This window comes from Mastacembelus armatus, chromosome 14 (genome assembly GCF_900324485.2).
Source record: "Mastacembelus armatus chromosome 14, fMasArm1.2, whole genome shotgun sequence".
Lineage (NCBI taxonomy): Eukaryota > Metazoa > Chordata > Actinopteri > Synbranchiformes > Mastacembelidae > Mastacembelus > Mastacembelus armatus.
Window position 1 is genome coordinate 8,789,307 of NC_046646.1, and position 130,953 is coordinate 8,920,259.

Here is a 130,953-nt window from a genome sequence, read left to right on the forward strand (position 1 = left end):
GTGTCCTTTCCTTCCTCTCAGACTGCCCTCCCATCCCTGTCTGGCCTCCCAGATATGCTAATCGCTATGTAAGAATACCCTGTTGGATAATTACCATACATTACCCTGTGCTCATCTCTGGATTAATTCTTCATGTGCATAATCACATTTTGCCTTCGTTTTCAGTCCAATGTTAAAGGTGATTTGTGGGTAAATACAATTTATACCAGTCAAACATTATACTATGGAATGTTTTACCGCCAGGATATTGTCTGCAGACTGAGACGGCCAAATGAAGAGGATTATCTTGTTAGTGACAAACTGTCCAGACTGCTGAATCTTAGAGAGCTGCAATAAGCTGGTGGATATCCTAGCATTACGCTGTGTTATGTTATGGTTTTACATTTAATTATATGTTAATGTTTTTGTATTGATCTCTTACAATGTAACTGTGAATACAAAGTACCTAATTACAAGATGACATAACATTTTTTATACGTCTATTTCAGTATACAAGTTTACAAAACTGATATAATTTTACAAATCCATGACAGCCGAAAACCGAAGCCGAAGTTTTTTTAATTTTCTAAATATATTATTTTAACTTTATAAGAACTTCAATTTTTGTTTTTCAAATCACTAGGCAAATATGTTCTCCAATTTGGCATTTGAAATTTGTCTGGTTGGTACTAATCGATGAATTCTAGTCATGTGATGCTACAACTGGAACCACCCCCGTATTGATAGCCCCTCCCCTATTTTTATATCTCATTGGAATATATTGAGTGGGCCATCTGTAAGCCATTTATCTACATCAAAAAAACATTACAATTTCCATCTCCTCCCCCAGGCCCTGCCTCCAGCCTAGTTGGCACATACAAATCAACACATGCGTGCATATGTTGATCAGTGTACACATACACACACAAAAAGCACACTTATGAAGCCATGGTGTATATGTTATCATTATATTTTCCCATCCATATGTTATCATTATATTTTCCCATCCAGTTATTCTCCAAAGAAGGATTGAGGATTTTCTTTCATATTTCTGTTTACCACTGAAATATTTCAGTTCTATACCTCTCTCTGACTTTCAGCATTAGCCTTATCCATGGACACAGGACGCTGTTTTTAAATGGCACACCTGACAACTGATGTCTATGTCTCTGTCTGCAGACCTTTCAACAAAGACCTGAAGTGGTGGCTGCACACGTGGCCACTGCGAATGAACCATAAAAGCACTATTACAAAAGTAATGACCAAATTTAACAGTTTACCTCAGCACACCTGGGTTCCCGACAAGAACCGTATATTTCCTCTGACAGTCCCACTGTCTCTGCAGAGTGCAGCCAAGCAGAACTTAACTGGCAGGGTCAATAACCTTGGAGAGAGAGAGGGGTATTTGAAAGACAGAGTGTATTTGTTGGTTCTCATTTGAGGCTGTACAAAGGCCCAGAGGGCTGAGAGGGGAACAACTAAAAGAGCTCACTGTTAATTCTTACCACTTCGGAATGAAACACTAGACAGCACTACAAAAGGATATAGTATAAAGGGACATTTTTATTAGAAAAAAAGGTGGATGGTTTGCTCACATTTACATTCTATGTGCTTTAGGGACATAAGATTAAATCTTATGCATTAATACACCATTTCTCATTAACATGCAAGAAAGCCATAATAAGAAGGTTTGATATTAAAACCTTTCTATTTCAGGGTAAAAGAAATGAATAATTGTCTGCTGATGTCAGTGCACAGAAGTGACTCTAGTACACAGCGGGGCCTGAGGCAGAGCCAGAAGTCTTCATTCAGTCCCTACAATGTGCTAATCTTTTTTTCTTCCAGCATACCCTACAGCTTTACAGAGCATTATGGCCTTAAAATAGTCTTTTCCTCACATTATTTAATTGGTTGCATAAGGGGGATGACAGCAATGCTAAACTGGAATGAAGTTCATGACAATATTAAAGCTTCACACGTGAAAATATCAACTGCTGATATATGAGGAATCAGGTGTACTGAGACAAGTCACTAGATTTAAAAAATTGTCATCCATATGTGCCTTGTAAATATGATATGCATTATAATATATTATTTATACCACATCTGGTTACCGTTGGAGCTACCATAGTGCCACAGTCTGCAAGACCATAGGTGGTGAGTGTCAGGGGAGCACACAGCGAAATGTGTTAATTGACACAGCGGAGCAGCTGATCACAGCTCTGAGAGTCTGCCAAGAACAATGCTTCCTACTTCTTGACTAAGACATACACTCTTAACCAAACATGTCAAAGATACCTCAGGCACTCAGACTGTTACAGTTTCCACCCACACCAACTCCCACCACACACCTCGCACTGCCAATAAATCACACAGAGCTGCGAGATGTCAGAGGGCAGGACCCAGAGCTAATATCTACCTGTCACTTCCAGAACCACCCCCTTCTTTGCCTACACCCAACCCCTAACACACTCCTCGATCAAGCCGATCAGCCAAGGCCTGTTAGCAGACAATAACTAGGCCATGGCAAACACTAACTAATCTACTTGTTAGCAGCATGCTGACCTAACCACCAAACACTTCCAATAACCCATCCAAACTTCATCTGTGACTTTTTGTAGGCAAACAGTTTATTTTGATAATCACTCATCAAAACTAGTCAAGCAGTACTACCACATGCATCAACCAAGTCCTCATGATCAAATTTATCTTAATATAAAAGTCACTGTCTGAACATATGGTGCCACATCCACTTCACTCATAGACCTTTCTTCTCCAGAGCCATCCACTGGAGTTGTGCTGTCTGCCACAGGACTACCAACGTTTTCCGAATAAATTCAGATAAACAATGGCACTTATTTACAAGGGGAAATAAATAAATATTTATATCTTAATCCTTAATCCATTTATTCTCATTTAACTTGAACATTTAAAATGACCAAACCTGGGGATATATGTTTTCTTTGGACAGTGACTATAATCTCATATCTGATTTCCAGTTCTTATTGACCATATGCCGTATCTGGAACTACTTCATGCGACCACAACTGCAGCTTCATCAATGCAGATGTTGCATTTCTCATGTCAAATAAAGCTATTTTGAGGAAAGTGATAAGTTGCAACCTCCTAATTCCAGCAAGGGCCACATAGGTAGGGACCACAGAGACCAACAGAAGGAATGAGAATCACTGATTTTTCCAATCTGACCTCAGATAATATCACTGGACCTCTTCAGTTCTTCCATGACACCATACCCTCTCATCAGGAATTGTCAAAGATCAGCATCTAAACCCCAGGGAGAAGGAAGGGTCTCTGCAGAGAAACCTCTCTGATTGTTGCAGTGATGGTAGCAGGATTGATCCACTTTTCAACATTTTCCCTAAGAGAAGCAGTACTTGTGCCTAGGCCATTTTCGGTTGCTGCTCAGGCATGAGGAACTTGATGGAGCAGATCACTGCATTCTTGCTTACATAGAATACTTTTTGGTATTTGCACCATGAGAGAAAAGGAAGATGTATCTGTCAGCTGGACAAAGCTTTTCTGTTTTTTGAAGAGAAAAGAGAAAATCAATTGCCATCTCCAGTTATTGGAGAAACAATCAATTTTGTGTCAGTCTTATCCTCTCAGTGTAGATGAGAGAACAATAACAGACTATGGTCATTTCAGGGTCACAGCAGACTTGGAAAGATGGCCTTTTGTCAAGGTTTTTTTTTTTGTGCTGGATCCCAAGTATTGTGTTATGTATTGATTTCTTTTATCCTCTGTGTTTCCAACAACCTGGGCTTTTTTGCACAGAGAGGAGTCAAATCCCCCTGTCATGGCTGCTCAAACTTTCAGTCTCTGAAATATATATTTTTTTCTTAAGGACTTAAAATAACCCTAAATATAACAGACAAGTAAATAAAAATTAGAATGAATAAATAAATGTATTTCAAAAGGACAAAAAAATGTAGCCTGATATATTAGGATACATGCATTGCAAAGAGGATTGTACTGTGAGTTTGTGTCATAATAGTGGTTGGTATATAAACAGGAAGTAACTTTAGATCGAGAGTGCAAAGCATGAAAAGCCATGTCATGATTGTTACAATGTATAAACTCGCCCTCCACCAACACACAATCAAAAAAATGTGTTTACCTCAGTGGAGTTTTTATGATATTAGATTTTCATTTTAATTTCTATTAGTCCGCTAAAATAATTCTTCATTCTATTTCTCACCCAGAGGATTAGACTGCTTTATTTCGCTGCATTTGTTGTTTATGGCCTGTGATTTGATACTGTGCCTGCAGCAAAAACCTTGGAAGACTGTTATTCATTCATAGCCTTTCTTTTTGAGCTCCAGATAATCTATGATTGACACAGTATGATCCTCTGAAGCGTTACCGTCATGTGAACAGAGCTTCAAAATGATTAGTGTTATTTCTCATGTAAATCCAGCTTTGTTGCACTGCATCCAACAATACAACTGACGTGATTCTATTGATGTAAGCTACAGTCAAACTTCCCTCGGTGATGCAAGCGCATTGACAGGCAATTTATCATATCACACAAGGATTTGCATCAGGCAGGTGGCTCATGTCTCATGGCCCTTGAAGCCACCTCAGAGACCACAAGCTTCTCTGAAATATATGCGTACCACTGGTCCAGAATCAGCTACAACCAATGCGTGAACCACATTTGAAAAGGCGTTTGAAGGGAAAATCGATTTTGTACTTGTGACAGACACATTATCTTGGCAAAAGTGTCTAAGACAAGCACTGACAGACACCAACCTCTTTATCACTTTCATGTACTCTATAGGATGAGAGTGCAGCACAGTTTGGTCAAACCAGCACCCACTGTCTTACGCCACAGCAGATAATATCACTTGTCCAGCAAATGGCTTAGATTGTCCCTCAGTACTTTGCAATAAGAATATCTTATATATTTTGATTGGTCCAACATTTTCAAATGCACAGGTTGCTTTCTAAATGGTCTGATTTCAAGTGGAGAATAAATCAACCTGTAGTGCATGCAGAGTAATAATGAGCTGAGAGATGTAGTAGAGAAAGGTGGAAAATGAGAATTGGGACCATCTGTCAGTACTTGTGATGAATAGAAATGGACTTCTCCTCCATCCTTAGTGCTCTGGTATTCTCTACCACCTTGGGTGACAGTTCTCTGATCAGTTATGTTTTGTATATTTGTGGCAAATTACTCCGTCAGACATTGCTACCACCTGTCTGTCAGACAAAGAGAAGTCTGATGTCTCACAGACAGGTGAGTGACAAGGACGGGCTTGGGGAGAAAACCAGCCGGAGGCCACGGTGCGAACGAAAAGGGGAGAAAAACAGGAGTGAAGGATGAGAAAAGCTAGGAACTACTTTGAACGTGAATTCCCCTGGGGAAAGCAATCTCAGTCGATCTGGGGCTAATTCATGTCAGAGTGCGTATACTATCTCCTTGAGAGGCCAGCAGAAGGTTGATAAAATTCAAGTGGAAATGAAGTTGGTTGCACAAATGTGACCAGGACACAGATGCTGATGCACTGACTTTCCTAAATTTTTGGGAGAGTTTTGGGAAGAGCATGTTTATTGTAAAAAGTTAACCACTACATAAACTGTATCTAAGCATTTTAGTTGAAGCACCCTCAGCTACATGTTTTATTGTTATTTCCAATTCCTATTATATATTAGAAGAATCAGAAAAAAAGCATGGCTGCAGCTTCTCCAGTGTGGTCAGATGTTTTCTTTACAACTCTGTGGTCCTTTCTGAAAATGTTTTATGTCTCTATATACCCTATTTTTACACTTATAAGTCAAACAGAAACATGAGAGAGCCTAAGATCTACTAGCTGCAACTTGTTGAACTGATACATGAACTCACCAACTGAACATGTTGGTCCTCCATATTGCAGGTCTTAAAAGATGTTACCTTTTATGACTGACTATGACTGAAATTAAAATAAAGAAATAAACAATTCATTATTTCAGACATAAAATTAATTGACTGTAGCAAAGGGAGCTATAGTAACATGAAATATTAGTATTTAAAATGAGTTTTCTGTTTTAAACTACATGTGCTTAGTATTTTCTATGATCTATTTTTCATTTTTTCATGAATAACTCTGAAACCAATCAAAATAAAAGCAAATAAGCAATAGTATGAAAAAAGACTTGAATTTTGGTAGAGGTGGGTGAGACAGTAAAACATATGGTGAGGCTGGGGCTCTTTATCCAGTGAATAATGTGCCCTCGGGCCTGGGGAAGCAATGTCTAAATTAATATGATTTGTCCACTTTTGATATTTAAGAGGATTATACCTTATGTTCAAACACAGGGTTGTGAATAGCCTAGGATGAAAAGTGACACAGAGCAGAATAGAATTAATGGCTCCTGAAGGACGTTTTCACTCATTGTTAACTTCTTGCCTAATCCCTATTAGGATGTACAGGTCTGCGGGAGCTGGTCGTGGGTGAGGGGGACATGTGCCCCTTTTGTGTCTCCAATGGCTAATCTATGCTGTCATGGCAGGAGGAGGGGAAAGCAAATGGGAAGAGAATGACGGCTCAAGAAAGTGCATAAAGGCCCCCCGCTCTTTATGGGTGTTACCCAGTCTGGCTGCGGTCCGATCCTTCTCCCATGAAAGGCAGAGCACAAGCAATGGCTCCCAGCATGTTCACAGGAGGTACATCACATGTGTTCAGACACACAAACGTGCAAATTACATGCATGAGAGAAAAAATAGTAAGGGGGAACATCAGAAAACCTGGCATCACAAACACTGATTTCATTCATCAAAGCCATTTCAACTCTTTGATTTCAAGCCCTTTTTTGAACAGTTGATGCAGTGAATTAGAAATCTGCTTTTTTTTTTCTCTTTTCTTTAAATTAGCAATTTTTTTATCTACATTAATAGTGATTTTCAAATACAAATGCACAGATATATTTTTCACTTAGCCTTTCTTTCATGTTGTTTCATATATTTATCTTATTTGTAATCATCATAAATGTTAGGATTTGCTGCATTGTACCAGAGTTAACTTAAATTTCGAACTTCAGTCCCTTTCTCTATATCGATTAGTATCTTTCAGTACTGCCAGTCCAATTATAAAATCTTTCATAAATGTGTGAGAAGCCACTGCTGGTTTCTGTGACCTCTTTCTTTCTGTCAGCATGACAGTCCACTTCATTTTAACCGTTCGGAGCACAAGTAGTCATTTACTGGATATTTTGTTTTATGACGTTGGTTCTACTTTTTCTTTGCTATTAAAACAGAAATAGTCTCATGCCAAAGCTTCAACCAAACTTTAGTCTGCTTATTTATTTATTTGATTAAGCAAAAGATAAATAAAAGAGACGATTCTTTTCAGATATACCTCCTCTAGACAATGAAACCTGACTGGGAAGTGGGAAAGAACTTGTACTGACTACTTAATGATGCTGCATTGGGTTTTGTAAAGGATGTCATCATAAATCTTTTACCCAGGTATATATTTATTTTTCCATATTGACACGTGATGTGATGGTAAGTGACTAAGGGTATAAATACTCATTATGCTTTTAATATATTACTGGAGTCGGTGTGGTAAAATTTACTATTTTCTGTCCCTATGTGCCCATGTCTAGGGACACTGATCCACTGGGTTTTTATTATCTGTGCAGTGCATTACAGAAAAAAAACATTTAGCAGAAAGTAGCAGGCTTACATGAAAAAAATGTGCTACACTTGCATTTAGTCAAGCCTGGACAGGGTTTACACAAATTTAGCCTTGTAAATCACAACACAGCTTCAGACTTACCTGCTGAACTAGAAAAAATCCTTATTATTTTGCATTATTATTAATATTATTTGCTGTGACAAGGAAGATGACTATTAAAACTATTTTAAGCTATGTGACTTTCCAAACAGAAATTGTTAAAATATTTTGAAAGCTGCCAGAAACAGACCAACATTTCAGTAATGTGCATCTTTCAAATAGTACAATATGCCCTGTTCACTCTTACTCAAATGAGAATGTGTTTTTAAATCCTATATATTGCTCTATAACATTAAATATTTAAGCCTGAATAAGAAACAATTATTAAAGTTTCTCAAACTTTAACTATGACTGAACTATACAAAATCATAAGTGGACGTTTGCAGCATCACATTGTTTCCATCTGAAACACACCAACTTCAAATCTAAAATTCATCATGTGAAAAAGCCAAAAAATACTCAATCTGTGGCAGAAAATTTTGCTTTTATGTAGGACACCATTTTAGGAAACTGACTGAGTTTTATAGCCTTTAAAATCAAATATCTGCTATAAAGGGCAAAAACAGCTGAGCTACATTTTAAGCACCAAATATTATACCCAATTTTCCAGCTGCTGAAAAGGCACACTTTATATATTTAAAGACCTCTTTCCAACTGTAGCACTACATGACCATGTCCAAATCTGCTCATATTTCACAGTAGCTAACATGACAGGTGTGTATAACACAATCAGCAGCATCTGTGTGATGTTGTTGTCAGGACATTAGTGAATGTGTTGTATCTTCAAGGATCACCAGAAATTCATCTATGCAGCTACAGTGTAACTGAGTGTGCCAGGCAATTAGCTGCAACATGTAGTCACATTAACAACTATCTAACAGTAATTAGGTATATTTGAATTGCTTCCTGCCATCAACCATTTGAGTGTCAGTGTGATATAATACTGTTCAAACACCAGAGCCCCTTCTCTGTACAGCACAGTCCATCACTTGTCCTTTTCATATATAGGAAAGCTGAACAACAGGAATGTTATGTGTTATTTGTATTCGCTGAGGTGTTCACTCCCTCTCACCAGCGTGCTTCCATCTAATACCACAGTGGACTGGTCTGACCCCAGCATGCTCACAGAGACACTGTGGCAATACAATCATGCAAATCAAGTCAGTCTCATTTCTAGCACCTTTGGGAGAGCACTGGTTTATCAAAAACATGCCTGTCAGGGCAGCTCAGTATTGTCCATTCACACGCATACACAGAGAGGGGAGGGAGTCATATTCACAGCCCAAAGGTCAACATCAATACAAATTCAAACTGAGCTGCATACATAAAAAGCAGTACAGGTTGTTGTTACCTATTGTTGTCATGCTTAGAGGGTCTACTTTCAAATTCTTAATAACAAGCAGAGGATAAAATTTACATCTCAAATCCTGCATATATTTAGTCTGTTGCATAGGACAATTTAAGAATTCACTTCTCACACCCTCTTTTTCACATTTGACATTTCTCAACCACAAAACCAAAAATAATAACACCACAAATGTTAGAAGACAATGTACACTTGTTATGTGTATGTGTAGTATTGCCATGACAACTGCCCCCCGCTTCATTATTTATGGAATCAAATTCACTTGAATATTGCTACAATAATAATACACCACACTGTGCATGACATTGACAGAAATGTACACTTTTGGTTATTCTTATGCCTGCATGCAGAGCTCTCCATCAAAATGTAATTAAATTATGAACTGATAAACATCAGGCCCGTCACGCTTGTTTATTTATCCATTATTTGAGGCAGAGAGCTTCCACCCTGTGAATAAGAAACAGGGCGGACTTTGCCTCCCCCACAATTCTCCTGCACTTGTGAGCACCACAAGGGGAGAAGATGGATTTAACCATTGTTTTATACATTGCTCTGGATGGAAATAAACAAATAATCTATACATTATTTTAAGATAGCAGGTGGTGAATCACCATACCTTCAGCCATCCAGTATGAACAAGGTGTTTACTACTGGCAGAATAAACTATTTGTTAATAATACTGAAAAATAATGAAAAATAATAATTTAATTATATATATATATATATATATACATATATATGCAATATAATATATTTTTCTATTTAAATGAAACAACAGCAACAAGGCTATTTCCTCATATTAAAATACATGAAAATAACTATGTTTGACCCTGCACCTTTAACCTCTAATTCAATTTTAGAAATCACCTTTTTCAAGATTGTTTGCTCTTTCAAGATTCCACTCTCTTGTTATTGGCTTTTGTTGATGTGTTTCTTCCTTTCTACACACATACAATTGGAGACGTATTATTTCTTTGGAGAGAGGGGGGGGGGGTTTACTGCCAAGTCCAGCAACAATTCAGTCACATCTTTTCTTCAACTAAGTTTAAAATGAGATGTCATTATTATACTGTATGTCTAAAAAATGGCATAATTGCAGTGGTTAGAGCAAATTATGACATTTGTGGGTAAACGTTCTGTAAACTGCCATTAGAGGTGAGGAGGCTTTTTCTGTGCACTTTAAAACAGCATAGGGAGCAGGTGGAGTGGCAACAGGTTTTAGCCATAATAACCTTTCCATTTACTTACACCCCCCATCTCCCATTTTTATTTGTGGCTGAAGTGCTTTAACAGTTCCTGCAGTTAGGTGGTCGATTTATCTTTCTTTCTGTATGAGGCATATTCATGGAATTCTTTTCATTAGAGAAGGACTTAAAGCAAACAGCAATTAAATAATTAAAAAAATTACACTTTTCCTTGCAAAAGCAGCTACATAGATGAGAAGACTGAAGAACAAAGGTAGGACGAAGACTAGAGAGAAAAACAAGCAGGTTTTCTCTGACTAATGGTGAGGATACATACATGGTGTATGTATAAAGCTCACTAATAAACATATTCTAATAAAAACCAAAGTGAAAAAATGGCCAGGTGCCATTTTATGGGGGCGTCTTTGTCAGGAATAGTTGCCAGGCAACTAGTGGAGAGTCCAGGATCCTGATCAAGACGTAATACAGCACATAACCTCTGTGAATTTCAAATAGATATGATGCAGTGTGTTGAACCAGCCAGGCTAACTGTTTTCAATCTTTGTAATATAAGCTATATTAACTGACGGCTAGCTGTAACATCATATTTAACCCACACACATGAAAACGGTATCAATAAGAAATCCAAACAGGCATATTTCCCAAAGTGTCCCCTAAAGTGGTTAGCACTGTTCCCTGACAGCAAGTAGGTGCTGGGTTGTGCATTTTCCCCCTCTGCCTGCATGAGTTTTCTCTGGATCCTCTGGCTTTCTCCCAGACTCCAAGGCCGTACAGGTTAGGTGTACTGGTGATTCGAAACTACCCAAATCTGTGAATGTTTGTGTGATTTGTTGTCTGTCTCTATGTCCAGCCTGTGACCTGCCTATGCTGCACCCTGCCTCTCACTCAATGTGACCTCATAACGCCTCAGCTCCCCCAGTGACCCTCTATAGGATAAGAGGTATAGATGGATGGATGGACAACATGCTAAGTGGATATATTCAGTGCACATATGCAAAATTAAGGTGGATCTCTTACTGTTGAATTTCTCCTTAATTAACATTAAGAGCTCTTCATCTAAAGAGTCTTCCATCGTCGTGGTCACTTTTCTCAGATATGGTACATTAAAACAATTACATAAGCAGAATGGCACTCTGTCCTCAGTGAGAAAAAGTGTGTAATGTGGCCCTCTGGCTGATTACTCACTCCACTGTACACTACAGCCATAATGAGAGTGGAGTGCAGGGCTTGCTGATGTTATGAACTCCAGCTGGACTTTTGATTCAGAGGTCTACAGCACTGTGTTAATGTTCTCCAGTGTGATAATTATCTGCTTATATCTGCTACTGAAACCTTTCTTTTTAATCATCACTTGAAATGATTGCAAATGTTAATATCACATCAATAATTATCTGGTGAAATTTAAAATATCGACATTTGTGGAATGACATGTTAATGCTATATTTCTACTCAATGTTAGTGTTTTATTTATGTTTATAAGAAGGCTAAAAACATGTGCAACCACATCTTTGGAATGTGTGTGTGTCTGTGGGGGGGGCATCAATAGTCAATTTGCAGCTTGCCCATTTTTAGTATCCTGTCATCATTCATCACTGGACTTGACCTCAACTCTTATGCCTCCACTGGCCTTTGTCTCAGATACAGACTTGATGATTCACAAGCAGCAGTTATAATACCTCTGCCAACCTAATAAATTTCACGCACTGAGATAAAAATGCTGATTTTGCTTCCCTCAGACCCTGCTCACTGCTCCACTTATGAGACAAGGGGTAGTAGACAACATTTCGCGCCCATGCACTTGAGCATCATTCTTCTGAGCAGCTTAGCAGCTTAGCCAGTGTGTGACAGCTGGCGATGAAACACTGTATGTCTATTATAACAGAAGGTAGGGTTACATTTTCAATTATGCACTATATACCTACCTTGCACATTATAGCATCATAAAAGGTGCTTCAAGAGACTTGATAATGCAATATAATGTCTTAATGGCATTTACTAGGCTATTTTACTTGAGGAAGACAATTTAACTTCCACTCAATATGCACAATTTCAGTCATTACCCTGGCATTTACAACGTTAAATATATGCCTTTGTAACTTCTTCATTGATTGATTACAGGTTCAACTCTGTTTAAAAGGTGGTTATTAGAGGAGGAGCTGGTGTTATTGGAATAGAAAATATCCTTAGGCATCAGACAAAGGACTGAGTGCTTGTTTGAGAAAACACGATCCTGTTCGTCATCATACCCGTCCTAAAGCAGCAACTCTGCAGTCATGATGATGTCCACCCTGCAATACTGGAACAGTCCCATAATGAGGATCTAGTTGGCCAAAGGCTCAACTCTCCTGTTATGACCATGTTCATAGCACCATATCTATGAACTCTCCAAATGATCAAATAAGAGAAGGCCTTTTCACACTAATGAGGCCATGTTGGAAAGAGCTGTGACACCTGAAGAAGTGGTGAGATTTAAGCTGTGAAACCAATGGCCAAAAAGGCACTTAGAGTGATCTTGGGAGTTGCTCATGATATATCATTAGGGAAATGCAGTCCATTATCAAAAGCCTGAGACACTGCAATTAACCATCCAATCATTTATTTAGGCTCTATATAAACCTCATAATCCCCATATAGATAGTTAAGCATGGGTACTATTAACTAGACCTGTCAGGACTCAGGAGACTCATCTGGCTCATCTTCTAGACCTCCATTTCTATACATTCCTGCCTTCTAGGCAGCCAGCTATGCTTTATCACCATCAGTGAGACAAATTGTTAGGTTCTGTCAATGCATCCACCCTCCCTTTCACTGTGATGTCTTTACAGTCAAAGTCATTTAGTGTCCATTTATGTAAATTAGCCCTAACCACAAACAATGGGAACTGAAATTATGCATAAGAACAGGACATGCCCACCATACTGCAAATCATAATAGAAATAATATTAATTGACTTTGCATTATTTTATTATCAGTAGTAATACAATGGATATATAAAGTACTTCAAAGGGATGGATAATTGCAGCAAGGCAAAAAAAAATTACCATGGACAGGAAATTATTTTACCAGCTAACATAAAAATAACAGAGCCATTAAGGAAGTAAAGGGGAAGCAATAACCAGAGTTAATTAATATTTAGACATCACTTTCCAAAAGGATGGCACTAGAATTTTTGTCTAATAGGCTGATTCACTTACATTATGTTGCTGTTTTACAAATGATTTTGGAATAGCATGTACACATTGTGGAAACGGCAAAGGAGATGAATGAGGTCTCACAAATCAGGGAACTGTTAGGCACCTTTTCAGCCATTGTGAATGTTCCATTAACAGTAAGCTGAGTAAAACACAACAGTAAGTTGAGTAAAACACTGAAGCATGAAATATCCAGCAGTTGGCAGATGTGATACAATGTTGTTTCTGCAAAGTAGAATCCAAGGAGTTTAGCCAAGTCATCCTTATTAATGCAGTAAATGACATATTAACACATCTTCCACAGTGTGCTATACATCAGGGATAATCATATATTTTAATTAAATGTTTTTTTTTGTTAATAAAGAATTCCTTTAGTGGAAATTTCCTTCAGGTTTCCTTCAGACACAACTGAAACATAAAATGACTAATTATAGTACAATTTGAAAATGCATTTGCTGCTAAGTGATTAATCAAGACCTGTAGTGCCTCCTGGTTAACCTATTAGAGATCATGTTAAATTTTAATGTTTAGTTATAAAAGTTAGTTATAAAAAGACCTTCACTTAAATATTTATGAATTTTAATGATTTAGGGGCTGGTTTAGGTTTTCATTTGAAGAATGGCTGTTGCTTCCACAGCTGCCTTTAAAAAACAAAGATCTTAACTGTCAATTACAGCTTTTAAATATCTTTGAAATAACCTAATATAAACATGCTATTAGTGGTATACAAAACTGTTAGGATAAAATACAATAGTCTAGACCTGTCATACAAAAATACACACACATATGTATACATGATGATGTAAACTGGCCACAGCACTGTCACAGGGTGTATACTAGTGGTCTATACGTTGTGCGCTTAACAAATTAACTTGAATTTCAAAACAACAATGGAGTTATTAATGTTTAAACACCTGCTCCACTCAATCAAAGTTCAAAAGATCTGTCCTTTTTCTTCATTGTTGTCCCTCATCACTCCCTAATGTTTTTGGTTTTATGCAATAGCATTAACAGAAACTGTTTAGAAAACAGTGGCACACAAGCACTGCAAATATAGTATCATTTAATCCTTATTGCCTTATGCATCCACTGAACAATGTAAATACAAATTTACACAAACAGCCTCCCACAAATCCCAGATCTGTAATGTTGATAATGATTATACATCACTATACTGAGCCCCAATACGTGAGAAGACACTGAAATCGATATGAACTGTGGATCAGCTTCTTCCCTTCCATGGCAGAGAGAGGATCTATTATGGAGAAATCATGATTTATGTCAGCAGCAGGAGGGATGTCAGATTGAGCAATGGATGGAGGTATGAGCCAATAATGATAAATGCACTCACCACATTCTCACCCAGCCACCCAGTACATTCTTCTGTGACCAGAGGTGAAGTTCTTCAGCACTTCTTCGAATTCATCTTCTCTCCATCCCTGCACCATGTGGTTCTAGTCACACCTTCATGTGGTTCCACATTCTTCGTTCTTATCAGATTTAGCCACCTCTTCTCCTTTGTTGTATTACTCATTTGTAGTTGTCTATTGTGTGTGATCTGTCTATGTGGAGACTGGTGCTATTGCCCGTGATGGATTCCAGTGATACAGCGCTTTAGGGAACAAGGAGCAAGGCAGTCACCTTTAAGCTGTGGCTGAGCAATCAGTCTGTGTCAGACATCCCCCATATATGCAGCACGGGTCAGACAGTGAACAAGAGGAAGAGGAATGACCAACATGGTGTACAGAAGGAGATCAAACACGCTAGATAAAGATAAAAATAAAGAAAGAACTGAGGTGAATAAGCACCAAGCAAGCACCATCTTGGACTGAAAAAATGCATATGCATTGCAATGTAAAAATAGAAAAAATATTAACAGGAACGCTTTAGTTTTCTTTCTCAAATAGTGCATGTTATAATTAGTACATTGATTATCCTTTGACATCTAAATATGTTGAGAAACAGAAAACATGACACAAAGTTATTGGCAAAATTTGGAATACAAATATAAATATTAATGGGTTTGACTCTTCTGGAGTTAGTAATGATTTTACTTCAGTTTAATTACTATTGTATTGAGTTCTGCATCAGACTAAATGCACTAAGCATCACTTAGCATTACTATCAAACTAAACTTGATATTATTTCATGAGCTCTATTAATAGCTTCTGAAAATAAAATCTCAGTTATTGCCAAGGCCGTCCTAACCTGTGTTTACATGTTCTTTCATTTTGTGTTTCCTCTCCTATACCAAAGCAGGTTAGGTAAGCCATTAACTCTAAAATTAATTTTAAGTGTGAGTGAGTGATTATCTATGTGTGATCAACTGCCCAATGTCTACTGCCAAATTATATCATTTAATGGCAAAATCTCTCTTACTTATGTTTCATTAAAGCTAACTCTTCTGCACACATTCAGCAGGTTTCTATTGTGGATGTGTGGTGGGATCATTTTTTCATCACATGGAGGTAGGAGGGCATGAGGTGCCTAGTGTGTAACTGACGGAGACAGATAGCAGTCAGACGTGATTAGTTCTGGCTTGGTAAGCAGTCCATCGAAGGCAAGGCTGACAGAAGAAAACACAAGTCTAAAGGCAGCAGCACAAAGACCTTAGCTGGACACAGGGGAAACAGTTATCACATACAGTTACCTTCCATAAACAATACACTATTACCTCATCTATTTTGTCCTGACATTTATAGAATTGAGTAACTCAGATATAATGAAATGATGATATTTACATTACTTTTCACCCTCCACATACTGTGTAATGTGTCACTAAACCTGAGCTACATGGATTGACTTTGTTAGTTTGCTCTCTATGACTCGAACAACCATGCATTTACAAATAGAAATGTATCAGGTTATTTCAAAATAAGAGCAATACAATATACTTAACATGCTAAGGTGCATGAGTAAATAAGTTAGTCAAAGCCACCTATCCCAATTCCTTATTTACTAAAATGGCACACAGATAACTTCCTGCTTTTAATCTTCTAGCAAAGAGGATTGTCCACAGAAACCTAAGAACTGTGTTGGAAATGTTAGTCTTTGAGTGAATTAGCTATATTCATTTTGATAACATGAAAATAAAATACTTCAAAAACATAACCTAAATTATTTTGAATAAACAATGACAGTCACTTAATCCACTCAGTACTAAATTGTAATACTTATTGAACCATACAAAACATCTCAAAATCGCTTATATCGCTGGATACAAGAAAAATATTGCAATAATGGTCATTTTTAAGGTAACCACTGATTCCAAAAAACAATGACACAACTTTCAAAACTAAAAGGCCTTAAAAATAGTCAATTTCTAATAAGTGCATCTGTTAAGAAATGAATATGGAGTTGAGCTCCAATAAAAAATTAGGATTCACATATACAACTGTAGACTGAACAACAGCAGAGGTACTGGTGCACAAACAGCTGACAAAATGTCTGTGCTGAGCAGGAACATGATCTAAATACTAATCAAACATCATTTACAGCTGGCTTTATTTGAGGCTCCTGAGAGACTGTCCCGTCCTGCTTTTTCGCCATGGTAACCAGGGATTCATTTCAGAGGTGTCATGCTGCATTATCATCTCACCAGCTCATCCACTCCCCTCCGCCCTCTGGCTCGCTCGCTTTTGTCCCCCCTCTGTTCAGACTCCTCAATCTCAAACCTGCCCAGCATCCTGGAAGGAAAACATCTCCTACCTTTCTCCAGCTCGGATAATTCTCCAGCATGATCTCTCACTGCCTTACAAACACACACGCACAACAATGACACTTGCGAGCACACATGCGAATATGCTACATGTAGTAGACACACTTTTAGGCTATTTTCACACACTTGCTTAGGCACCTACACATATTTAACTATGGAGGCCTGTGTGGGCAAGTGACAACAGGCCAACAAGCATTGCTACCAGCAATTTGAAGTAACAAGGTGCATGTCTGCAGAACAGGCTGCTCTGGACCTCAAACAGCTTTGTAGTCTTATCTGTCAAAGAGCAAATGTCACACTTTTTGTTGCATCTCTGCACTTTTAAATGTATAAAATATGACTTATTTTCTTATAACACTGGCATTTGGTTGCAACTTATTTTATATTTACCCTTATAGTGCAGAACATTCACCAAACTCTGAACCACATTGTGAAAAGTTAACACAGGGTTCAAACCTCAACTACACCAACACACTTCTGTTGCACTAAGTCTTTTATTCACAAGCATATTCACACACACAAATGGCAGGAAATGTCCATGCAAGGTAGCTGCCTATCCACTGGTTCAGTGTCTTGCCGTAGCATTTGTGAACAGGAGAGTCCAGGGACTGAACCACATGTAAATAGACAACAGCCTGCCATACCTCCTGAGCCACTGCCAACCCAAGCCCACTTATACCTGGTTAGCCCGTTCTATTTTGTTTGTCTTCGCTTATCAGCTTCCCTCCATTCATCCTCATTCTTTCCTACACTCAGTTTTGTACAAACCTCTCCCATCTCATCTCCATGCTTCTGGTATACCATCTATATCTACAAAAAACAGTACATACAGTATCTAGCACAGTCCAACAACGTGCCTTATTCATCTTCATAATCATTTATTCATCATCTAAATCCACTCAGCATCAATACCCAAGTGCTACTTTACACAAACAAAGGATGAAACAATGTGACAGATGTGTGGGTAGGTGTTTCATGTGTTGACTAACTTGATGAGAAACATTCAAGCCTCATGGAGTGGTCTTCAACACCTTTTCTCCATGAGTGGCAGTGAATGGCATTTTCTATTAAAGGTTGAATCTCTTAAAGCATAAAAGCCATGTAGACAAAATATTGTTAAAGACAGTGAGAATATTTTTACCCTAGTGCAAGAAGTGCAAAACCACAACACACATTTCATTCTTGCTGTTGGGCAAATCATATGAAACAAGAAAGTCCTCTGAAATCGTTTTTAATTCAACACACTGTCAATAATCCTAATACTTGTTTAGTGGGACCTAGTCATAGAAGATATTTTTTATAAATATCAGTGTGCCGTTCAAATAACCACAGAAGATAAAAATGTATTTGCCTCTCTGTCTGAGGGGTCAGAGAGGCCGCAAATTCAAGCAGTTCTTTGTTTACATGAGTCGTAGTGATCTGGGTGCATTGGGGAAACCCTGATCCCCTCTGAATACTGAGGAGTGAAACTGGGCATCTTGCCAAATCAAGAAACATTGGAGGCGTGCAGAGGATTTACCCTTTGTTTTGTGCAAAATGGCTTCCTGAGGCTGTAGTTTGTAATGACAAAGACAGTGAGCCCTGCCTGCATGTGCGATATGACATGGCTGCCCGCCTTGCCAGCCATTGGTCCCTGGGGACTGTAACACGTTCAGTACAGTAGCAAAGTGTGGGCAAGTGACAAAGAATTAGAGCAAATCACTCGGACTTTCATCGTTCATTCTTGAACCAAATCTCACAAATTATTTCAATTATGAAAGCTTGTATCAATACATCAGTGCTCCATCAGGTCTGTTGTCATAAGACAGTAGTGATTTTCTTCCCTCATAATTAAAATTGTAAATTGTAATTTGATGAACTTAATTTAAAAGAACATATAATCAAATATTCATTGTAGTTTCTGACTAATTTAATACTTGCAGTAAAAATAGTTGGATTAACTGTCATGGAAAGACAAGACAGGGATTGTAGGTTTTATAGAAAGAGAAAAAACTGTTTTAACTTACGTACATGTAAGTGCTGTGTTTCTTCTGTGGCTCTTATACTGTAGGTCTAAATGGGAACAATGGTCAGGTGTGTGAGGTTCACAGTCTGGTGCAACCAACTCTGGTATCAGCCTGCACTTCTGCACCTGGCTCAGGTTCCATTGCTGAGCTGATATTTCTAATGTCTTAATGCCATGTTAATTAGATGAATAGAAGCACGCTTTAGGGCGGGAGAGCCGTCTGTCAATCTTGGCTGAAAACATAGAAGTAAAAATTGAAAGAAACCTCAGGGTGAACAATCCAAACCTTGATAGAGCTGATTAAGCTTCAAATATATGAGATAATATTCACTTTTTTTTCCCCTCAGAAATGAACATGATGAAAGAAGCCACTGGCTTAACTAACTGTTAGACCAGTGAAAGGGAAATAGGAAGTAAATCAAAACACATCATCAGACTGTGCTTGTGCATTTGATACATTTTTCAGAATTTACCTTTAAAATAGATTCATGTGAGATCTCACTGCTAATGTTAGATGACAAACCACTGTATCCTTTTTCAAAACTATTTTCACCCATGTCATTTACTGGGCATACAATGTTGGTGAATATTCTTAACAGCTCCAACTCAGTGCACACTGTACATTATACATTTTGCATGGGTCATTACGTTAAACTATGTCTTGTAATATGCATCCCACAGCCTGGTGGTGAGAGTACTGTATGCCCTGGAGCTGCTGACACAGACGGCGGTCTAATGGTCTTCTGTATTAGTGGGTTAATTACCATGTCCTGGTCTCCATTGGATTATGAGTTGGGGCATTTTAGCTTAATTGTGAGACATCTGAATCCGGCTAATAGTGTAGTGTGGGAGTATTAGGTATTGGAGATCCTCTGCATCATGGACTTGATACACAGCACATCCCTTTTAAAAATCTGACTTGGTGGTAGGCTGCCACCTGCTGGCACCATAATAAAACTAACCCATCTTTGACGATAATGGATCTCACACAAAGGACAGTTATTCTGTAGACTGAGAGCTGACATCTACCCTCTCACTTAGGCCAGTGGGATGACTGCAGTACACACAGCTTGGTTGCATTGGGCAGCTTCAAGATACACAAAGTATATGAAATGTAACTATAACTAAACATTTTATTCCAATTACAAAACACAGCAAATGTGATTTTCTAAAGTTATTTTTTTCATATAGTCTATATCAGAGGCTGGTTTGTTTTAGGTTATCAGATGCTTTTAATAATTATCACCTGGTACTTGTAGCACCAAGCAGAAAGTAGATTAGTGAGGTATGTATGTTTTGTTTGGCTGTTACAAACGTTTAGTGTGAACGCTTTGAATTGATTTATCTTAATTCAGTTAAATTACTTTCAGATGTCACTCCATCAAAGAGGTTCATTACTTTAACAACTTTTTGAACCCCGGACAATAAGTTTAAGCCACAGCATTTACATGCCAACCTTAAAACTGCATTTCCACTTATGAATTAAGATTCTAGTTTGTGTTATTGTTTTTTTTTTTTCTATTTGTACTTTATCATATTTTCTTAGAGAGTATTTTTTAAAATTTCATTTTCTACTACCCCTTCACTTCACATGTGAAGTGAAGAGAGCAAGCTGACACATGAGTGGATCCTCAGTTGTTGTCCTCTTTCTAGACTGCACAGGAAATTTACATTTTAATGGCTCAAGCTGCTTGGCTTCCCTGCATCAAAGTGAAAGCTCAGCTGAAATCATGGGTGACTGCTCCCAAAAGACTGACTGAAACAAACCTGTTCTCACATAAACACAGGCAGGAAACACACACACTCTCTCTCTCTCTCACACACACACACACACACACACACACTCACACACACTCAAAGGCTGGATGCACTTCATGTATAATGAATAGTTATATTAGATATATTTTACTGCAGGGGAAATTAAATTTAAGGTGCTAGAGTCCAAAAGAAAAATCTGACATGACTAATTAAGTCCCCTCAGGTAAACATAGTCAGAGTGACTTGTACCTACTGCTGCCATTTATGTAAGCAGAAATAAAGTAAAAAGTGGATTATAACTTGAAAATAATTCAAAGTCAAATTACAAAACAGACACAGTAAATCCAATGTGTGGTAAGTCATTCCCTTTTTATTTAACTGATGCTGTAGTTTAATTATAATATCAAAAAGTCACAGATGAACACTGATATACACACTTTCGTCTTCCTTCCTTGTGAAATCTGGACATTTGGAATAGCTCAGTTTTCTGCTGTTACTGTGCCTCCTCTCTCACTGTGCAAATTGTAATCAATCAGCCCCAGTCAATTGTGGAAATCCAAATAGATCCCCAAAAGGGATAAAGCTGGTGATTTTCTTCTTTTTTTCCAAAAATCCAATATGACTTCCTTGACAATTGAGAGCAGTACACAGAAAGAATTATGAGCAAGAGAAGCCTTACATCGTTTAAAGGCCAAGAGACTTTCCATACAGTACAGAGATGCAATGAGATGTCTGAGAGGTTAGTTTAGTTTGACGCCTGTATGTAAAGAAGTTTTCATGGCAAAGCCAGGCCCCATAGTGTAAATAGTCTGATGCTTTCCTACAGGACCCTGTAACAAGCTATTTCTTTAGCTTTTCACTGGTTTGGTATCATTTTTGTCTTGAATATTTTGGATTGACACAAGTCAACACTCATCAATGTTAACAGTTCCACCTGCACTAATCCCTCTTGGTCACCAGATGCCCTTCCTGACACAAACCTAAGCGCCTGGTAGCATCACCTTTTACTATGCTGCCATCTACGGGTAAATAAGTATACCAACACATTTGCTACACAGTAGCAAATATTATCAGATACTAATTAAATTTACATGGCCCCCAAATAATTTCTGTGACTTCTAGTGCCTGATCAAGTCAAAACGTGTTCTCCTGCAGTTTAATGTGGGATAGAAACCTGCAGAGCAACATTATAAACCATTTTTAAAAGGCTTTTTTCACAGTAAAGATTTGAACTTGTTATAGTATTCAGAGTGTCAGCCAGTGTCAGTGTGACAGTGCATGCACACTGAAACACGAAACAGCTAAATAGGACTGAGCCATTGTTTTCTTTTGTTGATTTAAAGTATACCAAATTCACTCGATCTTAACTGGGTATGAATAACAGGGTGCTTATTAATCAAACACGACAATACTTTAAACAACAATTAATTTTATTTTTTAATCAGAGGTTTATAGATATTTGAAGGTGATTTGGTTTCCTGGCTGTGGTTGCACCAGATGTGATATTGAAAGAAAGATTTAGCCTATAAGGGATATGCACAAAAGATATAAGGTCTATATCTACAAATTGAATACAAGAAGATGCACCACAACAATGTGACCTGAAGCAAAAACCTTGTAACATAAAGATTTATTATGCACACTTCAGGACTAAATGTATATTTGCTACACAGGAATTTGATGTTTGATTAGCTAAATAATTTCGATTATCACTGGGTTTTACCAGGTTTTAATTCAGGGTCTGCAAATGTTGAGGTGCAACCACATTTTGGAACATACACAAATGAACTAGTTAGCTGCTACTTATCCTTTGAGGCAGACTTTACAATGTGACTGAACAAAGAACAAGTTATGCATAGCTGATGAAAACATGAATCCTCTGAGGCTATATGCAGCAGGAACCACACATCAGCTAGTAGGAAAATATCTGGCATCATTTGTTATTCTTTCTTCAAGATAAACTGTATGATGATAAGGGTGCTAAGAGTCAGGCCCACAAATACAAAAAAAAAAAAAAAAGAAGAAATTAAATGAAAGATTTTTAAACAATTTCACATGTGATATCTCAGGTTATAGTCAGTTGTGAGGCACTCATATTGGACAGGCAGTTTATTTACAAATAGCAGATCCATACACACAAAGAAACAGAAGTAATAACAGCAAAATTTCCAAAGAATATTGGGTGATGGTAAATTTGTATCCAACAGATCCCAACAATCAAAGCATCAGTTCCCTCAGTCCCTAATCACTACTGGCATCAAAATGATTCAAAAACATACAATCACCAACAGTCATCAGCAATTTTACTTTATAAAAATATTCACCATGGTGACCCACAGATTGACAGATTTGACCATGGAAAGAAGGATGTATTTACAGTAATCCACACAAAGGGAAAAATGGGAAAAAAAAAAATTTTGGGAACAAAAAGGTTGTAGGAAAAGAAGAGCAGTGCAGAGAGGGTCCCAAAAGGCAAAGCTTGAGTAATTCTTGCTTTAAGGTCTCTAAATGGACACCTCTTAATCTTTTTCATTTGTCCTGTAAAGACCAGACATACAATTTAGAGAAATGACAATGATGGAAGTTTGTACAAATTGTGTATTATAAATAAAGTGTATTATAAATAAACCTTAAAGCAGAACATATACTCTGACATATTCAGTGACTGCTGTATTACAACCAATACATTATACTATATCTTTTCTTTTTTTTATTTTGACTTTTGATTTTCCATGTATACAAAATTACTATGTGACTCTAGATCAAAATCTACTCTATAGGACAGATATATTTGCAGATTTATTTATTATAAAATACTGTTTCGATCTTGATCTCTTATTACATCTGCAATGAGAAAACATGCACTTCAAAAGACAAAAAAATTCAAAATGACTGACAAAAACACAATGAGAAGAGGATTTGCTGGATTAGTGTCAAATAATTAATATTTATTTATAGGGTGTTATATTTAAAAATTTGATAAAATCACTGACAAACAGCAAGTTGCTCTCATCCTGAAAAAAAATGCCATGTTTTCTTTACTCAGGATCATCCATTTTTTTTAGGTGCACAGGCAGAAATGATTTGTATTTAATGGGGTCTGTATACTTATCTACAAATACAGAAATGTGGTGCTGATTTAAGCTCTTCAGTAAGTTTAGCAAAACGTGTGTCAAGTTTGAAAAATTTGTCCAAAAAAAAAAATGTATGACTGAAGGTTTAGGACAGCAAGTGAGCTGTGCACTCAGCATCAGAAGGAGAGCTCACCTCATTGTTGTTCTGCAGTACAGCCAAAGTGGACAAACTGACAGGGTTTAGTATCTATAATGCGTCTGCCAGTGCTGAAGGAGCACAGGGAAAAGGTGAGAGGATGCTCCAGTCACAATTGAGAGCAGTACACAGAAAGAATTTTGAGCCTTACATATATATTTAGTAACTAGTGACTAAGCAGCTTATGGCTATATGGTAGGTTTACTGCACATATACACTACTCTGACTCTGACTTTGGTCAGTTAAAAAGATACAGTAAAAGCTTAAAATCACATTTTTTAAACTATAACATGTATTTCTGTGATTGACCCATTTGTGTCTGATGTCGCGCGGCCTGCTATGATCCTGCAAGTTTGTATATGTGTAAGAGTTATTAATTTCAAATCAATAATATCTCTAAATAACTAATATTGAAGATAAAAGCCACAGTTTTATTTTTAGTGAGATGTATAGACTTGCAAAAGTGCATTTATGCAGCTGGTGTGATTTCACTCAACCTAAAGATCAATTAACAGAACATGCACCAAAATGTGAATTATGTACAGTGAGCCTGACATATTGCCCTCAGTCCAAGTGGATGAAGTATGAAAATCCATGATGCAAATAACCTCTAACCTTAGAGTGGGGTGAGGGAAGTTGTCATTCCTCTGTATGTTTGTGTGACATCATGAACTAAGAGCACTTGCTCTTATTAATGATTGAAATGGTGAGGAAAGATGAGGTGAAGTGGGGCCCTCTGCTGGTGAAACATGAGATGATGACAGGATGACAGCCAGATGGGAAAGGATCAGGACAGCACACTGGTGTTCTGTGAATCCACGTCTTGCATGCTCATGACATCTGTACTTACTCCGCTCTCATATATTGGGTTGTCGAAAGCTGACTCTTCTGTCATGTTGTCATACGGTGGTGAAGATGTTGGCATTCTGATAGACTTGCCTTGCAATCTAGAGTAAAAAAAAAAAAAAATGAAGGAAAGCATCCTGCACAGGCTCATTTGACTGCAAATAAAATACTTTTTTTTAAAAGTTACTACTTACTTTGCAAAATACACATAAATCCCAAGGACAACCACCAAGATGATTGCAGATGGAATAAAAACTGCAAGGGCAATATTGGTACCCTCCATGCTATAATCTCTATTAACAACTAAAAGGAAAAAAAACAGGAATTATTTCTGTGAAATATGCACAAAAAATATCAATATATTGATACTGTAATGTAAAATATAACCTACCATCCAACCTGCGCTCATTCGTATATTGGGTTGATGACACTACAAAGATGTAATTGTAGCTTAGTCATTTGTGTAATACAAACATATACATAACATTAAACAAACAAAAAGTCTTTACACTGACAAACAGCAACAAAATCAATTGCACAATAAATGTTAAATCAAGTGATCACGTACATTGTGAAAACTGAAAAGTTTGCTACATTGTGTAGGTATGGGTTACCTCTGCAAGCAGGCGGAGTGCTGTTCCACTGGGATGGGTGTCCCGGGACACAGTAGATGGTGGCCTCACCCTGCAGCTCGTAGCCTGAATGGCAGGAGAAAGTGAGTATCTCTCCTGCTTGGTAAAATGCCTTTTCAGAGCTCTGCACACTGGTGGAGGCAGCACCAGGGTTCCTGCAGGGCTCGTACTTTTCAGCTAAAAGGGAAAACAGTTTTTATATTCTTAAGTATCAGTAGAAATACAAACTACTGATGTTATGCAAAAAAATGCTATATATATATATCTATATATATGTATGTATATATATATACAGTGGTGTGAAAAAGTGTTGGCCCCCTTCCTGATTTCTTATTTTTTTGCATGTTTGTCACACTTTAATGTTTCAGATCAACAAACAAATTTAAATATTAGTCAAAGATAACAAGTAAACACATCATGCAGTTTTTAAATGAAGGTTTTTATTATTAAGGGAAAACAAAATCCAAAGTGTGACAAACATGCAAAAAAATAAGAAATCAGGAAGATGGCCAACACTTTTTCACACCACTGTATGTGTGTGTGTGTCTGAGACATTAGACTTAGGTTTGAAAGTTGAAACTACAGGAGCATGATGTGGGAAAAATAATCTAAAATAATAAACATTGGGTTTAAATCTTCACTAAAACAGCATTAGGTTACTGTTTTCATATTGTATGTCACAACTGATATGTCACAAAAACAAATGATTCAGATTCCGAAAATATTTCTTTATATCATCTAAGAAGACTTTACACACTAGCTACAATAGCAAACTGAAATGGGAGCCAAATTTAACAAAAGAAACAAGAAACACAGACATGCTGCATGGGTTTATTGTTGCATGTTCTGACCTTATCAAATCAATCATCATGTTTACTACTCTGTGTAATTTTGCTTGTAATTGCCAGTCTCAGTATGACAGCACTGCTTTCTATGCGTTTATTTAGAAGAAAAATTTGTCTTTCTGAAGTGGCCTGCACAAAATGAAAATTTTAACAAAGTTTGCTGTACTTTCAACATTCCAACGTTACATTTCAAAGAAATTATTGTCAGATTGTATTTAAAATTGATTTTTTAATTGGGTAAAATAAATAATTCAGCAACAGCTGGTCAGTCAGTCAGTTTGTCTCCATATAAACTAAAATAGCACGTGAGAATATGCTTAAATCATTCAATAAACAGGTGTGTAGGCAACTTACGGACACATTTGGGCAGCCTCTCACTCCACTTGGGTTTGGCTGAGTCCCGGTTGTAGCAGGTGAGGAGGCCGCTGCCAGACAGGAGGTAGCCTTTATTACAGATAAACTGCACTGTCGATCCAACGGTAAAGCGGTTGCCCGTGATCACCTTACGACTGTGCGCCACATTTCCAGGGTCCTGACATGTCAAAACTGAAACATCACAAAAACAAATGACAGCTGTTGATTTTTGATTTTTATCATGATCTTAACTAGCTGCAGTAGTACATCCAAAATGCATTTTTTATAAAATAAAAGTAATATTTGCATTATTAGTCAACTTCACATGTTCAGATTCTGACATTGGGATTGAACAAAGGGAGTTAACAAAATGTGCAGTTGTAGGAGCACTTATGGAAAAATGATTTGATGAGCACAATGCCAGTTAGAAAGATCTGCATCAACATATAATTTTGTTTTTGCATCAATTAAAACAAAGCCACAAGCTGACAGACACTACGCTCTATAATGATGTGTCTGCTGCTAATTGGCATCAAAACAATTTCCACTAGTCTACCAGGGTTTGGTATGTTGAATTAAATGCTTTAAAAATATTTTAGTCTGTATATCATCAGTCTCTTTTCCATACCAATTCGCTTTGAATATGTTTGTACAGTTACTAAAAAATAGGTTTCCTGCTATTTGAGTCACAGTACGGTTAATTACGAGCTGTCGAAGAGTTCTCACAAGATTAGATGCCACTTGATGATTTTGTTTACACTTAGGGTAACAGTGTAAACAGCTGTTTTGCAACCAGTGTCCAGCAAGATGTAGAAATGTGCGTAATACATGAGAAGATTAGACTCACTTTTACAGTAAGAGCTTTATTCTACAGTCTAGTTGGCTCTCAGGATTCAGGGAGGCATATGTTTGGTGAGGTCTTACTCTCACTTGATCTTCCTGTGTGCTCAAATTGATGAAAATATCAGGTTTTGTGTGTTTCCTCTCACCTTCCTGACATCTCGGCACATCACCGCTCCAAGTGAGATCCCACTGGCACATGAGGATCTCAGAGCCTACTAGCTCAAATCCAGGGTAGCACTGGTAGGTGACAACGGTACCGTGGATTAGATCAGGGTGGGAAGTGCTCTTCCAGCCGTTGGTGATCTCCGGCAGCTCAGAGCAAGTGTCATTCCTCGGAACCTCTGTTGGTGTTGGGCATGGTGATATGTTGATGATATGTTATATTATATATCTATATCCATCTATCTATATACACACACACACACACACACACACACACACATACTGTATATATAGCAAATTTTTTTTTGCGTCATAAAAATTATACTTTATTCCTCAAACAGAAACTAATTTGTTTAGGGGCACACAAAGTTCCTCAAAGAAATCACAGCATCAATATGCAACTACTTTCTCTGCAGGGAATGAACACAACTGCTCAGTTGCCTGTTCTGTGCACACTAAACAGCAGTGGTTTGGGAGGAAAAAGTAAACAGAGGCTTGTGATGTTTGCCTGGAGGACGCAGCATGTGGTTTGGCACTAGTCAATCTCCGCCTCCCCAACTGCAGTATACAGGGCCAAGAACACAAAGCACTAGGCAAAATCAGGTGATGCTGAAGTATAACCTATTATCGTGTTTCTGTGTTTGTTGTTATCTAATCATGTCCACCTGGGACAAACCACAAGACAGAAGCACAGCAAGAGAAAGAGAAAGAGTAACAAATAGATGTTTTTGTAAAGGGTAACCTGCTGTGTTCTAGGTATTAGCAACTGTTTATATTCAATGTTGTTTTTGGTTTCTTATCTTGACACTGAAAAAATGTTTTTAAAAAAATCAGTTTTCTAATGATTTCAGTTAACCAGGGAGAAGAATGTAGATTTTTAAAATAAAAATCACAATTTAACTATAATAAAACAAAAACAATAACAAAAGAATTTAAATCTTACCAAAGAAGTGGACAACAAAGCCATTGTTGTAGCCATAGATGTTGGTGGCAGGATCTGACTGAAACTGGATAGTGACATCAGCCATGGATGTATAGAGTTTGAAGTGTGGCCGTTTACCGCTGTATTGACCCAGGATGTTGGCTGTGAGGTCATCACCATCATAGAAGGTCAACAGGTCATTCTTACCCAAATGGAGACTAGGGTAGACATAAAAGTAGTTAGCTTTCTTCCCAGTGATTTGAATAGAGGTTTTAATATGGAGTACAGCTATTCTAGACATCTCACGTATGTGGTTATGTGGTGTCTGTGCTGTGTATTTCACTCTGAGAATGATGCTACCCTCTTTGGCTGATGAAATCAGAAGCTGATGATATAATGCGATCTCAGCAGTACTTGGAAAATATTAATTCTGTTTATATATGATGAATCAAATGTGAAGTAAACACTAAATAATTTATGAGGTATGTCTCTGCGCGCCCCCCTCCCACACACACACACACACACACACGCACACACACAACCCACCAATACACACAAACATTGCTCTCAAGAATATGTCTAAGTGTGTATCTGGAATATAAAATAGATATAATCAAATGAAATTAAGCATTTAAAACTACTCTTTAGCTCATTATACCTATACAAAAACTGCAACAAATGGCAACTACTAGAAATAAAGTTAAAGCCCCAAACATACAAATAAAGCCAAAAATACAAATCCCACAAATAATCCAAATATCAAAATGTTGCTACTACACTTAAATATTTATATACATTGAATATAAGATAGTTTAGCCAGAGTTTGACAGAGTCTTCACTGTCAGTGATTAACTTAAGAATGCATTAACCTTTTCCATTTTCCATTTTCATATTCCCTTGTCCTCTTTATTGAGCATCAGTAAAGCTTGACATTTATTCACACACAGGGGATGGTGAATGGTGAAATAAAATAAGTCACACCAGTTGTAGTTCCCTGCTGATATAATAAGCGAGGGGGAACTAGTTGCTCTATATGTGACTTTTGGTGGGCGTCAAAATAACTGTGCTCGTTGGCTATATTCAAGTCTTACGAGTTGGCACAATGCATTTGAGGCTATGAATCACCTGCCGCCTACTGAACATGAGCCCTCTACCGTTATTTATTGTGCATGATCAAGTAGCTGATCAAGGGCACAGGCTATTTTATGAAAACTAGTATTTTGCCAAAATGGTAACAGATAACAATGTCCCCAGCTTTTCTCAGTTCCTTCGCACAATTTGCAATAATGCAAATCACACTTACTAAAAATCCCATCTCTAGCTCCTCTCTCAGCCGTAGTTATGTATACACCCATGTCTATTTACTTGACTTTGTCATTGATTTACTTTAACCTGTCAAAAACGTTCATGCTGTCATGTCACATCAAGTTGTGACAGATTTGTATCATATGCAGATAGTTGTTGCATTTGGTTCGATCAAAATGAAGTATAAATAAATGAAATGGTATCATAACCAATTAGTTATTCTCTCTAAAGATACTGAGATTAAAGATGCAAGTGCACTCCTAGCAAGATAGCAGAGACATCAGAAAAAGGAAGCGAGCACGGCACACTCAAAGTGCTGATGTGGTTGGTCTTTTTAGACTTAGACTTAGACTAAACTTTATTGATCTGCAAGGGAAATTGCTTGGTCACAGTAGCTTAATTACACACTCAAAACAATGATAGCAACATAAGATCAAAATTAACATAGCTAAAAATAAAATAAGATAAATATAATACAATAGTATAGGTAGAGAGATTTGCATATGTACAAGGAAAATAGAAGTATATATATTATATATACATGACATAAGCAGGCAGGATAAGTGAATAAGGTGTAATAACAAACATGAATAAGATGGAGTTATCTGTTGCAAAGGGGTGAGCTGTTATACAGATGGATTGAGAACGATATCAATGAAGTCCTATATCATTCACTGTGGCAGCAGAGGTGGATGAGTCCACTGGAGAATGAGCTCCTCTGACCCTCTACAGTCAAGTGAGTGTGAAGGATTGTCCATGATGGAGAGCAGTTTGTCCAGTGTCCTCCTGTCCCTCACTGGATCAAACATCTCCATGTCACTGCCAATAAAATGTTCAGCCAGCCCTTTTACTGCAGCTGCTTCCCAAACAGACCACAGCGAAGACCAGGGCACTTGCAACCACAGACTGGTAGAAAAATCTCCAGCATCTTGCTGCACACATTAAAGGACCTGAGCATCCTCAGGAAGTAGAGTCTACTCATGCCCTTCTTATATATAGCATCCCTTTTGTCCTTCCAGTCCAACCTTCTGTTCAAGTGGACTCCCAGGTATTCCTAACAGTCTACTGCTTCCACCTCCTGGATGGTGATGAGCTCCACTGGTGTTCTCCTCCTTCTCCTGAAGTCTATGATGAGCTCCTTCGTCTTGTCCACATTCAGGTGCAGGTGGTTAGCCTGGGACCACTCCACAAAGTCTTCGATCAGTGTCCTGTACTTCGACTCCTGTCCATCTCTAATACACCCAACCACTGCACAGTGGTCAGACAATTTCTGCACGTGGCAGGATCCAGAGCTGTACTGGAAATCTGACGTGTACAGAGAGAACAGAAATGGAGACAGGGCAGTCCTTGTGGCGCCCCCACATTACTGACTACAGTATCAGACACGGAGCCCCCGAACCACACAAAAAGGGGCTGTCAGATAGTCAGTAATCCAGGAGACAGTGGAGGAGCAGACCCATCCTGAACAGCTTCTCACTTATCAGAAATGGTTGAATGGTGTTAAAGGCACTGAAGAAATCAACATGATGCTTACAGTGCCCTTACCAGCATTCAAGTGAGAGTGAGCATGCTGCAGCAGGTAGGTGACAGCGCCATCCACGCCAAAATGACGCTGATACACAAATTGAAGAGGGTTCAGGGCAGGGACTACCAGCGGTCTTTGAGCCAGTATGAGTCTCTCCAGGACCTTCAAGTCATGTGAGGTCAGTGCAACTGGTCTGACGTTGTTGAGGCCAGATGGGATGTGCTTCTTGGGCACCGGCAGTATGCAGGATGTCTTCCATTGCACCGGTATTCTTTCTAGCTTCAGACTTAGGTTGAAAATTAAGTGCAGGATCCCAGACAGCTGTGCAGCACAGGTTTTCAGGACCTGGGGGTTGATGCAGTCTGGGCCTTGCCTTGGTGGACTTTCTCCAGCTGTCTTCTCACCTGGCCACGTGTCACAGTCACAGGTTGGAGGCTGGTTTCCTCATTGGAGATGGGAGTTAGGGGAAGTGCTGAGGTTTAGAAGGGGTAAGTAGTGAGATGTGGATTGGCTGTCTGCAGGGTTGTAAAGGAACACCCTGAGTGTTTTTCTGCTAAAGCTTGTCCTCCAGTAGGTGTCTTTACCCTCCCTCAACTTCACCTTGATTTGCCACAGTATCCTCTTCAGCTTGTCCTTATCCCAAGATCTGAAGGCCTGCTTCTTCTAGTTCAGCAGATCCTTCAGCTGGCTGGTGATCCAGGGCTTATTGTTTAGATAACAGTGGACAGTCAGTTGAGATAGCTGTATCCTCACAGAAGTGAATGTAATTTGTATTGCAGTCCTTTACGTTGTCCCAACGTGGCTGGCAAGGAACATCCTAATTGGTGGTCTTGAAACAGTCCTGCAGAGCCTTGCTGGCCTCCAGACTCCAAAAGACCACCATGTATGTGGTGATCAATGTGATCACAGAACCAGGCATCATATGCGACTTTTCCATTACACAGTTTTAGCACTACGCAGCTCTACTCTACTCGACTTGACTTGGCTTTGGTAATTTTCCATTACAACTGAGTACCACTTCAACGTAGGCAGGGCCATCATAGTCTGCTGCGAAACTGAAATGTCTGCACTGTCTGTCTGTCTGACCATGGTGTTGTTTTGGAGTAGTGTTACCCATTTGCCTCGCCAAAGACTATAAATACAGAAAACAAACAGTCTGCTGATGTCACATTATAGTATCAGCTCAGCTTGCTTGGAACCTCAGCCGAAGAGGTACTAAAATAGTACCTGCTACCAGGTACTATCCCCTAATGGAACCAAAAGTCCTCAAAAAAGTTGAGGTGAGTCAAGTAGTGCTCGTAGAAAATCCCAAATAGAGAGAGTAAGAAAGCCTTCAACAAACCAACAAACCAACAGAAAGACAATTTAAGAACATAAAAATCAAACAAGGAACTTCCCTAAGTAAATATTACATATACATGCATGCAATCAAATTCAGTACAATTTGCAAATTAAAAAACAATGTTGAAAGTTGAAAAAAGACAATACCGTTCTACTGTTGAGTTAATTTATAGAAATGAACAAGGACAAGGTTAGTCAGGAAAAAGAAGACATTTGTTATTTAACTGGTTTAACTATCACATTTTCTATTATATTATATTCATAATCAATTCTATGTAAGGCACGTATTGGAGATGAGTGTAAGGTTCTCTTTTTTTTTTTTTATCTGGCATACTCAGATTGACCAAGGCTAGATTACTGAACCTGAGCTCTGAATATACGTGAATTAACAGGATTTTTGTAGCTTTGCTGGAGCAAACCCAGCAGAGGGAATCCGTAATGGAGCTGCTATGTTTGTGACTGACACAGGATTTCATGATGATATAAGGAAACAAAACAAAGGTAAATGACCCAGGATTTGTTTACTTCTCCTCAATCTCTTATTCACAGCCTTTCCACAGTAGTTCCACATTTCTGGGCAAAAACAAACTACATTTAAAATCAACATCCGCCTTAGCTTTAATCACCCAGGCTAGCCCCCCAACACACACACACACACACACACACACACACATAAAAATATGGTGACCATTACGCTTAACCTATAATTTAGGTCAATTGATCCACAAGGACCACTACTCCTTATGGAAGTTTCCATAGGCAAAATTTTAAGGCAAAAACAGATCCAGAATGGATTCTGCTGGTGCTGTGTGCTAGTGGTAAAAATGGACAAAACTAAATTCTAGTTTCTCCTGACAGATACAAATAATAGATGCCAGCTGTGTGAGCGAGAGTGAAATGAGGTGTTGAGTGACAAGGTACTCCCTCTGGTTAGTTGGCGAGCTACAGACACAATTTACACCTCCATGTTCTCTAAGAATCAGCAGCTGATAGAAGTGACAGGAATGACAATGCAAGTTTCCATTTCCACACCACCACAAAAATACTGCATACAGAGCTAGGGCCTCTTAAGAGGACATTTGGGGAAGAAAACATATGTACGAAATAAAGTTTCCATACTGAAGGCTTCTATAATGTTATATTTTGTAACATCTCCATTATTAAGACACACCCAGCACACACATACTGAATGCATGGAGTGATTATGCGGATCTTTATTAGGATCAGTAATACGGACTACAGGTTCACAACCCTCTGCAGAATTGGACAGTCTCATCTTATTCTGTCTATAAAATAACTGGGATGTCTCTCAGTAAATGTCAGAGGACCCCCACAGCAAATTGTTTGCATCTTCTTTCTATCCTTATATTGCACACACCTGCTGCTCATGTCACCAGGGCTATCCAGCCTATCATTACACTGTTTTTACATTATTTTGTCCTGAAGGTCTCCCTGCATTTAGACTACCCTAGAGGTGGGATGCAGCTGTCAGTTGGAAAGCTTACAGAGTGATTACCTTCTGACCCTGTATTTTATTACTGTACTGGATGTTTTTTTAGGGCCACTGTGGTGCCAAGTACCCACTGGTGTCTCCTCATATTTGGACAGCATATGGGCATTTGTTTCTCTTTTCGCATGGGTCTAGTGCTTCATTTTACAACTTTTACTGTGATCTATTCTTCTCTTCCTCACTTTGCTGTATCTTATTAACACCATGGGCCACAGCCTTTTGCTCATTTCACTTATCTTATACTGTGATAGAGCTCAACAGCACTGCTGTTGATCTCCATCCTTTCCTGATAACTGTATACCACAGACATGTTTTTGAACTTCCTGTATGGGGGAAATCTGCTTTCAGTTCTTTATCTTATCAGAAGTCAAAGCAGCTCAAGTCTGTGCTGTGCTCCTGTGTAATAGAAGGATCTTGAGCCTTTTAATCTTGCAAAAATATTTTGGCAGTTCCATCTCTCAAATTTCTGCAACATCAACACTAAACTGTGCTTTTTCCTTCTGACACACCTAGATGCACAACTCTGTCTGATAGCCACCTTAACATTACAAGACAGTTGCTTTTTTATCATCTAAAAAAATAAATCTACAATGGCTTTTTCACAACCAGATCCCCCACAATAACTCCCACTCATGAATTATGGTCAGATCCTAGACAAGGTGCAAGGCCGAAACTGCTGCCATATCCAACAAAAGGAAAAAAATTCAGTCAGCAGCCTTAGCAAATCACACACATTCCCACTTGACACATTGTAACCTTTCTTCCTGTCTGGGTTCCTAAAAAGTTTCCCCAGTTGCTCTAACTTATCAAAAATGCTGCAAGCTACCTTGGTTTTAAATTTTCCCACTGACCCCATCTATTCGCTCCACTGTCTGCTTGAAGTATATTCAAAACCCTGGTGACAATGTGGAAGAATGCCAAACAAACAGCAGTTTCACAGCAGTCTGTGGTGAGTCACTACAGGTCGCTCAGCTGCCTTCTATGTAGTAACCTGGCAATCACTTCGCCCAAATGTCATCCCACCTGGCTCCTTTTGAAATGGTTTTCCTTCCAGTCATGAAAAGCAGTCACATACTGTCCTATTTTTCCATCTGAACACTAATCTTTTAAAAAATATATCCATACCCTGTTTTCTGAATGGTCTTGCTTTTTCTGAAATTTTAGAGTATCATTGATAATTATCAAAATGGTGATGGTTAAGGGACTGGCTTGAATGTGGTTATGCTTTTAGATGTACAAATAAAAGGCAATACATGTTTAGAGTTGTCTTATTTGATTAGATATGTCCTTCACCGATTTGGATTGGATCCTTGCAAAATCCCAGGGGTCTGTTTGAAAGGGGAATTTCAGAGGACTTCTGAAAAGGCCTCTGCATGCCAATGGCACTAGCTCAGTTCTGCAGATGAGGGGATGACAGCTGTGTTTTGTTCAAGCCTCTAGGCATTTTTTCACCTTCACTGACAAGTCAAGTCAAGTGGAGTCTAAAGAATCCTACAAATCTGCAGTAACTCTAACAGAATGGAAATTACTTTCATTGTCAACATTTCAATAGGCAACCTCCCCCGTCTTCTCATACACATATTTGACATTCAAATTGTTCTACTGTTCTGAGTGAAAAGAAATGTCGCTCTGTTCAAATAAAAATAACCATTTAGTTTTCAGACACCTTCATACCTCTGGCATGAGCAGACTTATCGATGGCATGTAATGCTCAGAGTCTCCACACGAGGACTCTATAAACCCAGTATGTTCAATCTACATAGTCCTGACACAAACATTACTGCCAATGTAAGACAAGGTATTTTATGTAAGACTTCCCCATCATGTAGCATTCAGATACAGTCGTAAATATAATATACTGTGAATGCTGCAATCCTCATCTTACTTTATGTTCCACAGGTGGAGATATCAGCTGTAACCTCTTGTCTCTGATTCTTGCTCCAGCGATGCTCCATGCTAATTAGCAAAGAGCCAGCCCTCCTGTTTGGCCTAAATTAATTAATCAGCCCTCATTATACACACTGCTCTTCTATAATTGCCAGCACAGGCACAGTGATGAATGATAATACAGAAAACATTCTCATTAATGTGGAAAAGTGTGTGCCTGCCCTTATAATGAGACAGCTCTCATTCACAAGAGCCTTTTGTCATTTTAACATGTATCACATGTGCACACAAATAAACACACTTACATAATTTACATATTGACCAAACCTGTAGAAAGGCAATTCTCATGTTGAGCAGGCAAGACATGAGGGTAATGATAGAGTCTGCAGTGATCAGACAGGCTGTGGGTCTCTCCTGCCATGAAGGCCATGCATGAGCAAGCTTGAGATAAACTGGGGCTGGTCACAGCACCATTCATTTACATCAAGAAGCCTTGTGTGGTTTGGATTAAAACAAATTTAAGGCTGGTGCGATTTTAAAAAGATCAGTTTACCTCAAATCAAACTTGTTTACTCTTGACTTGAAAAAAAAATCCTCTAATCTTTTATACCCTACGTGCACTGGTTGACTTTCAAGATCAAGCATTAATCACTGAGTCTTAATCTCCAAAAAAAGAACAGGGAGGCAAGTAGGGTCATACAAATCCGTGTGTGGTATTTAGACATCCTGTATTGTTGGTATCCTGTGATGCTATTACTCCCCTTTGATCTGTGGATCATATTTGAGCGATGGCTCATATCTCGTTGCCTGTAAGCCAGAGAGATACAGTTTAGGGCATTATGTGTATTGCGGCTATGCAGTGGCATACAAAACTGGGCCAGTACAGAAAAAATCCCCCACTTTTACCAAACCCTCTAGTTACTCTATGCCACAGATATGAGGGGATCCCTGGAAAGCAATAAATAAATTGAGTAATATCGAGAATTGAACAATTAAGGTCATGGAATCAGTTTTTCTGATTATATAATAATAATAATAATTTTATTGGAATGCATTTGTTGTGGGCAGCATGGTAGCTGAATGGTTAGCTCTGTTGCCTCACAGCAAGAAGGTTCCTGGTTTGAAACCCAGCAGGGGTCTTTCTGTGTGGAGTTTGCATGTTCTCCCTGTGCTTGTGTGGGTTTTCTCCAGGTACTCTGGTTTCCTCCCACAGTCCAAAAACATGTATGTCAGGTTGACTGGTGACTCTAAATTGCCCATAGGAGTGAGTGTGAGTGTGTGAGGTTGTTTGTCTCTATGTGGCCCTGTGATGGACTGGTGACCTGTCCAGGGTGTACCCCTGCCTTCCACCCAAAGAGAGCTGGGATAGGCTCCAGCAGATCCCTGTGACCCTGGTTAGGAATAAGCGGGAATAGAGGATTATAGCTATGTGTCCATTAGGTTATTAGTTTTTAATATATTCATTCATCTTTTTATTTTATATACCCTATTGCATATTACATATTTGCATTTATGCAAATAACCGTAAACCATGTGGCTTAATTAGAAAAAAAAATAAGTTGAAGATTTTTGATTCTTTTTAGTGCCAAAAGGAACTAGGAGATGCCAAAAATAAAAATACATTTTCTGTGTCTACTGCTATGGATTCCAATCTGCTTGCACAGGATTCAGACCTAATGTTATAATTAAACTGTCATGAAACTGTTCAGAAATACATATCATTTTTACAACATGATTAAATGAATTATGAATATTGAAGGGAAGAAATGCTTGTATGCATAAATGACCACACTGACCAATAGCTAACAATAGACTGTGTGAGATTTGTCAGTGGCTATTTTTCTGCAACCTCAGGCAGCAATCCCGCTGGTTTAATTTTAACCTCTCTGTGCCCTCTTGTGTGCAAGTGCTTCAGGCAATAACACATCACTTATGCTGTAGTTTCTGTACTCTTTAAAGGATGCATGTTCATTGAAATATTGGCAAATAGATTAATCCCTATACAATAGGCAAACAATATTGCAGATTCTCATGCACACATTTAAATATTTTCATTTTAAAATTCAGTGCACTATGAATAAAACAAGGAAATGATTTACACCTAAGAGCAATAGCTCGGATGAGAAAGCAAGGATGTGTTGCTTTGTGTGTGTATGTGCGCTTTTGTGCATGTGTTCCCGGTGGAGGAGGCATTCATGTGCTGTAAGAGTGATGGGTGAAGAGAAACTGAGTGTGCCTGTGTTTGTGTGTGCAAGTGTCTATTTTGACATCTGTGTGCAGGTGTGTTGAGCGTGTGTGAGGGTGCGTGTGTGTGTGTGTGTGTGTGTGTGTGTGTTGAATTACAGTTGGGAGGGCTTGATAAGTGGCTCAGAGTAGTTCACTGCCAAAGCATATTCCTTTCAAAGCCAACTCTGAGACACACACCAGGGAAGTGGGAGCAGGGAGGCTTACTGGCTAATCTGGTCAGAGAGCGAGCTGGAAGCTACACAGAATTTTTAATGTAGCGGACGAAAAAAAAAAAATCTAATTAGCGTCTGCAATGACAGAAACACTTGCTCATGTGTATGTTGTAGTGTGTCTATGTGAGTGAGAGAAAGGATGAAAAAGAGTTTTTGTTCATTTCTTCAGATGAGGTATTTAACATGTTGAGGTCAACCTGACCTTCTCTCTGAAACTGCCTCACCCCCTCCCATGTAATTTCTGGTTGTAAACCTGAATGTGGGCACTTACACTTGGATGTCAAGCATGATCCTCTTGTCTTCTTCCACATGGATGCCCCAGATGCAGTCCTGCCCCTTGTCATAGGCCTCCGGCCAGTTAGGAGACAACACCACACCAGCAGAGTCTGTGATCTCCCCACTGCACACAGCTGCAACACACACAAACGTATGCATTGTACCAGATTTCCAAAACAAACAAAGAAAAAAAAAAAAGAGATAAAGATAAAGACAAAAATCAATTTAACATGAATTAAAGGATATATCAAATCATATAATTTGAAGTTAAATGAAAAAAAACTACAAATATATATGAGCTTTGTGACTTCACAGGATGGAGCCATGCTTTATGCTTAATAAAACACAGCTGAAATCAAGTATGCCAGCTCCTTGACATGAATCTTGTAAAACTGCATACTACTACTGAACTTCTTGGCGACCATGACCCATAGGAGCAGAAATTTAATTCTCTCATATCTAGCTTTACTAGAGAGCTTTTAGAAAGCAATTTCACTTTGCGGCAGAATGACCATGTAGGCAAGAAAGACCGTGAATAAGGTCAGCATGTTGTGTGTGGGAAGAGTAAGAGGAGAAAGGAAGTGCTAAGGAGTAGACCGCTATTTAGTATAGTGCATAGTCTCTGCAGCTTGGCACTGTTCATCTGAGGCCAACTATTGTACGCCATTAATCTTTAGAACTTCTAAAAGCTGCCTTTGTTGAATGTCAGACCTCCTCGCACTCTCTCCTCACATTTCCTGTCTGCATTGCTACTACTGCTGTTAAAGGCAGGAATCATTAAAAAAAAGCCCCACCCTGTCGAAGTAAAATTTAATGTTAAAGTTTTAAGAGAAATTTTATCATGGCTCAGTGGAAAGCAGCTTAGAAAGATATAGCTAACTGCCAGTGTATTCAACATTTGAACATAAATACTTCACTAACTTCTGCACTGATCAGCAGACAATGATAGTCTTGGGTTGTTAGGTCAGTCATATATGGCTCTAGGTTCTTCTCCAGCACTTCTTCTTTTAAATATAACACTGCAAAAGTACTCGAGCAGATAAAATCTGTTGACTCACCTCTACAGGCCGGCTCAGTTTCATTCCACTGTGGATTCTGTGAGTCCACACACTCAATCACCACAGAGCCTTGCTCTAGTGTGTAACCAGGGTCACATGAGAATTCGACCACTGCACCCACACCGTAGGTAGAGTCACTGCTGCTGAAGTTTCCATACTTCACAAAGGGCTCATAGCACATCCCTTTTGCAAAAGCTGCGGACGCAAAAAGTGCACTGCGTTTAACGTAAGTGACAGGTACAGCATACATTTGTTTGTTAGCAATCTCTGCGATACACATGGTCAACCTGCCTTCGTATCTGACGGCTGCACCGGTGGAAGTTACTGTCCCGTCTGTGGTGAATTCTATAAAGAGATAACGTCCAGTACTGAGCACACCCTCATTGGGCAAATACTCTACTTCATAGGAGTCGTACACAGGAGGAGAGTCTATGTTGTTTCCATTCTTGATCAGAAGCCTAAAAAACACATCATACACGCACAGAGAGAAAGAAGACAGATCAAAAGAGACATAAATGAGCCTGGAAAAGTAAAAGAAGTTACAAGCTATCTGAGAGCTGCTCACTGTTCCAGTAGTGCCTGTAATAAGTTTGCGATAACATTCTCCACCAATTACTAATGGGGTGAATGACCATGTGTGACGATAGCCATGTGGCCCAGTGAAGAAAAATGTAATGCATTTGCGGTTTCCTACCTCTCACTACCTTCTGTAGTCCCTTCAATTCATTCGCTTGATAGAACAGTGTTAAAGGATTATAATGATAAAAGGTCCTTTCAAATTCATCTGTCACTCCCTAAAGATTTTGGTTATTTATAGCCTTTGAGGGTTTTAGTACTCCAGCCGCAGGCATACTGTTATTCAGAAAATGAGTTTAAAGCCCTAGTGCCAGCTATTCGTTAAAGATACACACACACACAAATGCACACGCACTGTTTTCTTTTTCTCTCAATGTGTTTTTAGCAGCATGCATACGCCACCTGTCATCGTCCTCTGCCAGAGCCACCTTCTCAAAGTGAATGTGAAGCTGGTGGCCTTCAGGGGCCTCCAGGACCCAGTGGCATGTCAGATTATTGCTATAGTTGCCAGGGAAACCAGGAGAGACAATTCGACCATAGGTGGCATTTTTTATCATTCCCCCACAGGATGCTATATCAGAAAAAGGAGAGGGAGAGAAAGAAGACAAAGAGTTGGAGGCTAGGACTAGATGAGAAAAGTAATGACAACAACTCTAGTAGGGGTTCTGGAGAAAAGCCCCTGTCTGAGTATAGATTGCATCAGTATCCAGCGGACTGTGGCTGGGCTACACTATGCGGCTCACCTAAGAGCCTAAGAGTGTGTGACTGTGTGTGATGGACTTGTAAAGAGAACAGCAGAACAGCAGCAATAACACTATCAGTTCAGAGCAGCTGCAGGCAGGCACGGAGAAAGACAGGAAGTGGGAGATGAGCCTTTACCAACAGGAAAAGAACAGTCATGTGGACCATAGTCAGGACAGCCAGGTGTAATGGCCTTGTTTTGCTCCAGCTCCAAAAAATAGCTCCACATGCTGCTAATCTCATGCAAACACAGTCATTTGAGTAAGTAATCATCTCAGTCGGAGACAACCCAGTGAAAACCTCCATTAATCACAATTACCTCTTTTCTAAAGGCAAGATGAAGGAAGAAGGGCTTAGACATGATAAACCTTCAATTTTTAGGACTAATATATTCATTTTAAGAACTGCTTGTCAGATTTTAAATTTGCTTAATGACAACTGCTAATTTCCTGGAATTAATTTTTTTGTTGCAATTACAAACATAATTTTATTACAGTCCAAGTTTACTTTACAAGTCTGCCAAACAGTGTTAACTACTGAAAGTTAAGTGAAAAAAAAAAAAAAAAAGAAATTAAATCTCAACATCCCATTTAACCGAAAGGTATAAGGAGACCTATTATAGATTTAGTTTTGCATAATTACATTTTGAACTCCTTTGTTGTTGTAGTTCAGCAAGGTGGTGACCTCACTGCTCTGAACTGCTCCAAGCGTTGATTAATAAATGTGTGTCTGGCAAAAAAAAAAACAAAAAACAAAACATAATTTCTTACCCACACATCGGGGCTCCTTTCCGCTCCAGTAAGGTGTGGTTGCATTACGACAGGTGAGCATATTGGGACCCAGCAACTTGTACCCAGTAAAACAACTGAAGTAAGCTTCTCCACCGGGATGTAGGTGTGTCACAGAAACATCTCCACCAGCGGGCTCTTTGGGGAATGCACAGCTCAGCACAAAGGCTAGAGAGGAAAGAATAGTCAGAAATGGAAAGAGTAAGAAAAAATAGCCAGTTTAATTACAGCATCTGTGGACTGCAACAAACCTAAAATCATCTAAAACTGAAATTCATTATTTGATAAGCACCGTATGAGTGGATATTCAGCGACTAACTAAAAAGAATGACTGCTAATATTCTGCTAATGTGACATCAATAAAACATAATAAATGTGTTATTGTCACTATGGTTTATCCACTGTGTAATCTGTTACACCCAAGAGTTTAACATCATAGTTTAAAAACTAGCAGATTAATGTTATAATACAATGCAATTAAATACAAACACAGTTAATTAATTTGTTAATTATCAGCTCTCTAATGAAAGTACAAATTATGACATACGTGTCATTATGATAAAATACTTTGCCAAGAGACTAGCATGGTCTCATTTAATTTTTAATACAGTTTTATATAATATTTCATTGTTGTGAAGCCTGGAAAAAATGTTCCCTGTAAAAATTACTAACTTACTGTAAGCATGTGGATACATAATTTGCCAGGATTGAATGTTTCATCTAAACACACATCCAATTCTGGCCAAAACAAACAGCCAACAATGTTAACTGGCTCCACAACACAATCCTCTGTGTCATGCATTGTGTATAACCCCTGTTGTTTTGTTGCATTGTTGACCATGTTGTCTCTCCTCCAAACCACCACCGAGCACCCTATGCACATTTAGATATAAATGTTTTCCATTATTTGTGCAAATAAATCAGGTACCAATATTTCAGCTCGTACTCTTTGTGCCTTCCTGTTTCTCACATACACAGAGCATTAAGGATGTTTTTCAGCTTTGTTTATAAACACTCCAGCTCTTAATTAATTGCAGTTTACCAGTACATACATTATGCAAATGTAGAGAGACATGTTTGCAGCACAATAATTAACATAGCTGTGTGTTTCTGTGTAAAGTCAATGTAAATACTTTGACAAGTGGAAATCTTGCTGACCAGCGGAACATCATAGTGGATTTGTAATGTGATAGCTGGAAGAGAAATTGCTGCTGTAGTAGTTGTCAAAGAGTCTTGATTTCAGGAGGGTAAGATCAATGTTCCTCAACTTGCTCTGCATTGTTGTCGTGTCCCTGTTTCTAAACAAATGGCGTAGGATGAGATGGAGCTCACATGGATAATGGAGTGAGCTAACCAAGTCTGTAATGCAAGCTATTAAACAACCTTCTCTTCCTGTCTAATAGCCATTCTGTTCTACCTCATTAGTGTAGGCACTTTAATGACCAGCAGAAAACTTTTAAACTTCTCGAAATGTGTGAACAACAGAACAAGCAATATAATTGCACCCACTATGGGTTGTGTTACAACAACAGTGTGGTTGTGCAGCAGCAAAATTACAAAAACATTTTAAAGCCTGCAACATTACTTCAACTTTGCAAGTTGCTCGTCATGTTTCAGCTTAATATAGTGTCTGCAAAGCACCAATGAAAACACCAATGAAAAGGTTTCAAAATCACATTTGCAATTTTCAAAGTAATTATGACAATAATCAGGCATGGGCCATGTTGTGTGTGTTTATGATAATATGATGGAGGTTATTTGCTGTTTACAGAATTATGTCATAGATTACTGCAATTTATGGCTGCATAGTTCTAGGTGTGTTTGGTGTATTTTTTTTCTTTTACCTTGTTGCTGTTGTTTAAATCACATCTAAAAGACACTACTACAAGCACTTTTTGTATCAACCGGTGAAGAGGAATGTCACCATCTGATCAGCATTTCAAGAAATATAAAGTCACAACACAGTATGGCTTATTTTTTGTGGTTTTGAACATATCAGACTCTGTCCTGATGAACACCATCTGCAACAATTCATAACAGATTTTGACACTGGCCCTTTAATGAAATAGTAAAAGGTCAGTTTTCATACTTTTAGAGCAGGAGCAGTAGCCACATGCAAAAAAAAGGGGACAATAGGATTCTGCATACAAAGTCTTGTTGGTCCATGTACTTGAACACCACGAAAAAATTGGATTTGAATGTTTTTGCACACATAGTTCCTCAGCAGGTGGAGGTCAAACAAAAATATTAGATGCTCTGCGATAAGTTATATTTGAAGTGCTTTTATTCCAGCTAGTCATTTGTAGACGGAAAACACCACTTTAGTGAGGTTTCTAGCTTTACCTTGACAATAAATTGGTTATTCATAAAACTAAAATGTCATTCTATCAATCTTCAATCTTCAACTCGAGGGAAAACAGCCCTAAATACATAATGGCCATAAAGTCTTGTGAAACTACCCCCATCTACTATGTTTTAATCTATTGACTTCTGCTGTAGGTTTTTCTTTTATACAAGCCACTGGTTTCCACCGTAATGAGACGGGCCATTCTTTTGCAGTAAATCAGTGAGCCACAGGGACGAGGTACACTGCCCCTGGGTCATCCATTCAATTCCTAGTTTATCACTAGCTCCAATGAACCTAGTTATTGCCATTATCATAGCAGCATTTACATCCCTATTGAGCATGCAGCGGGAGAGCTGGAGGCAAAAATTGTGAAGCCAATTCCTGAAGTATTAAATTACGTGCTGCCTCCATTCCAGTAGATGTGGTACTGGGCCATAAAGTCTGATTGTTTTGCCATTACAAATAATAGAGCCATGGTGCAGGCAGCCAGGAAGATTAGCTGATGGTACTGTAGGGCCACAGGAAACAGATGTGGAGCTTATGTCTTTAGTCATTGTCTTCTTGTAGAGAAGAATAAATAGTCACATTGGGTGAAACTTCAGTTTTGCAAGAAAACTAAGATAAACTGGCATTTTTGTTCAAAATGAAAAATAAAGAAACCACAGAAAAAAGAAGTTATATGTAAATGTGTACATTTGAATTACATTAACTTTATTTGTGGTCATCTACTGGCCACAGTAGTGAATCTGATGAATCCAATGACTCTAATGGATCTGAGGAACCCTTTAACAAAACAAAGGACACACAAAGGAATGCTGCAATGTTTCACATGAAGTACCAGTACCATAATGTTACTTTCTTCTAATACTGTGTTTAAAAAAAAGGTGTCCTTAAAAAGATTAAAAGGAAACTAGCCTTGGGGATTTAACCGACACAGTTTTAAAGTTAGAAAGTTAAAGTTGTTTTTATACCGTATGTAGCTTGTCATAACCAATATATAATCATAACCCATCTGGACGTGTCCTAAATGTTTTTTTTTTTTTTCACTTTATTTTTGTCACAGTACTTGTTCACAGGGGTTCAGGAGGAACATTTCCTGCCTTGCTTTCCTTTTCTTTCTTGCACTCTTATCTGTGCAACCAACAATGGATTTGTCCTGCCTCTTATTATTTTTGTTCATATTTCTTCCTGCCCTTTCTTAACTATCTAAAGTTTGGATACTTTGTGTCATTTTTTCAAATATGAACCAGTACCCACGAAATTGTATTTTTGGATTGACTAATGGATTTCTTAAGCCTGTCAGTAAAGATCAACTTTTGGAAATCATTTAAAGGAAAGGAGCATGTCCTGAAAACACTTGGAGCAACTCCTATATTCACTCACCCACTAGTGGCATTATTCTGTTGTATGTACATTTTTTATGTGTTTATTTCATGAGTGTGCTACTCAATAATGAGCAAATATTGTTTACTAGAGCACAATAGATAAAGAGAGAAAGCTGATAATAGCAAGTTATCCACCATATTTGGGCAAACAAATAAAGTGCATTGCAATTTAAACCTAATAAACTGTTGCACTGTTGTATTTCAAGTGTCCCCTCCGATAGAGCTGAATGGATTCAAACTTGGTGAGGTGAGGGCAGGAGATAATGAAATAGGGTTGCAGGAAACAGAACAAAAATAATGGAAGTAGGTCTGATTGTTATTATATTTAATGACAGGAGATTTTCGAGTTGATGACTAATCATATCCAGTCAGCTGTTTCGATGCACTGATATGACAGCAGTCCTGCAGTTAGCAGGTGACTTGTGGGAGCGTGTGACACGGTATCCAAGCCTTTTTGGCTGTGCACCAAAGCATTACCTTTTACAGAAAGATCAATAGTGTTGTCTCTGGGAAAGTGATTCAGTTGTAGAAAGCCAGACCAATGTTCTGTCATGATATGGCCTATTGATATTTATGTGGTTGGGTTAAAAACTCGATTTTAATGGTCATTTACTCAATAAAGTCTATTAAAGAGAAATAACTTTGGACTGGAGGCAGCATCTCATCAGTGCAACTAAGAAGTTGTGGCAGATGGTGGATCACTGCCAGTGGCGGAGGTCCTCTGGCCACCTCACTTGTCAAACCACTTTATTAGTCACTGCGAATCAATAATCTCTGTAAAACATTACTGCCATTAGCAATGCCATTGATTACACTCTGTGTTTCACTAAATTCTGAAATTACAATTGAGACTAACCTTTAGATGTTATAAGATGATGATTATTGCCAACTGAATACAAACAGGCAAATGGAGCAATTTCTAACTAGGAGTAAAATGGACTTGGAGTGTAAATGTTCATGAGCAATGTTAATGTTTTAAATATTAGTACTTAGAATACTCATACATGCAAATTATTTCCATTTTATTAAATAAATCATAGAATTCCTGGACTGCACTGTTAAAAAAGGCTGAATACTGCTTTTACTGGAATTATTTTTGCCAAAAACTCCTTTTGCATATGCCAGTGTTGTAATTACCTCATCAGTATTCATTAAGAGGAATGGTAGAGATTTCACTTCCCTGTTCCATATTTGCTAACACTTTAGGATGAAGCATCTTCAGTGTGCTTGCATGCATTGTAATTGAGTTTTAGGCATTACAGTTGCAACCAATCCTTGCTACACAAAAGCAACTTCATACATATTGAAAGTAGATCGCTGAATAAAATGCGAGAATATCTCTCTCAGTTTAAATGCTGTCATTGTGTAGAGAAAACAGGTAAGTCTGAATCAGTTCTTTTTAAAAATGCATCATTAATAACTGTAGATATCATTAGTAAACCTATTTGTAAGATGCTTTTTCTTGTCTATATATGGATTTTACCGTTGCAAAAATAATAATGAAATAAGTCTGTTGAATGTTTCACTTTCAGAAAATACAACACTAAGTAACTAACATAAACAGTAACAGTAGTAAATAAATAAAGTAAAAAAATAAATACAAAATTTTAAAAACCTATTACCCATGTTTTTTTTTAACCAAAACAATTGGAAATTTATATATGCTAAACTGATAAATACTGATAAATATTGACTGCATGCATAAAAGGTTGTTTACTCTTAGGATGCACTAAACTAAATGTTTTATATATGTACACACTGTTAGCTGCATGCATATGCAAATATTTTGTAGCTGCAGTGTCTGTAACTGGACATTATTTCTGAATAGAGAGTGGAGGCAGTAAAAACTCATAATACTTGTAATGTGTGTATTGAGACAACAATGTCCAGACAACAATGTCCAGAGACATTCTGCAGCCTTTCTGCAGTCCCACATTCCCACTTCCTACATATAAACAGTTAAGTGTCAGGCCCACTGCTGATGTTATAGAGGCATCCATCAGTCTGCCACAGACAGACCCAACCTACAGCCGATATTAATTACCATGAGCTGAGATCCATCTTTCCACAGTTCTGTCTCCTTTTCCACGCTTGTCCAATCACATTTCTCACAGCCCATTTTAAAGGACAAGGTGATACTCTGCTTATCAAGGAGAGGAACACAAATTAAAATATATTCTGTCTCCAATATGTCTAATCTTCAAGTAGTCTGCTCAAGGCATTTTATCTCATTAGTGCAACTAAATTTGTCCCATTAACTTTAAATCAAACTGGTTGTTTGGTGGACATACAACCAATGTGTTTTTATATGCTACTAAGTCTGGCAGCAATTACAATACAGACAGTTGTCTGTGTTAAAGTGTTTTATAAGGGTTTTATACAGTAATAAGAGTGCCCATGGATATCTACTGTAGAATCAGAAACAGCAGGATGTAGCAATAAATTATTTGGGGGACTTGCTGTCAACAACACATAGCCTAGTTTGTCAATGAGTATGTTTACATACAAAATATTGTCCCTGCTGTGAGTCTCATCTTGGTTGTAATCACATTTGGAATTCAAAATATGGAGCATAAGAAAATGAATTCTGAATTCCACACCTGCAGCATCTGGCTTTATATCCAAAACCTCACCTATAGTCATACATGCCTGGGCTAGTTTCAATCTCAGATCTGTAGATTAATTCAGGGCATCCTTATTTCCTCTAATAAATCATCAAAATGAATGTGTAATAAATCACTACATATCTTATTCAACTTATTAACAATTATCTGATTGGTTATCAGTCTTATCCCCGTTTTTTAAACGCAAGGAACCACTTGATTCTTCATGTTCCTTACATAGCAGTTTGAGCCAATGTCACAAACAGTATGCTGCGAACCACGCAGCAGCCACCACTATCAATGAACAACATGACAACGGGCATCAGTCTCAAATATAGTGCCCCAACTGAGTCTGCAGACGCCCCTCAGTGTCAGGTGCATGATGCAGTGCAACCACTGGGTTAGTTAAAAGTTAATCGGCCACAGATGGGTGTGTATCCCATTATTTAAACAAATCAGAAAAATAGTTTCACATCAAAGGCATATTTACTATACCAACACGAGAAGAGGAGGAAAAGCGTACATCTGATAGTGTAATATATTTCAACTATTTGTCACCATCTGTTCCCATCTTTGCACCACCATGTATGATCTGTACTGACCCTTCGCTATTATCATTCAGCCTGACCACACAACGATATTCTCACATCCAGCAGTGATGGGCTCATTTATCTCATGCCAGTGACAGGGTTTTGATAGCCGCTTTCATTTTAGAGCTGATGAAAGTGCCACTGTAATGTGGTGGAATGAATGTTTTGTCCACCAGCTTCAACCATCAACTCAAATCGATGGGGCATGTAATTGGTGGACACTTTATGTGATTGCTAAGATAAACAGACATTGTTGTGGCCATGGAAGATCAATGTCACGCAAAAAACAAGCAACAGAGAGGGAAGAATTTATGGACTATCATATTCACCATCAACTTAGAGTAACTATTGCTACTGAAAGGGTTTGCTGCTACTGACTCACGTTTTGTAGTTTTATGCAATCACTCATGCTGATGCTCTGTTGTTGCAACGTTCAGAGGAATTCAGTGCTCACAGAACCAGCTTGAAAGAATTAATTGCATTTCAACTTTCTGCCACACCCAAGTTCCTAACTCATCAGCCATAACACCACAGAGATGCCGCACACTGCATATGACAGTTTAGGCTCCTAACAGAGTGATCGATACACAGGTAAATATGTATAAATAAATTAAGAGCTGGGTGAGCATTCATATGGAAGCCCAGTAGACTGTTGTTGAATTATTCGTTGACATATAGTACCAGTGCCCTGCAGTCGACATCAGGCCATGCTGTCATAAATCTGCTGGGCTACATGGCAGTCGATGCCATACTCTAGCCCTAACCTACCCTACCATACCTTTGAACTAACCTTACATAAATTAAAGCTAAGCAGCTTAGTCTTAACTGGGTTCATCTGAATGCCAGAGCCCACTTAATTATCTGGCCTTTACCTCTACTTATCTAGGTCTACCAGCCCTACTAGAAGTTACTGGCCATATCAGAAAATTACCACAGTTTGACCCAGTTCACCTGTAAGATGTTCTTGAATCCTATTCTCTCTGACGTAATAAGCAGGAACTTTGTAGTATGATATGGACAGTGGCTGGCCTAACTGGCTTTTTATGCAGTTTCCTCCCAGGCCCGCTAAATTGTCTTAATGACTGCCACTGTACAATTCCACTAATCGAATGAATAAGCACTGATTAACAATAACTCAATTAAATACCTGACTTACCAATTAACATACTAACATCATTATAAGCGGCAAAGCAGAAGAATTCCTTCTTGCTTGTATTTCTGTACATAAAGGTTTCTTACAATGCAAATGTTGCTGAATGCTGCTAATCTGATACAAACACACCAGCGGTACTGACTTACCTTGGTAATGCAGCAGGAGGAATCCAGAGCTGTCCTGTTGGTCACTACGAAAATGGATGGAGATCTGGTTACTCCAGCTGCGTAGGATGAGACCCCTCATCAAGACCGACTCATTGGCAAGGATGAAGGGTTCTCTGCCACCCGTATCTTCTACTGTCACCTGCTCTCCCTCCAGCACACTCACATTTAGGACCTAAAATAAAAAGAGACCATGCACTCAGGCCTTTATGGCTGCACCCATGTGCATCATGTATGTCATGCTAGAAAATGGTTCACTGATTGAGTTACCCTTTACAAAGGGTCTTTGTAGAGTAGCACATTGCAGAATTACCAAAGGTAATAGTGCATTGTATTTAGCACTGCAAGAATGAGCACATTTCTATTTTATCCACACTGACTTTTAACTCTAACACTCCATAATCATATATAAAAATACATTAAAAATTCACATTGCAGACACAAATATTGACTTGTGATGTCTCGTTTCACACCAGATGGAATCTTGTTTTCATTTAAAGCCAGATTTTGTTAAATAATGTTGCTCTAAAAAAATAGTTCTTCAGTGTGAGACTGAAGAAGCCACTTGGATTAGTGGTGAAACAATTCAAACTAAAAAAATCGAAGTCCAGTTGCTATGACTCAGCCTTTAGTCATGGCAACTGTGTTTGACAGGAGTAATTGTAGAATTTGTCTGGTCATTCTAATTGTTTGCTACATGATCGGCTCAGTTGTTCTCATTGTATATGTAGGATAGTCTGACAGAAGCTCTTTATGTCTTCAACAGGTTTGAGCAGCATCTGCAGCTAAATCTGGTGAGGAAACCTCAAGAGGATTGCATGTAGTTAGCTTGGAGCATGAAGTACTGATAAAATCTGATTCATTCCCCACAGAATCATAAAAGAGGTATGTTAATCCAACAGCAATTCATGATTCGTATTCTGAATGATAAAAAAATAAAAAACCTTTCACCTCCACTTGTTTTTGTAAGGAGGTATTGAATAGCATTAGGGATTGTTATTAAATCTAATCCAGAACTGAATCTTCTTATCCATTCAAAATAAAATCCAAATCCTTTGATTATTTTCTTTTTAATTAAATGATTGAAATAGTTTGATTTGGGGTTGTGTTTTAATTGCACTGTGTGGGACAACATGTACATTTTCAGTAAATCTGGGTAAGAACTGTAAGATAACTTAGAATTCAAACTCAAAAGCTGACATTCATAACTAAGCTGAGATTATCCAGCGCAGACAGTACATTCAAAATGAAATAAAACAACATAAAATACAACATCAGTGCTCAGTGCCTAATAAATCTTGCAACCAGATCCAAAATGGACCCACTCTGGTCTTGAACAACAAATGCACTATGAAAGGTATTTCAACCACATCTGTTTCAGCCAGCAGTATAATTCATGTCATGTTCTAAAAGCTGATGCTGTCATAGGTAGTGGGCTCAGGTCTCAGATATGCCGCCAGGCAGAAAAAAGATTGTCCTCCATAGGTTGGTGTCCCTGAGGTAATATGTGTGCAAGAGTGTTAGTGCATCAGCCTGGAAAAGCTGAGGCAGTGGGCAGGAGGTGTGCATTGCATAGTGGCAGCAAAATGAATTTAGTCACGATGACTAACTGTCACTCAATTGAGGGAAAGCTGACAATAAGAGCAGAGAGGCTAATGGACAGTCTGACTAAGCTTGGAGGTGACTTCTTTTGGAGTGATCCATAAGGTCAGCCACTTCTATTGATCTGATTTTTATCACAATTGGAATTAAACACACAGCCGCTCTGTAGGTTTTCTGAAAAACTGGGAAAACAGAGCAAAGAGCAGCTCAAATAGTCAAACAGCATTCACTCGAATGTAATGTGTGTGTGACAAATTATTTGTGTTTATTTTTAATACAGGCCTAGGTTTGTCAGTGCAGCTTAGGTAGCTGTTAAAAGAGATGCAAAAAGCAGCATCACAGTGAGTAATAAAGGAATGCCACATGATTTCAGAATCCCTGTTTCCCCTTTTCTCAAGGGTGACAGCAATGACAAAGCCTTAGGCACAGTTCTTTTTTTTTTATTTGTCTCTTTGTCTCTGAGTTAATAAGGGGGGCTTGGATGTTTTGCAAATCAGGTTACTTAGGCTACTTGCTCATCTTATAACATCAAAAATTTACCCTACAGTACAGCACAGTAATTTTCCTTCAATTAAGTATTCATGCTTATCTATTCAAGGTTTTAGGAATTGCAAATTCACTAACCATAGTTTTAATTTGATTTACAAATTTAGATCAAGAAGGCTCAACTTGAAATTGCATCTATACTGTGACCGGTAGTATAGTAAGTGGTTAATTGTTTGCATTGCAAATGTAGCTTCAACTTAAAATACTGTCAAAGAACAGAAGGTTTGAACATTTTTAAGCCTATAGTTATGTAAGCAAAATTAAATAGTTTTTCCCAGTCAGACTGCATTCTGAGGGGAATTGAGATAAAGTAAAAGCAGACCTAAGCCTGTAATTTCTCTTGCTTGAATTATTACTCTGTGATGTGTTTTGGTTTTTGTTTTGTCTTAATGTTGAATTAATGAATAACACACTACAAAGTACACCAGCTAACCACATATTACACTCTTAAAAACAACACCTGGTATTGCTTCCACCTCAGTACAGTACACCATCTGTAATATTGCCAGAATGCTCAAACTAATTGTGAGTCTGTGACCACTAGGTTTAAATAAACTAGGACGACTTATGAAGGACAGGTGAGCAGACAGTGGACGTTGAACATTTGGACTGATAGTTGGCCTCAGAGGACCCTATCATCTCTCATCCTCCCTGGGACCTGTCACTGAAGCCAGCAACAGCTGTCCTGCCTCAATTATGAATCATTGGCCATGTCAGGGGACATCAGGCTACCTTATCTTTCCCACTGCCGCAGCTAAAAGCCCAAGGGGACCTCTTTGTCACTGTCTCTGTCTCATTCACACATTCACACACAGGCACACACATTCCATGTATGTATTTGTGTGTGCATGCACACACAAGCATGTTGCGGACTGTAATGAGAGCAGGTTTATTGTAACTCCTGGTGGGGATCTCTGCCTCAGTAGGCACAATCAGGGGACCAGGGATTTGGCTGACCAAGCACATTTGCAGCAACATTATTAAAGGTTGCCATCTATATAATGTGCAGTAGTATGCTAAGTATTGCTTTTACAGAAGAAATGGTAACACTTGACAATACTGTACACTAAAATGCGAGTAGTTACTGGGGCATGAATCAGGAAGACCTGATAATTAATTAAGTGTTAATGAGTAGTTCCCAAATAAAAACAAATCTATGCTTACTTAGAGTACTAGATAATAATAAGTTACTAGAGAACAGACTGAAAGATACCATATTAATGAATGAATGGGTAGTTATTAGTTTATAAGTATCAGTAAACTGGTAGAAGAACCACATTCTTCATTAGTTGTTAGTGATTAATTAATGTGGAGAAACTCACTCTTTTTGTTTTGCCTTTGTTTCTGTTGAAAATGTATTTTGTTTACTTATTTTTAAGGTGTCTGCATCACTAATCAGAAAATAATTTAAGAAAGTGATTGTTACTGTATTGAAATTCCCTCCCTACTGATTTATTAAACTAGCATCTCTCAGGATGTTTTCTAGTAACTCATATATTACTTGATTCTCTGTAATTCAGGGATTACTCATAAATTCATTCCTATTTCATTCTTCAGTTGTCCCTCGTTAACTACTCACAATTCTGTGTTTGTTATTATATAGTTTTACCAAAGGATGTCTGTCTATATTTTTTTTAACAGGCTTATGAAAGCATTGAGCAAACAATCCGAGTAAAGAAGGTTTTAAAGAAGGAGTTCTTATGTTTTAAGTGTTTCTTTTTTCTCAACCACTGTTCCAATATTATTCCAAAATTTCCCGAGCCCAGTCCAAATGAGAGGACTGGAGGAGATAGGATGATCTTTCCCTTCTACCCACTGTCTTTCAATCAAAGTACATTAATGACAGGACCACCCTGCAAGGCCACAGTACAATGGACAGGCTCAAAACTACAATAAGAATAGAAAAGGTTTCAGAAGAAAACAGCAATTGCAGGAGTGAATACCTTGCCCGTGTAGTGTTTTCAATAACCTTTGTAGAACAGGAGCTTCCAGTGTGGTGCAGTATTAAATTATGAGAGTGAACAGTGAGCATAAATGAAGATCCATCTTATCACATCCAAACAGAAAGCAGCCTGGCATGGCTGCCACTAGAGTCACTTCGGGATCCCACATATCAAGTAAATGAAATAATCTGTGCTATGCAATTAGAGAGTTACTGTCTACTCTAAAAAAAAAAAGAAAACAAAATCTCTAAAGGCAATTTACAGGAAAAAAATGTTTCTCTTGGTGCTCTAAAATAAATGATCAGTCAAACAAATTAGACTGTTTACATGTGGCATGTAATCTTTATTCACTCATTTATTAATTTTTCCATAAGTACACAGTATCAGTTAACTGTCCACAGAGTTTGGCTCTCGTGGATAATTTACTGTTGAAAACATCTGGTGGTGCTCTGCAATGAACATTTACACCGACTCACAGGAGCCATTGCAGATGCAGAATGAGCAGTACGTAACCAAAATGATCCCACTATACATGGAAATTAAATGACCCTGCTGCTGGGGGCAATAAATCAACAGCCATTGGACTCACCAGCTGCAGTCATCATTACTATGATAAAACCCTCTGGTTTATAAAGTGGAGCACGCTGGTAGTGTACCTACCTCATCGCCTTGTATCTCTAAGTCTCAAATTTGAATAATCTTGGTACAGCACATCCAGTTGGTGTTTTTGTGTATCTCCTGATAAATCCATACAAAAAGAGAGTCATTCCCATGCTCATTATATGAAAAACGTTATCTTAATTAAACATTCACCTCTGTATAAAACAGTTAAGGCCATTTCCTGTTTGCCCTGCTGTCTAAAACAATGCATCCTCACCAATCAGCAAAAGCTGAATGTTAATGAGAATGTGCCAGAGCCAGGGGCTGAATACAATACTAACTTGCTCATTGTCACTTATGTCTCATTTTATGCTTACGGGATCATGAAATGCTAACATCATATAATAGCTATCTTCTCCAACATTATCTTTGACTATTTTTCCTTGCAGAGGCTTAGTATGAAGCAGACATTAAGGCCCTTCCCATTTGAAACACTTTCATGAGATGAGATTCTTGCTCTCTGATAAATCAGCCTCACTTTCCGAGCTGCCTCTTGGGCCTTGACATCTCAGTTTATTTGCTGCAGTGTGCATTTTTGCATAGATTTAAATTCATGCATTCCTGATTCCTCTTCATATTTTCTCCCATCCTCATCATGACACTGAAGGATTTGGAGAGAACATATCCTTATGGCAGACAGAATTTTCTCTCTTTATGACAGCTAACTGGGTGGAGGAGCAATTAGTGTCACCTGAAAGCATTCCACTCAGGATGCCTAGGCCCCATGAAAACTCATCTCAGCAGAGCTCTGACACCCTAAAAAGCTCATCAAGATCAAACTGGCCTTCTTTATGTCCTGCCTTACTCCCCAAAGGCACAACATGATGAAGGCTTCCTTCTGCCTCATCTAAAGTTGATTAAAGGCTGAAAGCCTGTCTTGCCCTCCATTACTAAGTCAGGCTCAGTTTCTCTGCAAGATATCTGTGTCATTTGTTCTACTGGACACCTAAGTCGCAGAAAGGCCAACACGTGCACCACAATGTCAGTGGAAGGATTACAGGCATCACTGTATATTATTATACATCACTTAATTTTATTTTAATTTTAAAAAGGTTTTGAGTCCTGATTTTGGGTGGAAATTTCATAATACTTTCTCGCAGCCCCTTCATTTGAAAAGAGCACTGAAAGTCACTGAATTCCAACAAAACAAATTGAATTCCCTCCCTCATCAGCCACACTCAGTCCTCGGGTCAATGCCATGTGCATTTTGTTTCTTTTGTAAGAAATACTGGAATTAAAATGAGAGTGCAAAGATCAATACAGCAATTCACCCAACACTGAGAGGAGGCAGTGTGTCAAGTATTGGTGCTGCTTATTAACATGACTATTGATTGGAGTCAGAGGAGCGTGGTCGCAGAGGCAGCGTCAAATACCAATCGTTAACCCTCAAGTTGGGGTTAGCTTTAAACACTTGGCATACTCTGTAACATCTCAATTCTTTAAAAAGGCACCCACCTCAACAGTGCTTTAATTTTTCTTTACAGTAGGTGCAACTCATTAGCACATGTAGCCTTGAGCTCATTAGACGTTTGGCTCTTAAGTTTTATTTCAGCTGGACTTGTCTGAAACAATATTCTCTCATTCATGGATGAAAAACTTGGAAGCTTTAATTTTCCCCACCGAGACTCGAGGCCTTCGTTTGATATTTATAAGCTTTAATTAACGAAACAAAAGTTTTTTGCTCTCTTTCATTTACTGCAAAACTCGACTACTTCCAGTTTTGTAAACTGTTGTGTCTCCATATTATTGAAACCCTACCACACATTATGTTTTATTGGTGCTTGTTGTTTCTACCAACATAATCATAAGAATAAAATAAAAGATTAACCTAAAAAAACCTATAACATGGGTCAATTTATAGTCATAAGAAGCTACAGCTTTATATTAATTTGTTCCTACATCATGTTAATTTATTCTCAGGTTCACTGCAGGAAGTGAAACAGAGAGATGATGGAGAGGAGCTGGACAAAGAAAAATGTAGCGGGCTGAGAGAAAAAAAACGCAGTAAAAGGGGGAGTGAAAAAATTGGAAAAAAGATGCCATATATACTATTAATACACTATTATGATGCTTTAAACCTGTCAGAAAAAAAAAAAAAAACTCCCCCAATCAGCCTTTGTGAGACTGAAAGAAATTGGCCATGTTTGGGCTCCTAGCCACTGAAATACATCAACCACTCTCAGTCCTCTCTACACAATACACCCTCTCTTGAGTGTGCAGGATGTGGCCTCTGTGGAACAGAGCTAGGACAGCCTGTTCAGAGTTTCACATGGTAACTCCTTGAGATCCAGGCAGGTAAGATCAGCGAGCAGAGGAGATGGAGAAATCAGAGCGGGACAGATGGCCTGGAAAGAGCTGATAGCTAGCTAACCCACCAGATTTATTTGATCAAATAAGAAAAGCTCCAAAACAGATTTAAAGCGTTTTTAATGCCACAGCCCAGTTCTGGAAAACCTCCATCTGTCCTCTACTAAAACCTTATTGCAAAAGTGACTGTGAAGAGAGAGAAGATGGATATAGAGGACAGAAATAAGACGTGCTTAAGCTATTGCCAAGTCTACACGTATTTAAACAGTAGAGAATGGCAACTAAATTGGCAGACCTGCAGGCAACTATCACATATATTTGAGTGACTGCAAAGATTGGTTCTTTATATTGTATATACCTACAGTGTCAAGGACAAGAAAACTGAGGGAATTGGACCCTGAAAAGCCTTTTCTCCTGCAATAAAGGAATGTGCTCTGACTTAGAAGCTATTTGTCATAATAACCTAATGTAATAGCTGAGAATATCAGACAAAAATCTGTGTTTTTACGTCTGTACATATAATAGTCTTAAGTATGTCCTGGACATATTTTACATCATTGACTACTAATTACTATATACTAAATTACAGTGGCTCTCTAAAAATACTTTCACTTTTTACTGGACTATTAGGTTATGTCTGCACTGAAATGTGGAGTTAGAATTGCCTACTAATATTTGTGCAATTATTCTGCAAATAAATTGTAATGTGGCTGGAATCAGCAGATGGGGTAATGGATTCGTGTACGCTGTGGCAAAGGGTTTGAACAGTCAGGCTGAGGCAGTAAATTCCTGATACATTTTTCATCCTCCCACTCCTACAAACTGCCAGACTGCTGAAAAGAGTATTGACTAAATTCAGAAAAGGTCTGATCTTGCTTATTTATTCCCAGCCAATCACTGCAATATTTCTGAATGCAGGTGGTTATGAGAGAGGTCTCTGAGTGCTGAAAATGACAGACACTGTCTGCCTATTAAAATGGCGAGACAGTAAGAAAGTTAGTGAAATACTTGCCTTTATGGATAAATTTGTCTTAAAATATGACCAGATCTTAATCTAAGTTACAATTATGAACAAGCAGAATGTGTTTTAACCAGTAACGTGCGGATCATTGTGCAGTTCTTGTCTATATTGATTCACAGTGTAGGTGTGAAAAATGTATGTGGATCCTGAGGCTATTCACATCAATAAAAGCTAATTGGAATCAGGAGTTAGGAGCAAGATCAGATGTGTATTAGAGCTACTTTGACTCAAACAATATGAGTGAAAAAATAGTTGATTTACATAAAGCGGGATACAAAATACAACAGTTTTAATTACATTTAATTAATACATAAATACATTATATAGCTTCAATTACTCTACATAGAAGTGCGTCTCCAGATAACCCCTGAGTAACAGCTAAAGGCTTAAAGGAAGATTTAGAGCTGGTTAATATATCTGTTCATGTGTCTACCATTCCCAAATCATCACAAGTCAGAGACTGAAGCTCAGGAGAAGTTAGGTGAAGAAAATCTGACCTTTTCAGCAGCCCAGTTAGAACGCCAATATCAACCCATTTTAAGTTTTTAGGTTTTGCTGTTTCAAACTGCATTATGAATGGTGAATGGGTGTGTTCAATGCAAAACACACTTTACACAGACTACTGTAATTGTTTGTGTGCCATTATCTTAAGCACATTGTTTCTGTCTATCCTTGCTGCCTTTAGTAGATAAAGATCAGGTCATATTTTGAGATCAACTAATGCAGAGAATCAGGTCATTCCAAATGGTCCACATACTTTAACCTGGCACAGTATCTTTTACTGAACTGTAGTTACATTACAGCAACATAAATATTTATTATACAATCACAGCATCTGTCCTTCAGAGTTTTCCTAGCACATAATTTCCCTCCTTCGCCCTTGCAAACTGCTGGTCTGTCTGCTGTAATGATGACTCCCTTCCATAACTGAGGCTGGCTGCCAAAACAAGAATATGCACTTCAACCATAATGTCCTTCCTAAAGCTCCACTGCTCTGAGGTGTGGAGCATGAGTATGTTCCCCATATTTTCCCCATGTTAATGTTTTGGCACCAAAAACAGACTGATCAAAGTGAATATTCAGTCACAGACTGTATCTCTGTGTGTCTAAAGTATTCCATAAAAAAAAGGTCTATGGCCATATCAATAAACTGCCCATAATTTGAGCAGAGAACTGGCAGGGGAAGGCTAGTGATTTCTCCAGAGATCATTGTGCGTTGATGACAAATTAGTTCATCAGAAAAATGGTCCAGGAGACGTCCAGGAGATTATAACATGAGTAAGATGTGCCTCTTACCACAGGAGAACTAATGGAATCCATTAGTTCTTACAACAATAGTTCATTTCATCTCTCCCTCCCTTCTTGCTTCAATAATAAACATGCAGAAAGTTATAAATTGTAAATTGTTGAGAAATGATTATCATCCACGTGCAAACATTCAAATTATGTGGTAGAAATTGTGCTGCTTGCATACATTTTCTGCAAATACTGCTACTCCACAAGTTTACGTTGTGATCTCCTTCACTCCTTTAAAACCTTGAGACCTGGATAGCCTCCAGGCAAAGGAGCTTCACACAGTGCTGATGAGAAAGCATGACACATGCTTGACTTCAATTTCTATCTTTCCATCTTCAGTCAGTTTATATCTGCGCCAGGAACAGAGACCATGTCTCCTCATTCTCTTCAGCTGTGCCAAGCAGTTGTCTGTATACTTTGCCATCAGATCGCTATCAGTTTAGCTGAAGGAGGGAGGGAGACAGTGGCCCCATCTGTTCACATGGTGGTGCTGAAACACATGGCTTCCTTCAATTTCTTGGTAGATGTTTGAGGATAAAATGTCTATATGTTTTCCCTTTATACCCTTGCAGTTTTTAGACTTTCCAAAGAAATTTTCTGCCAACTGCTCTGGAGAAGCTGTGAAAAGTTGAGAGCTGATACATCAAATGTGTATGCAGATGTGTGTGTACATGCACATGTGCAGGTGAGTGTGCCTGTGCTTATAAGTGGTTCAAGATTTACTTGACTTACCCAAAGGAAGCTTTCAGAGAAAAACACACTCTCAAACATATACTCTGTCAAGACTTATCTTAGTGCTCCAGAGGCAGCAAGACAAAGCTCACACATTTTAAAGTCTCCAGTGGTAAATGAGGCGTTTGAGGAATTGCAAATGCCAAGGAACACACACACACTCTGACAGTTAATTTTTATAACCTTTTGTGAAAAGACTTACCAAGCAAACATTCAACCTGAGACAGACCCCGTCAATAGTGCCCTCATCCACCCACTCACCCCAGCAATTTGCTGCCTATCTCCAGCAACCCACACAAGAACGCTGGAACAGCAAGGACGAAACCAAAATATGTCAGTGCACCTCACTTAATGAATGAATCCCTATTTTGCTAAATTATTTTAGTTAAATAAATTGTTTATGAACCAAAAAACGGCACATATTCTATTAAAATGGCTACAATCAATTCTTTTTACATTAACAGTGGGTCATATGGCTATTTGTATGGGGAACTGGGTGGCTTATAGTGACAAACTTAGAGACAATTGTTACTCTCAGCTCTACTAAGATTTATTGCAGCTTTCCGCTTATTTTGTTTTACAAGCCACAACTTTAGCATTTTGCTCCAGTCCTTCTGTTCTCATCTGTGTCATTTCCAGATGAAGACAGCTGTTTTCAGTGACAAAGCTCTGACACACCACTATAGGCTGCCTGTCCAGCATTAGACTGTGATCAAAGGTAGCAAAAAGCTATAAGTGAACACTGCGAAGCATTTTACTGCTATAAAGCCACATTATTTCTTATAAGCTGGTAGAGACCAAAAACAGAGCTAAAAGGAAATTAAATATTGAACTAAATATTAAATATTGATAGTAAATATAGTCATGTCACTGTTTTATACACAGCTTATGTCAGCTGCCATAATGTGGCCAAAAATCTCAGAATGTGGGTTTGACATAAATAATTTTGTACTATACTTTATCACTTTATCAGAAGTTGCATATTGTAGTTAATAAGGAACAGCGTCACAGTGAGTCTTCAGCACTGACCTGAACCTCAATGCCATATCCCAGGTAGACGGTAACCAAGTAGTTACACTCCACACCAGAGTCAAGTTGCTGCAGGATTTCGATGTTACCCTCAGGGTCAGTGAAATTCAGACCGCATGGCTCTGTGGGAGACAGTAAAAAGACAAGTGATTCCCTTTTTCCCGGACCACTGATCTTTCTGACAGCCCACCTGTGTCTCTGTGGCCCTGTAACCCTCTAACTATCTCTGCAGATTTCCTCTCCGACACTGCTCATCTGGGCCTTCAGCCCTCTCGGCCACTGGAAAGGACAGGCAGGGCACGTTGGGGAAAATCAGATTGTTTTTGACACATGAGCAACTCTGTTATCCCTAGTAGAGAGATGAATAGCTGTGTGCAGCATGCGAAATGAACAGCACTGATGACCTGATGCTTCATTTTCTTGTCCTCTGGGATGGATGTGTTAAATCTTTGGAGGAAAATGCTCAAAATTTTAAATTTTCAGTGTGGAGAAAAGTCATTTTGTTGCCGCTTCTATTTATTTCAAAGTCATCTGAACAGTCTGCTTGATACTGTACATCATAGAAAATCAGAGGAAACATGAAGATGCTTACCTGAAGGTTGTGTGATGGTGATGGTGGTAGTTGTGATAACAGTGGTGGATGTTGTGGTGGCACCTTCTACTTGGGACAATTTAGTTAGATTGGGGAGTGGGTGATCAAGGCTGGTTTTGTGTTTCAGTGGTGTTTCTCTAGCATCCCCTTTCTCCATTCTCAATGAGAAAGGTGCAAGTGTGGCTTCTATGGGAAAAGCCCTCCAACTTTGAGCCTGACTTCTCTGCGAGGATGAAGAAGCTGCTTGGTTGTTTTCACTGCCTGAACCTCTATTCTTTGGCATCACTGGAGTGGTGAGGGAGTCTGTTGTTGGCTCTACCTTGTCTGCTGCCATGGGCTTATCTTTAGAGGACTTGTTTTGAGGGAATGTCATTGGTGGCCTTGGTGTTGTGGGAGAAAATGTGGTCAGTGAGGAGGTGGCAGCAACTGTGGCTGTAGTGGCAATGTCTGAGAAGGCTGGGGCATCCTTGTGGGGCACCAACTGTGTGGCAGGGTCTCCTGCATCTGAAGCATAAACAGCGCCTGGCATGGTGGGATAAGCAGCCACAGAGCCATCCCTCCTAAAAAAGTGCTGGTCCCCCTGGAAGTCCCTTGCAAGTATATGCTCATGAAGCAGAAGGTCCTTGAAGACAGGCCGGTGGTTGGGGATGTTCATCGGTGAGACCGTGGTGAGTGGGTGGACTTCTCTCTCCGTGTATTTTGTTGATGATTGTGTGAAGAGGTCTTTGTCAGGGTCCAGTGCCATCTTACTGATGCCGCTGCTTTCCTTTGGACCTGAGAGTAAAGATAATATGGTTGTTTTAAGCAAAATATTACAGTCCAGTGAACCACAGAGCAACGTATAATACAGAGCAGTATGTCTTTTTGACAGTTTCATTATAGAATCATCAACTCTGTCAGCCTATAATCTACCAAAATTATGCCTAATGAGGTGAGAGGCTGTCCTCTGGTATAATTCTTCCACGCATATTGTGCTACTCTGTAATGAGCTTATTATGCAGGTACTGTACATGTGTCTGCTACTGCATGTGTGTGGCTTTGGGAATGGGAACAAAGGTAGGAATACAGTACAGCATGCATAAAGTAATACTGTATAATAGTAGCACAATTTACTTTTTTTTTTCTACATTATTTTATAATGTTTTTGTGATTTATTCAATATTTGACTTTGCATACAGTGTATTTCTGAACTATAACAAAGTGTCATGTGGCTTAATACTGTGGTCAGGAATCAAATTGCAAAAGTCCAGTTTATAATCAAAGACAAAATTCAAAATCACACCCCACAGGCAGTCAAATCTCAAGAGCGGAAAAACACTGACAAATGGTCAAGTTACTTCTACAAGAAAAACAGGTTTACAAAGAAAATTTTCAAAGGCCTCCTTTTGTGGGCTTGGATTCCTTGTTTTTTCAGCCTTAACATAACAGACACAGTGCAGGTATTGTTAAAACGCCAACAGGAAAAGTACTCAAACAGTGAAGAGCAAACAAAAAAAGGAAAAAAAAAACTAAATGAAAGGATGGACCCGTGGGTGTAAACTGAAAAAAAAAAAAGTCACATATCCAGATTTAGAATAGACTGCTAAAAAAAAAAAAAAACAAGGAAAAAAATTAAAACAACTAAAACTTTTTTAAACAGTCTTACAATAAACCAGTTTAGGCAATACATTTGCATGCATTGCTTGAGGAAAGTGTTGGAGTAGAAACTGTAAACAGGGACGTGATACTAAATTCATAATTTTTTCTCATTTGGCTGTATTTTTACTACACACTTGCTGACATAAGTTTAGACATTAAACTTTTATATGACATTTTACTGTGAATGCAGTGATGACACTGCCAATCCATTTACTGAGCTCCAACTTTAATGAAACAGCCATAAACAATAAACACAGTTACAGTCTAGTAACCAGATAATAAACAACCTTAGACAGATGCATTCATTTAAAATTTGGTTAAACAATCATTTTCAAATTTTCAGCCTCACTGTACAGCAAAAGAGCCACCTGCTGTATATAAATGAGACAGTGAAGATTTGATTCAGACGCATAATTAAAAACAGCTACAAAGGCTTTTTCACCTATAGAAAGTGACTAGCCAAATATAAACAAATAACCCAGTACACAGTAATTGTCAAGTCATCTCTATGTCATTTCAGACATCAGCATATTTTTTAACAGCTCTACAAGGGCAGGCAGGCCAATCAGTTCGTGCAGTGTCAGTGTTTTTTGCATCCAAATGGTTGCACTGAGCCAACAGGGCCATATTTACCCTATTATCTGCTACATTTTCCTCACATCAGTTGTTTGGGGAGAAACCACTGCAAATCTTTAAATGCTCCAGACAGTATAAACATCAGAAAACATGAACTTGTTTGCATAAAATCTGTGTGCCTTCCATTCAGTCCAAATGTGTTGTGAAAGGGGAAATAACGTAAAAACAATTTCATTTCATAAAAAAAAAGAAAAACAAAAACAAATAAGAAAACGTTATATACCATCAGGTTAACACTCCAAAACAGAGTGGATGGAAAGGAGCTTTAAATGTGAAAATCCTAAGCCTCATCAGTGTTGACAATCTTCATTTGAAAATAGAAAAAGCAAATATTAAAATATTCACATTAACCACAAAATTCACCACTCCTCTGTTGATATTAATTAAAAAAAGAAGAAGAAAGTCCATTATATTGACTTTGTATATCATTCCTTTCTTATTTGTTTCTTTGTATATTAAATTGAAAATGAAGTTGTTTTTTTTCATTATGCGATTTCCTGTTTCAAAACAAATCTGGGCTGAAGTGCAGCTACAAAGATTGCATGACCTGACTGGCTTTGACAGAATCATCACATGTTCTCCAGCTGGCTGCTGGTTAGCCTATCCATACTCTATAGGTTTTCCTTAATGATGAACAGTAAGTTGGAAAATGATAAGATTTGAAACTCTAAGTCTCCCCTGCTGTTATAAGGTGTGTGTTGGCAGGATTTAGTAGTTTATTTCTCTGGCTATTGCGGAACAAAAAATGTAACATGGTAATCACAGTCCATTTTGCACAGTTAGATGAGCTGACAAATAATACTACAACCAGTGAATTCTCGCTTTCACGGTAGCGCTGATGCGACCCCATCTTTCTCTTTTTGCATGTAGTTTCCAGTATTGTTTTGACTTTTTTTCGAACATTTCCTTGATCATCTTTACTCAGCACAGCTACAGTGTGCACTTTGTGCACATAGCAATATTAGAAGAAACAAATTCCATGGGTTTTGAAATATCACATAAATATTAGCTAAGATAAACTGTGAAAACATTGAGGGAGTTTATATAATCCTCTTATGTGTCTATATATGTCTACATGAAACAATGCCGTATTCTTTGACACCTTAATTAGCTTGCATTCTGGGTGACAGTTTGTTTTAATGAGGCAGAAAAGCTGCCAACACGCCTTTCATGCCTATAGATGAAAGGATGTTGTTGACACAAGCTGCAAATGAGTGAGATTTTGTCATGGTGAGCGTTTCTATTAGATACAGTGCTCCATAGGGAAGAAAAAGCCTCAGCTGGAGGTCAGGACAGATGCAAGGCTTATTTGAAAATGGTATTGCTAATACCATTAGTTTATGTGTTAAAGGTTGGGTACAATGCAGTAACATGTCATGGCATTTCTTTTTAAAGCAAATTAGTTTGACATTTCATTATAAATGTTTGCACCTTTAAATTTCATGTAATTTAAAAAGAAAAAAAAAAAAGAAGCATACCAGAATAGTTGACAGTTCATGGTGAGGTTCATGGTCATTAGGTGTGTACCTGTTTAATCCCCCTGATTAAATTATAAAGCTTGCATATTCTACAATTGACTTGCTCACTTTGACTGCATTGATTACAAGCAGAGTTGCGTGTCCTGCATATGAAACAGATGCTTTAATCTACTTTTCAGAAGCCAAACATTCAAACATTGGAAAACTCACTTTATCGTTTTCGACTCTATAAGGATTCCCATAGCAGGAAAGAAACATTTAGATTTTAAGTGAGAAATGGTATCTGAATACGAAATATGAAAATTAGCTGTGCCACAGGAGAAGCTCTGCCTCGCTCGTAAAACTTCCGAAGTACTTGCAAGCCTATATAACATTTTGCTAATGCAGAGTAGTTTTACCACCACCCAGCACACTAATAAAAATTTGATCAGGCTATTCAAGAGGAAGAGTAAACAATTTTGTTTTAAAGCCTTTTCCAGTCAGACAGAATTGACACATGGTTTTACATTTTACTGGCAGCCGTGACAACGCAACATTTATCTTTCTTGGCGACAGAAGCAATTCAAAGACCTTTTGATGTTCTAAGATGGAGGAGCAACATTTCCTTGTAGCCTTATTCTGTCACAGCAAGAGCAGCCAAAGCTGTGCTATAAAGGCAAGCTAAGCAAATTTGACATCTCACTACCAGAGAGAAGAAAGAGTGTAAAAGGAGGTGCTCATAAATGATTTAAGTATATAAAGCTGCCCCTTCCTCATAATTGCAAAGTATAAAGAAATCTCAAACACACATACGGTATGGGAAAACTGGAGAACGTTTACCAAGATTATTGTTTCTGCTGCATTGAGCTGGTAACTTACCCATGCTTCTCATTTTCTTATCTTTGTTGCCCTCTCTCTCTTTGTGTTGGTCAAGCTTTTGACCATCAAGTTGTCTGCCCTTCAGTCAGAATATCGAGTGAAAGTGGAGAGTGAGAATGGAGAACTGGGTTAAACCTGAGTTTCTCATACACAGATCAATACAGGATCAATGTGTACAGGTTGGAGACCTCACTGTGGTGATTACAGAGGAGCAAGCACTGCTACCATACTGTTCGAAGCTCTTAACCTTAATTGGATGTTTACCATTGAAGTTTTAGAGAATGGAGCTGAATTTTAAATGTCATTTGTCGAACATGGTGCGATGTAAATCAATAAGCACAGAACAGGAAAGTGCAGTCTCTTTGTATGAGTCTCATCAAGTCAAGTGTGGTTGCAAATATGAAAAAAAATATCCTTTAAGTGACACTGATTATTGATTACCGATCACTGCTATGAATTATGTAAATTACCTGACAACTGACATAAAGATTCAGTTCTGTATCACCACATTTATATTAACCTTTAGGTTCAATGTCAAACTCAGCTGAGCTAGAAAAACACACATTAGTCCTGAGATATCCTATAATTTTAGTGCGTGCTGAGCAAATGAAATGTAAATTAAAATGTAAATTTGCAGAAATATGAAGGCCTATAGGAAATGTTGCTAATCATTTATAAAACATAGCTTCTTGCCCAAGGCTGCACTACGGGTGGCAACAACCCCGAGTGAGATCTGTTTGGCCAACACCAGTGCCTGACATGGCAGACGATTAGTCTGTCATTGTTCATTTTGCGACAATATGTAACCTAACAAAATGGACATGGAAATGGAAAATAAGAAGTGAAGAAGAAATGACTGACAATACTGGCTCAAAATCCACCAGTATGTCAGGTTTGTTTTGTTTATTGTTCTACAGTATAGGTCTATAGTAAACTGTGTACCTTCAACAGAAACGTTTGGCAGACTCATCACCTCTGGTACCCATTCATTCTTTTGCTACAGTTCAAAAAATTAAATCCACCTAAGAAATATAACCTGCACTGATTTTAAATCGCGGCACTAAATTGATCAAATCCACTCTATGTTAAATGTGTTTGACAGCCTGCATTCTTACAAATTTCTCAAGTGAAACAGGCACACCTATTATCTATATAAAAATCTGATTTTTTTTTTTTTATGTAACACAAAAGCTAAAATTGAATATTTGTGCACTAACATGCTTTAAATACAGTAGCATGCTTTGTATTACTGTTGAGTTGACAACTTACAACCTTTGCCAGAGCCCAATTCTGTATATAGAAACACAGAAAGGTCCTGTTTTCACCTGATTCCATCCATAGTTAGAAAATCACACCCTACTGGCAGCCAATTTAAATTTATTGTGCTTGAAGGACTCCAATCAGGTATAGATGTGCTGTAATATGGTGGCATAACCAGTGTACTGTCAGAACAAAGTAATCACGATGTGCTCTGTCAGGTCCAAAGAATAGGTGTCATGCTATCACATTTAACCCTTCACCCACTATCAAGCTGCACCAAGTCCCAAGAAAGAAAACAGCATAAAGAGATGACAGGTGTTACCAGACAGATGTGTGTGAAAGGTGTGCTGTGTATTGTACTGTATAACTAGTGGTCATAATCATTTTCCTGTAGTCTTAAAATACACACTATGCTGCACACTCAAGAGGTGTGTGTGTGTGTGTGTGTGAGAGAGTGTGTGTGGTTGCATTACATCACACAACACTAGCTGGTTAATTAGAACTAATTCATAAATTATAGGTGGTAATTACCAGGACACAATGAGATTACTGTTATCTTATTCTGAGCAGGGGCACAAATACAATAAAATACCATTTACTGTCCTTGGGGAAATTTAGTTAGTGGAATGTTTCTTCTGTGAGCACATTCAGTGGAACACATTTAGGACATGTCAGGGTCTCAGAGGACGAATTTTGTCTTAAGAGTGTGGAGAATGTGATCCTAAGGGAACCTATTGCGTCCATATGCCCCATCACATTCAGCTCTAATGTCACACCAACCTTGTTGCTAACTTTTAACACTTTTAAAACTCAGTGGCTAAATATGCCACTGTCTTCTAGTTTCTGATGCAGAAAAATCAGACTTGACAGTATAAAATTATCAAAACAAAGGGGATGTTGCAGTCAAACTTGTGTAGGTGTCCTTCTGGCAAGGCATAGTCTTATGCTTTAAAAAATTGTAGAGAACACCCTGCCATATTAGCAAATGTTTAAAAAGAATCCACAGGATGTTATACCACACCCAAAAATGGATTGTTTTTTGGTATCCAATCAAAATGTTAGGCAAGGCTAATATTGTTTGCAGAAGAAATCTAACATTATAAAGCAGGTTTGAGGTCCTGTTTCTCATTCCTATTGGTGTCCAATCATCCTGATTATGTGTGACATTTAGAGTAAATGTACAAGCTCATGCTTTGTCCTTGTATTCCATGTATTCATGCCAATCTCAGGCTATGCTGACTAAAATGACAGAATGAGCAGTCATAGGGGAATCCTCCTCAAGATGGCAACAGACAGCCTTCTCTTCAGTTGCATATCAATGGAGTCATCACTGAACACTCAGTGCATGAAGAGAGCGCTAATAAGATGGGACAAGCCACACTTGAGGCAGGCTGCTGATTGACATCAATCTCCTTATATCCAGGGGCTTTATTTCCTTATTATTACAGAGAGCCACTCGACAAGCAAATCAATAAGCAGCTTCCGCTGGGCTCAGATACGAGGTCTCCAGATCACCCTACATGACTTCTCCTCGTGTCCTTAGCGGAGGTTTGCATTCATGGATTCATTCTAAAACCTAAGTTGAACACTTCCTGCTAGTAACGTTCGCTGCAATTCCTGCAGTATGTGCAAATTCGTCACTTTGCATAAAGTGATGAGGAAAGACTATAGGAAATAATGGGGTGAAACTGATAAATGATTCCATTAGACAACTTAATGAATTGATAATTTAATTTAGTCTGTGGGTGTGAAAGATACATTAAAGTGGAAATACATTTTAAAAAAAAAAAAGAGGTAGCACGAAGCAAATGAAGAAAATTGAATTAAGTGAGCGCTTGCCGGAAGAACAAGCCTTTCAAAAAACAAATACAAAATAAAAGGTCACAATTTCATCCCTGACATAGTAATTTACAGTCTATAAAGAACAGTGTATCCATGACTGTGCAGAGATTGCAATTTCAAATCATCAGCGTTTCCTTTTTCTGTTTGTATGGCGTTTGAGTCGTGAGGATAACAGCATATTGAGATGAGACACTCTTATCCTCCATCTGCCCTTTGACTTCACTGAGCGTAACCATAAGTTTTCCCTTTCATTTATTATGACCTGTCTGTGTTCTGGTTCATTGGGCATTGTCCTTCAGACAGGTTTAAACAAACTGTGTCTTAATGGTGCTGGAAAGCTCATAAGACCTGACCTTTAAGCTGGGGCAGAACAAAACAGAGATACCCAGCACCACTATTTGCGTGAAGTCTACTGTAAAGCACTAAAGCTGCAGGGGATAAATGGGACAACGTTAAACAAATCTGAACTCTGTTCTGAAGGGTTAAAAGTGATTTAATTGGCAATAAACGGCTTTAGAATCTATCAGTTTGTTAGCTGAATCAATTTGTATTTATATTTTCTTAATATTCTTTCTTTCACTCCATCAAAGAACTAAGGAATGAACGTCTTGCCTGGTATTAAAATTACATCATCCTCAGTAATCATGGCAAAATCTGTCTTATACAGAAGCCAGACCCTTGTTGTATATCAATTTACCAACATGCTGCATCCCAGGAAATACCGTTCTGGAAGGAATGTCTCTTTTCACACTTCATTTCCTTCCATTAGTGTAATTTATCTTTTCATTTTCTTCTCATTTACTCCATGGTGGAGTCAATTAGATTGAAAGCTGTGGGTGAAACAAAACATACAAGTTTGAAATCTGTAGTAGATTACTACATTGTGAGAAATTTGCCAAATTGTGTTTTAACAGTAGTTGTGAAGTAACAAAAGGAACTTTAACAATGACAATTTAGCTCTCCTTTGGCTGTGTCTTGCATTATTTATCATTATCAAGTTCTAGTTTGTGTACTGCTCAAGACATAAAGTACAAGCAAAAGTATATACAGGATGCAGTCATGTTATATGTTAAAGGGCTAGGGTGTTGTTGTCCATCTGGCTCTTCTCCTGAGAGCACAGACATTAATGGTGAATTTAAATGCCTCTTTTAAAATGATTTTCCAGCCTGCATAACAATCCTGTCAGCTGAAGGAAAACACTACTAAAGGACCAGACTAGTTGCACCTATCAATACTCTTTATCTCATAGGAAGGCTCTTGTTATACCACTGAATCATACGCAGACTACACGCAAAAGCATGTCAGCCTCAATAACGCCTCCATTTCCTTTACCAGACAGCAGAGACCATTTGAAAGTAGGAAAATTGAAGTGCCAGCAAAATACACTGAGGACATTTGTCTTTGTTTTTTTCCATGTTTTGCTTTTGGCAACAAATACAGTGCTTTGTGTTCATGTTAAGAAAGCTAATTTGAAATGAACTGAGTACTGTCAATGGGCTGTGCAAGCATTGCAGTATTTGGCAAGGCCAGGAAAAAGAGGTTAAAAATCTGTGAAGTTGGCCCGCTTGCCACCCTGTTATTTTCACTGCCTTTTCAGTTGTCTTTTATTGCAGAACAATGGATGAATAAGAATGCCTCAATTCAACACAAGCAGCCCTATCCCATGTCAGCTATGACATATTTTTTCCATAGAATAAAAACCCATATTAGGCCTGCAGCTCACTGGACTCTGACTGTGTCACACTTCACAATTATCTAAATTGTTTCCATTCACTTTCCTGAACACTCATGCAAACTAGAAATATGTTGCCTCAGTCTTACACTCTGTGGGAGTCTTCCTCCTGCAGAGTCACCTTCCTTTGAAAAAAAAAGACTCCTGGCATCCTCAGTAAAACAGACACTGCCTCTGTGTCCATTTAAGTCCAAACTTCAGGTCTAGCACAGTTTACCTTGTATTTTAGTTCTCACCTGACCAGCTGTTCCATTTGTCTACCCCTTTATAGTCTGACGTACAACACCACTCCTGTGATCTGTGCTGCCTGGTCTACTCACACAGATACAGGACACACACACAGCTGGACAGTGCACAGGCACACACCTGTTTTAATACAACTAAGAGACTCCCACATATCTCAAGCCTACAGGCACACTTGCAGTTGACAATATGCTGAGTAGTGTCTCATTACTCAACAGCATGTTACTTTGTCAGTGACAAGCCTAAAGCGGACAGAGCAAGCTGTTAAAATAGCCATGATGAGTCATGTTTAGAGGATAAGGACGGTGCTTTCCACTACCTTTCTCTAGAAATCAAGCTGAACATTTGGTGTTATCCCAAATTGTGGTCTTAGTTTTCTGATCTTTTGCTTCAGGCCAGGGCTGCTCATTTTGCATCCCGACGATGATTTCTAATATGGATAAATTAGGATGTTAAACACAGGGAAAATATGTGGTTAGCGTACGATTTCATCAACAAAATAATATTTTTCTTGATGTGTGATATGATTGAATGTCTATGGATAGGAGATGAAAGGTGAGTTTGCTGTAATAGCACTGAAAAAGGAGAGCAGGCAGGATTGCATTTAAGTGCAAACCTTAACCTTCATGTGTTTGCTGGATTGGCTGGAAAGAGATGGAGATGTTCAGACTTTTTCCACACCTACAGTACATCTGCCAGAATCAGGACAGAGTGAACAGCATGAATGCTTTTGGTGCACTTTGCTAAAGCAAGAAAGTAAAATAAAGCGTAATGGGTCAAAGACACTGGGAAAAATATAGACAGGTCAGAAGGGGCAGAGAGACAATGTGTTTGAAATTGTATGTTTTTGGCTGAATCTCTTTTAAGGAAAGACAGCCACGCAGCTCGATCGAAAACCCCATCATTAGGTTATCCTTCATCGAGGGAGATGTTATTTTCTCCCATCTAAACATGACAGATGCACACTGGAAAATTGTATCAAAGTGAAATGACCTAAACATAGAACAGAGTCCATCATCTTGGCTTTGATTAGGGCTGCTCGCTTATTTCGTACACTTTTTTTTTAGTGTTCTACCCTCTTGGTTGCAAATCATTTGGTCATCTGTTCTATATCACATGGACAGTCTTGTTAAAGTTTTTGACTTTTTTTTTTTTTTTTAGGTATTCAGACATTAGTAATAGTAGTTGTGATAGTATTGCACTTATATTGTCAAGACTTGGACAATGAAAACCTTTTTCAAGCTGGTGAAAATTAAAACAATTACAGTACAACTCCTGTCATCTTTCAAATGTATTGAATTGCAGCAATTTAACAAAAAACATTTTCCAAAGCAATCCTGAAACAAGAAAAAAATCTAAAACAGGAACAATAATAAGCAGATTCCTGGAGGGAGGGAAGAGAGAGAGCGAGAAAGAGAAAGAAAGATGTCTTCAAGCTGAGGCATTTTAATATGCTGGCTGCATGTAACGTTGAAATTAGTTTTATGTGCTTTGTCAGGGGGATGCCAGAGAGCAAAGCCAGGTGAGGGCCTGTGAGTACACCAGTCTGAAAACATAAATGTTGTAAACCAAAACATGTGCTGCCTATTGGGAAGTGAGGGGAAACAATATTAACACTGACAGTGATAGATGATGATGCTGCGCCTAGAGGTCTGTTAGATACAGGGCCTTTTAGAGCTGAGAAGCATCATGTCCTTAACAAAAAGGTGCATTCCATCTGCTCCACATACATAAGACAACCCTGCATTCATAAGCCATACCAATGTGCTTTATTGCATAGAGAGAGATGGTTTGTTCAGTGCTAGTTTTCCATTTATATTTGTCAGCTTTACTGTACAAAACATGTACAGCACTGTTAGTGTTGTCTCTGAACAGGTAGTATATGCTTGTTGATGTCCAGTCATATATTGTATGAACCAACAGAGTTTAAGCCTGAAACTCTTCTTCTATTCAGTAATACATTGTGAATATCAGCATACATCCTGGCCTTGTGCAGTAATTTGTTTCACACCAGTATACTGAATGTTCCCGAATGTCACAATAATGCTGCCAGTGTATCGAGAACTCACATCCAGTGTCAAAAATGTATTGAAAGACTGTAATCTGTCATAAAATATGATTTGATCATTTGTTCCAGCCCCTAATGTCCTTACTATGTGCCTGTGTATGCACATGTGCTCACAAGTATTAGTTTTCCATGGCTATCAATGTCACAGCAAGCATCTAGTGTTCAAATCACAGACACAAATCAAGTTCATATCGGTTTACCAGGGGAAATGTGGCCTCTCAGAAGAAGAAAATCAACAAAAAGGTGGTCAACAGCCATCCTGTGTAAAAACAAAATATTATTCAGTATATGAGCTAGCCACATGTAGTAATTTAAGTGTAGAGCAATTCCCTTCAAATCCTCCCCAAATAGTGTGTTTTTACAGCAGTGGAAAAGGTTAAAGGGAGATAAGGTCCTGGAGGATAAAATAAAACACGAAATTGTCATTGATAATAAGAAGAGATATGATGACTCTGCTAAGCTGTGAGGCAGAGGCAGACTGAAAAACATAGGGGTCATACTGTAATACTTGAAATCTAAACACATACATGAAACTATTCTTGGTATGGAAATTGCTTCATATATTTTAAGACTTTAAAGCAACAAAAGTGGCATCACATAACATTTAACATGTTATGTGGTTCATCTTTCATTAAAACATTGATCATATTGAGCTGTAATACCCTTGTTATCTATGTTTTATTAAGGCTATCATCTGCTTTACAGTGGGAGGGTGTTTTACCTCAGGAGCTGCCCTAAATAATTGCAAATCACACTGTCAGTGGGGCTGATAGACTGACTGACTCATAAAACAACATTGTCCAAATATTCAGATCTTTTTTAAAGTTTTCATAGAAAAGGAGGGCCCTGCATCACGGTGCAAGAGTAGATTATTATGAGGTGCTGTAAATTACCACACCAGGTAATTAGGGAACATCGGTAGAACCAATAAAGCTGAAGCACTGGCAGATGGTAATAACACAACCCAGATGATGAACAAGACTCTTGCCAAGCAGCTGTTATTCTTTGGAAACAAACTTTAACATTAGCATTGCTGACTTCATATGTACCACCTCAAAAACATCTATCACTGCACTAAAGTTGCAAAGTTGTTTTCTATTGGCGTCTGAGTAATGAAAAGAATCATCACAACTTTTTATTCTTTTTTTTTTTCCTGTACTTTATAGCTTCACCAAAATTGGATTTCAAGGCTGGCTACCCTAAGAGGATCTACAAACACATGTGGTGCAAGAGCAAATCTGTGTGGAAGAGCACCATGTGAAAAAAATAAAAGAGTGAAATTAAAGTGGTTTAGCCTGAATGCGTTTAAAGGGCTGGAAAAGAAATTTTAGTGCCCAGTCATTCATTCTTCTCGTATCACGGTTAATATACATTTCACCCAGTTTTATGTTGCTAAACTCATGTGGGTGGGTTTAAAGCATTGCTTCATTAATCCAGCCCTATTAATTATAGATTCTTGCAAGCAACAATACTGTATAATGACTGACTTATTAGTAAAAAAACAATACTGCACTAAGAGACACTGGACCAATAACTCAGTTTTATTAGACATAAAGGTTGGAGGCTGGAGCTGCGAGGTTGGTGGTAAACTATAATCCAATAGACATAATCAAATTGGAGAACTAAAATTTTCTAAAATTTTATACTAAAATGAATGATTACATGAGCTACAGCAATGTTTGATTGTTGCTAAATCATGATAAGATTACTTTGGTGGAAAAAAAAAAAAAAAACCCTGTTCATATTAGAGATTTTTCATCTTTGCTTAAATGAATAAAACTGAAGAGGCTTCATGCCTAGTACATGGTTGCACAGTATACTCTGAAAGCCTTGTACACACTTTGAATCCCATGCAAGATCTGCAAATTCCTCCAGACACAAGAAAGTAATTACAGAACTTTATCTGAATGGCTTTTGCTAAAAATATCTACTGTAATAGCATCAAAAATCAGGGTCAGTGTCATGAAAATACTGAGGATTATGAGTTTAAATATTAGATTTCTTTTATACTTAATGTAATCAAATAAGTCAATGCTGTAAGTCATGTAAAACACAACCACTTCATTGAGCTCTTCAGAAAAAGGGGCTTTCAAAACCTGAAAGAGGATTTTGTTAGCTTTTGTCCTGGGTGCATCTTGAAGGGATAGTCTAAATCCATATAAAATAAAAAATGATACTAAAAAAATTTACCAATATACTTCCAGCACTGCCTGTGTAAATCTTAACAGGGTTATACTGGTTTACTCCATTCCTGTGGAAAATACATAGCATTGCATTTAGACTGAAGGTTGCATGTGTATTTTGGTGTAAATTGGTGTATGTTCTTTGCATGTGATGTTCTATGATTGACTGGATACCATCTGGACTACCCTGAACTCCAGGATGAGCAGCAAGACATACCTGACAATGATCAATCAACACAGGCAAATCTACACCGCTCATTAGCCTTTTTAAGGTTTCTTTTATATGTTCTTTTTTGAACACAAGTATCTAGCACGGCTCCTTTGGGTCTTAAAAAACAACAGCAGGCGGGCACACCCACGCCAGTCCTAACCCTTGTGTTATCTCACATGTAAGAGACATACATCCAAGCTGATTTTGACATCTGCAGCTGTTTGTTTTGTTTTTTTTTTTTCATTTCCGCACAGCAAGATAGGAGATGAACAGCTTGATTTTAGCATGCTGGAAACATTAGTTATCTTCAGTATAAACACACAAGTCCCACTTTCACTTCCTGCACCATGATCATCTGTGTTGCGTTACACTGCAAAATCAAACTTGTCAGCTACAAAACTGCACTGTAGTACACAAGTAGAGGGTCTGATTTGCCAAAAAAAAAAAACGATTGTTTGCCGCCATGTTATCTCTTTCTGTCAGCGGCGTAGTCTTTCATGGATTACAAACGCTCCAGCATGCAAACCTCAGGTTTGTTTTGGTTCCTTTCGAGATAGTGAATCTGTCCAGCAGAATCAGTGAGTTAGATGGATCACATCTTTCTGTGAGAACCTCACTGTGATGTTAGGTGCTCCAGACAGTCTTATGTCTGACCTGTTTCGTTATTGCTTCCCACAGTACTGCTGCAGTGTCACTGTGTTGAATTATGCTCAGGGTGCTCTTGTAGTTGTGTAAAATTGTGGAGAACTGCACCCAGTTTAAGCTGTGACATATTTGACTAGAGAATGGCATCTCCTTGAACTTCATGGCCATATGACAAAATTATGAAACACATTTCAAACTTACTAAGTTTAAACAGACAGTATGACTTCATGTCCATATATAACAATGAAAAACCATATCAGCGCTCATCAGTATCCTCTGGCAGGTTTCACAAACATGACCCAAAAACTTCTCACTTATCTATTTTCAAAGAGACTGACAGTAGCACTATCACATTCATGCATAAAGCAGGGTGAATAATTCAATGTATTTTTTAAAAGGACAAAAGACTAGGGGAGAGTGACAACTTGTCAGCGGGAGATAAACTGAGCGAATGAATAAGAATAATGAATAAAATAAAAATGTGTTCCAGATGTAGGTAACAGAGTACCATCCACTTTCTCTGCACCATTCTTTTATATGTGTTTATCACTTGACCGTTTCACTTATTAGCTTTTTTAGTTGTGTGTCTTAAAACACTCACACATACATACATACATACACACACACATACAGATTACTTCCTGTACAAATTTTCAGTTTCTCCAGTTGCACTATGATCGAGTAGAAACAGAAGGCCAACGCAGGGATTTGTGGCTCACAGAGAGAGAGGTGAAGAGATGTTTAATGGTGACTAACATTGGCTGCTAATGCCTTTAGCCACTATGTGACTCACTTTAGCTCCCATCAAAGTGAACTCTGACCAAGTGTGTCCAACACGGCAGCCGTGCACAAGGCTGAAGGGGAGTTACACAGACAAGACAAGGAAGGGGTACAAAGTGTAACAAAGGGAGAGGCCAGGAGGCAGGTTCTGCTATGATTTTACAGTTTATGGTCAGTGCGTTTATCACAAATGTCACCCTTCATCACTGCTGAGCTGCACCACATAGCCTACATATGTGAAATATACTGTAAAGGTCTGGATAAAGGCATCAGTGAAATGGGAAGTGCTGGGGAGAGGTTTTGATGATATTTTGTTATAGAAGAAGTAATAAAATGCATTCCAAAAGCAATGTAATTCCCAGTGAATGCTGGTGCCCATCTATGGGAGTAGTATTATAAAATGAACTGTATTCCTTAGTGTAGCAAGAATATTGGCAATTCATGTAATATAAAACACTCTAGTTCAAAACCAAATTATAAAATAAAAAATAAAAAATCATCTTACCTTTGTTGTTCACTGATGAATTGTTTGAGAATGCAGCATGGCATGAAAAAAGTAAATGTTTCTGCACAGTCAAAGAGCTTTTCTTGTAAATCCACATTTTGCATATATTTTATATGTATGTGTATGTATGTATGTATCTGTATCTGCATTGATTATTGGTATGTATGTATCTGTAACTCTCATAACCCATGAACACTAAACTGCAAGTATGTCATTTCAGTATTCATGTACCTTTGCAGCATTTTTACCATTCAGTTCTACAGTACGTCTTTCTTCCAAATCTCAACCCACTTTGAACCCTCTCAAACATCATATAAGAAATGCAAATGCAGCCAGTACTAGTGTAGCATGGTACCATATATTCTTCTATTCTCTGTGCACATATGAAGACTTTTTTTAGTCATCACTGCACAGGAGAAGAAATGTTTTGCATGCATACTGAACGAATGTTCATCTGCAGCCGTATGTTACTGCCCTGACCTTAGGATTTAAAAGGGCAAAACAAATCATGATTTTTCCATATTAAGCTTAGATGCTTTTATTAATGCACAAACAGATTAGGTTGAATATTTGGGTAATCAGATATTCTATATCTAAAATCCACCATCTTGTTTATAGATTGAGTTGTAAGAGGGTTGGAAGCAGCTGTTCCTCAAGTGCCCACCACAATCACAGCACTAAAGCCTTGTGGGCAACAGTACAGTGCATGTTAATAACATCAAAATGCCAAGGGTAGAAATGAAAAGTTCAATTTGAAATGAAGACATCAGCCATATGAATACCTGAGCACCTACACATACATATACTGCTATGAAATGATTTCTGGAATGAAATGAAACACATTTGTACATGCATTTTTTTTATTGAATTCAATGGTGTCAGCTTATTTTATAACTAAAACATGACAATTTGTCCTAAAATAAACACTGTTACTGCCCAGTTGTTTGCTTTATAGTGTAAGAGTTAGTCTGAAGATTTTCCTCTATTTCATGTTGCTGACTTAATCATATCAACCACCATATGCTGTCGAAGCATTTTTCTACCCTACCTCATTTCTGTAGAAAATATTGAATGATAAATTCAGGGACTGTATCATTGTGTGTGTTTGTGATACGGAAACGTCCAGACATTGCAATCTATGATAGCAAAACACGGTAAAGGTTTACTCACAAAATGCAATTTACTTTCCAGTAGATATGAGGAAAAACAATTAAAATGCACATTTATCGGTACCATAAAGGACAGTAAATATGCACTGTCCCAAAACCTGGTAAATGTGTTGCTGGTTAGTGCAAGGTTAAGTGGTCTGTAGCACCACAGAAAATGAAATCCTGGTCTAATCCTTTAACCTTTGGCAGATCCGCAAGCACTGGGGGAAAACATTCCAGCCAGCATTACTGAAAACAGATACTATAGGATACACATTGTCTCATTGTTAAATGTTTGATTAGCCCATTCTGCTAAAAGAGCTTACGCATTTTCTCACCTGATATTTGTATCATGTTTAGCAGGACACACTGTTAATTTATATCATTCGATCGTCTTTAATTATTTACTTGTTCTGGGAATAGGTAAACATTTAAGATTATATTATAGATTTTTTTTTCATTTTCATTTCCAGTATAATTGCAGTATAACTGTTTGCTTTGTGTTTCTATGCAAATTTTTAATCAAGCATAAATCTGATCTTAAAAAAGGCCCAAGGTCTTAGTGGCATCAGCAGCTTGTGACTTAAATACTTAAATGAGAGAGAGTCAGTGTTTAGGGCTTGTTACAGCACCGGTTGTCATCACTACAAAGTCTGCCAGCACCATCACACAGCTCCAGCTACCTGTCTGCTCTGTCCCCAAGGGAGGTGAATAAGCAAGCAGTCCGACACATCAGTGTGTCAGTGCTGCAAGTGGTGCCAGCTGCAAGGTTAAAAGGACAGAAGCCTTTATGTTTGGCTGTTCACGGGGAGGTTTTACTAACTCTGATCTTAACTGAGCCTCATTGTTTTTTAGCAACATCATAGTTTTATCACTTCTCCTGGAAAAAAAATAAATAACAGTAAAATTTGGGTTGACTGCAGCCTACGAGCATCACACCTCGTCACTGTTATTTTAATATTCTGGACCCAAAACACAAACAGATACACACATTGCTCTGGCCCTAAGACAGTCTTGTTGTTTTGCTGCTTTAATTAAAATTTAGCCTGGAAATGTGTGGAAGAATTCTGAATGTAATAAAATATTAATAACCAAAGGTCTGCGAGTGTTTAGACAAAAAGTGAGGTTAAATAAGCCTAAAGTCTACAAGGTTGCCATATTTATTCGTCATTTTCATTCCTTTGAATGCATCTGTACCTATACATCTAAGATTTTTTTTCTTTCTTTCTTGTTAAACATTGTTTTTTTCCCTTTGGAATTAATTTGCCTTTGTGGAGCTGGTCTTGCAATGCTTGCTTTAGGATTTAAAGAATTTTCTGTGGCACTTCTCTAATCCAGACAACCAGCTGCTCACTCCACTAAACTGTAGTTTCTTCGGTCGATACTCTCTGCCATCCCATATCCATCAAGCTTAGCGTCAATAGTGCTGATGGCCCACTCCCTGGATCGAAGTCTGTGCATGAGAGATGTGTCACACAGTGCTTTGTGTGAAGGTTCATGCAGAGCGCAGAAGTTTTAATTGGGGTATTTAATATACAATATATTCACAGAACATCATAAATGCCTTTTTTGTTTTTAAGGCAACAGGTATCACTGCTGCTCTGCACCATAAACGACTGTTCCAATATATAACTACATGCAAATGACTTCTAATAAATTAGCTGTTGTTCATTGGACTATCAGCAGTTAATTTAATACTAAACACTACATTATTATAATTGTATTTATAAAGCTGGGTAGCCAGGCAGTTTCCACTTTCATGCTTCACAGGGGGGATATAGCAGCAGCCATGACCCGCCGACTGTCATGTAAAGTGCTCCTCTTATCAGTTAGAAATTTATGCCAGCATTTGTAGTGCAATAGCTACATTTACAGATAAAAAACATCTATCTCTCTCAGTCTGATGGCTGAGGACAGAGAGAGTTTAGGTCGTGCCGTTATAGTAGAGAGATAACTGATGAAGCGATGACCCTACAACATTACCAAGATTGGCACAGACAGAGCTTTATGGCCCAGAAAAGGTCATGGAAGCCATAAACAAAGTCAGGTGCCGACTGAGCGGACAAGGTTGTTGATTAAAACTCCAGAATTTTGCTCATAACTCGGTGGAGAACTTATAAATGAGACACAGACTGATCGACCACTTGCACCATCAGTATAACTCAGAGACAAAGGGTAGTTCAATAGGGTAATAAAGCAGATAAACAGCTGACATTTGAGGCAACAAGTGGCAAAAATAGAGCAAGAATAAATAAAATAGACAGGAAAGATGGCACCATTACCATCTGAAATATAGTCATTTGCACAGCTTGCAAAACAGGGTTACTGTCTGAGTTGGCAATTTTGCCTTCTGGAAGATTTCGATAAAAAACTGATTGCTTCACTATGTTTTTAACTCTGTTTTATTTTTTGCTTTTTATGCTATCATTCTCATGACATGTAACAAATGAGTCAGAGCTGTATTAAACATCTTCGCTTCAGATTTGAGTGTGAAACTATAAGAAATGAAACAAGCATATTTCACCAGACGGCAGTTAAAAGACTGCATGTTAAAAGTGAGAAAAAAACATAGCAAATACTTTTATCCAACACCTCATCCCATTAATATCACATTGTTTACAAACATTGGAATGTATTATGCGTGTAAGAGCAGAAATTACAGGAGCAATAAAAGTCAAGATCCCACTAAGATTCTTTATCAAATTGTCCACTACAAGTGTTAAATGTCTACTTGAGTTAGGTGTCTTCCAGAAGAACATGCATTTTTTCCCTGAGATGACCATAATGATGATAGACTGATGGAAACCATCCATAAATCATGCACGTGCTTCTATTACTCCAGTGCAGTCAGTCAACTCCAAATAGAAGGAGTCACAAGTTTGGTTGTAAAAATGAAAAATTATTAAGCTGTTTGTCAGGCGCAGGCAACAGAATTTGCACTGACTTTGCATACTGCTGATGCTGCAGCGGGATGCACAATGGCATTTCATTCCATTTGTGATTGAATGCAATTGTCAAGCTATGAGCTGTAGCGTCATAAAATACATGTTTTATTGAGCAAGACAGCCAGTTTCAGTCAGGCACGGTTTGTAGGATCAGTGCTAGGCAGCATAAGCAGAAGGTCACATGACTCAACCAAAAAAAAAAAAAAAAGCCGTTTTCAACAAGTCAGGATTAGATTAAGAAATTTTTTGACTAAATAAACAGATAAACTCGCATGCAGACTTTTATCTGTCTCGACAACAATAAACATCATAACTGCTGCAGCAGAAGATTTGGGCTGCTCTGGAAGAAATGCTATAAAAGCTGTGAGAACTACAAATCAGTATGAGTTACTGGACTTTCAGTGTCTGTCATGTTGTGAAGTTAAATCTACAGTATCTATACACAAACTTTATCGCACATGTCAGTCTCCGTCACCCTTACTGCTTTGGATAGCCACAGATAACAATAGAAAGCTGATAATTTCTCTCTTTCAGAGAATACTGTTCACAGGCACAGCCACAATACCTGATACATGATTTACAGCCACTGAAGTAGAGAAGTAGATGGCTGTCATTGGCAATCTCTGGTTTTATTTCTCAAAAAGACCCTTTGTTCTTCTTGCTTATCATCTGCTTAAGTAAAGAATGCTGTTATCAGGCTTGAAATGCATTGTATTTGATTAAAACTATTGAGAGGGACCAAAGGACAAAGAGATTGAGTAAGACAGCGAGCGATGTTTGGAGCCGATGATGGCAGGAGAAACCCTGGCCATCCAGCAGAATTTTAATTACTGCAGGCAGCAGCACTTCCCACAGACTAATCTCCTCCACAGTAGGATTTATAGGCATTACTGATGCTGACAAAGTGATCGCTCAGGGAGAGATAAAACATTATAAAATAAAGCATGAAAATGGATATGATTAACACTTCCTCCTCAAGGCAAGGTTGTTTTAATGTTTGTTTCACTAAACTGCATTGCTTATTACCAGGTTGTTGTGGATTATTACATTTCGTAAGTATAAGTGCATTTTTGTGTGTGTGTGTGTCTGTGTGCGTGTGTGTGTGTGTGATAGTAAAGGCTTTTTAAAACTGGATGTTATTAATGAAGATTTCTTTTTTGTTTCTACCAACGACCGGTCTTTCACAGTTTTAGCACCACAAGTGCGAATTTACTCAGCAAAGGTTAATGTGGTTTTAACGGAGATGCGAGTGGGAAGTAATAATGATAATTTTACACTTGCTGTAATTTCTAAGGCTTGCAGTCAGGACATTCCCCTCACTCCTCCTTTTCTTTCCGCTTTCCCCTTCCTGACATTTCTATTATTGAGAAACAGCAACTCTAGGATAGCATGTTACTGCTGCCACACTATATCCGCTCCAACTTAATCCTCCTGGCATTTCACTAGCCTGCTCTCCTTCCTCATACCCACCACACTATTTAAAATTTAATCCACTTTGGAGGAGATTAACAGGCTACGGGTTAGTTGAAAATTTTGACAGGGGACAGCCTTATCAATCATGATGATGCATGATGTTTTTATTTTATTTTATTTTATTTTCATTTGGTTATAAAACACAACATCAGTTGATTGTGATTGTTGAGTGTGAACACGGACTAATGAGAGGTGTGAGTCTGCAGAGTCCCTAATGCACAAAGGAATCAAACATCTCTCTGAGACTGAGCCGATGTCTCACCACCTGGATCATAAAGTCACACCAGGCATGCTAAAGAAGATGATCAAGGGCACTAATTAAATTGCAGCATGTGCGTATATGAAGCAGTATGCCCCACCCCCGAACAACCAAAAGCTATCACCTCAGTGGGTATTGCCTTTAATTTCACAGCCTGAAGTCAATTTCACAGCCTGCAATCTCCATATGTTTATCTACAGAAATTTAATTTCTGTTATTAGTGACAGTCCTTTCAGCCACATGCTCGAGTGCTCACACCCACATGCCATTAACAATACACATACACATTCCAGACACACTGCATACACTGAATGAACACGCATACACCCACAAGGTTTTGCAAAGTGTGAGAGCAAACATCTTGTATAAATTCAATGCAAACTATATTATTCCTGCATGCGTTCATTCATTCATTCTGGCTGATGTAGGAAATTACTGGCTGATATTAATGAGAGTAGCCTAAAAAAGAAAGTTATTCAGAAAGATGATTTTAGATTGACATTTACTTTCAAAAAGCTTCTATGAGCAATAAAAAGATGGGGTGAGTTGTGTGTTGAGCATTTACGTGGGCTGGTATAACATGCTGCTGAGCTGATAAAGCTGAGCACATGACTTCTAGTATTTTCCTCTAAAGAAGAGATGATGGGCTGAAGCAGTACTCCCCATGTATGATTAATGCTTTAAGTAAAGCTTTCCATATGTCTACATTGTTGAGATGTTTCCTTTAATTTCAATGGTCTACAGGGAGTCCTTCTGCCAGTCTTGCAGATGGGGAGGATGGGGCTCATTACTGGAAAAATCAGGATATTTTCTTGTGTGATCAAAATAAAAGCAAGAGCCCCTCTGGAGGCTCGTCTGCCTAAGAATAGAAACAAAAACATGAACTCACAATTCTTATGAACTAAACACAGTGATAGAAATCTAATAGAACTGGTTTTCAAAGCACTCCAATGTTAACCAATCCTGCATCTACCACAGTAGCACCTGCAGAAAACCCGAAACTTTTCAATAATACAGATAAAGGCAAAGTAATGTTTTCCACATACAAAACCCTGAGTTAAAATGTATTTATATCATGTGTCACACTGGGTTGCTCATTGTGCCAATCTTCATCTGTCTTTCTAAAAATGAATTGGCATGACAAAAACACCATTGTTTACCCAAAAGGCAGAAAAGTACACTGACACACTGCTTGATTTACACCATTAGTGACTAGATACGGAATGAACAGTGAACTTGCATGATTTGTTTCCACACTCTAAGTCCAATTCATTACCAGAAGTGATACAACTATGTTACTGCTTATGCAGGGGCTGCTGTCACAAGAGGTTTATGCTTACTTTGCCTCATACTCTCCCCAATCCCAAAGTTATCAAGTAGGATAAATTGAAGGATTTGTGTAAACTAAGCTGAAGCTATTCACCTACATGCAGGTTTTTTTTCAAGGTACCAGGCTTGATTCATTCCCCCAGACTTACATTTTAAAATGCAAGTTTCACCGGTGGTTGAAGTGATGTACTTCAACAGAATTTGGGCAGACTTTGGGCACAGAAAGATGACCAGGTATTTTGCTCATCTAGCTATGCCTTCAGCATAGAGTCCTCTTAAGGCTGTATCCAGCTGACAGGTCTCATATGTGCTGACAGAAACATCACAACAAGTCTTGTGTGCAATTCAGAACCTGTAGGAGTCAGATTTAAATGTGTCGCCAACCAGTTTATGTGATTATTGTGAAACTATACCAGAGCTCAGCACACCAGCATGAAGAATTAGATTTGTAACACTGCGATGTGGACTCAATATGACAACACAAAACGTGGGAATGGCCTCGTTCCCTAAGCTTACATATGATAAGCTGCAACTATCTTGTCCTGAGTCGCTAAGGTGGTGTGTAACACAGCCTCATCTTGCCAGGGCAGTGGGAGATGACATTTCACCCCCCTGCCAAGAGTATCTTTCTTCTGTCTTCTCTCGCCAAATCCCCTCTGGCCTCTGAGAGCATCATCAGAATGCAGCGGTCAGCTGAAGCTGATTGAATTAACTGCCAGAAAATGCTAAACCTGCTGGACAGATGAATGCATCACTGACAGATTCTGAATTGAGGCAATACAAGATTGTGTTTTATACAAGTCAGTAAGATATGGGGAGGCAGTGGCTGAAACAGCCATTAGGATAAACACATTCTCAGTGGTATATCAAATACAACTGGGATGACTGTAAAAGATAACAACCTTCAATCCTAGCATGGAGTTCTGTGAGGGCTCAGGAAAATGTTTCTTGTTTGTGCACTGCATCAAAGGCAGGGTTAGTTTAGTTAGTTTGACAAAAACGTCTTTGTTTCCTAGCAGTAGGTCAGTGGTAGCCTAAGGTTAAAAAAAGCATGTATGTGACTAGAGGTTGCTTGGAAAGTCTGGGTTGGGGAAATTAATGAGAAGCACTTTCCTGTATTTGCAGCAGGCAGCCCTCAAGCATGAGTGAACACAATTTCATGAATTGCATACTGTATAATCCTCCTTTCCCTGCAACTATCGCCCCAAGGATGCAAATTAATGTGAGATATAAGTCAACATACCTGGTAAAATAAAGTGTAAACTTCTTGTAAAATCCACAACAGCATCAACCATTAGTGTTAAATATGTGGAGCCGGGGTGCTCTGAGGAGAGTTATGCTATGATCAAAAAACTCGAGTCTAAATTAATGATGTTCAGACTCAGGCATTACATTTGTGGTATTCAAGGCTACAGGACAAAACAATTTTAGCACGGGAATCATTTTCTTTTCCACGTTCCTGGTTGTATTGTGCCACATTCTTGTGTGAAACAAACCCCCATCTAATAAAAAACGGTTGTGTTATTATATGTGTTATATGTATTAACTTAAAATAAATAAAACTTAAAGGAGGAAGGGGTGAATAATTTTTTACTATAAAGTGTCCTTTAACTGTGGACACTGTTAGTGAACACAATCAAAATATTTTCATTTCTTAATTTAACCTTGCTGTCTACGCAATGAGAAACCAACATCGGGGAAAGCTATGGAGGATGGGCATGGTGTAAGCCTCAGGGATTGACTCACAGATTCCCTTCAGGCTTTGAGGCTGGCTTTGAGAGCCACTAAGCAGGTTTCAAGGGTACTCATTACCAACATATACATGTAAAGTCTGCCTGAGGCTGTCTGCAGAAGAACCCTAAATTGAGAGCTACAGTGCCGATGATGGATGGCCTTGTCCAGGATGCAGATGGCTCCTGCAGGGGAGTTCGGCTCTCCTTTGGGAGGAGTCATCTGGGCTGAGGACCACATGTTGACAGCCAGAACGTCTTTGCAATGTAACATAAGGCACCATAGAGCCATCTGTAACAGCTTGGAGACAGCGCATGTCTCTGAGATGTTGCACTAGAACCACACAATCAATAAAGCAGCCGAGTGTAACACGAACAGCTCTAACATGCACGTTATCCAACCTTGACTGTGCATAATCCTATATGACACAAGACTCTCCTCCTATGGAAAGGCATATGCCAACTTGTGTGCCATAATTATAATTGTATTCTAATAATAATTAGAGAATAAGTATATATTATATCAGTTCTGAAAGCTAAATATTCACAATTCATGTTAATGGTATCATTTGTTATTGGTAACTAATTCACAGGTAATTTGATATAACAGTCATTTATAGGCTCTTACATCTAAAATTGTGTTTCCATATTGTATATATATATTTTAATTTGATATGCAATTTTTAATTATTGAACTAGCTTGAATATTACACTAAAACCCTTAAATATACTCTACTGTATATGTTGGGGGTAAAAAAGAAGAAGAATTCCAAAAGCTTTTTTCTAAACAGAGACTACTTCAATACTACTGAATTTACTGCAACATCCTCAAACTGCAAGGTGGACACGTAAATAAAACCCAGCAAGCACAAATTATAGTAGAGCTATAGAACAGAAAGATCTGTGCTTTATGTCACTTTGACTGAGAGAGCAAGGGGGTAGGGGGTGATGGAGTGCACTTGTGTGAAAGAGGGCTTCAGGGTCACATATTTTTGTGTCCTGCCCTTTAAATAGGCCTTGCCCTGCTGGTCCTGATCGCCCTGGCTCTCCTGTTGGTACAGGTATGGCTAATCACAGACTGTGGCATTGTGTTCTTGCAGTCAGCCCTGAATAAATCATGGAGCAAAAAAATTTAATCAAGAGAGGGCAACTGTGGCTGTCTCAGGCTGCTGGTACTAACACTCCAGCTTATTCGCCACGTGTCCTCACACTAATGACAAGCCTAAAAGGAGGCAGAGGGCAACCTCTTTTCATAATCAAAGTGTTTTTATTCATGACATGTCTCTTAATTAGTTTGGAATAGTCGGCACCATGTGCTCAGGAGAATTTAAATTGGCTGAAGAGGATTTGCCCTTTCTCTGTTGAGCCAATGATTTCTTGGAAGTCTTTATAACAAGGGAGGGACAAAGAGGGGGAGAGGAAAGAGCAAGGAGATAGAAAGGGTGTGTGTCTGTCTTTCTGACTGTCTGTCTCTTTTGCTTTCTCTCTCTCTCTCTCGCTCTCTCACTCTGGGAGTGACTCATAGAGCCTATAAATCACTGGGGGCAGCAAAATTGAAACTGTCAGCAGTGTTTGTCCTGTTACAATGTATCTAAGCGAGGTGTGTGTATATTAGTGAAAGCACACAAACGTACTTGAGTTTGATACAAAGAACAACCCTCCCAAAGTAATATCTGTTCTGTGTTTGACTTTCAACTTAATCTTAAAAAGGAAATGCAATGCAGAATTCAAATGCATTAAAAAGAAATGGATAACCTTTAGAAAGTAATGTCTTTGACAATTCAGGTTACATTTTGCCAATGAGAGGAAGAGTGAAGGCTTCATACTGGCTATCAATGATTGTGACAGGTTATTCTGAAAAACTACCCAGAGTGGATTATTTTTCTCCATTAAATGTACCCTGTGTTTAACATCCATAATAAACAAATAGGATTATTTGACAGGCAGCAACACCCAAGTATTGAGAGACATCTACAGTACATGCTATATTGTTAGAATCATGTAACATCCTTATATGGTCCCTGCACCAGCAGCTCATGTATTATTCCACTACAGAAACATGCATGACTTCGATAATTAAAAGTCTTTATTCGTGCCTTAATCTCTATCCTCTGTGTATCACCTCCGCTGAAGAAGAAGCTATTAACGTCTGTTTATGTCTGCTGTCGGCTGTACTTAAACTTCTGTGACAGTTCAACCTAACGCGGTAGCATTCGTTATCTGCTTCCATTCAAATTATGAATCAGTAATAGTATCCAATTCAAAACCACCATAATGGAACCTCATAAACAACCTGTCACTGGTAGGTTTAACAAACAGGCGTGCAGTATTGACACTTGTCAAGACATAATCAGCAGTGATGTTTTAGTCATGGTGAAGGATGGAACAGGAGACAAATTGTTTGCTAATTCTCATTTCACACTCCCAATGTGAAATCAGCCAGGCACACAGAGCACCGGTTCCTCTACATGCACAATGGTCTGGCTCGCTGTGTAACACCAAATTATCTTTCCCCTGGCTTAATTATTCATTAGGCAAACATAATTAATTTAAGAAGCTTCTCTCACAGGAAGTGTTTCAAATAAAGACCAGAAGGACAGCTTTCTGCTTAATCATTAACTGAACACAGAACACAGCCAAGAACCTGTAAGGATCTAAATGCTTTACCGAATATAATCTCAATCTGTGCCAACAATTTCTTACAGCGCTAAAAAGTTGGGAGGCCTGTGCGAAATGCACGGCTACGTTTTTAGCGGTTTAGCTAATACAGCTATTAATGCCTTCGATTTTAGGCTTTAAAATTGTACTTTTAAGTTAGTGTGTTGACTTTAACTTCCACGTTCCATCACACGTTCCAAGCTGGAAATGTTCCACAAATTCTCAGATGTTTTAAGAAGCCGCTGCAATATTTTCAAGCCCTTAACTTGCTCACATTGTTAAGAAAGCCCTAGTTTGTTTCAAGCTGCCTGATAGGGCTGTGGTGCGTGTTTGACAGAGATGATTCAAGACCCTTACAGAAGGATTTTCTTCTGCAGCTCTTCTTAGCCATTCCATCTCCCATCCCACACATTTACCAGAAAACCACCCTAATTACACACACGGTACACATGCACACATGCACATTCTCTGCCCTCTCTTCTCCTGCTTTATCTCCCCTTCCTTCGCTCAATCTTCCTGACTCTAACGGAAACGTCTTAGAGAGAAGATACAGGCTTTGATCTATCTTCTCCGTGATTCTGAGCTTTCAGATCAAGGGGTGGTTTGTCTTCAAGCTCACCAAATCCTCAGACGGCCCGAGACAAAGACCAAACATACTCAAGTGCCTTTCCAGATCCATTTGTGTAATGGCAGAGCTGTCATTTAGTGTATGTGTGTTCCTGCATTGACCCTTTTCTCTTGTCCTCTCTTGTGCCAAATCTATTCTAACAATCATTACAGAATTGTTTCTGTGCTAGGATATTATTATAATTACTAAACTCTATTTTTTAGTCTTGATAAAATGTGTAAATTGAAGGACTGAGGCACCCCTACCTCTTTTTCCAATGTCTTTGTTCACTTAATTTCAAGTAAAGTTTTTTTGTGGGATCACTCTCTGCAAGCTAACAATGCTCACTCATATTACCATGGAAACAACAAGAATTTTTTTCCCTGAGGATCTAATAAAACACTTCTATTCTGAGGATCTATTCATGAGTCAGTGAAAAGGGTGAATATGACATCTCTGTGCTTCTTCTGTCAGTGTGCCTCTTGGTCAATAATGTTTTTTTGTTTTTTGGTTTTTTTTTTTTTCAAAACCTCCAGAGCAATTGGTAACCAACGCGATATGGATTGTTTTGGAAATAATATATTCTTTCTATCACATGTCAGTAACATGTCCGAAAGGATGTCTATATTTGTATCTTAGTTTTAGAAAAGGTGAGATAATGACCACTTCATTCTTACCTAATGTTACTTGACAGCTTCTTTTTTTTTAATGATTGCATGAAATATCATGTCATTTTGGTCACACCATTTCTTTATTCTATAGAATAAAGAGGGCTTCCCTTTATGTCACTGCACAGCAACAGATTTTCAATTTTGTCAGCTGATAACGGTAATCAAATACGGTCATTTATTGTATCATCAACAGACAGTGAATCTTAATGTCAAAGATTTTATTGCGTAAAGCACAGGCAAGGTGTTAATGGACTTTCTTAATCTTACTCATCGTGGACAATGAGTATATAATTTCATCATTCCCATTATTCGGTTCAATAACACTGAACAAGCAATAAAACATATATTTGGTTTGTCTCTTTCTTTCATGGAAACAACAGAAAACAATAACAAAAAAAATCATACTAATATACTAATATATATATATATATATATATATATACTATATACTAATACTCTACTAGTAAATGTCAGTGAAAACAATGTAAACATTAATCTGGCTAATATTTTTCGTGTAATAAGGTCATGGCAACACAAAACATTGGTGAAACTTCAGCTCCAAACAAAATACAATAGTAATTTTTGTTTTTAATGTTAATTACCTACATAAACTATAAGCATTATATTGGTTGGTTTTCTTTCTTGGCACAGATAGTGAGTTGTCTTAGAAACTACTAACCCTGTCCTTGTAGGCCAACCAGTTTTGCAAGCTGTGGTATATACTATAAAAACAAATGAGTGAAAAAAAAAAAAAACATTTGCAAACCTTTAGAATCCGTTTGAACTTGTACCTTCAAATTTGTCCTCATATTTGCCTTCATAATCATTTTGGACAAACTGGGCTGTGCTGTGAAATGAAATATGAGCTCACAAATCCCATTGGCTTATATGGTGACAAATCCAGCTGGCTCGAAACCTTTCTCTTATCTCTGCTTTCATTTACACTTGAGTGCAGTAAATATGAAAAACTCCACAGTTAACTTTGTTTGAGTTTAAAAGGTTAAAAAGAGCTCAGAGAACCCTCACAAATGGCAAGGGCTTCTGAGACAGCAAGTGCACATACAGACAATAAAAGAAAAGGCTGCAGAATAAAATGACTCCAAAATCACAGCAGACGTTTAATCCAATTTCCTTGGCAGTTGGAGCTGTGTAAAAATCACATGGTGGGTTGTCTCCTATAACAGCCATAGGGGATAGCTATATGCGATCCAAATAGGCAATCCCACAGCACCAAAAGCAGAATTGATCAACAATTGATCTAACAAGAGAAAGACAGAGAGAGAATGTACTGCAGTAAAAGGACAGCAGTACAAATCAACATGACCGAGTAAGAACAGGATAGACAGTGAGGAATAAAACAATATTTTTCCTCTTGCTGAAAGGTAAGCTAAAACACTCTGGAATTAAAATCACTTAATATCTTAATATCTATAATTATAATTCTGGCTTAGACAAAATAACAAGCAGAGAAAATATAGCAGACATGGACCTACAATGTATCTTTTTTTTTTTTGTATTAAATCTATGCTATTAAAACATTAAATTCAATATAGGCTGACATACACTATTTAAACTATGTTATGGGAGCTGCCTCCTCCCTCCTGTCTCTGCATTACCTTTCATCACTAACTCAAATGTGCATCCACACACAGAGCCAGGGCTCCTGGAGCGGGTCCAGGGAGCGTCCCTACAGCCTCTCAGCAGAAACAGCTTTGTCAAACTCAGTTAGCTGCCTCCAAGGGGAAACACCTCTTTCCACAGTAATACTCCACCTATTCACATCATGCCCCTGCCTCTGCCTCAGCCACCTCATCAATCCACACAGCAACAAAGGTAAACAGCCTCGCACCTTCCAAACAGAGCCCCGTGCTGCTTTGTTGACACACTCTATGTGCAAACCGCCTGCACAGAGGGTGAGCGACTCACAGGATAGGCTGAGCTTCATTTACAGAAGGTAATTGCATTGGAGCCAAGTGCTGCACTTTTGTGATGAGATTTTTCACAGCTTTGCTAAAACCTTGTCTAGATTTGTTTACCCGCTGGATGAAACTACTTTGACAGGGACATATAATAAGTTCAGCTAAACACAAACATGTCACCTTCAAGCGGAAGCGGTCAGTGACATTGACAAGCAATTTACCAATATTCATCCATATTGTGTACACTAAGGCATGAAATAAAATAATGCCTGCTAGATTGGGATCACTCAAGATGCTCTGAATGAAAACACTGATGAATATTAACACTTTCAGGCTTATTGCTTTGAGCCATGCTGAGTCCTGTATGCTCTCCTGGTTTTGTTAAGGCAATCTAGATAAAAGCATTGACAAAATGCTGTGTCTAATGTTTTTTTTTAATGTAAATGGAAGTGGAGAAGATTCCCCACCACTTTGCCTCCAATTCTCCTCCTTTCCTCTGTAAAACAGCACTTAAGTTTACATCCACCTTGTCAAATTGTTTATAACCTGATACCTCAGTTGCAGGCACAGTTCTTTCCGTGAAAACACAGGATATACCCTCACAGCTGTGATTTCATTGAAGATGTTCTACTCCTCTCAATGTGAAATCTGAAACCTCTATGCTATCCTATGTACATGTTTCTGAGTTCAGGGTGAAAATAAATTTAAGAAACACATTTTAAAAACAACCAATGTGTCACGCCATGTGCAGCGACAATACTATACGAGACAGACACTGTATAGTGGAGACTCTAACCGAGTCATTATTTCAACAGCTGTCCTCACGCACTTCAAATTCAGATTTATTCATTTCTTCCTCATGAAAAAAAAAACAGGATGCAGCAGAACATTTTATGCACAGTACAGCAATAGAAATGGAGAAAACTCAAGAAACATGAGAGTGCTTAGCACCAGCATGGACATTTGTTGAAAAAAAATGCCCCCGGAAGATCTTTCACAGAATATTTTCTCTCCTTCTCCCAAGCCTGCTAGCTGATAAACATCTGGGGTTTTGTTCCTGCAGAACAGGCTCCACTAAAAGAAACCAGACATGTGTTTGTGATGCTACTCATGTTGATAGTGAGGGGAAAAACACAGAGGAAGCCAGCTCAGAGCTCATCTGCTAAAAAGGATGAATATGAAGCATTTTCTTTGGATCTCCAGATCTTTTCAGACTACCACTAATGATTACAATATACAGTCTATTAAGGGCAGACACATGGAGTTTCTCAGAGCAGGGAATTGCACTATTTCAGAATTGTGTACTATTCTTCAGCATAAGTATTGAGAGAAAATCACCGATTCTTTGAATTCGAGATCTTTGTGTAATTCGAGGCATCATAGTGTGACACAATACATTGTTGCTTAACAGCTAGTGGAATTTGGGTTTTTGTAGTTTGGTTGTTAGTAAATTCTTCCCTCGGATACAAATGTTGGGATAGATTGAGGTATACTTTTTTTTTTTTGTTGTTTTTTTTTTTTTTACAATTGACCTGTAGCAGCTTATTTATATTGTATAAAACAGACCAAAGTTGGTTCAGTTAGTTCTTTTGCAATCTGTTTAAAAGAAATAAATAAATATATCTAACTGCTCAGGATGGTTTTAAACAAAGCATTAACTATCATTATTTTAACTTTCAAAAAAAAATTTTAAATACTAACCATAATAAGTGATATAATTAGTTGCCATCCAATAATTTTGGCACAAATATCAAGTGTATTGACATTTAATGTGTTAGCACTAAAGAGAATAATTGATGTTTACGGTTCAGATAGCAGACATTTTTAAACTGTCATGGAGATGTGTGTGCCTACTCTCCTTCTTCCCATGCTGCTGTGTCTTCTTGCATACTTGTATTAATCATGTCAATGGGTCATTCTTGCTGAGAGATCAATAACACTCTCATAAAGCTATAGCCAACAAGGCTTACCACACATGTAATGCTTTGTAAAACCACAGCTTACCATTAATAACTTTCAGTTTGGGTATCAATTAAAAAAAAAAAAAAAAAGATAAGTATTGAGTGGGGAGCATTGTGGGCTCGTTTCAAACAGTGCTAGCTGTTAGGCCAGCATGGACAATATCTAGACCCAGAAACTGAAGCATCTAAAATGGAGTCCTGTGCATTCCCTTCTGTGACAAGTCAAAACATCTCTATTGAAAAAGGGTTTATTCCTCAGCTGTCTACTGGATGTCCTAAGTGTGTTGCCCTGTCCTACACACCTGTGGTCTGTCTCTTCACCAGCCTTTGCTGCTTCCCTCTCTAGCTGCACCCCATTACAGCCTGTTAGTGTCTTTTCCATCTGTCAGGTGTCAGCTTGCCTTAGTTTTCATAGTTCCTTTGCCTGTTTTTGTCTTACTGACTATCTGTTTGTTTCTTATTGTTTCCTGACTGCCTGTGAATTTCAACATTTGTTATGCTGTTTTTTTCTCCCTGTAAATGTACATTTAAGTTTCTGACATATTAAGTTCTCTACCTCAGGCTCCTGCTTGATGTCTGCAAAACTGGGTTCAGACACGTTAACAGCAATTCTCACTTTTGTGGATTCATTTTTTCTTGGCCAAAAGTATGGATGATGCAAGACATATCTGAGCAGCTGAATGACTTTATCCTTTAGACCTGATATCCCAGACATTATTACATCATTTACACTACATCATGTATAAATAGGTATTCAGGTTCTTTCTATTGTAACAGCCACAACATTAAGTGTCCTATGACCTAAGTGTAAAATCACTCAGGATCTTAAAAATCAGATTATGGCAATGATAAGACTAAATACATTTCCATTTTTACTAGGACGGCCTTATTATCTGTTCTGTTTTCATGCTTCACATATTGCAGCTAACCAGCAGCACACAACTCTCCTTACTTACAAGCAGGTAATTTAATCTTAATGTGTTTCAGCTGTGGGGAACTTTACACCTGCACCCACAATTCATAGCTGGAGTCAGCTGTTTGCATGGCTGAAATACACCTAACATATTTTACTGCAACAATATTAACTAATCACATTAACATCTGACATTTACATGGACTTGATGTTATTTGGATTACAGTAAATTTACTCTGGATTCACCACTGACGGTTTAGTGTTTTCATCAAAGGAATGATACTGATGCAGTCAGTTGGCCTCTTCCCACACAGTCTCTTCCTGAGCATTTCAGTTTACCTTGCACATACTGTGTAAAAGGCCATGTCCAGTCTTTGACAAGAATCATCCCCTACTGTCAGAATTTCTTTTCTCTGTTTGCCTTAATAATAAAGATTTAATCCTACGAAGTCCACACAGTCGGGCCTGGTGGACTGGATACGTGTTCCGAGCTGCAGAGCCACATTTGAGAACTGATCTCTGGGATAAATGAGAATTACAGATTTTTAAATGTTATGCAACAGCAACAGAACATTCAAATTTACATCCAGAACAAAAACAACTAAAAATGACAAAACAAATAACTACTACAACAGTATGAAAAAATACTGAGTAAATAGTAGTGCAGTTTACTTTTCTGTGTTTTGTATGACTCAGCAGCAGTCACAAAACATTTTATTCTGTTAAAGGAAGAAAGAAAGAGGCTGTAATGTTGGAGTAATATTCTGTTTAGATGACATGGTGAATGTGCCATCCTATATGAATGCATGTGCCCGTGAGCTTAGTGAAAGCCAGAAAACTTATACAATATGAATGCTAAGTAGTGTAGTACATAACAAACTCCACTTTGTTGTTTACAGTAAATGAGTCTGTAATTGATCCTGCGATAGACTGGTCATCTATCCAGGGTGTAATGGTTCTTCAGACCCATCACTAAATCTGTCTTCTTTCTCTTAGTCCTAGTGAATCATCCAACGGGAATAAAACACGTTTAGGTGCAGCTTCTCATCTCAGCCACGTCCTTATAGGATAAACATGAATACATACACATCCGGTGTTGTGGGCACAGATCATAACAAGAGTCTGTGACCACAAAAGCATCTCTGTGAGGTTGTACTCAGGCCCAGTGGTCGTTTGACCGTCAGTACAGTGACATTTTGTTGGCATATTTAGCAGGTGTGGTTTATTATCTTCACACTCTTGGTTGACTGTGGTACATGTAGCATGCTAACATTAGATAATTATATTAAATACAAAATACAGCTAAAGGTGACAGTAATGTTACTAGGTGTTTCGTCATAAACCAACATAATGGATAAATTGCATAGACCAGTCACCTGGCATTAAAGGAAAAGTCAGCAGATCACCAAAGTCATTAAGATATTTCTTCTGGGCACTGATATCGGTACTAAAGTAAAATTAAAATCTAATTAATACACAAAAAATAAGTGTTAACCTCAAAATGGCATCAGATAAAAAGCAGTCGACCGATGGCCTGAAAGAGAGGGCCACGCCAGGAGCAATGCCACAAGTACAGCTAGAAAATAGAAATACTATTTAGCCTTGTATATAATGACAGTTTTTCTTTATATTACAAGCATAAAGGTAAAAGAGAATGAACACAAACAGACATTAAGCAATAGGTTATATTACTGTATGTCCCTGTCAAAGATATTGTATGGCTTACAAAGCTTTTCCTCCATTAAAAGAAACCTGCAAAATGCAATTTCACCCTCTATTTTACACACCATCTGAATGAAATGTCAGAACTGCATAGAGCAGCTTTTACCACTAAAAGCTGTAGTTCAGCAATCAGTTACGTGATCTAACAGAGCTCCAGCTGTCCCTCCCTAAGTAATCCATTCTTAGGGGCGAGTATTCTTTTTAAAGGCTGCTCACTGTTCTGACAGATGAGAATGGCCACAATGAGCTGGCTCTCCATCATCAGGAGCGAAGTGGAGGCAGAAGAGGAGGGGACTGCCTTATAACTGACAGACAATTGCCTGACCACCCGGCAGTTGCTTGGGCTGACAATGTTCGATATTTTGAAGATGGCGGTCGATGTTAGAACCTCTAAATTATACACAAGGTCCTCTGGGACATCACTTCAATACATCTCACTACTGAGAGAGAGGCTCACGGTCACATCTCAGCCTTCTGCTCTGTATCCGTATTGTCTGAACTAAAGGTGTCAGCTGCACAAAATCCTTGGAAATAGATGTGCATTCGTCTGGGATACCACGTTTCATCTTGACCGTGACTCAGAAATGCTATTTCCACAGCTAGATTCAATTGTTTTGGTAATCTTATAATCAGCTTGTCATAGGCAGCACTTAACTTAAAATCATACATTTCCGGCAATAAAATCAAGACAGATGTGAAAGAGTAAGTGGAATGAAAAACCGACAGGCTGCAACTACAAATGCAATGCCTTTGCCTGGCGTCCTGCACACTTTCTTTGCTTGTGTTTGTCTTTGACTATTTTCAATTACTTGTGAAGCTACTATCCCCTTCCTTGATCTATCCACAACATTGTTATCTTTCTCTGCTACTTATAATATGTTTACTCATCCTGATGAATTCAATTACATCTTTTCAGAGGAAATTACTGTGGGGGTGGCTCAGTCTGCCAGAGGTCAGCACTAACTGTGAATACTAAAAAACTACTCCCCCAAACACATTACACAGCCTATTACCTGCTGCTTTCCACACAACACTCTGCGACCCTACATAAGCCTTTCCACTGCCACAGATGAAATGCTTTCTAGATGGGATCTGGCATGGAGAAGAGGGGAAGAGAGCTGGAGCTGTCCCCAGGCCTAATCGTTTCAGAGAGCCATCCCCACTGCAGCCGCAAAACACGCCAGTCCTGATTAAGGAGGTGTGTACACGGCCAGGCAGAGCGTGAAAGGTGCGGAAAGGAGGCTTGGCCTGGGGGAGGCTAACCATGCCGACTCTTTTTTTTATCCACTGGACGACTGGTGGAATCGATAAGGCGCAAGGCCAAAGGCAAAGCAAGTAGAAAGTAAGCCAGGGACGTACTGCCTTGACAAAGTGGTAGACATTGCTTCATTTTGGCTAGGCACAGTTTCTGAGTCCATTGCCCTCCCTGTTGGAAGTCTTGGCCCAATCCATTGATTTGAGAAGAAGAAGTGGAGCAGCTCTGGCTACCTGCTTCTGATCCAGAGGAAATTTATCTCCTTTTCTAATACATGTCGGTAATATCATTATTAACCTGTAACTGTAAATCTCTGAAGACCAGTCACTGTTGGAGAAACCTCTCAGTTAATTATCTAAATGCAACAACTCCTTTCAGGTCAATCCAAACTGATTAGACAAACAAAAAACACAATCAGCAAAACAGCCAATTATTCTCTCTGAATAGATGCACCTGTTTAAATGTCTTACTGTACTAATATTTTCTCATTAAACAAATACAACCCATCCAGGGTGTACCCCCGCCTTTCACCCAAAGAGAGCTGGGATAGGCTCCAGCTGATCCCTGTGACCCCGGTTAGGAATATGCGGCTGAAGATAATGGATGGATGGATAAACAAATACAAGAATATGCTCAAATTTGTAGGCAAAATATTTCCAAAACAGTGGTTACATTTCCAAAAAAAAATAATTTATGCTGGATAGAACTTCATAAATCATAACTATTGTCTCTGTATGTCAGTGCACAAATACACATTTTCTTCTATGGGTATTAAAAAGTAGCACTTAATTTCAGGTTCCAGTTTTCTTGCTTATTTGCCTAATGGCTAAATAGCCATTATGTAATTGATTTCTGAAAACATATTGTGATAGTGAGAATGATAGTTTCTGTGTTTTATATGCTGGAACACAGAAAAAAAAAAGTTTAGCTATTAAGTAGTTACACAAAAACAAAGACACCAAATTGTGCAGTTACTCTAGAGCAAATGACACACCCATCTCTGTGTCCCCAGGAACATAAATTGAAATATAAAATGATAAATATAAGAGGCTGGTGGAACAAGAACCTGACAAAGAAACTGATTTTAAAAATAGTGACATGACAGATTGCCCTAATATTTAAAAGCAATGCTGCATGTTGGCCACACTGTAAGGATATGGGGAAATCACCCTCTGTTGAATCGATTTAGCTGAAGTACAACCTGATTGAGTGAGAACAAACCAGCTGTTGAAAAACCATTTTAAGCAAAACTGTCATGAAATCCAAAATGATCCTCGCAAAAATAGTCTTTGACAAATAAAGCTGTGCACTTTTGAAAAGAGAAATATATAAGGCAATGAATCAAATTAGGATGCATACAACATTCTCATGGAGCGAGAGAGGCATTTGCACATGAAGAGTTGAAAATGAGTCGCATTCAGCCAAGCTGTGAGCTCCACCTAGGAGGCAGTGAAAGAGACCGAGACAGGCACAGAGAGGGGCTGAGGCAGGCAGGCGCCAAGCCTTGAAGAGGGGCATTCTGGCATAATGACTCTCATTTACCATTGACAGGCCTTGGGAAACTTAAACTAATTATGACAGCACACAGATGCTGAATAGCCCTTGATGAAGTTAATCACTGGCAATCCAACAAACAGGTGTTGAGTGATTTCTGTTACCTCCCCTGGAATTAGCGGATGTTCTGATTTTCTAGCACACCGCTCAAAGCAACAATCTACCCTAAAGCAGCATTATGCTGCCTTATCCCCATGATCCTGGCAAATTTGTGAATATCTGTGAATTTGAACACCTAGAATGCCAGAAAAACAGAAAGCTAGCATTGCAACCTCCTACACCGGCAAGAAAAACAGATTACAATTGAGGTGAATGAGAACATACAAAATGCTCATTTGAAACATAAAATGAGATTCATTCCACTGTAATATGTACCTATTCCACAATTACTTTCAAATCAAGACCATAACCTGATAATAGTTTATTGTGACCATCTTAAGGGTGACAGACTTAAATTAATTTTTTGGCCTAAAACCTAAACAGAGATGAATGGCTACTGCTAATAGTATCAGCATATGTATGTAAATCAGAATATGTCAGAATAATAAATAACGTGTCAAATGTTGTCAGTCTACTGTCTCCCCTGTAATTTGAGCTGAGAACATTCAGCTTTTAAACAATGACAACATACTATTGTTATCGAGGTTTCCATCTACACATTCTTCAAAGCAGCGGTGACATTTCAAGCAGAACTCTGTCAAACAGAAGATCATAACTTAAATTAATGAGCTTTAGGATATATAAAACACCCTTCCTCCAACTCCCACTTCACTACAGATTGTTGTTAACAGGCGGAGATAATGTGTAAGCATAAAGATAATAGACTCAGCTGAAAGTCATTAAATTGTGTAAACTTCAAGTGTCTCACCAGAGCCAACAAAAACACTCAACACTGAACTGATGCATAATTACCTATTAAATATCTGTCAGGATTTTATTAGACATGCTAATTTGAATACTTTTACTAAAGTCTATTATTATTAGGCTGGTTTGCTGGGAATGAATTGGTAATGGTAAAAAAAAATGTTTTAAGTAAACGTAGGCTCGGTATCCCGGCTTTTTAATGTGGCGTGTTTCTAGACACAATTTCTTGTAAGATGTATGTTCTGTATGCTGTTCCAGTATTTCTGATATAGAATTTGACTGGAGTAGCACTGTATATAATTATTTCTGATACCATGCTTTACATACAGTGTAAATATGAGTAATACCTCCTTACAACCAGTTCAACTGTTGCCCTCAGGTTGTCTATCCAAGTTAAAGTTCATAAGACGTCCTGTCACTATGTCCCTCTGAGATTTGCACTGAGATAAAAGTCTGTGGTGTTCTCACTTACACAACTGCAAAACACACCATTGCTGGCTGTCGTGCATGGGCAGCATCATCAATCTCACTACATACACCACATCAATGCATTAAAAAAAAAAAAAAAAAAAAAGATTTCTACAGTGGTGCAAACCATTTAATTTGTATGTCTTTGGGATGCCAAAGCTTAGCTATAAGAAAACAATGCAAACTCCTTTCACAAAGTACAACCGGAGGCTGAAGGGCAAATTAAATTAAAGTGCCTCATGAAAAACATGGAGAAGATCTATGCAGGGGCTATTCTTTTTATTATTTTTTCTATATTCTTGTTTTTGCAGTTTAAGTTGTAAATAAGGAGCTCCAAGGCTCTGATCAGAATTTTAATGATCTGTGTTTTTCTCCTCTCTCATCCAAATAACCTCCTCTTATTAATGTGAAAAAAAAAAAGAATAGGATTATTTTTTAAGTTAAACAGTGGGGAATTATTTCTCGCATGCTTCTATTTCCTCCTGCCATATAAATGGTTGCTTTTTATTTAATTTTGCTCTTGATACTAAATGACCATGTAGTTATGAAATAAATATTATGCTACAATCATCCTCTAAGGCCAAGATGCACTTCGCAATAAATATTTTCTATAATAAGTTAAAAAGTCTTTAATCCATCTGCTGCAAATGCATGAAATGTTAGAACAGATAAAGACTTATCGGGAAGCATGATGCTTATCTGTGAAAATCTACTGGGATTTTTCATTAAACAATCCAAGCTAATATACATGTTCCCTAATACATATAGGGACAGTGACAACACACATTATGGGGTATAGTTGATGACAATGAAGGTCCGGTTGCATGACAACAGCCTACTGCCACAATCTATGGTCCCAACAACTGGTAATAGTCATAAAGTGGTGTGATAACATTTAAAACATTTGTTTAAAAAAAATGCCCGAATACTTCAATTGCATTGCACATAAAAAATATATAATAATCTATCAGAAATAATTGTTTTGTGAATCATGTGCTTAGGTGTGAAATAAATCCTGAGAAACAGAAGTAGCTTGATCTTGCACTGCAAACTGCCAGTATAAGGAGCTAGGCAACATGAATAGGAATTAAAAACCCAGCAGTTAAGGAACAATCAGTTGCTTGTAATTTTAATAACCGTATAAAACTGCGATTATAATACGAATGATTAACTGGAAAACAGTTTTTTTCTTTATACGATAATGTGAATTTCCACAACCCACATGGGAAAATAATGGCACAGTTCCCCTATGTTTGAAAAATGTCTTTTTACCTGTGCATATGAAATAAATGTGTGTGTTCACCACAACCATCAGTGCCACAAATGAGATATTATGACATCTTCTAAACCTAAACCTCGGCCCTTCTCCCCTCTGTGCACACATTTGAAACTTCTGACAATGGCAAAACATCAAAATCATGAAAATTAAAAATTGAAAAAAGCCCACCTTGGAGAATTTACAGAGGTAAACAATTGCTGGCTAAGCAACAGCAGAGAATTCACTAATAGGAGCCGTTAAATTTTATTTTGCTCCAGAAATAGTGCACTGTGCATTTTTCCTCTCCCTAGAGTTTTGAGCAGTGAGTGAAAGGTGCAGGTGTATTCTTGGGATATGTGCAACTGTGATTTGGAGAGCAATCAAAAATTCACACATTTTTTTATTACCAAGCACTACTTTATAGCATTCCACTGCTGAGGGTGTACTTACTCAAAGAAGTTAATTAAACATTTAAATAAAATATAATGTCTTCTGGGAGTGCAAGGCTATACCACATAGTCTTATGTGTAATTTGATTTGCACTTTGCTTATGTAGGGTTTGGAATCTCTGTAGTGAAGCAATTCAGCACCTTTCCTGCACTAGATATTCAATCAGCAGATGTTTTGTTGATGAGTGTAAAATATTGTTTCCGGCACTGGTCCAAAATTGCACCTTAGGTTTTTGATGGGCTGAGATGCAACGGCTGAAACAGCCCAGGCAATGCGAATTCATTTTCACAGTTATTACATTGTTTAGTAATCACTTGTTTCTCATAAATGTGTTCATTTTCATCATGAACCAGACAGCTCTCATAAAAGGTTTCATCAACAGAGGATGTAAAAAGACATTCAATTTACTGGCATTTATTCAGCGTTCTGCATTACAAATAACATGGCGATGTTTCAGTTCATAGAAAAGAACTGTCAAAAGATGAAAATTCTTATTTTAACTAAACATATAAATATGTATTTATCAAGTCTTTTCTGAGAATGTACAGTAACTGCTCAATATATTTTCTTCATTGTATTTACACATCATCACTTATACCCAGCATGCTGGACAAATTGTGTCCTCTTGCTTGACAAATAAGATATACTGAAAATCAGCCAAAAAAAAAAAAAAAAAAAAGAGGGTGATGGTAAAACTGTGTAGACAAGTTGAAACACAGAAAGCATAGTTTAAGAACGAAGAAAGGGCAGTTGCACAATAGAGAAATAATTAGGACAAGACCACTGTGCGAGGATCCGTTGCCACTTCCCAGAAGCACTCAACTGTGTCAAACAGCTTGGTCAATAATCTTCAGCAATTCCTGAGGATTAGAGTCTTATTACTGAGGACCGTCTGTCACGCAGATCTCAGCCCCCAAACAAGTCGCCTCCTGTGTGTTTACTCAAATAACCACATCAACACCTACCACATCAGGTTGAATATGGTTTATAACAGTGTTTAGAATAGTCTGGGTGTTTTATTAAGTTTTATTTTCCCCAGGGGGTGTTTTCATGTTATATCTGTGGTCAAATATGTGTGTGTATGTATGTGCCCATGTTTTTTTAATGTGTATACTAGCACTTAAAGCAAAGAGGTCCTGTAAGTTGTGACTGACAGTGAACTGTTATGTAACTGACTGGTAAACACATTTACCCAGTGGCAAAATGAGAGGGTCTATAAGTTCTAATTAGCCATACTCTGTGTGCAGTATAGAGCCAATAGGAAACCAATCTTCATTCATTTGCCATTTCCTCCTAATTTAATATTTAAGTCACATTTGTTGTTAAAGTAGGCTTTAGAAAATATGCAGGTAGTTAATGAGGGTATATGTGCAGTCTGGAACTTTAAACCAGTCTGTAAATATGGTCGATTCTCTTCATAGCCAGTGGCTTAAGATTTTAATCAACAAACAGTAAATGTAATATGAAGTAAATCATTCGGTAAGCACCACACTGTGTTCGATGCAGCCCCATACTCACTTGTAGATCTGAGAGTCGTAAACCTAGTGTCATTGCCCAGTGCTCAGCTCTAGCTTCGCTTTGTATAGTTTGACAGAAGGAAGTACACGTTAACAATGCCCCACGAAGTACGTGCAAAACCCAAGTTCTTACCTTGCCCATGCATTGTGCCCGCGGCGGCAGCCAGAACCAGAACCGCCAAGAGGGTCTTAAATTGACAGTCCTGTCTCATACACATGTCTACTAAAGTCAAGGTCGCTCTTCGCGTAGCTACAGAACCCGTCCTTGTGTTGAAAAGAAGAATACTTCCAGGGCTTCAAAGAAAAACAACAAGCAAAGCGGAGAATTTCTAACGTCGTCAAAACACAAACGGAGCCGTACGGGTTGCTGTTACTTCCTTTATATTTGGCGGAGCGAAAACGGTCGAGAATAATCAAGTGAAATGCAGAGGTCCGTGTTTTAAATTGGACGCTCGGTGAGCGGATTCCTGGCTGTGTGAGCTCTCGGCACATGGAGAGAAAAGGCAGCCGAGGCTTCAGCACCGCGGACAGCTCCTAGCGTCAGCTGATGGAACAACCTCTCAAAGTTAGTTCAGATACTGTACTCTACTGTACTCTAATACTGTACTCTACTGTACTCTAATACTGTACTCTACTGTACTCTAATACTGTACTCTAAAATACTTTCCATACAAACTGTTTTCTTATTGTTTTATTTCATTATTTATTTAAATTTCCCTCAGGTCAAAATCTCTGTGAAGGAGAGATCTTATACAGAACAAAAACCAGACAACAAAACACACACACACACACACACACACACACACACACAAAAAACAATAAGCAAACATTTACATTTACAGAAACAGTGGTTATACATTAAGTGTAAAACTACAAGAATCACCCAATTGGCAGCTTTTGCACGAGAGCTTAATAGATAAATAATGTGAAATACAACTCCCTTCCGTCCACTAAAGAGGACCACCCCACCTTTTTCACACCAGACACAAAGGTGAGTGAGGAGTAACAAAGCTCAGTGATCTGTGATGCAGAGTCGAGAGGCTTTTAGGTGGTGTGAGAGCCATGCATATTTACAATGCTGTCATAGAAGACAGAAGTGAACAATGGCCATCTGATTATGATTAACTCATTAGAGTAAGGGGCTCCTTGTGGTAGCAGTCCACAATGACTGTTTTATACACTGGCACTACAGCACAGTAGGTTTTTTAGGCCCATTCTCAGTACAGTTCAAACTGTGGATGACGACACCTGAAGTGAGATGTTTCTCCGCTTGCGGAAATAATCATGAGTCTCTGAGCCTCTTAGGTCACTTTTCTTCTGTCATTTTTATAGGTTCACTTTATGTCTCAGGCCTGTATCTATTTGCCAGTGAGCTACGTCTGCCCAGCGCTTGAAGGAGAACTTCAGAGAAATGAATAAAGTGGGGCTCCTAAATTGGTTACTGATGGTAAAGCATAACCAATAAAGTACATAAAGTACAGTATTTGAGGAGTGCAACGCTAAGAGCCAAAACCATGAGGACAAATGAACAAATCGTTCAGAAGAGCCCGGCTTTTTGTCTGTGTCTGTGTAGGCACAAATTTACCAAATTGAAGGATGAGCAACACACTGAACTCCTACGAAGTGCAGCGGCTGTTGCTGTATGATCACTGACCTCCCTGTGGCATCTGAGCAACTGAAAAGATGATTTCTCCTAAAAGATCAATAAAGTGTTACATGATTGTTCTTGTAACAAAAAGTTAATCAGAGTAAGCCATCATAAACTCTTTTAGCCAGCAAAAGCAATGAAGTTATTCAGAAATAACTAGATTGAAAAGTTTGTTGAAATGATGCTCTCCCTTTTATAAAACTATCTACTAAAAAGTATTATCAGATGGTATCTACCATGCTTATCATTACACCCCCTTTAGTTATCTGGGTCATGTTAGCCTGTTACATCAAAAGAGGTTTAATATAGAAGTAAGATAATTATTATGTGCCCACATGCTCTTCATCCAGGGAGTAACTTGTATGCATTGCAAGAACAATAACTATCTAAAAAGGTTCACAGTCTCCAGAGGGGGAAGAAAAAGCCATAGCACATACTATGGTTGAGAATGGTTTACCGTCTTGTTGTATTGCACACTGTCAGCTGAGTGGAGAAAGATACAGCAGGCTGACATGCCTTCGAAGGCAGAGAGACAGAGCAAAACAGCATCAAAATAAAAGTAATTAGACGACGGGAATAGAGATAGGGACTGGAGTGGTGGTAAATGTGTTGGAGGAGAATCAGAGTCAGACTTGTGCTGAAGACACTAAAATAGTATTTGTCAGTAGGTGCTATTTCTAAACAAGACCACTAATTCTAAAAATAACAGGTGTACAGTGGAAGCAGTAAAATGATGCACCTGTTCTTTGAGCCCTACATGTGCACTATCCAACCATAAGCCACGTGTGATCATCAGGCGATGGATGAATCTCTCACATTCCTGTCACACCTCTGACTCAATAGCTATTTTATTTTCAAAGTATCGCGTATGTCAGCATCACTGCACACAGACTCATTTTGTACTCTCATTTATAGCCACTGGGTACTTTTCTTTTTTATCCTCGTTTTTATGTTGACTTTTCTTTCAGTTTCTATTTGACTTTGCCTCACTTTGCCTCCCTCTGTCTCCTCTATCGCTGCACCAATGTCTCTCTTTTTCTTCTAAATTTATATCTCCGCTTCCCCACCCCCAGAACACCGAAGCATGGGACACTCTCCTTGCATCACTCCCATGCTCCCTCTGGCTTGACTCAGAAAAGGCTCTAATAGTGCAACTTTCGCTTTAGTGAAGCTCCGTGGAGCCATAAAGCAGCCCTAAGGTCTAGTTGGCAGCCAGATGGTTGCAGCCGGGATTTCATTCTGCTAATGGGTAGGGGGGCTGAGCAGTTAATGAAAATCAGACCCTTGAAATGAAATGACCAATGTCCTAAGGTAATGAGGCACACACATCGGCAGCAAGCCTTTACAAGCATTAAGGTAATCTTAGATGGCAGGATTATGTAAAAACATCTTATGATGGCTGTTCATTAAATAGCTAAGGACTGACTGATTATTACACGGCATGTTCAGCTAACAAACACACTCCTACTGAATCAGAGCACTGTCTGTGATATTTAGATTGACTGGCTTGGCTAAGTGCTTCATCCAAGCAAGGCTGTGTGCCAAATGCTATCAATGAGTCTCTACTCATGCAGCATTACAAGCTACAAATTACAGCCCATATCACAGTCACAGGACTCACAAATGCATGCAGGGCTAATCATTGTGCATTACATTCACAGTGCAGAAACGTGACCCCTTTCAGCCAATAATCGCAATTAGAGTACTATACTGAAATCTGTTCACTGTTATTTACTGCTATTTGTGCTTACAGTAAGCTGTGGCAATGTAAGAGCTGCCAGAGGAGAAGAAATTTGAAAAATCTTTTGGACTTAAATCAATAGATAACAAGAAACAAGAAGAAAATAATAATAATAATTATTATTATTAATAATAACGTATACAATACCTGAACTAGTTCAGTTAGTAGTAATCAGCATATTCAGTACACATCAACATATTTCCTTATCTGATCAACTCAAAAATGCCTTAGCCTAGTCTTCGGTTGTTGTTGTTGTTTACCTTTTTATATTTAGATATTTCAGAAAACCATGTATCATTTTTACTGAAGTGCTACACACTACATTAATTATTTAACTATAATAAACACTCAGAGACGTCTGATCATAGAGAACAGAACAGTCAGTGTAATTGTGCATTTTGGCTGTGCAAGATTGTCAGGGAAGTAAATCTTAACTAGAATTGATTTCCTTCAAGAGTTTGTTTTTATGATTGCTGAATTGAATTTTTAAGGCATTTTTTTTAACAGCAAAACACTATTCAGAGAAAGATTTTTCACAACAATAAAATGATTGATGTATTTTCACATAACAAAATATACCCTAACCCTAACCCAAAAATATTTTTCAGTGTTGAGCATTATTAGTAGTAGCACTTTTAAATCTTTTAGAAGTTGATGTCAGCACCTTTGCAAGGCCTGTGTCTTTCCATTCAACCATTAGTACAAAGCTTCATTTCCCAGGATGTTCCAGGGAAACGTAAAATTTTATCGCCCATGGAATGATAAAAGAAAAAGCTTAAAAATCTTGTTTCTCCATCATTTTCTATATTTATTTTAGACTGTAATTCCTAATAAATATCTAGTGCACATATTATGTATATATATTTTTTTGACAAGATGAAAATGTTTTAAAATTTGATTTTAATTACTCTCTTTCATCATTATCTGTAAAGCCTAACCTCACTCTGTGTAAACAGAACATACAGTGAGATAGTCTGCAGTATATAATCCATATCCCTGATGAGGAGAGGCTGACTAATACAGACCAAAACAGGCTTGACTCATTCGGTTCACTCTTACCTCCGCTGGAGTTGACATTTCAAGATTAGAACTTTTTTTTTTCACTTTCATTTTGCAGCTTTTACATACATAACAGACTGCATTGGCAAACAATAACAAGGCCTAATGAGGAAAGTAACTAAATTCCTTAAGCTCAGAGTCCTATGATGTTTTTTTTTTTTCCCACACATCAGAGTGTTCCCAGCAATTACTGTTTAACATTTGCTTTGGCAAAAAACTGCACCCTTCCCCACTTTTGACACATATTCATCAGCATATCTCCTGCTCCCCTGGATTTATTGCTTGGCTCACACTGTTTGCATGTCTCTGACCTCCATTTGGACTCTGACTTTGCCTCCATTTTCCCCTGCTTAATTTGGCCTGCATGGAGTTTTGACATAAGTTGTGACATATTGCTGATTATTTCTGGGATCAGGTCATGTTCTCACTATGCCTCCTGCACACTATACCACAGTGCTTCATATAGAGCTTCTGATGTAAGACTATATGATTTTTTTCTGTTAATGTTTCCATATTGTAAAACTCTAAAATATTAAGAGTAAATAATACTTATGGCTCAAGCCACTACATACTGTACAGCCATGACTATATGCATGTATGTGTTTCTTTAATTTATTGTTTTCCTTGTGCCCTTCCCCACTTTATATTCTTAGTTGTTGCTGCAATGACCCAATTTTTCTTCTTAACTTGCCCATGCCTGTGAAGCATATATAGTTCAGTCTAGTTTGTTCTGTAGCATTCTACAGTCTTCCTTTTTCCCCCTCCCACTTTGTTGTGTATCTTCTCCTGGTAGAACCCAGTTAATTGCACATTCCTCATTACCATGTATTGAAGAAGAGCTCCCTCTGAGCGAGTCATCTGGGCAGTAGACAGCTTTTATAAGCTTTTCTGCACGCATCCATTTTCTGCAGGAGAAAAGGGAAGGGGTGTAAATCAAGCTCCACTTGACCTTTGACACGAAATTATGACTTTCACAAGCTGCTTTGTGGATTTGTTGGGTACAACAGCACTGGGAGACAGTCTGTACAAAGAAACATTCCTCTTAGCTGCCTATTTTCTTGTTTTTACAGCAAACTGCATGTGAGCATTGTGGATGGTTGTTGTGCTCACTCTGCTCACTCAGAGTCCCATTGGTGGGAATAGACTGGATGTGACCCCAAAGACTGAGCAGCATCTGTTAACCCCCTGATCATTGCTTCAATCTGATGGCTAGGCTGAAACAGCGTCTGCCCAGTCAAGCGGGGCCCTGCCAATAGATTCAGCAGACTATGGTAATGAGCCCAAAAGGATTCCCATGCTCAGTGCTGTCACTTTGACGACTCCAAAATTAACACTGGGCTAGAAATTCTCAACACCTGCTGTAATAACATTCAAGATAGAAGGAATATGTCTTTGGTGATACAGGTACAAGAAAATTAATGTAACCCCTCTTGTCAAATGTAATTAGAATCATAGTGGCAAAGATATGGCGCAATGACTGTTTTGAAAGGGTGAAACAAGAAATTATTGCTGCAGCGAGAAACTCTTTTTCACCCTGATGTATGCTCTGTGTGCTTTTGAAAGGCTGATTTTAAGTTGTAGTTTTCTATCCATAAGTATAATAGAACACTGGGCTAGAAGGGCCTGTATACAAAACACTAAACCGTTCATTCATGCTACAATACACACACACTACCACTATGCAAGATGTTATGGAAGGAATGAGAGCATTCATATAAAGCCTGAAAATTAGCATTTTCTCTGTCTCACTCTCCGTCTCTCTCACACACACATAAACCTTTCATGGAGTGTGTGACATGTTGCCCCATACTTTAACATCCACATCTCTGTTCACCATTTCTCCCATTCCTCTCACCGTGCACCCCTCCCTCTCCTTGACCTTCTCTTTTCATTAGTCAGAGTGTGTCTCATGCCTTTGAGCATGCTGATAGTGCACTGCTCCAAGGCTGCATTTATCAAGATGATAAAGCACTCTCAGACAACAGCCAAGTATCTCAAGGCTAGTGGCCGTGGTACCTGACAAGAGACAACAAGTCACAAAAATAGCTCCACCTCCATCCTCTTGACCATCCCCTCCCATGAGTGTCGCCCATATTCCCCACGCCCTGTTGGTCACAGGTTGTTACCTTATGTCACACAGGCGTCTAATGAGAAGTTAAGTACAGGACACAAGACAACATGTCTGACCGCGCCTACATATTTCCACACTTTCCCTACACACACAAACTGCTCTTAGCACACAGACGCTGCGTGTCTGGGTTCAGCGACATCCTGTTAAACCATGCAGGGTCTGAGTCACAGAAATGCAAGTCTTGCCACTTTGGCTTCAGCTTTCATCTTTGCCAGCTCCTCGTCTCACTTTCCTCAATTCAATGGCTGTTTTTCCACTCTCAGCCATAAAGGTGCTGTCTGCCTTGAGAGAGCTGGCCAGCTAGCAATCACTGTTCGGCTCTCAGATTCAAACTGACAGCTGAGATGATGAGGGAAGTTATGTTATACTCTTCAAAAGGAATTAGCAATTATTCTAATGGGAGGCAGTGGGCGATTTTGGCAATTGTGCGTGTGTCTTTTCTTTTAGTCACCATTAAATTTCATTTGGACGTCACATTATTAGATTAAAACACATGTTCAATTAGAATTAAAAAGTATATTGTTCATGGGAAGTCACTTTTAATGAAAAGCCTCAAAAAGCAATTTCACTTTATTGCTACAGAGTTTGATTTCTTTTGTTCCTTCCAGTTCAAATGCACTTCTTGCTCTGCTTTTCTCTGTCACGCTCGCTCTCTTACACACCCACATACATTGTTCTGTGTATAATCACACGTTTTACATGTGATACAGCAAACCAACAATGACATTGCTGCTAAACTGCAATATTTATATTTATTTATTTATTTGGTGAAAGTCACTCAGTGAAACACATTGCAGGGGATTTTGTTTACTTGATGAAAATGCTGATTTACTGTAAGTGCAGTAAATCCCTTCACAGCACAGTTTGTATTTTTAAAAACATATATTATAAAAAAAAAAAAAACTCACATATGTGGCTTTAAGAACCATTGTGGATCACTCTAATAATAGCTACCTGCTGTACAGTAATTGCTGTAAAAGGCAACTGCTAGAGATTTGGCTCCTTGATGAAATATTAAGAGTTCTGAGTTGCCTCAGTCTTCCGTATATCTTATTGTAGAAGCACAGCAGTGCACTCTGCAGAGGATTGTGATGATGGCTACACAAGGGTAATAGAGGACCTCTTTGAAGTGTTTCTGAAATACCAAATGTCAAGGAGAATGGATGGTCATTCTATTACATTTTTTTCACATTCCTCATGAGCTGCCAGGATTTTAAAACCATTTTTAAAAAACAGTGTTGCTGTGTTGAATGATGACTGCAGACATATTATTTCAGGCATTATTGATGGCTTTTTTTTTAAAACAGCATGGCTCTACAGCATATTTCATAACAGGGAGCTAATTTGCAAGGTAGATTGGCACTTGACACTTCTGAAGCCTTTTTGTCTTGATGACTTCACTTCGCCAAAGGATGTTGAAGTCATCAAAGGTCCTATCTGTTGGAGATTGTTCAGTGTAATTTATTGTGTGATAATTGTGGTGGCATTAAAAAGAAATTCAATCTTCACATTCTAGCCCTGAAAAAAAGCTTTGCTGCTTTGTTTCTGTGAATATGTGACTAGTTCAACAAAGAGGCACCAGAGCTCAATGGTCACTTTGAATATAAAAAAAAAAAAAAAAAAAAAAATCAATACCGCTGATTAAAACCAAATATTAAATAACAATCCCAACCACTAATAATTCCAATGCAAACCCTAAGTTGAGTGTTTTTATATCTAATATCAAGTTAACAACATGGCCTCGACTGCACCTTCTTGCTTTTAAATCCTGCTCTGTCTTAGCTTTTTTTTTCTTCACAAGGTTGTTTCTGTATTCCTATTCCAAATCACATCTCTCTGTAGATGCTTAACACTCACCTTTGTCAGTTGTACTGCATGAGAACTGCAATCCGACTCATAGCCTACAAAACCTCTTGGCTCCAAAGCAAATACCTTAGGGATCATGACCATTGCAGTGTTTTCTTTACATTTTAAGCTTTAACAGTTTTATCATTGCTAACGCTGTAAATTTCACAGTCTGAGCTTGCTGATAAGTTCACTGTCTGACATCGCAGCTAAAGATATCCCGTTCTCTATGGTAGTGTTGTGTGTTTGACATTGGCAGCTGCATTCATTAGTTTCATGCTTCACTATTTCCTTTAATGTTGCTTTTCTATGTGAGGTTTCATAATGGCCTCCTTGTATTTGACTCTGTACCAGTCAACAGCAGCATGTGCTGGACCCTTTTTATGTATTTGTGTCTTGTTTTTTCTCTTCTTCTTATTCAAAACATAAAATACCGCTCAGTTGGCTCCCACGGCACTATCGGGCTCTTTATTTGTACTGTACTCGAGCAAGGCATGACATGTTGGTAAGATTCACAACACGACTGAGCAAACATCACTAAAGAACGTCTTCTTTCCAAAAGCAGCAGCCAGATTTAAAAGCTGAGACAGAAAGAAAGGAGAAAATGCGGGCAGGTTTTCTGGCTTATGAAACACAGAAACATTGTGACCTGGGGGAATGACATTTCCAGTGATTGATTTATTTTTGTTCTGCCTTGTTGATTTACTCAGAGGTCTGTGTCTCATTGCTGTATATATCATTTTACACAGATCACTTGTAAGTGATTATTGTCTACAAATAGGGTGTGTGCATTATTCATAGGAGGCACATTAGTCTAGATTTGAACCCTCACTCCTCGCCCAACAGGCAATGTCTGGGGTGCCCTTGAACTTCACACACCACCCAACAGCAGACAGTAGAAAATGACTGTTGTAAGAAGCACACAAGTGTGGTAGTGTATGAATTTTGTAAAAAAAAAAAAAATAGCTGAGCTCAGTAAATCTTTCCTGGAAAAATAACATTTTCAAAAAAAAAAAAAAATAATAATCATAATAAACACTGTAAAATTAAAAATGACTGGTATTCTATTTTAAGTTTGCCTGTATCCAACTGATGGTGCCTGACTGAAACTGTGACCTGGTACAGGTTGACTTTGACCTTGCTGAACGGCCTCAGCTGTGGAGTACTGATGAGCACTGTTTGGTCCAGAAAAGCTACTTACTGTATGAGCAACTGCTGTGCTCTTGCCTGCTTCAGTAAGGCTGGAAGGGTTTGAGCTTAGGTTGCCCTTATTGTACATTGGAAAGATTTCTTCCTGAAGAATTTATCAGGATTTGCCTTTACCTGCTCTCAAAGAGGTAAAAAAAAAATACTGCAATTGTTAAATCTCAGATATCCACTCTTGCACTCCATTGTCAGCTTGCATTCATTAATCCAGGTTATCTGAGACACATCAGGATCAATTTAGGCGTATTGCTCAAGGATACTTCAACAGCCAGGGATCAAATGACTTACCCTGTGATTAACGATCAACTCCCTCTACCACTGAGCTGCAATGAGCTCACTATGGATGACCCCCTTCTAAAATCAACCAATTCCAATGCTATCTGGCACAAATGAACCATTATTGTTGAATGACTCCTCAGAGAGAGCAGGTTTACAGTATGCCCGTCCCAGTTTTATCTCGTATTGGGTTTGAGTGTTAGATTAGATTAGATTAGATAAACTTTATTGGTCCACAAGGGAAATTCCTTGGTCACAATAGCTCCGCTACATATAGACACTCTTGAAAACTATTAAATAATAAAAATGAAAATAGAATAGAAAAAAAGTGAGAATAACTTACTGAAAGTCTGTACTACCGTCAAACATAAAATTGATTTTGAAATAGCATTGTATAATGCCATCTGGGTGTATAGCATCAAACACCAATGTATCACCAATACTGAATTATTTCAAATTATTATGCTTTGCTGTGTTTTATGTTGCTGCAGAGTTCTCACCTGAATCTCCTGCAGAGCTGTTTGTGCATCACGATACTGTGTCTAGAATATTGCACCATCAGCTTCAAACAAAAATCACAGAAAATTGTAAGAGCTTCTAAATAAGGATGATCTTCAGTAATCCACACACCACTGTAAGTTCTTAAACATAGCTAATATAGTTATGATAAAATAAATTGTTATAAAATTAATGTGGCAACTGACAGGAACAACATTAAAAAATTAACATGTTGTACATTACAAAAACTACACAGTCTACAGTGAGGCCATTCAATGAATTTTACAGGTAATATGCCATAGCAGGTATCATGTAATACCATAAAAATATTCATGATATATTTTTGATAAAGTAGCTGCTTAAGAAATGCAATGGTGTGTCAGTTCATAGTGCAGATAGGGGTTTACATAATGCATACATATGAAAAAAGAATTAGTGCAAGCTACAGGACAACAGTTGCTCATGCAATGGGTTATTCTGTCCTGATAGTAACAATAATAATTCTGATTATGAAAGAGTAGAACTTGGATTCCTAGGCATTGCTAGCTGATTAAAAAAAACTAAGATATGAAAGTAAAAATTTTATTAATGCAAAAAATACTGATTGGATACTGCATATGTATCTTGAGTCCTGAAGAAATGCTGAAGGAATCCAAAGAATGCCCCCCAATTCTGTCTGAAAACCAATTTTAAAAATTCAATAAAGAGTCGGACAGTGGCATTTCAAGCCCATGGCTCAAGAATGGCTATGGAAGGTGCAGCCAGAAGCCGAAGGGTTAATGGGGTGCAGCAAAAGGCAGGTGGAATAAAGTGACCTGGGAGCAAGAGCAGAAGGGGTGATAATAAGGAATCCATGTGACTGACTCAGAGTGATGGGCTTACCTGCCTATGAATATTTCAGACAGCAGTGAGGTGTGTTATTATAGCTCAGTGGGAGCACCCACAACATGGGGCAAGACATGTGCCATCACAAGATAGGACTAAGCACAAACACACAGACACTGCACAATGGATTTTTTTTTTTCCAGCATTCAAAAAGAAAACATTTCAAATTACTCATGTTCAATAGCTGAATAGCAAAACATTTTCATCAACAAACTAACAACAGCATCTTCCACTGACATGCTTACTTAAATCAATATACCAACTAATCAATGAACAGGGAAGGTTTACACACTATCAGAAGCCTGGCTCTGTGAGTGGAGATAGTAAAAGAAATCCATGTGCAGCATTTTACTTGAGTTGGAACAGTCCCATAAGCCAAAAAGACGATTAAATAAATATTCTGTTTACATGCACTTGCTGCCCATGGGTCTGCAAACTAGTATAGCAAAGCAGCTTCACTCAGCTAGCTAAAAATCCAGAGCCGCTGGCCATTCTCATATATTCCCTCCATTATTTCACCAGCACTGCCTCTCAAGCCACCCTCTCTTTTACAAAACAGTGTCTGGCACTGAGACTGTCATGGAATACATCAAAATGATGGGAATGCATGCGCTGGTTTAGAGTAGACTGTAGAGAGATGAACTTTTAAACAATAAATCCAGAACAGTGTGAGTATTATTGTAGGCATTTAATGCAAAGCACAAGGCTTTGCATTAAATGCCCACAACATAAATACTGTATAGCACATAGACATGGATAAAGCTTATGGGAATGACAGTAACAGCCATACACATGCTATAACATTAAATTCTGGTCTTGTTTTTCTTCTTGTAGTGCAAATCTCAACCAAAACCTTAGATGTTGCAGCTTTACTGGGATTCAAAGCAGCAAATGAAAATCTTAATTAAACTAAAACGCCTTAGAATTGCAGTAAAACATGATCAATCATGCACTTACAATGGAGTATTTCAACATTGTAGTTAACCTGGTATTCAGTCGAAAACCACTTTGCGATTTTTCCAGCCTTTACAGTATATTAGATATTCAAAAACAATCCTTCCTGATGGTGACTTCCAACACCTTCCTACATGGACACCTGAGACAGCAACAAAGCCCTGAGGAGGGAATAGCCAGTCTTATGCATTATACATCAGCACTTAGTTATTCATCAGAAAGGATGCGTATTAACCTGTGTGCAACCTAGAGAGCATCATTAATATTCAGTAGACTGTGCTGTTTTGAACTGGTCCAAAAATGGTGCGAGTCATACATGCGTGTGAGTAGTAACAAAGACATGGCGCTGCAGCCATACATATGATAACAAAAGTATGCCATTTAGCAGTTACATACTGTACTCACACTGAATTTGCAGATATCACTTTAGATTGTTATCGGTTTTGAAGTGAATACAGACCATATCTTGATTTAAAGCAACATATGTAGTGTGTTTTCAGTTGCTATCTCAGTTATGTCTACAGACCATAAAAATATTTTGGTGAGAAATCCTAAAATGAATTAAGAGTTTCTGTGACTTACAATTGTGTATACAGTATAATAGAAATGAAAAGAAACAGACTGCATTAACACATTTTATTTCTAACATTTTCCTTCTGTATATGTGAAAGCATATTTTTCTAACCTTCAGTTTCTGTATTCTATAATAAATGCAGTTTAATGTCACTAAAGAATTTTTTCCGCCAGCACTGTAATTTTGGGCTCCAATTTTTGGCTCCTGCCAGCTTCATACTGTTAAACCTGACATAATGATATATTCGATGCATAGCTGAGTTTGTGCAGAAAGAATATGTCATCATCCCTGTGCTAAGCAAAGACAAAAGACAATATGTTTAATGAGAAACAAAAATGAATACATTGGACAGTGTGGGGTTAAATGACGTATGATGGCTCCTGAACAGTTAAATCAGTTGGGGGAATTCAAATTAATTATCTTCAGTATGAATCTACTGAGCAATTCCCCCAACTTAGTATATAATACATCTGTGTGGTCAGCTCTGTCCTGCATACACATAAAGCAATACTACTGAGATGACAAATCAGCAAATAGGATTAAACTGATTGCTGCAGCAGCTATTTGTTCTCATAGCAGAAACAGAAATATTTATGTCTCTCTGGAAGCACAAACTCAATATTTCACCCAGTCAATTTAACTATTCACTGTATCTCAGGAAGTGCAAAATTACAGTGAGAATCCGGTCAGCGGAACAGGACTGGAAAAAGGTTAATGAAGCTCACCTGTCTGGTAGAAATGCATTTCTTTGGCTGAGTCAGTTAAGCTTTTGAATTAACATGATGAGCTTTCTGTCATGCTGGCAGGCACAGAACTCATTGGTTTGTGACTGGGGAGAGATCCCCGGAGGAAGCCGCCGTCTTTGCTAGCATGAGCAGCACCTGTAAAATAGTCAAGCAGGTGTACAATCAGCCTGTGTGGAGTGTTCTTGCAGAGCAAATTTTTACACCTGCTAGAATGTAATTTTGGAGGAGCAGCAGGATGCCCTCCACTTTATATACAAATCACACAGGCTTTGTGTGAGGATGGGTGTGTGTGACTTGTGCGTGTATGACACCTTTTCTTTCATGAACAAAACAAACATCCTACTTGTGGCCCTTTAGCTTGAAACCACATAGTATTTTTTCACATTCAAAGGCAATATTATATTAACAAAATAAAGGTTCATGAAATTGCTTGCTATTTAAGTTTGATTGTAGATGTCATTGATTTTATTTAAATTTGGTCAACATGTGATCATTCATCAAATAGATCAAATCAGCAAGAGAGTGTCTCAGCAAGTGATGGCAACTATTCTGAAAATCAAAATAGAACTGCACTGGAATAAATTCAAAAGGAACCACTGCCCTTATTTTGGAGATTAGAGAAAAATTGGACGTTATCTCAGTCTATTCTCAACTCTTCTCATGTGCACAACCTAACTTTGACCTTACAATGTTGTTTTTCACCTGGCAAAGTTAAAGCAAAATAATTCAACATCATTATTACCGGATATATGCTGCTTGGATATCATGTTTTACATCAGCCTTCTCTTTAAACCCATAAAAAAAAAAAAAAAAAATAGCAGGCGGTCATCTCTCAGTCAGGTTCATTTGTATAAATGGAGACTGAGAGAGAGTGAAGCTAACCAGCAGGAGAACACCAAGACATGATGCAAACCGACTCTTATATAAACTAAAAGAAAAACATTTGCTTTTATTGCTGACTGACTGACTGGCTTGAAGTTTTATGACACTCCCAAGTGGTTCTATCATTTACATACAAATGATCCATATCAACATGAAATATTTATATAGGCTAGCTATAGATATAAATATTGATATTTATAAATGAGGTAAGCAGTGAAATAAAATGGCACTGTGACAATTTATTAATAAGGGTTTACAAAACAAAATGAATAAGACTAAGAGCAGACAGCCATACTGGTGAGGTAAATGTTAACATATCTCGGTTTAGCATGTCACCATGTTGATATTTGCTAAATAACAGTAAACTCAGTAGTTTTGCAGGCACTTGGTCATAAATACAAATACAAACATACATACACAAAAAGATGACCCATAACTCACTTCTCAGCCGTCCAGTATCATTTCCTGTCACGAACATCCATTGTAGGGCATCGAGGTTGCACCCTTGCTCCTCTAACTGCACAATTACAGCCATAATTATTCCAAACTTTCGCAAACATTTTGCCTCTCAGAGCTCACCTCACTCCCATTCACAGGCCCTGGCTTCCAAACCAAGCAGCGCTATTCCCGCGAAGCTAAAGCACCGAGCGCGGGATCGCTGGATGTAACGTCAGGGGAAAGAAATAAAAAAAAAAAAAAAATCTCTCAAATTGTCTATAAATATTTTACTATGTAACCCAGGCACAAAAACTGATAATCCCCAGGAAAAATATATAGGTATTAGTTTATTGGACGGTATGATTATTATTTGAGGTAGAAATGATGCAGTGTTAATGGGGGAAAATGTAGTTCTCAAGGTAATTGGTTAGGAGGGGTTTAAGGGCTTTATTAAGAGCACAATAAATCTTTAAAAATCAAGCTGCGGTTTCTGTCAACAAGAACCCCGTCACAAGCACGACCCTAACATTCCTAGACATCCGGTTTAATGCTTAATAGGCCTATATACTATACTGCATATCCAGCTTCAGCCACCTGGCAAGGTTAAGACTAACTGCAAGAGTATTTGTCTTATTCATTAGGTCTTGTTCTGATTAGCTGGGGGTGAACATGAGTCATCACTACAGCCAATCAAAGTAGATGCTCATCGTTTTAATAACTCCTGAAACTGCCTGCTAGAGGACAGAGGGGAATCCCAGCTATTTGTAAAGACAGAGTTTGAGGAATATGAAAAGATTTGGGTGAATGAATTGGAATAGATGAATATGCTAGACTGGCATTTACAAAAATGAGCTGTACTGCAAGATTTGTAATAAAAGTAGATGATTAAAAAAAAACATAAAAGGTATTGTGTAGTATCAGAATCGGATTTATTGCCAAGTACGTTGGACACACAAGGAATTTGACTCCAGTACAGTGACTCTCAGTGTGATTGTCACAACAGTTCACACAATATGTACATAAGAGAGAAGATTAATTATGTAAGTGGGACAAATAGAATAGAAATAGAAGTAGAATTGGGAATAGGTCAAGTCCAGAGAATAGAAGAGCATCTGAGTGATTGTTGTATATTTACAATATTTACAGTTGTTGTTTTTGTTGTTCGGTTGTCAGACAACATGGATTAGTGTGTAAGTGTCCATCAGTGTGATGGCACGCGGAAAGAAACTGTCGTTGTTCCTGGTTGTTTTGGGGTACAGTGCTCAGTAGCGCCAACCAAAGGGGAGGAGACCAAACAGTTGGTGACCCATATGTGAGGGGTCTGCAGAAATCTTCTCTGCCCTCCTTCTGATCCTCGAGGTGTACAGGTCCTCGATGGAAGGTAGGCTGGCACCAGTGATTCTTTCTGCAGCCCAAACTGTTCGTTGGACTTTGTTTCTGTCATGTTTAAATGCTGAACCAAACTACACAGTGATGGATGAGCAGAAAACAGACTCGATGATTGCCCTGTAGAACTGCACCAGCAGCTGCTGAGACAGGTTGTACTTCCTGAGCTGACGCAGAAAGAACATCCTCTGCTGTGCCTTCTTGACAGCAGAGCTGATGTTAGGTGTCCACTTCAGGTCCTGGGAGATTGTGGATCCCAGAAACTTGAAGGTCTCTTCAGTGTTGCTGAGAAGGAAGAGGATAGCAAGCTTAAGGGGGCTCCTCCTGTCATCTCCACAGGTTGTTGTGACCACACCACAGAGCCAGCTGTTCCACCTCCCATCTGTATGCAGACCCTTCACCATCCTTGATGAGACCAATAACCAGTGTGTCGTCCAAGAACTTCAGGATGTGGTTCTCCCGAGCCTCCCCTGATGCCTCCACTCTGTCATAAAGCTTGACAGTTGGGGGCTGGCACACTGAGCTGGGTGACTTTGTTACCAGAGGTTGTCTGGGATGATGCTATTGAATTGAAGCTGAGGTCCACAAAAAAGGACCTCAGCATAGGTCCCCAGGGAGCGGAGATGTTGCAGGATGTAATGCAGTGCCATGTTGACTGCATCCTCGACCGATGTGTTTGCCTGGTAGGCAGACTGCAGGGTGTCCAGCAGGGGGCCTGTGATGTCCTTCAGGTGGGTCAACACCAGTATGTTAGTGAAGTGTAGCTTAGAGGCATTCAGTTAGATGAATATTGACCTGTTGCTCACATTAGATATCATTTCAGGAGACTGAAGTAATTACAAGCCATCCTAAGAGAGGCACAAATGTTTGTACCAAATTCCATGGCAGGTGGCACAATAGAAAAAGTCAATCACAAACACATTAAACAACTGTTGTCACAGGCTGGGGGGTACTGACAAGTAAGCTGACCTTCATGTGCCCCTTTAAATTACTGAGCAGTGATGGTGTTGGTGATATTGATGACATTATTAATCATTGCAAATGTGGGAATAATTTTTAAATGATGATGTCAATCATCATTTACAGCAATGTGTATGTGTCCCCCTTAGATCTTGGGTTCAGTGGATTTTGTGTAAGTGCAAAACTGATTTATCAGATTTAGTTGTCCTGGGTAACAAAAATGTCAACCACAGCATGGCACGTATCTACCATCTAAAAATAGGAAAGCTCAGCATAATGAGAGGAATTGAATGTAATATTAATAGATAAATCATCTATGATATGTACCTATACGAAAAGATCTTATTTATAGCATTTAGTCTGCCTGTTGCTATGCAGAATAAACACATCATGAAGGTGCAGTTGTAGAAACAGCAAATGTCAGATGGCAAATCTTTCTTTTACACTTTGTCTTGACAACTGTGTCTTGGCTCACAGTGGTAGCATTTATGAATCAGAGTATTGATTAATGATGAATGGACCAAAGTAAAAGTGTTAACAGTTACATCACTCTCTCACTGTGCATGTTATTCACAGTGCACCACCTCTGCGCTAAGACCAGCATGTGTTCCTTCACTTCACTGTTGCCAAGGGAGCTGCACTGGACATACATGAATAATCTGGAATAGCTGTGAGCTGGACTTTATCCTCAAGCAGTGCCACCAGCTCTGGGCAAAGTTAGAGGTGAGGCTAATGCCACTGAAATGCAGTGGAGCAAAAGAACCTGCAGCTCTTCATTAAATTGTAGGAAGCAAACTTCCAGCCTTAAAACCCTCACTTACTTTCTTTCTTTCTTTTTTTATTGCACAACTGCAGTGATGTGATAGAAATCAGATAAAAATTATAATCATGATTTAAAATTAATTCCAGATGTTGTATTTAATCCTTCAAGAATTCTGAGCAGTTGCCAAACAAATTCATTCTCTCTGTTTACTTGCCTTAAATGTGCAGGATTTCAAATCAGTCACAAGTCAAGGATGAAATTGTAATACTACTCTTGCATGCAGTTTGATTAGTGGATGAGATTTTTTTTTTTCAGTTCCTGTCATTGCCTTGAAAGATTTGAACAGGTTAAAGGAAATGGTCAAATCTGTGAAACACTTGGAGCGTTTAAGGTGAACTGTTTATTTTGAGCTGAAAACAAATAAATAAATAAATAACATTGCAGTCACAAAGTTGCAGATCCCCAGGGGGAGAGTTGAATGACCTGCCAAATCTAATATTTCAGTGTGTGTATTTACCAGACTAGCTATGGTGAGGGAAAATGTATTGTGTCAGCGCCTGGCAGTTCTCTCTGTTATGGAAGTTCAGTGACCCATTATTTAGTGTTGTGGTCTGTACTGTAGTGCATAGCAGCAAAAGTAAGAATCATAAAATTACTGGATAGTATACTGAGAAATTACATATTTGACTATGCTTTTGCACAGACCATTGATTAAAAGTTTGTCCTCAATGAAAGGTCATGCTTCTGAAATTAAATCTAGATGGATTGTAAAGTCAAATTTGTTTCAGTTAAATGATCTGTTCTCTGACAGACATGAACATCCCTATTACTCCTTGTCCAAAAACAAACAAACAAAAAACATATACATTCCCAACAGCTGACAATTTTCAACCCAGGTTTGAATAGATTTGTGAATTACCGAATCAAAGGACCAAATGCAGTTACATTTATGTAGGATATTTGCATTTGTACTTTATAAACCTTTTAATAACTTGCCAGCTGTAGATCAGCCATGCATCAAGAAAATGTACTAATATTCTCAGAAAAAAATAGTCCTTGACAATAGTGTCAGCAGTTTTTTTGACAGTTTAGACAGAAATGAATATGCTAAGTCTTTGAGCTTTTAGTATAAAGTATTTCATTTTTTGTCTGTACAGTCTGAAAAAAAAAACATGCTGTAAGTATTTTAATGTATTGGGGAAGTTCATACAGCAGGTTTTCACAATCCCAATGGATCTTTTATTACTATCACACAAATGGACTTAAAATGGGTGTTAATAATGTGGAATAGTAAATAAACACTGTTTATTAAAATGATGCTCACACTGTCAATATCTCAAAGGTTGAATGAATCAAATTTTTTGGGAAGATTTTAATTAGCTATATTTACTTAATGTAATTGCATCTTTAAACATTATTTCAAGCATAAAAATTACAAAGATGGCAAACTGTGTGTAAATTCTATGCATTTTAATAAGAAAATACTGATACACAAAATAATGTTTGCTGTTATTATCTGTAAAAGTATTATACTTACAGTTTTCATCTCTTTATCAAGTAAAGGTTAGAGTGCACATATTTTGCATTACACCAAATTCTTAGTCTGCATAACATGTATAACACTGAATTCTGCTATTCTGTGAATAAATGTAAACAGAACAAATTTCAACTCTACTGAGATTGCAGGCACAAACCTAGGAGAATCTGATTTCCGTCCCACGGACAATGAGGCCCATCACTCAGCATGTGCCATGTTGTACCATGGATCATATTTACACCCAGACAGCAAATCAGGGCTCCAGGGACACACAAGGATGCACAGGAAGCGGAGGTCACTTGACCAAACACAGCCCATGCAGGCCTATGGGAAGAAATCAGCAGCCATACATCACTCCAGAGGCCATCCATCACCCAGACCATTCGATTTGAGGCAGCCGCTTTAAGATTTGCTGCAACCACTGGCCCTTAAGGGACAAGCTGGTGACAGTCTCCTACATATACACTCTATATCTTTCACTGGCTGGACACTCTATATACAGTTGTGTCAGGAGATAATCTGTTATCGCACACATGTAATTGAGATGCTGTAGCTTGTTAAGGTTTATCATATCATTCTTTGCACTTGGCCTGGTGGTGTCTAGATGGTATAACTGTAAAATGTAAAAGTTAAAGCTGCCCATACTCAAAACTTTGCCTTTAGCATAATGCATTTGCACACAAAAAGGGACTTTTTTTTCTTCTAGCAGATATACAGTAAAGATATTGTTTTTTGTTGTCTAAATAGAGTCAGTTGCAATTGAATGAACCACAGCACCCAGCATAACAAACTGTTCTTATATGGTGCAATCAGGAAGTATCTAACTGTGGTTATAGACGTGTAGCCTAGTTCTGCAACGACTGGAGTATTTTTGAATAAATGGAAATGAATCCATGATTGAAAGCGATTTCTGATCTTTCCAAAGAGCATTATTCTGAAAGGCAGGAGACGTACTGCTACTTTCCAAAATTGAAGGTGGCGATGTATTTTAAACATCAGTCAATCATTGTTTAATTTCTAATGATATTTCTGTCTTTTCTTTCTTTTTCTATCACAAAGAGGGTTTTGCCAAAGCTAGAAACTCTGAACGCTTTCCGTTTGCGCTCAGCAGCAAATTGTCTGTCTTGGGTTGTAAAACAAGGTTGCAAATATCCTACCACATACTGTGTAACCCTGCCTGGCTTATTTCATAGTTATATTATATCAAAGTCAAATGTATTTATTAATAAATCTAAAACAGTGAATTAGTTAACATTTTTGTAACCTTTGAACTGGGGCTATTTATTTTTAGAGCTGTGGATATGTCCTATGCTTGTTTGTCACTGATGTAATGATGGTGTCATGGGAAAGTGGAGAGTGGCAATCTAGTGTTTTAGCTGTGTTAATAGCAGGTCATTTTGACGCCAACCCACCATATGGAGCCGCCTCGGCTACAAATACACTGTACTTTTACCTTCACTACTTCTTTATTCATACTGTACGTACTCAAACTGTCTAAACATACACACTTAGACTTTTTTTTATGTCTACAAGTTTTTATTTAGCAGAAAAAGTCTACAAGCTGTTTCCTTTTATTTGTTAGTTATATAAAGAGCAGTCAGAGTTGCTTCACCAGCAATACTGTAAAATGGTCAGGGTCGGAATTACAGACTAAAGGACCATATATACCAAATACAGTACTTTCTGCAAACATCAAACAGATTTGCAATTATTTGTTTCTAATGTTGATTTATAGTCACATCTAAACCAGCCATTTTATCCTCTAAAGGCACAAATAGAATGGACAAGAGCTTAGCACTCATTGAAATTCTGTATTGTATAACCAGGAAAACAGCAGATAGCAGGAGAGGACACCTCTAAATTATATGTCTCTGTATATTTGGCCCTGCAGGAAGAAGTGAAATAAATGCCTGTGCCCTTGTACTGTATGAGGCCTGTTGCAGGTGGAGAGACAGCATAGATTAATTTGTGCCACTGGGATGGGAAGGTTCCATGTACATACAGTACAGTATACACTGCAGCTTGAGCAGCAGGCTGGAAAAAAGGGGAAGAATGCAGAGAAAACACAGAAGCACTTCTGAATGCATGCCCTCCAATGAGCACTGCAAAGGATTGAGGTGAGGCAATATTACACATAAATGAATCCACCTGAACTGCCAGTGATGCAAAGGTCTTGGGAAGAAAATAGGTCATACATACTGATATAACTTTTCTTAACAGCATCACCTCTAGGACTGATACTGAATAATTCAGTGCCTATTAGTCCACCATTTGCCTGGACATAAGGTCTCCTAAGTAACATTGCTAGACGGTGTGATCTAGTATGCACTGTGTGACCAAGAACACTGCCATTCCCATATATAGTTCCAGATTAAGCTTAGTTTCAGCACATTATTTTCGCCTGTCATCAGGGTCATTGCCAAAGCTTTAAAATAAAATTCTATGAAATTCAATAGACAGTAATCTTAGACTTCACTAATCATGTGGATGTCATATTTCCACCACTGGCATATTAGGCTACTTATTCCATACCTTAAGGTGTCCTTGTAAGGTCAAACACTCAAAGTAACTTATACTGTGTGAAAGGAATGAAGACCTTCAGTGTAACAGCTAAGTGGAGAAATAATCAGCTCTCTCCTTTCATATTTTATTCCATCATTATCTGACCAAAAGATAGTACAGAATATTAAATAATCCAACCAAAAGCAGATGGGACTCCGGGTAGAATCAACTGAAAATAATGTAGCAATTTTAAAGTAGCAAAATAATGATGTACAAAATATATTAAATGCAATATTGATGACTCAGACTATTCGCTGTAATCACGTTTTGATTCAGACATGCTTGCCCACACTTCGAGGGCGAGAGAATGTAAATGTCAGTGGCTTGTCACTCAGACTCAGTCCCACATGAGCAGTGAGCTGGAGCCTGCTGAAAGCGAAGACCGAATGACAGGACAGACATTAGTACCCCGTCTGACTCACTCAGTGTCCAACTGTCAATCTCTAGTTATGTTTGAGGCACTATTTTAACAATTTTTGCATTTTCAAATTTCTATTCACTGCCTGATTATCTCCATTCAATACCTCACTGTTGGAAGTTGATTGGTTCTCCTCCTTGAATAACTGTTTAAGGTCTTCCAATTGGCTGAGGCTCCAAATTGCTTTCACTGATTTCAGCAGGCTTAAGCTGAAATGGAAAAAAATGACATCTTAGATTCAAGGATCAAATATGTGTAGTGAAATGTCTTTCTTCCAACCACTACAGAAGCAAAAAAACCTTTATCATTACAAATATCACACACTCTGCGATATGACAATATCTGCAAACAAACACAATACAGCTGATGTCTGATTTAGCCTTTGACTCTTTCATATGTTTTTGTGACTTTCATTTCATTTCCCTAAATAGATCATTACACTGGCATCATCGCCTTCATCTGGTGAGATATTGTTGACTAAATTAAAACAAACATTTGTCACATTTTGTTGCGCAGATAACTTAACACTTGTCAGCACATCATCATCATTCTACCCCAGAGAAACATTTCAGCCACCACAGTTTCTTTTTTAACATACAATTTTAATTACAGAGGACTTCTCTGTACAGTTTGAAGTTAAGAAATGTCCACCACCTGATGTCTGTCTCATGCATATGGTCCCTGACAGCCACCCCAATCTGGTATAGATTCCAACCAAACTGTGCATAGACATTTTCACTCTCCGCATGCCAAGATTCAATGACACGATACCAGTCAGGAGCCAAATGGCCACTAGGCTTTTGTATTAATTTAAGTAAATCCCACATTGAAGAGGAATGTGTTCCTGTGGACACTAATGCAGTGCAGTATCCTGGGGTTTGAATAAAGTGACTCTGAACACACCAGTGACTTCCATCTGCTCTGTGAGTTATGCTTATAAATTCTGCAATTAGATGCATAGTTAATTCCTGCTATCTATCAGTTTATAGCTGCAGTGCTTGTGAGTTTGGTGGTAAGGGACACCAAGCTGTCAAGTGCTGGCACTAAGTCGAGAACATTTTATCTTTCAGTGCAATGATTTGTGAAGTGACAGAGCTGAAGAATTTAAAAGTGTCTGCTAAAGTCACCATGACGTATGTTTTCAAACTTCACCCATTTCCTTAGTGACTGAAGACCTCTGCATAAAGGACGAATTGCATTGAAGTTTTCATTAGGAAAAAATATTCTTGCAGTGAATGTGATTGCCAAGAGAATGTCTAAAATAATTAATAACAGCCACTTGAGGTATCTTTGGGATGGGGACGAGCTCCTGTGCAGACTGTGATGACCGTGAAGTGGAACTGCATAGGCAGCTTGGCAACAGTTCTCAGGAAACCACATGGCCTCCTTGTTGGAAGTGGGATCTGGAGATTCAAGGATCATTAGAAATAGACCTGAATACATGAATGTAGCTGCAAAGAGTGCAGGGAATGCAAATAGGAAATTGGTTGTTGACATAATTTCTTACTCCTCTTCGATTAAGACACAAAAAGATACAGTAATCACAGCAAGGGCAGCTGAGACCGCCACTTTCTCAGACTGAAAAGGCTGTTTAGTAATCTATCACGCCATTGCTCAGCTCGAGGGGGAAGTGAGAGCAGAGCAGCAGCAGCCTCTGACACAATCCTCTGTCATCACCCCCACCCACGTCAACCCTCCTATTTATTTGGCCATTATTTAATATGGACAATAAACTTGTATTTTCACAATGACGATGAGCTAATGAGAACAGAGATATAGGAAATGCTAAATACTGTTGTAATAAAACTGCTTTGTCATGGGCCATTTGGCCTTGAAAATTAAGCTTTTTAGCTTTTGCCGCAAAACTATAATAAAACATACAAATAAAATATATTTTCTCTCCTACTGTTCTCCATCATTAAACTGCTGAAAATACAAGTATGTCATGCAGTCGGCGGATTCTTGTCATCTAAGATGTCATTCCGTATGAGAGTAATCTGATTAAAAGCTAGAAATCTCAGTATATGACATCTAATCATCAATCAAATATATGAAGCACCTCAAATGTTTATCCTTCATATTTTATGCAGTAAAAAATGTTCAGTGTAATATTCAAACGTATATGCCAGACTATACACACCACCAGACCTATATTTCATGATTCATTTTTGGTTTGGAGCTCAGTTAGTGTTCTGTACTGCGTAGCTGTAAAGGAATAAGATCGAAACATGCTCAAAACTTATGTTTGGTCAATAAGATGTATAGATTTGACCTACAGGAGAATTTTAAGTTAAGTGGATTCGTGTGTGTGTGTATCATTTTTAATGATAACACATTTTCCCTGGATGGCTGACAGACTGACAGGTGACATCAAGACAAAGAGAGGGGAATGACATGAAAAAGGTTCCTGGTCCTATTAGCCACCAGAACAATGTGGTTACACAAGACGGTCTTAGAATGTTGACACTTCCAGGATGCCCCCGCATTGCTTGTCTAGATTGAAACATGAGTTTGGCAAACTAAAAACATGATGGGAAGGGAACGTAAAAGAAAACAGAAATGCAATTGAATCACAGAGCAGAAGCAAGTGCTTGAGGTGTGTTTGAAACAGATAAATGATCTTTCCTAGACTTTTTCACAGACACTAGGAGAAAGGAACATTTATACCTGTTTCAAATCCCTGAGATTTATTGGACTGCTACATGCAAAGTCTTTATTTCCCCATCACCCACATACATATGCACACCAGCGACAGGGCCAGCAACTCTCCTTTGGCAGGGACACCAAGCACGGAACAGCTCTGAGCACAGCAGGAGGCTCTGGCCACCTGCATACTGTGGACTGGAGATAGACCAATCCAACACTGAAGCTGGTGATAGACACGACAACATTTCCTTTTTCCACTTCAAGGATTTCTTCAATTTGTTTTCAAGGTTTACACTGCGCTTAGGTATGAGGAGTGGCATTAAAGAAAATCAAAGACTTGCTGTGGGTGCTACAACTGATCCACTTTTATGATAGGTCTTGCACAGAAAGAGAAAAATGCTTATGTTGTTCCCTAGGCCCTGCAAAGACCTATGCAAAATGTAAACAGTGTTTGAGCCTACCTTTGAGCCTTGTTACAAGGGCCCACTACTGCGCAGTGTTCATTAGAGTGGAAATGATATGTGCAAACAAAGAGAGCCGCCCAAGCAGCACACTCTGCTGCATCTTTTCGTCTCAGAATTGCAAATTAATGCAGCCTCCTCACCTGGTCCCTGCAGGCAGTGTCCCAGTGCCTCCAATCACTGCTTTATTGACAGCAGGCACCCAGCAGAAATACAGGAGCACTAATATTTGAAGATGATGCCTGATAAACATGTTCTCCCCTCTATCGGCAACCCCACATATTTC

The 130,953-nt window shown here is 38.4% G+C and overlaps 1 protein-coding gene across 1 annotated transcript; it reads right to left on the reverse strand.

Moving 5' to 3' along the window:
- Nucleotides 1-25,018: 25,018 nt before the first annotated feature.
- On the reverse strand, nt 25,019-105,287 carry LOC113143164 (seizure protein 6). Its single transcript, XM_026328640.1, has 16 exons — nt 105,185-105,287; nt 62,272-63,045; nt 61,680-61,801; nt 50,526-50,718; nt 42,284-42,469; nt 41,175-41,343; nt 40,488-40,654; nt 40,197-40,391; nt 39,134-39,272; nt 28,857-29,053; nt 27,898-28,092; nt 26,909-27,100; nt 25,692-25,886; nt 25,469-25,507; nt 25,272-25,380; nt 25,019-25,178 (listed from the first exon to the last, which is right to left on the reverse strand). Exons 1-16 carry the CDS (start codon nt 105,267-105,269, stop codon nt 25,019-25,021), a joined length of 3,117 nt encoding a protein of 1,038 aa, XP_026184425.1. The 5' UTR covers nt 105,270-105,287.
- Nucleotides 105,288-130,953: the final 25,666 nt, after the last annotated feature.

Excerpts from the sequence above, each read along its gene's own strand:
- LOC113143164 (XM_026328640.1), bottom strand. The coding sequence starts at position 105,269 with ATGTGTATGAGACAGGACTGTCAATTTAAGACCCTCTTGGCGGTTCTG. Across the intron at positions 29,054-39,133 it reads ATCATGCTTGACATCCAAGT|TCTCCATTTGGGTAAGAATG; the intron begins GTAAGTGCCCAC and ends TGTCTACCCTAG. Across the intron at positions 27,101-27,897 it reads TGTGCCGAGATGTCAGGAAG|TTTTGACATGTCAGGACCCT; the intron begins GTGAGAGGAAAC and ends GTGATGTTTCAG.